Raw genomic sequence first — 144179 nt, 5'->3', positions numbered from 1 at the left:
ATGACACTGAAAAAGTGGTCGACAAATTCCGCTTCTCTGCAAGATTATTTTGACGACAGCGAAAAACGACAAGCGGAAGCAAGCAATCAAGAGCCAGTTTTGCCTCCTGAAAACAGAAGAGTTTTTGGCATCGCTTGGAGAAAAGATGATACACTTCACCTTAGCATAAAATCTGCGCTTCTTGCATCCAGCAAGACACCAGCGACAACAAGGACCGTACTCCGAGCAATAGCTGCAATCTTTGACCCACTAGGATTGATTTGTCCATTTGTCATCAAAGGAAAAATTCTGTTTCAGAAGCTTTGGATACAGAAAATTCGTTGGGACATGCCTCTTCCGGATAACCTGAAGACTGAATGGAATGACTGGATTCATTCTCTTCCGAAGCTGCAAGAGACAAGAGTCAAACGTGCTTTCAGACGCAGAAAACAGATCGGACTGTTGGGAAGTTCGCATATTTTGTGACGCAAGTCCGCAAGCATATGGGGCGGTAGCTTACCTTCGTTTCGTGAACAGTGCAGGAGGAAAGGAAACGTCGTTCTTGTTCGCAAAAACGAGAGTGGCTCCAATCAGAAAACTTACCGTACCTAGGTTGGAATTCATGGTAGCGCGCATCGCCGCAAGAATGGGTGCCTACCTGAAAAACAAGGTTTTTCACAGAAGGACAGTTATCACGTTTTGGACAGACTCCGCGATAGCATTGGGATGGATCCGTGGCGCAAGAAGTGGGAATCGTTCGTCATGAACAGAGTGGCGGAATTACAAGGAACGCACCCTCCAACCCAGTGGCGTCATTGCCGAGGATGTTTCAACCCCGCGGATACACTAACTCGAGGTTGTTTGGCTGACGAATTGATTAGCAGCTCACTTTGGTGGGAGGGACCGACCTGGCTGAACTTGCCCGAAGAGGATTGGCCAGATGACATTCAAGTCTCAAGCCGCGATTTGTCAATAGAGCTGACACATGTGGAGCTGATAGGTTGCAACGAAGATGAACTAGCGCAAGTTATACCTGTCGATAGATTTAGCAGTCTGCATAAGCTTCTCAGAGTGGTTGCATCAACCAGAAGATTTTGTGTAAGAAGTTCCAAGCGATCTACAGGACCACTGTCTACATTCGAAATAAGGACGGTGGAACAATGTTTGATAAAAGCAGAACAAGGGAAACACAACCATCAAGAGATGAAGGATATTAAATTAGGGCAAGATCAAAAAAACTCCGACATCGCGATGCTTCCCCGTTTATCGATGGCAAAGGACTGCTGCGAGCACGAAGTAGATTACCATACTTCACTGTAAACGAAGACACGAAGAACCCTATCATCCCACCGTCAAGATGTCACTTCACGTAGTTGATCATCGACTCGGTTCACAGAAGACTACTGCACAGCAGAATCGGAGACGTGTTAGTAGAATTGCGGGAAACCTTTAGGATAACAAAACCTCGCCAGCGAGTGAAAAGCAACCTGCATTCATGTAGCACATGTAAAAAATACAAAGGAAAGTCTGCCTCAGCTCCAACGGCACCTGTTCCGGAAAAGAGACTTCGTAAGTCGAACCCGTTTGATATAATTGGAATTGACTTTGCCGGGCCCCTACTGGTTTGAGGAGAAATTCGCAAGGTTTATATCCTCCTCATCACATGTGCTGTTCTAAGGGCTATACACTTGGCAATAGATTCACGTCTGACCACAGAAGCATTCATGTATGCTTTCCAGAGGTTTATAGCTCGAAGAGACGTGCCAAGATAGTTTATTCGGACAACAGCCTTACATTCAAGCGCGCAAGCAAACAGTTGCGTTCCCTGTACATAATCTGCTCTTCTCACGAAATGCGCAACTTCGCTGCTGAACGTGGCATCACATGGAAGTTTAGCGTGCAAGCTACACCTTGGTGGGGCGGATTTTGGGAACGACTTGTCGGTTCTGTAAAGCGATCCGTACGAGTCACGTTGGGCAAGGCATCTGTAACCGAAGAGCAGTTGGGAACACTCATGTGCGAAATAGAAGCAGTCGTAAACTCTCGTCCTCTCACTTTCGTGGAAAGCTCCATCAACGATCCATAAATCATCACACCTGCTCACTTCATCATCGGCAGTCGTTTAACATCATCACCAACAGTGTGCGCAGAACTGTGTAAAGAAAATCCTGCAAAAATCACGAAAAAATGGTATTACCGCCAACAACTCTTAAATCGTTTCTGGTTGCGATGGACAAAGGACTACGTTCTTCAACTGTCATCATTCCATCGTTTCAAGTCAAAAAACACCATATCTGTTAAACTCGGAGACGTCGTGCTCATCGAAGGAAAGGGTCCACGTGAATTTGGACGACAGGTATCATAGCGGAAACACATCCCGGTCGTGACGGCATAGTCCGTGCTTGCAAAGTCCGAATCCCGAATGGACAGTTCCTGACCCGTCCTGTTCAAAAGTTGTATCCTCTCGAGCTCGCCAAGAGCCCCGGGGAAGATGTCATATAAGTAGAGGATGATGAAGTGCGCGCGGTGCAGCAGCACTGAAATAAAGAAAGAGGAAGGATGCTTCTTCCGAGTTCTGGCACGCCGTGGGCGTCTTGGCTCTTCCTGGTGCCTTTTTCAACACACACACCACCTACGGAATACTCGTCTGGTGCGATAAACCACTACGCTGGCGTCGGGTCTCTTTTTCTATCCACTTTCTGGGGTATTTATGTCAAGGTATTTCTCTTTCCTGCGCTTGGGGGCAGTAGCCAGCCCCACTCGGACTACTCGGCGTGAAGGGGACCTTCTTTTTAGCCGCCGGACCGCGACTGGAGTGTGTACGACTTGTCGAATCTGCTCGACCGGGTTGAACACTCGAAAGATCCTTATGGCATTAAGACTGCAAAAACAGAGGCCCTCACAATGCATGTGGCGAATCAGAATGTCAAATGAGCGTCTCTTAGAATTAAGAGAGAAATATGCGTTGGCAGTCAAAAACCTCAGAAAGCAAAGGGTAGAGTGTAGTAGGTCATTTAAACTGATAAAAAATATAGAAACACCGAAAGAAAGTGGAGAAAAAAATGCAACCGGTTGGGACCTCAACATTAGTCTTCCAGACTACGCGTCTGGTGCGATGACAAGAATGCTACCGGGGGGGGGGGACTATTTTGCCCTCCACTTTCTGGGGTATTTGTGTTAAGGTATGTGTGTTTCCGACGCTCCGGGGTTGTAGCCACCGCCGATAGGACTATATAGGTGAAGGGCAACTCTTTTTTAACCCCGGGCCTTGACTCGAGTGTCTACGACCTGTCGAGAGTGGTCATCCAGCCTTGAACCCTCTTAAGCTCCCTATGGCACTTAGACTGCCAGAACAGAGGTGCTGGCTATGTATGTAGCAAATCAGAATGGTAAATGAGGGGCTGGTTCAATTAAGATAGAAGTAACGGTTCCCAGTGAAGAAAACCACGGAAAGTAAATTACAGAATATAGTAGGTCATTGAAACAGACAAAGAGCATATAAAAACAGGTAGGAAACAGAGAAAAAATGCCCAGCGGATGGGATCAAAACCCACGACCTTTAAAATTTGTGTACTTTGCGCTACGCTACGAGCGGGGATATTTTCCCTCCACTTTTTGGGTTATTTATGTGAAGCTATTCTTGTTTCCTCTGCATGGGGGTGCTAGCTAGCGCCACTCGGACTACTCGAGGTGAAGGGGACCGTTTTAACCCTCGCACTGTGACTCAAGTGTCTACGACAAGTCTAGAGTGGTCGACCACCGTTGAACAATTTTAAGCTCATTATGGTACTAGGAATACCAGAACACATGCCTTTGCTATGCATGTAGCGAATCAAATTGCGAATGAGGGGCTTGTTGTATTGGGACAGAAATAAGGGTTGGCAGTCAAGAAAACATTGGAAAGAAAAGGGGAGAAAGTAGTAGCTCATTGAACCAGAAAACAAATTTGGAGAGAGGAAAATAAAGTAGAAAATCCCGCCGTCTCCACGAAGTGAATGATGATGAGAGGTGCGAGGCTAAAATGCTTATCGGTAAAACCGTGAAACATTTGCGCACACATTATATAAAGACTCGACACGTCAATCTTGCCACCGCTCCGTAGACAAGGCCGTCGACGACGTCGATATTTGTGGTGATTCTGTAGGGCTTGTTTGGGACGATGAGAATCTCCATGTATTAGTTGGCGAATTCGGTGTGTGACCTTTTAACCAACTTGGCCGTCGCCTTCTGCAGAGCGTTTGTGTCGCGTACCCCCGGTACGTGTCTTCAGCTCGCAGGCGACGAACGACAACCTCTTCTTTTTCCTCTCCTCTTTGTTGGGTAGCAACGAACACGTTGAAGGTTTTGACCTCTTCGCCCAATCATTGGTTGGCCAATCCCTTGGCCCTCGTCACTGCCTCGGCCTCTAAATCGATGCTGGTACTGGTTTGCGATTGCTGGCGATGCTGGTCTCTTTCTACGGCATCGGGAGCTCTTACCACCGGGTCTTGGTGGCGGGCCCACATTGCAGCCGCTTTGCGAGCTCTCCGCGCCGTGGCTCTTACTCTGCGATCCGATTGTCGACGAGCCCGCTGTGCTTCGACTGCGTGAGCCCTCGCCGCTGCCTCCGCCTCCGGATCAATGCTGGTGCTGGTTTGCGATTGCTGGCGACGCTGGGGTTTTTCTTCGGCCTCGCGAGCTGTCACCACTGGGTCTTGGCGGCGGGCCCGCATCAAAGCCGCGTTGCGAGCTCTCCGCGCCGCTGCGTTCGCTTGGAAGGAGTTTATGATGAGTAGTGCCCGAGTACAGGTACGTTGATGAACTTCCGACCGTATTCTAGGACCCCATGTTTATTGTCTGCCTTGAACGGGCTCTGCGCCTGTTATTCCTCTGCTTCGAGTGGGCGGCCGTTCTGCTTGGTTTGGGAGTAGATTTGCCGGTGACTAGGAAGATCCTGCCACAATCATCATCATTCCGCCGTGTATGGCAGCAACGAGGGATGGGACAGGCCCCGAGAATACGCGTCTGGTACGATGACCTTAATGCTACCAGCGGGATATTTTCCCCTCTACTTTCTGCGGTATTTATGTTAAGGTATTTTTTTTCGTGCGCTTGAGGGCGTGAGCCTTCGCCACTCGAACTACTTGGGATTAAGGGGACCTTCTTTTTAACCACTTGACTGTGACTCGAGTGTCTACGACATGTCGAGAGTGGTCAACCAGCGTTGAACCCCATTAAGCCCCCTATGGCACTAACACTACCAGGAAGAATGCCCTCGCAATGCACGTATTGAATCAGAATGGGCACTGAGGGGCTCGTTTAAACACCACAAATAAGGGTTGGGAGTCAAAAAAACATCCGAAAAGGGAGGATGTAGTAGCTCATTAAAGAGATAAAGAATATGGAAAGACAGAAAGAAAGTGGGGAACAATGCCCGCCATGTGTGATCCTGGTCTATGACCGCCATAAAAAGCGACAAATGCGATTACCACAATGCTTCAGGCGGGGCTATTTTCCGCTCCCATTTTCTGGGGTATTTATGCTAAGGTTTTTTTTGTTTCCTGTACTTGAGGGTGGTAGCCGGGGCCACTCGGACTACTAGGGGTGAAGGTGGCCTTCTTAACGCCAGAGCCTTGACTCGAGTATCGACGACTTGTCGAGAGTGGTCGGCCAGAGTTGAACCTTCGTAAGCTCCCTATGACACAATACTGCCAGAAAAGCGGCCTTACTATGCATATAGCCAATCAGAATGGAAAATCAGGGGCTCGTTGAATTAAGAGAGAAATAAGGGTTCGCAGTCACAAAAAACTCGGAAAGCCCAGGGGAGAACGTTGTAGGTCATTCAAACAGAATGAGGGGCTCGTTGAATTAAGAGAGAAATAAGGGTTCGCAGTCACGAAATACTCGGAAAGCACAGGGGAGAACGTTGTAGGTCATTCAAACAGACAAAAAATTTGGAAAGACCGAAAGAGAGTGGAGATAAAATGCCCGCAGTGTAGTATGCTAACCCAAGACCTCCAGAATACGCGTCTCTTGCAATGACCACTACTCTACCGGCAGGGTAAATTCCCCTCTATTTTCTTGGATATTATGTAAGGTATTTTTCTTACCTGCGCTTGGGGGTGGTAGCCAGAGCGACGTGGACAACTGAGTGTGAAGGAAACCTCCTTTATAACACCCGGGCCGTGACTCGAGTGTCTATGACATGTCGAAACTGGTCGACCAGGTAGAACCTTCTTAAGATCCTTAATGCAGTAAGACTGCCAGAACAGAGGCCCTGGCTACGCATGATGCGAATCAGAATTCGAAATGTGGGACTGGTTGCATTAAGGCAAATAGGTGTTGGCAGTCAAGAAAACCCTGGAAAGCAAATTGAAGAATGTAGTAGGTCATTGAAAGATATAGAGAATTTGGAAAGGAAGAAAGAAAGTGGAGATAATATTTCCACTGGGTGGGACCCCAATGCACGACCTCCAGAATACGCTTCCGTTGAGCTGGCCACTACGTTAGCAGCATGGTTATTTTCACCTCCACTTTCTGGGGTATTTATGTTAAGGTATTTTTGTTTCCTGCACTTGGGGGCGGTAGCCAGCGCCACTCGGACTACCCTGGGTGAAGGGGACCCTATTTTTAACCCCGGGCCATGACTCGAGTGTCTACGACATGTCGAGAGTGGTCGACCAGCGTTGAACACTCTTAAGCTACCTTTGGCACCAAGACTGCCACAAAAGAGGCCCTCGCTATACACGTAGCGAACCAAAAAATGTGAATGAGGGGCTACTGGAATTATGACAGAAAGGGAGTTGGCAGTCAAGAAACCTCGGAAAGGGGAAAACATAGTAGGTCAATAAACAGATAATATAGTTGAAAGGCCGAAGGAAAGTGGAGAAAAATGCCCGCCGTATGTGATCCGAACCAACGACCTAAAGAATACGCGTCTGGCGAGATAACCACTATGCTACCGGCGGTGCTGTTATACCCTCTACTTTCTTGGGTATTTAGGTTAAGGTATTTTTGCTTACTGCACTTGGGAGAGGTAGCCAGTGCCACTCGGACTACTTGGCGTGAATGGGAACTTCTTTTTACCCCCTGGTCGTGACTCGAGTGTCTACAACATGTCGAGAGTGGTCGACCAGTGTTGAACCCTCTTAAGCTCTGTATGGCATTGACTGCCAGTACAGAGGCTCTCGCTAGGCATGCAGCGAATCAGAAGGTGAAATGCGGAGCTCGTTGAATTAAGACACAAATAAGGATTGGCATTCAAGAATACCTCGGAAAACAAAGGAGAGAATGTATTACGTCTTTGAAACAGATAAAGAATACAGGATAAACAGAGTACAAGATACAGAATGAAGAATAAACTGACTTTCTTTCTTCTTACGGGGTTTAATTTGGAACACTATACAGTACACAAAAATGTCAGTGTGAGAAAAACTGAAATGAAACGCTTATTTGAACAACAATACAAGTAAAATATCTGCCAAAAAATTATACAGCATGCTATATAGCCTCAGCAAATTCCTGGCAAGAACACTTTGGTTGTGTTTTCATCCCACTCACTAATACGGTTAAGAAAAAATGAGTGTTTGAACGCAATATTGCAGCATTGTTATTAGTTTATGTTTCGTAAATGTACCTGTGGGCAGACACGAAATGTGGTTGTTTGAAATTTATTTTTCTATTCCGGTTCTGTTATTGCAACTTTTGTTAGAAAACTGGTTAAAAATTAAACGTCTCGCCTTTGAACTATGTGGTCGTGTAATATTGCAGTAGAGTTGATCCATACTGTGTGTGCGTATTGTCATGCGAAGAAAATCGCAAAGACAAGAACAAGCGCTCATAAAAAGGAGCCGGTGACGATAACAAAGACGCGGTCAGTGGGGTAAGCTCCTAAACCCCTGTAGCACCACGATCATCAGCTCCGGTCAATCATCCCTGCACACCCCCTCCCACTCACGATCCGGCCAATGAAAAGCGGCTAGCGACAGCGTCCGGCGAAGAAGGGAGCCAGAAATTAGAACAACGAGAGGGAAGAGAGGCTGTGAAGTGTGGAGCGTGCCCTGGACACGCTGTGGTCACACGATTACACCCGTGCCGTGCCCAAAGAGGTCCTCACAGGCGCAACCTCCAAGACATCTCCTCAAACAAGTCGGGTCGTCAGACATCGGTAGAGGAACGCCATGCCCCAAGAGAGCTGCGTCGGCTACTACGCGACGAGAGCTCAAAGCGTGCCCTAACCCTGCGGCCTGGACACGCCACCTGGTCCTTTGAACACCGAACCATCATGACTGCGCCTCTCGGACGTGAGGTAGGGACACTCCGTTCTGGCAGAGAACACATTTATGAGCATTTCATTACAGTACTTAGTCCCCATCCTTCAATCCCGGACTTTGACTGTTCCCCGTTTGCTTAAACTCTTTACCGTGTTCTATACCCTTTTTTCACCGTTCCTTAGTGTTTCTTAGTACCCCGCGGTGGTTTAGTTTTTCTATGTTTGTTTTGTGTATTTGTTTCGGTTTCTGGTTACATAAAGAAAAAGTGTCGTTTTCACAGACTTTTATTTTAAATATTGTCCCCCGGACCTGAGAATAATGGGCGTCCGTGACACGACGAGGCTAATTTGTTTCTGTTTACTCCTAAAAACCCGACATGGAACTTGCAGTGCTAATTAAATTGCAGAGGTGATTTGGATTAAGCGGCAACGAGCTGACAGAGTGGGAACGCGAGGCTAAAAGCTCTGTCGAGCGGATATAGCTCTAGATCTCGAGTCGGCCAAAGAGCTAGGCGAGATAAAAAATGATGTTTGCGGTAAAAAAGGAGGAGCGTGATGAGCACGTGGGAGTGCGCTTCGAAATTGAACAGGAAACTTTGAAGTTGCGGCTATGACTCGCGGAGCTTGAGGCTACGCGAAGAAATGCCCATCAATTTAAGGATGTTCGGACAAGCTTTGAAAAAGTACAAGATTTCTCACCACCGCGCTCTAATGCAGAACAACCATTTCCCACTGTTGAAGTGTCACTAGACGCCAATAAACACAGGAAACTTGATATAGCTTTGAACATGAGGTGGCCCTTCCCTCACCTTATAAAGTCTCTTCACTTATTTTCTAAGTGGCGGCATTGCACATGACCCGTTCGGGGTTTGCTGATGTGAATGTTGACCGCAAACCGTGTTTGCAGGACAGCCCGTCTCAAAAGCGGAGCTCTGTACCAAATGAAGTCCGTATCACAGATGGGGACATTCCACCGCCCCATGTTTCAATCCAGAGTGTCCATGTGTCCAGTGGAATCAAGGGTCGCATATGCTCCGAAGGAGGTGCTCAGGTCGGTCTAAGTTGCGAGACAAGAGAAACAATAGAAATATCAGTCTAGCAGAAACAAGAACTCAGGTAAAACTCAGTTGTTCAGGCGAAGAATCGGGCAGTGGAAACAAAAGCTCACCCGCACCGCATATTACATAATTACCTTGAATGCGTATTGAAGTTGTCAGCATGTAAGAGTGAGAAGGAACTGTTGGGACACACTGCTCGGCAAAGGTGCGCAAATGAAGAACGCAGATTCCAAACAACAACTGACTGCTTATTTATTTTTTTATTCATTTACCATATTTTTTACCAGTTACCCGTTTAATCATTTACACTATTATTTTATTCTTTTACACGTAGGGAAAAACAAAAGACATTGTAACATTCAAAACAGCAACACCCATAAATACGAATACAAACATATTCATGTCGAAATTCATAGTTGCAAAAAAGGGTACACAAAAAGGCGCACAACAGTTATTCAAAATCTAACATTCGAGGATTAAAAAATGACCACGGTTCAAAATGACAAAACATCGAACATTGAACCAATCTAAGAGGTTCAAAAATGACACAAACACATAAAAATTACTTATACATTGAGGAATAACTGCAACTCTTTGAGAAATGAGTCGTGGTTTATGAGGGTGACGATGTTACCTGGGAGCTGATTCTAGTGAGGAATAGCAAGTAAGAGAGGCGAGAAGAAAAATAGGTTGGTTCGCGCGAGTATTGGTTGAACTTAGAATGCATGATCTAAACGGGAAATAGTTCCTGAGAATGAATCTGACAGCTTTATTTTGGAGTGGTCTAAGTTCATATACGAAATACGACTGATCGGGATTCTAGATTAGCGCAGCCCATTCAATTTTTGATAGTATACTCTTTGCTAGGCAAGAAGCTTTGTGGATGTGTAAGCTGAATGCAGATTGCGCCTCATAAATCCGACTGATTTAGAAGCTTTGCTGGTTATTGTATCGATAGGGTGATTCCAGTTAAGATCAGACGTTATGTGGACCCCAAGTCTTTTACCATGATTATGGTTTGTACAGACACACTATTGAGAAAATAGTGAAGGGGCTCAGACGAGCTAGTTTTGGTAAAAGGTATGGCGTTAGTTTTGGGCACATTTACTTCCATCTGCCAATCACTACACCATTTCGTCCGTTGATTCAGGTCTGCTTGCAAGGATTAGAAATATTGTTTCTTTTTTGCTTATAAATGACGCAGTCATCCTCAAAAATCGGATAGCAGAGAAGATATTAGTGTTAATGTCGTTGATATATATAAAAATAAGATAGGACCCAGACTGAGCCATGTGGAACACCGGAAGTTACTTGAGCAAAAGAGGAGGAATGGTCCTTAATGGTTACTGACTGAAACCGATGGGTTAGGAAGTTCTTAATCCACCTGTTAACCTTAGTTGTGATATTAAGAGAAGTGTGTTTTTCAATTAAGCGGATATGAAGGAGCTTGTCCAAGGCCTTGGCGAAATCTATGAATATCGGGTCTACTTGTGAGGAAGATAGTACTGCATTATGGAGACCAGTCATTATTTCGAATAACTGAGTTTCACAAGAACGGCCTTTCAAAAAACGGTGTTGATACGAAAAAAAGAAGCTGTGTTTTGTTAGGTAGCTCATCATGCCAGATGATATTATGGGTTGTGGAAGTTTGCAGACTATGCTGCTTTAAGGAAATCGGTCTGTATTAAGAGATTAAGAGGCACAGATGGGTCGCCTGACTTGAAGATGTGGATAACACGGGCAATTCGTGAAGCAAACGGTACGCATCCCGTGTCTATCGACTGCTAAAATAATGAAACTAAGGACACAGATATGACAACTTTAGTATTTTTTAGTAGTTTGGTGCATATTCCATCGCGGCCTGGTGCAGAGTTGGTAGGGAGTATATCAATGGCTGCAGCAATACCCTCCTGAGTGATAAGCAAGTCGTCCATTGTTGAATTGAACGACTGTATATTAAGAGTGGCTGCTAATGGGCTTTTATTTGTAAACACAGAACAAAAAACAGGATGAAATTCCTCTGCAGCCTCTGATGAGGAAAGGTCTCTACTGTTTTTAGACAATGATATGGACGATGATGATGATTACATTAATTTAGCACTTTCGAAAATTTTCTCGTGTTGGTCTGCAGTAGGTTTGTTATATTGTTGTTCAAAAATTTTTCCTTGGCTGCCTCGATTTCTGCGTGGTACAGTTTAGAGCGTTCTTTGTAATGCTTCCTCTCATCGGCTGAATCAGATCGTCCGGCCTTCGACGAAAGTCGCTTTTTCTTATTGATGTAGTGTTTAACACCGGTCGTAAACGACGCGCGTTGCTTCGAAGACGTGATACTGATTTTAGAACGTATTTTTTTTTCAGTTCCAGAAGTTTATCGCCAACAATTTGCCAGTTTTGTTTACATTTCTGAGAGCAAAGGAAGTGAAGAACTGCGCAGAAAATGATAACAATTCAGTTTCTATCATGCCGCAGTTCGCGCGGCTGTAATAAAAAATTGCTTTCTTTTTATTCTCGGTTTTCCAGCTTTGTAATGTTATCTCACAATGCACGATGTTGTCATCGGTGATGTTATCCAAAAGAAGTACGATCTCTAACATCATCTGACTTCGCCCGGAAGACATCTTTCTCTTTCGCGCGCATGCGCACTTTGCACCATAAATGGGAGCGCCGCTTTGCCTCGCCACGCTAGTGAGTGTGCACACAACGGCCGTACTCAGACGACCAACTGCGGTTCATAATTTCATGCGCACCGGGGGTCTCGTATACCATCCACTCTGCGTGAACCGTTTGATGACTTGTTAGGGCTGCGCTATGTGGTGCTCGAGGTGGTGCAAATACTTTGCAGTCGGAGTTCACGTATGCTGGTTTTACTTAGTCCAAGGAAACAACGTCGTGACGGCCACCTCTGTAGATTGTAATGCGTTGTCCTCCTATTGCCGCACCTTGAAAGGACATTAATATGGTGGCCGGGGTGGATGCTTTACAGCGTCGTGCCTCACAAACACGTGAGAGCAGGAGGAGAGTTCACGGTGCACGTATACCGGCCGGGCTGCTGGTGGACGCGGTGGAACAGCGCGTAGCTTGCTGATGATGTCACGCAGTCGCACGGCGTAGTACGTGTTCGCCGAGAAAAACTCCCCTAGGAGGCGAAGCGTTGTTCCGTACACCGGTTCAGCAAAGCAGCACCCAATATCTGCGTTCAAAGCTGTCCTAACTGCCAACAGAACAAACGGCAGCGCCTCCACCCAATTGTGACTCGCAGTAGCCGTGAGACTCATCTTGAGCTGCCGATGGAACCTTTCTACCGTACCGTTGCTTATCGGATGGTAGGCCGTTGCTCTGATGCGGGAAGTACCCAATAGCTGGTGACGCTTGTGAATATGGCTGACTCGAACTGCGTTCCGCGATCCGTAGTCACGGTTACTGGCACTCCGAAGCGGGCCAACCAATGTTAGAAAAATGTGAGGGCCTCCGCATCAGCAGTCATTTCTGGAATGGGCACAGCCTCCGGCCAACGCGTGAAGTGATCGAAGCAAGTTAGCAAGTAGCTTTGCCCATGACACAATGGCAGCGGACCCACAATGTCCACATGCACATGGGCCAATCGAGAGTCCGGAAGAGGAAAGATCCCAAGGGAATCACGATATGTCGCTGAACGTTGGAGCGCTGCTATGTTAGGCACTCCCGTGTCCAGTGTCGGACATCCCGGTTTATTCCTGGCCGCACGAACCTGGCTGTGCATATGCGTTGCGTGGCTCGAATACCGGGATGCGCCAGGCTGTGGAGCGAGTCAATAATGCTGCGATGGAGGATTGAGGAGCCGAATGGTCAGGCCCTTTCCCTATACATGTCTCAGGATACGAACCCTTTGGGTTCTGCCAACCATTGCAGCTTTCAGGCGTTGGTTGAAGACGTCATTAGATGCTTCAATTCACGGTCACTGTGTTAAGCCGTCGTTAGTGTGGCTTAAGTCCACGCCGCTCGGCAGACAGATGGCATTCACTGGACTGCGCGAAAAAGCGTCGGAGAAGCATCATCCCTTCCGCTTACATTTCGTAACTTTGTCGTGAATTCTGCGATGTACGACATTTGGAGGAGTTCCCGTGTCACGTGCGCACCAGGATCGGTTTCGTGCGCAATGCGTAGGGTGAGCGGCTTCTGATTGATGAGCACAAAAAATCCTTCCCTTCTACATAATGTCAGAAATGTCGGATAGTAGCGTATATGGCCAGAAGTTCCATACCAAAGGTACTGCACCTACTTTCGGACGGACTAAATTTTCAGGATAAGAAGAAAATTTGTCACCACACTCCGTTCACCTTCTGCAGAAACACGGCTTCAAGCGTCTATCATTACGCATTGATTAACATGTGGCTCCGGGAACGCGAGCATGGTAGCATTTGCGTGAGCTTCCATGTTCATCGGGAATGCTTGTATGGATTGGTCGTTCCACTGAATGGCTGTTGCCTTAGATCCTGATACCCCACGTAGGCTGCTCAGAGGGTGAAGGATGTCTGCGCGTTGCGGGAAGTAACCTATATAGAAGTTCACCAGTCGCAGGAACTCTCGAAGCTGGCGGATGTTTTTCTGATGTGGAAACTGCCGTACTGCTTTGAACTTGTCCTTTGGGGCTGTAATCCTGCACTGGAAATGCTGTCGCCCAAAACAGATAACGTCGGTACCCAAAGCATGCACTTCGCCGTATTGATAACAATGCCGTTCTCTGTAGGTCGCTAACAACGCAGCGCACATGCCGCTCGTGCTCTTCAGGAGTGCTGCTAGCAGTAAGAAGATCATCGGGGTATAGCTTGCAAAGTCGACTCCACGGACAACGCCATTTATGAACCGTTGAAAAGTTTGGCCAGGATTGCGTACGCCGAAAAGCATACGTAGGAACTCCAACATTCCAACGGCATTGTTATTGCGACCTTGGGAATATCCTCTGGTGCTACTGGTATCTGATAATATGCTCGTACTAGATTTATTTTAAATAAAATGGTACACCATGCAGGAAGGTGGTCATGTCACGAATGTGCGACGCTGTTTAATGGTCTGGTACAGTTACCCGGTTCAGCACTCGATAGTGCCCGCAAGGGCGCCAATCACGGTATGTTGATTTGGAAACCATGTGAAGAGGTGACGCATACGGGTTGGATAAAGGACGCACTACTCGGAGTTCCATCGTTTGGGCATACACCTGTCGGGCCAGCCGCAGCTTCTCGGGTGACAGGCGCCGTGGTCGCGAATATATCGGTGAGCCTGTGGTTTCCATGTGATGCTGGACGCCATGCTTTACTTAAGTAAGTGCCTGTGGCTGTCGCGTCAGCTCTGGGAACTCTTGTAGTATTTCGGCGAAGTACGCTTCTCCAGACGGACTAAGCAAGGTCGGGCTGATAGGGGGGTGCCAACAGAACGTGCCTTCTATTACTCCACAAGAAAGAGGATCTTCAAGCCGTTTGTGGCGGACGTCGACCAACAGACCGAACAACGAGAGAAAGCCTGCGCCTAATATGACGAATTTGATATTTGCAGGTATGAACACCCAGCTAAACGCTCCGCCGAAACCGAAGTGGAGCAAGAGTGCACGATGACCAAATGTTTTTATCACGGTGTTATTGACAGCTTGCAAGGAAGATGCACTAGGTTTATTTTGTTCAGCATGTGACGCCGGAATAACGCTCACATCGTCACCTGTGTCTACAAAGAAGCGTACTCTGTTGTTGCGGTCGGTAAGAAAGAATACCGAGGGACGACTTGCAGGCAACGTAGTAGAACTGGTAGCGCTCAGTGCTTGCCGCGGCTGTTTCCCGAGTGCATGCATGGTGAAACACATTTAGGGGCCCTATTTCCGAACCTCCGATGATACCAGCATATATGCTTTTCCCGTGTTACCGATTGCGGCGTGTTAGGCTCGGTTATTGTTTGCGCCCTTCTGCTTGCGTGCAAAGCTGATAGTGTTTCGGCGAGTCGAGAAATCTCTTCAGGCATCTCTTGAGGTTCGTCTCAAGACGGTTGTGCTTGCACGGCTGCCACGGGTCTGGGTGGGGTTATCGCTACCAGTTGCTCGGCAAGCTCGGCTGCCGCGGTTAAATGTTTGGGCTCTGAGGCCGCCACGACAATGCGGGCGCCAGAAGGCAACTTCTGGGTAAAGTTCTCAGAGCAATGCTCTGTTTAGCGTGGTTGGTGCCTCACCGAGCAACAGCTACATGAGCCGCAAAAGCTGGCTTGGAGTACGGTCCCCGAGTTCCGTGCCGTGAAGCGATTGCTGCAGTCGTTCTGGTTCGGAGGGCGTAACTCGGCGAACACTTTTTTTTAACATTGCATATGCATTTTCGTCAGGTGGTGCGAGTAAAAGATCCCTTATTTCACTGGCTATGGCAGGCCGCAGACTGCTGACTACGTAGTGTTATTTCGTAAGGTCTGCGATGATTCGTCGGGCTCCAAACTGCAAATCCTTTTGTATTAAAAATGGTGTGGGGTCCGCAGTCCAAAACCGGGGCACCTTACCTTCGACTGAACAGACTGTGAGATGGTCGTCTGTTCTGGACGTTGAAGCAATATTGCGGCTGGTTCGACACTCCAGTGGCTACGTCTGAATTCCGGATCGTCAATGTTTGTACGCACTACCCAGCGGAGCTACGTAAGTGAAAAACCCGCGTCCCAAACAACAACTGTCTGTTTATTATGAGCCTTCCTCGCGAAGATATCTTTCTGTTGCGTGCGAATGCGCTCTTTGCACCACACACTAATGCGCCGCTTTGCGTCGCCATAAAACCCAATACCCCCCATGCCAGTAGCGTGTATGGAAGAGGCAGGGGGTGGCGCTGCAGTCACTGTAGAAAACGGGACAAACTGCACTAGCCTGACTGTTCGATTGTTACCTGTCGGTGTTTTTTTTTAGTCAGCGCATGCTCTTGTAAATGTAGACAATTAGTTGTGTCCAGTCTTTGAGTAACCTTGTGCATTCTTCATGCTGATGTTGAAGTATGTGTCTATGACGGTTAACTTTATGAAGTGTGTGAGTGCTTTGCTAAATGGTCGAATGCTTTTTTTCATGGTTCCTCGATGTTTATTTGTTCTCCGCTGTTGTTTAGTTTATGCCTGTTGGTTGTGTGTATTTGTTTGGGTTTCGGGTTCCATGAACATCAAGGCTCGTTTGCACTGTTTATTATATTTTTATTATTTCACCCCCCAACCTGTTTGTATTCAAGCGCTTGTTTTGTATTTGTGAAAAATGACGTTTTCTTTGTGTTTGAGGGGCATCCTTAAAACTCCTCTAGAAGAAATAAAGAAGATGATAAGGTTATGGGGTATTGCGTAGATCAGGATGATCCAAACTAATTTATCTGAAATCACACCACGATACTTTACTGCGCCTACAGTCGGTATTTTACAATTCTGCAATGACAATGAATGGTGCACATTGTCTGTAGCATTTCTGAATTGGACGCGACAGTCTTTGAAAATGGTGCCAAGGCTGGTAATTAGTTTGAACGTGAATGCCATACCCTGGGCAGGCATTAACCAACCGCTCTCCTGTCTTCACATACCGAAAATTGGCGATACCAGCTGATAACTTGTGGTGACTAAGACTACAAAAAAAGGTAGCCGGAGAAGAAGAGAAGGACGAAGAGCTCGAAAGTTCGGTCAAGTCTAGAAGTTCGAAGCTCGCTTGGGGGTACAAGTTCGCCTGTGTAAATAAACAATTCTGCTAGTAGTTTTGTTTATATCGTGACAGAAGTGGTGGAGGAGAGTAGCGGGACTGACGCAGGGTCTCTGCATACGTAGATCTGGGCAGCTCTGGCCGTGCACGCTCGTCAGGTGGTTCGGGCACCCGCACAGCCCTTCTATGTATGTTACTGAGCTCTAATGAGCTCAGTAACAGACATAGATGTGGCACCTCAGCATGAAGCATTGCCTGCAGCTCCTCCCGGATAATCGTCCTGACCAGTTCACAATAGCCGTCTACGTTGCTTTCCCGTGCTGTCAGAAGTTTCGTACCATTTGTACCAGAGACGGCAGCTTCATGGCTGCTGTACTGCCGTTCCCTATGTTCAAGCGCCATCTCTACCGCGGTGGCCTGTTCAACAAATCCGGGGTCTGTTCCTGCAGGACCCCTCATCAGTCCGGCAAAGATATCTTGCTTCCCGCCGCGCATCAAAGGGCGCAACTTCTTGTCGTCGCGCATGGATGGATGAGCGCGCCGAAATAAGCGCACCAGGTCTTCTACTTACATGGCAACGCTCTCAATCGTAAGTTGGTGCCTCGCCTGCAGCGCAATCTCCGCCTTTTCTTTGCCATCGATGCTCACATAGGTAGCGAGTAGCCGCTGGCGAAAATCCACAAAGGAGGTCATTGCAGCTTCGCTGTTCTCAAACCAGGTACGCGCGGATTCTTCTTGAGCTAGTAGGCATTGTGAAGCTTACGCTAATCATTCCAACCATTGAATCTGGTGACGCGCTCAAAGTGGTCGAGCCAGTCCTCTCCATCTTCGAAAGACTCACCATAAAAGGAATTTGGCACCCGTTGCTGCTGAACAACGTACCTAACTGTGATGGAAGTCTCAGGCTGGACCGGTGCGTTGTTGCGCCGTCCCGTCATCTTCGTTGTGCGAACTGGCAGCGGCACTTACTCCACCGTCAGACCAAGTAGGCGGCGGCTGGTTCTCTCGTGAAGAGGCGTGATCGGGATGTCCTGGAGCTTACTGGAAGCCCTTGATGAACCGGGTATAATCTACCCAGCACCTCTACGACTTCTGTCAAGGTATAAACAAAACTACTAGCAGAGTTGTTTATTTACACAGGCGAACTTCTGCCCACAAGCGAGCGACAAACGTCTAGCCTTGACCGAACTTTCAAAACCTTCTTCCTTGTCGACTTCAACGCCTCCCTTTTTTCGTCGTCTTCGTCTCCACAATTTATCAGCTGCTATGCCCTAAGTTGGGTATGTGGACAAACAAGAGCGGTTAGTTAATGTCTGGACAGCGCATGGTGGTAAAGTTGAAACTCATTACCAGCCGTGGCATTGCCCCTCCCTCTACCCCTACTGTTCTCCACCTAGTGTCGCCACTGTTGAACCGCAACCAGCCGGTGTAAACTTCTTGCCGCGTCCCGCCACGCCACGTCCCGCCGTTCTGTACTCAGAGGAAAGAAACTCCCGGAAAAGTGATATCTGGCGTACTTCTCACCGCACACCCCTTTGCTTCCACTGCGGAGAGGCTGGTCATGTGTATCGCCCGCGCCCATACCTTCAGCCGGTTTGCGTGGATCCGCACTTAGTGCGCCGCGTCCACGAAACGGGCAACGGCCGCCTGAGATTGCGAAATACCTCGCAGAACTTTACAACATGTTCCCTCACCGACGCTGTGAGTCCCGTTAGCCGTCTCTGAACCGACGCCACTCCTTCAGTCCTCGCTACGCGCCAAACTCCACCAACCGCCTATCGGGCAGCCCTGAAACCCGGCGAAACTGAATTCATCGACCATTGGAGATGAGGCAGCTGATAACGAATAGCTCGAAGATCCTCCATTGCGGCGACGACGACGACGGTAACGATCGGATACCAACGATGCGACGCCCAGTGACAACAAAATCTGGACCACCCAACCGGCGTCCTGTAACCTACTTATACGAATCGAGGACTTTAGGACTATTGCATTGGCCGAGAGGGGTGCAGAATAATCCGTTATCAGCAAGGCTTTAGCAATTTCCTTTAAGAAAGGTAGCCCCTAGACAGGACTACAAATTCGCCCATCTGGGGGTCATCTAAAAACACCTGTCTGTAGGTGCAGTGCGCGGGTCGAGATCCGCGGCTTCACATACATCGTACCTTCGTAGTACTTCGGATTGTTCGAGGGATTTGATACTTGGCATGGACTTTCTCAACTTGTATGGGGTCGTGTTTGACTTACCGAAGTCCACAATCACCTTCTCTAAAAAGAAAGCTACAGCCGGAAGCATCACCGACCGATATGACACGGCCCTTCGCTTTGTCGACGACAACGTAACGCTTCCAGCTGGCACAAGGGTACTTGTAGCCGTTAGAAATGACGCATTCGTCAACTACGAAGGTATAGCCGAAGGCAATATCCGGTTGCTGCTGGAGAAGGGTATCTGTATAGCAAGAGAGTTTGTACACCTTGCAGAATGGGTGCACTTGCGTCTTGTATACTCACTTCACCAATGAGTGTCGCCATCTCGCGAAAAATACCACCGTTGCATTCATCGAGGAAGTCGCCGAAGTGACCCATTTAACCACATTAAAAGGACTTCGGATGAGTCGCTGACAGCTGACATACACATACCTGCGGAAATCGACCAGAAACTCTCGTCACAGAGAAGGATGCTTTAATAAACCTTGTGTGCGAATTTTCCGATTGCTTTGCCACGACATCTGAAGTGCGCCGTACGCCGGTCGCGAAGCATCGAATAATTACGGTTGAGTCCGCCAGAACTGTCTGGCAACACCCATGCAGGGTGTCGCCTAAAGGGCGGGATGCAATCAAGAAGCAAGTGGAAGAGATTCTGGCAGATGATGTTATCCAAGTGTCGTGAAGCGCATGGGCCTCACCTGCCGGGCTGGTAAGGGAAAAAGACAACACCCTCCGTTTTTGCGTTGATTACCGCCGATTGAACAGTGTACAAAGCGAGACGTCTATGACTTGGCCAGAATTCATGACACATTAAACCGCCTACGTGATGCTAAATGCTCTTCTTCATTGGACCTGAAATCGGGATATTGGCAAATCAGAGTCGACGAGCGAGATCGCCAAAAGACGGCATTCGTGGCACCGGACTATTTCTAGGAATTTAAGGTCCTTCCCTTCGGGCTATGCTTTGCGCCGGCTACGTTCCCGCGCATAATGAACACTGTTCTGGCTGGACGTAAATAGCAGACGGGCCTGGTATGTTTGGATCACGTGGCTGTTGTCTAGCACGTTCGCAGAACATGTGTACCGCTGAGAAGTGTCCTCGAAGCCATTAGGGTAGAATAGTCAACTATCAAGCCGGAGAAATGTCACCTGGGTTTCCAAGAGCCGAAAGTTCTGTACCATGTTGTGAGTAGTAAAGGCGTTCGACCAGACCCCGAAAAACGACCGCTGAAGCCTCGCTTCCTCGACAAAGGGATAAGAAGGCTGTGAGACGCTTCTTAGTACTTTGCGCATATGACAGACGCTTTGTTGAAGGCTTTTCTCACATAGCGGAGCCCCTCACATAGCGGAACCCGTTCAGCCCTCTAGGGAAGGTTGCATACACACTGAAAAATTTCAAAATATCTTTATTCAAAGCGAAATCTCAAAAAGAATAATTTACTAACCACCTCGCAATGTTTACAGGCGGAGCAAGAATCTGTCGAACTTTCTCACTAAATCCAGCATCAGCCGACTGCACACAACTGGTTTCATGCCCTGTAACAAACCACCGTGAAAGGTATCCCTGCGAATGGCCAGAACACAGCGCGCCGCCAACACGGCTACAAGCTGTTATGGTACCATAAAAGCTAGCTTCAACAGTTACTTCACCAACGTTGTATACCTCCTGAAATGCAACCTCGGCGCAAACAATAAATTGGAAAGAGTAACACACTCTTGTTATTCACGTTTAATATTTACCACTCGCATAAAAACATGCCCTCTTCTACTCTATCAAGGCATGCGAACACTCCTGGTCATGCTTTCGTACAGGTAAAGTTAAAAATTCCCTAATCTAGTTTTAGTTTTAAAACCTATCAAGATCGGGATTCCTGAAACTACTACGTTAAGTATAAGTTTATCAATGAAAATATTGGCAAACTTACATTTCTCCGATTAAACTTCAGCTCTTACTTCCTCCTTCCCATCTCTCCCTTGTGCAGAACCCGGAATTCGGCATTTGTCAGGATAGTGTAATTCCCGCTTATTTATTTTCCCCGATACTCATCTCCCTTCATTTGGCGAAATCCAATAGCCCATTTCAGTTTGTGTGCTACCAACACGCTCCTCAATAGAGCTACTTTACTACCAAAATTTGATCAGTCACTTGAGAGAATATGCATTGTGTCGAAGGTTCCAGTTCTATTGTGTACTTAGATAATCTCCCTTCCTAATCTATTTGAGCACGCTGTATTTGGGTGCTTGCTTTTCTCTCCCCTTGATTCTCCTTTTCTTTCTTGCTAATATTCATTGCTGACCCCCTCGGGTTTCCCTCACACCGCTCCGTGTGACCTTTAATGCGCCGCCCACGTGTACCTCCAGGCGCGCGTACGTCCACCTGTATTTTGTAGTCTAAATTTTCTCGACCTGTTTGTTATTTTCTCGTCGTTATTTTCTCGACCTTGACAGCATCATAAATAAACATCTTTGAGTTGATAATTTTTTTGCTGCCCTTTTTATATGAATGTACCCTCCTTTCATTTGAAGATACTTTCGACTGCCTTTGTAAACGCTTCACCCCAACACTACAACCAACGTATCCGAATCTCGTGGTTCTGAATCTGTTGCAACGGTTGCGCATGGCCAGATGTGCGATAAATACGTGCATTTACGTGTATTTTATATAAAAATTTTGACAAATATTTAGACCAGATGCTGACACTAGCAATTAACCTTTTAGCATTCATTGTTCCCGTGTTGCTAATTATCCCCCGCTCTGATGTTTGAAATACGAGATTTTCAAAATGGTTTCTATTTCAATGTATTTCCAACTGCCAGACGTAAGTGAAACATCTCATAAAAAGCTAGCGCCCCAGCTCATTCTATCAGAACCATGCGTAAAAAAGCGAAACAATAAACGCTGGTTCAACATCACTGCAGTTATACGGGGCAACGTTGTACATGCGAAGATTTTCTTCAGCGTTCCCTTATTCATCTGGCTCTGTGCCGCACCCATGAAGTTATGACGTTTCCCTGCTCCACAAGTAACAATCACAACTGATACCTAAGAGGCTACACCAGAATGGCTCAACCATGCTAGGAAGCCTCTTAGTAACAAAAACAGCACTCCTTCACCAGAGAAGTACCTGACAACCCTGGTGTAGTAGATGGCCGCAAAATTGTATGACCGACCAACTGAACTCTCCGTCCTCAGTCCCCAGAAACTGTTGAGCCCCTGTCCACGGCGGCGATCAGAGCAGCCTAACAGCAGAGGGTGCTAAGCATCTGTGGGTCCGGAGAGGTTGACATTGGAACATGGTGCTGGCAACATTCACTGCACGCGTTCTGTCTAGTGAGGGATGGTTAGCTCTACTACTAAAGGAGCTCTCGCACATTAGGTGGGTTATTATTGGGTTAAGCGAAGTTCGCACAGCCGAAGGCTTCCAGGAGCTCACTAGCGGGTATATTCTGTGTTACAGAGCACCTTAACACACCAAGAATCTCGGAGAAATGTTTAATCCACAGAGAAATAGCAGGAAACATGGAGGAGTGTTTCAGCATTAGTGAAAGAGTCGCCGCCGTGATCAAGCTAAATAATCCATACAGGGTAAAGATACTACATGGATATGTGCCTATAGCCAGCTATGAAGATGTAGCCGGAGAGAACGTTTACGACAACGTGAAATCGGCTACGAAGAAGGCAATTACGCAGTTCAGGCTTCTGAGGGGTATCATACCGGTAAGATCACTAATAAGAACCTAGAACAAGGTCAGTGGAAAATTTTGGAATGGACAATCGCAACCGTAGAGAAGATACACTGGTGGGTTTTGCAGAGCCAAATAACCTGAGGTTGTTGAACACTTTCTTTTACATACGAAAGAATAGGAAATGGACATAGAATAGTCACAATTTCAGAAAATATCGAAACTGACATTATTTTAGGTTGCAACAAAGGGATTGCAAAAGACAAAGAGGTAGTACGTTAGGTTCGGAGCAGCGATTAATATGCGGCCAGAGGCAACCTAAGGCTGAATCTTAAAGGAAAAGAAAGAAACTAGGGAAAAATAACAAACTTCGCAAGGAGTCAATGTCAGGGAGAATGCAAAAGTATAAAATTACCTTTGAAAATAAATTCGTGCTTGTAGACGAACAGAACGAGATCATTGTAGACAGGCTAAATGAGTACCTAACGTGGGCAATCAGTGAATCAGAGGCGGGTGTAGGAGAAGCAACAAGTAGAAAACAAACTGGAAAACTGAGTAAAAAAAATGAAGGAACTAAAAAGTAAGAACCTGAAAGTGTCAAGCACGTAACTAGCCCAGCTGTCAAAACTGATGAACAGGTGTGAAACAAACGACATCCACGCATATTACACGGCAGTCATCGCGCAAAAGCTGCAAATAAAGGGAAGCTTGAAACCAACCGAGGGAAGCTGGTTATCAGCAACGGCAGGATGTATACACGCAGAGACCAGCAGGTTAACACAACGCACAACTTCCGGAAACTAGACAACTAGCCTTTAACTGCAGACTGTCTTGTGTCACAGGTGTTGCCCATGACACTCAAAATGCCACAAACGCATTACTTCGTTTTTTAAAAGTACACAGGCTTGTCCGAACCCTTCTGGAGACTCCTTGTATCATTTTTCGTTCGTCATGTGGTTATTTTAGCTGTTCTGTTTAAGCTTTATTATCGATTATGTTCTTTCTGTTGTAGTTACTTGATTTTTTTTTTCTTTTCTGGCTCCACAAACTCTATACACTGTCTTTTCAATATGCTTTTTTTCTCTTTAAATTCCTCGCTTCCCACTTCTTATGTGTAGGGTAGCCAACGGGACTATGTGCTGTTTACCCTGTCAGTCTTTCATTCACGGTATTATCCTTTCTACCTTCCTTAGACGAGGTTTTAAAGGTAGAAAAACAATTCTACGCCAGGCTGCACGCCAGCGACGTTATACGAGGAGGTACTGCTTAGGGCACAAGGTTAACATGCAATATACCACTTTGCAATATACCACTTCTAACTTAATAGGAGGTTAGAAAGTGTCTTATTATCATCGAAAGAAGGGAAGCTGCAGGCAACGACGGAATAACCCTGGATCCTCTGAAGGACGAAGTAGATATTGTTCTGGAAAATATCGCTGTACTATTTTCGCAATCTTACATGTGCAGAGATTGTCATAGCCTGGAAAAACGCCAACATTATTCTCATTCATGACAAGGGAGATCCCAAAGACCCCATCAATTGCAGACCTATCAGCATACTCTCTGTTGCATAGAAGCTTTTCAACAAATGTATAGTTAGCTGCATAGGTTGCAGTCTGGATTCACAACAACCCTGAGAGCAATCTGGATTTAGGAAAGGGAACTCAAATATGGATCAATGAAGTCAATCAAAGGATAGAAAAATCCACAAAATACACTAAACCCCTTTGCATGGCATTGGCACACAATCAGAATAGTTTGATTTCGTACTCATCGCAACTGTGCTAGAAGACCGAAAACACCCCGGAATAGAGAATTCCTACAAGAATTCCTTTTAGGAGGCAAGTATTAATAGAGCATGCATGGGATAACCCCACATAAGACATCTAGAAGAATTATGTAAAGAATGTACGCGCACGAAATCTCTGCACAATCAAAGCCATTAATTTCTAATCCGGAAGAGACTGAGACAGAGCGATATGATGTTGGTAAAACGTTTAGGATGCCTGGAGGGGGTGTCTAGAAAGCTTGACGGGGAAATTGGGGGTATTTGAACCATTTGAGGTTTGTTTTGGGATGACATATTATTAATGAGTGAGACTGCAGAGCATCTGCAAACAAAGCTTCAGGATCTACGATCATAATTTATGACTGTGGGGCTAGAAATATTTATGAATCAATCTCGTGTAACGAGAAATAGGCACTCAAAAAACTTACTCGTCAGCTTAGGAAACATAAGATGAGAACAAGTGAAAGAACACAACTACCTGAGTCTGGTGGTCAGCACTGACTGCAGCCACGAAAGCGAAATCCGCCGCAGAATCGGCATGATTTGGGGAGCAATCGGCAAACACTCCCAAATATTTGAAACTAACATGTCTATGTCACCCAAAACGGAAAATCTACAAGCAGTGCGTATTGCCGTCTGTGACGTGTGGAGTTGAAACTTAGCGCCCTGCTAAGATACTAGAATGAAAACGTCGGCGGGCTCAATGGGCCATGGAACAGATGGTGTTCGGAATAACAATAAGGGCAAGAAACGATCTACCTGGATGAGAGGACAAACTGGAGTACAAAATATCATAGTTCCCCAATTTGATGAAATACAAGCGGTGATCCACGCTCACAGTGGATCACAACAGCCTAAGCCAGTCGAGAATTCTACATAGCCTCATTACTGAGAATAATTCTTGAGTGAAATGATTTCGAGTTCAATGGCAAACACTATGCTCATGTGACAGCTACATTCATGGGCACAAGGATAGCACCAAATTATACAAATATTTTCATGGCAGTTCTCGAGGAAGATTTCCTTGATAGCGTAGAATAAAAGCCAATTATTTTACACGTGCTTATTCGACTATGTCTTTTTGATTTGGCCACAGGCAGAATCCATTCTCTTAATATGTAAAGCCGAGTTTACACTGTCCGCACTAACCATTTTTCTCGCATTATTTTTCCGCCACGAGTGTCAACTTCCTCGAAGTGACGGTTTCGGTCTCGCAGAAGAGGTAGAAGACCAAGCTTTACCGAAAACCGACTGACTCCCATCAATATTGGCATTTTCAAAGTATTCAAATTAAGCCCCATAGGACGTGCGTAGCCTATAGTCAAGCACATCGCTACCGCCGATATGCTCCAAAGAAACAGATTTTCTTTCCAGCTGTCAGGAACTAAAACACGATTTTCTTAAACAAATGTACCCGCTCCAAATATTTCAATGTTCAGTTCGCTGAGCAGGAGATCTTAGCCTCAATGAACTCCTTAACTCTAGGAAGTGTTCAAAGCAATCTAGTTCTCACTCACTCCAAATCTGTGTCGAACGTTTGTGGCTTAATTCTAAAGCACCAGAACATACTAATTCAAAATCGTCGACTATCATCTGTATTTTCCGAATCGCCACGTGTTGCCTAAAGGCGGAAAAAAAACCAGCGCGACATTCTGACATCTTCGCCGCACAGCCATTCGTCAGTTACCGGTTGTGAGACCGGAAACAAGCTTCGTGTTCAAGTATGCCCCCACAAGATGAGAGCAAAAACAGCGTCTAGCACCGTCTCTCACTTCTCTGTAGAAGTTAAGGAAAATTTTAACTGTGACAGCACCAACATAGTTTACTTGATCGAGAGCAATACCTGCCACCTGCATATCTAGCCCACACAGCCAACGCTTTTAGATGGAGGTTTAACAATCATGGTGCACGCGCGAAGTCTCTTCTTAACCTTCCTTTATCCCGTCAATTGGGAATCTCAAGACGTTCATTTATTAATGATAAGGTAACAATAATTGTATCCAATTTACGCAGCAACCATGCGCGCAAAGATCGCGAATAAATCGCATATTTAAGTTCAAAACCGCATCCTGTGGCTTCAACGAAAGCATTGGCGCCCTGACATGTTTGCCGCTGTAGTTACTCCCGTTTATTCCGTGGACTTCTTGCGTGATCAATTGTTTTTGTAAGCACACCAGCGCCGGGTTAACCATTCCAGGTTCATTCACACAGCCTGTTTTAGGTACATATACTTGAATTACGTGTCGCCAGAAACCACTACCACGTAGTTCTTGAATTGAACTACGCATTTAATTTCGAAATTGAGTCTCTGGGATAGGGAAGGACATTGTTCATCACACCTTACCCGGTGAAGACATCTTCAATTTACTTCTTATTCTATATAACCTTTTATGTGCCTAATCGCAAATCACCCTCCTGCACGCTATTCTTGTTCCGCTACCCTTTTATCTGTCATGGTTTCGGCGAATGTGAGACTGGCGCAGAGTCCCGCTGGTGCGACGCACGACCCATCTTTGCCAATATGTGGCGGCCGGTGAAGGGGCGATCATTTTTGCTAGTCCCAGCGTGGCACATTCCTGCGCGGGCGTGTTAACGTGCGTTCCGCAGTTCTGTATTCCTATGTGTAGTCTTTATGTGTTATCGTTCTTGGCTGCTCTTCCTTTCTTGTGCTAGTTCTCATTAGAGTTGGGGCAATGTACCTGCATCCTAGGTGTCCCGTTTAAATGTTTTTCTATATGTTGTACCACGCGTCAATAAAAACTTCTAAGCAGGGCGCATTGTAGCGCACCTTTTCTCCCCCAGAAAAGAGGCAGGGCAGTGCATGCCATCTTATATGTATATCTTCCATTTCTCCTCTGTTTTGTGGTCTATGACGTATACTGTCTTTTAAACCGCGGGGATTGTAGCGCACCTGCCTCCCTGCACACCCACACACCCACCTTTAAAAGCGTGCTGCAGTGTACTCTACGTGTTACTCTAGTGAAGATTGGAGCTCCAGTCGAAATGATATAAACCCGTTTTGTTTTTGTTGCTGAGATGTGCGTCGGACCCTGTATTTATATATATATATATATATATATATATACATACACACACACACACACATATATATATATATATATATATATATATATATATATATATATATATATATATATATATATATATATAAATATATATAGACTGAAAAGATAAAAACTCACACAGAGCGCGAAAAAAATAAGGTTAGTAGAAACAGAGACAAACGAGAAAGACTAGAAAATAAAAATAAGTTTACTGACGTTTCAGGGAGAGGACTCCCTGAAGAAAGGGAGTCCTCTCCCTGAAACGTCAGTAAACTTATTTTTATTTTCTACGTCTTTCTCGTTTGTCTCTGTCTCTACTAACCTTATATATATATATATATATATATATATATATATATATATATATATATATATATATATATGGAAATTGGTGAAAAAATGCCTGCCGGGTGGGACTCGAACCCAAGACTTTCAGAATACCGGTCTGGTGCGATGACCACTACGCTACCGGCGGGGCTGTTACCCCACCACTTCCTCGGGTATTTATGGTAAGGTATTTTTTTCCTGCACTTGGAGATGGTAACCAGCGCCCCTCGGACTACTCGGGGTGAAGGGTACTTTCTTTTTAACCACCGGGCCTTGACTGAAGTGTCTAGACATGTCGAGAGTTGTCGACCAGCGTTGAACCCTCTTAAGCTACCTTTGGCACCATGACTGCCAGTACAGAGGTCCTCGCTATGCATGTAGCGAATCAGAAATGGGAAATGAGGGGCTCAATGAGGGGCTCGGTGAATTAAGACAGAATAAGGGTTGGCAGTCAAGAAAACCTCGGAAAGCAAAGGGGGGAATGCGATAGGTCATAGAAACGGATGAAGAAGTTTTCAGTCAGAAAGTGGTGAAAAAATGCCCACCGGGTGGGATCTGAACCGCGACCTCTGGAATACAGGTCTGGTGCGATGAATACTACGGTATCGGCGGGGCAGTTTCCTGGAGGTCGTATGTCCTGGAGGTCGTCGGTCGTGTCCCACCCAGCGGGCATTTTTTCACCACTTTCTTTCTGAAATAAAAAAATATTGTTCATCTGTTTGTATGACCTACCGCATTGCCGCACTTGCTTTCACGGTTTTCTTCACTGCCAACCCTTATTCTGTCCTAATTCACCGAGCCCCTCATTTCATATTTCTGATTCTTGATATATATATATATATATATATATATATATATATATATATATATATATATATATATATATATATATATATATATATATTAAAGAGAAATGAGGCCTTTCTTGAAACTCAAAAACGGAAAGAAAAGTTAGTGGGACGTACCGGGCACAAGGCAAAGTGGAGCACAACAGACCGAATAAAAATAAAACTAAAATGGAATTGCAGATAAAAGGTTGGATGGATGCCTGCGCGTACTACACGAGAAGCTAATGAATAAAAACAGAGGGAGTTAGGTGTCAATGAGCTGAATTCTGCGCTGTGTGCCTTCACAGCATGTATTCCTCTGCGTTCACCCTTAGAGAAGTGGCAAATCTTGCCTAGAACGAATCCGATCAAATATGAACAGTTCAATCTATGGACGCTACGCCACAAACTCACCTATTAGGTCAGATAGCCTGCGCGGCATACAACAAAAATACTAAAATGAAAGCTTCGCTATTAACACAGGTAAAACGGCTTGGTGCGCACAGACGATGCTATAAAAAGACACAAGTAAAAAAAAACCAGCAGGTATATTTTGTGGCAATATAGTACTATCATAACATAATTTCGCGCAAAGAGTAGTACTGCTTTCTAAACTCCATGTGAAGCTCTAAAAGAGCAACTTTATGTGCCAACGAACCATGGTCCCCAAAAAACTTTTTTCTTGTATTTTTGACAATAGGAAATATTGATAGGCCGCATTCAAACATCATGTCATACCTTTGCTTTTGTGCTAGTGTGGTAATTTTATTTATGGTTTCTTGCCCTCTGTTATTTTTATTCAAAGCTTAGCTCAATTTTAGTTATGTATGTTCTTTCCAAATTTGCAGCACGCTACTTGAAAAACCTTTATGTTGCGACTTTCGAAGTCCAGAAAGTCAAAGACTCATGAAAAAGCGACCACAAATGTGAGTTCACAGCATAATGTAACAGATATTAGTTAGGCAGCGTACGCGCCATTAATCGTTCAAAAAAAACTACTCTCAGGTAAATGTCATCAATAAACCAAAAACAGACCTTCGCAACACAGCTCAAGCTGTCACAATTTGTTCTGTGTACATTAAACAGCATCCCATTTGAACGCCGTAATGAACCTTTGAGGCTAGGCGGCACACTGCAACAGATCCTGCTTAAAGAAACAAACTCCTTCTTAACAAAACAAATTATTGGCAAATAAAACCAATCGAGTAACTGCTTTGCACAGTTTTTTCGTGAGGGCATGGAAAATAACTTTTAGGCTACGGTTACAACGAGGTATTTTGTTTTTCATTTCTACAATTGGCTAGTCTGCATATTTACGTAAGCAGTGAGGCTGCCAGCCAGTGTTCGTAACATTTGTATTCCTTGTTATTATGTCTTCAACTAGTAACTTTATTTATGCTATTTATTGACTATTACAAAAGCTCAGTTAGAGAGAGGCTTTGTAGGAAGAGGAAAAATTAGGCCTGCACTCTAGCCAATTTGAAAAGAAACGGAAATAAAAAAAGAACTTAATTTATTTTAATAAATATGCTTCAAGCTTCCGAACTCTATTTTTTTCGAGTCTTGAAGTTTTCTTTAAGCAGGATATCAAAATTTGTTATGTTGAAAGCGGCTCACAATTACGAAAGAACACTAGTGGCTAGCTACACTTTTGGCAGATATACAGCAAGACAACCCAATTGGATATATCCTACAAGGCTTACTTGTAGTTACTAGAATTTGTACTTATCTATTATTTAACAAAATTAAACATTCCGTATTTTTTCAGATTTAGATGTTTCACAAAATTGTAAATACTGAAACGATTTATGGATATTTTTTCACTGTGGTTGTGGCCCCAGATGTGGGTGTGGCAACACAAAAAAGATACACGGGCTATTCTAAATTTGAAAAAAGGTTGACATGAACGCAGTGTGTTTTCGTACCAACACAAGGCTTCAGCCATGACAAAATTATTAATAGCACCGATTTGTTTGTGGAGGTCGAAAAAACTGCTGGCAAGTTTTGTTGAACACACAAGCAGCGTACTGACAATGTAGTTGAAAGCTTGACTCATCGGCCGTCTAGTGCGCAGAAGAAATGGAGCGAAGCAATGACATAAAAATCCAACGCAAATAAACTTCAAATAAGTCATCGATTTGAATGTCGACGGCGGGATTTCTACAGAAAAATCATATATATTTTTGCTTAAAATAAGCGACTATGGGTTCTCTCTACAAATATTTCGCGCTAGTGGGAATGCTGTCCATTGCTATTGGTAAGCTCTACTGTTTTTCTCCCTTTTATTCACACAGCTCTGTTATTTACAAAAAGACTACTAACCGAAATGGCGCTAAGTACTGCCGCGAATGTGTGTACTGAAAGCGCAATTTTCACAAAAAACTTCAAAATTCTAGAACCCCAACAAAATTTCCTGTGCGGTGGAACTGTTCTTGTAAAATAGAGCTATATTGCCAGTATCGTGAGGGGAAATCACACAAACCGCGGCCGATATATTCGGCTGTACTTAATTTCAGGATAAAAGCGGCATGGCATTTTGGTTTTTCCTGCAATTAGTGGCTATTCAGCTTACAAAAAAGGAGAAAAAGCGCTTTGCAAGTACGCAGGAGACGGAGACAAACATCTCTGAGGACTATAGGTTTTGATGACATGCACGATACACAGTAAACCGGAGTATAAAAACAAAATATTCACTAAACGCATGCAAAGTTTGGCGAACACAAAAACAAAAGCAACAGCTTGGCCTTCAAAGAAAAACCAATAGGCGAAACTACTGACCTGGCCTGATTGCGGTGGGGTCTGAGGCGTTTAAAAGCTGCAGATATCGGCGGGCTCTTGGTAGCTCAGCACAGGCTACACCACTTAGGACAGTAGACACCGGCGATTTATTGCGTCACCAGCAGCAGGAAGTAGTCAAGCCTTCCACTGCACCTTAGCTGGGTTTCCAGGCAACATCATGAAGGGCTAAGAAACCACGGCCAGCGCATCTTGCTGGCAGACTTCATAGCCCTGCTCTTTTGATTCCACGCATCTGTGCCACAAATTATGTTCCATCTTCGTCATCTTGCCCTATTACTTGAATGCTTCGGGTATTGTCCAACCTCACTTGAGGCGACGTCTAGCGTAGCACATACCCCCACTGCTCCGAACAAACGACAAAACGTTGCCAGGTCAAGGAAAGCGCATGAGGTAACAAGAACAGCAACCCCAGAGCCTTTTTCTCTTGCGCACAGACATCGACGAAATTCAAACCGGCACCAACGCAACCACCCACCTAATGTCGCAACATAAAAGTAGGGTGGATGATCCAGAACGGCAGTACCTATGCACTAACTTTATCTTTTATAACCTCGCAGATCGCAATCTAAAAGAATACAATAATGGAACACAACAACGTATTATAAACCAGTGGTTTCAGAACCCGAAAAAAAAATAGACCCAAAAGAAATAGATCGCCCGCATCGCCTCGGACGCCACAAAAATGATCTCTACCCCCAGTAATCGTCAGCTTCACTGTCTACAGTACCACAGAAAACGCCCTTGCAAATCCACGAAAATCGAAAGCAAGCAACTTCAGCTTTAGCGGAGAAGATTTCTTCCTCTCTGTTCGTTATGCTCACATCACCTGGTTGGTTTCCCCCGGCCGATATCTGTAAAACTTTGCACGTGAACTTGAAGTGCTAGGTTTCTGACTAGACATCACAGTCAGTAAAAGAAATTTATTGCAATCCTCGTGCCCAGAGAATTAACCGCACCACCCCCGAAGCCAATCGCAAGAATATCTTTCTTTTTCTGTTACATTCACAAATATCGGCAGCCTAACGCCGAAGCGTCAACTTGTGCGCAATGTTTTAGCATCTTACAACAGCAATATATCGATGCTTATTAACATTACCTTACCGATGAAGTATGAGACACCGAAGTACTCTAGGTTTTACTAGAGTTTCAGTTCTTTCGCACCGACCACTGACGCCGCCGTGGGGGCAGTTTGCTAATCGTTGTTGTCCCAGAAATACACGATTATGGAGACGTTGTTATTTCTGGTATTGAAATTTTATGGCTGCTCGCCTCAAACAGAGCTACTTGGATTGTGTTATAGCCCACCAAACGCCAATTCAGGTTTCTTAATCGACATGAACAATCTGAGGAGCACACTCGGGGCATCCACCCTAACACCCACAAATTATTTTTTCGTGACTATACTTTTTCTGAAATTCTCGGTACAACCCCACACCATTCTCTACATACCATGTCGAAATGAGGAATTTCATAGACATTTGCCTCAATTTCAAACTAACTCAACTAGTGTCAGAGCGCATGCGCATTGCTGGAGGTTGTGCTTACGTCCTAGATTTATTACTTACCCAGCGTCCTTATTGCTTGTCGTAAATTTCATACCTACCAAAAATCAATGATCACAAATGACCAACGCAGGTTTTTTCGCCCCTTTGACACCAAAAAAAGCTCTTGAAAGTAATTACCTTATATGGCAAGGGTAATTATGGAGCCATAAACACAGCGCTAGAAAACATCTTTCGTTTCTTTAAAACTTGCATACTTGATCTGTGCACGATAACTGGACGCTTTTAACTGTAAAATGAACAAAATCACCTTCACGTGTAACCGTAGGGTAGCATTTTTTACCATGCTTAAGAGATTAGCGAAAAAAAAACGCCTTTTTGAAGCAGCGACAACAAAAGAAACACCGAAGGCATGGTCAAAGTACAATACAGCTGATAAAGAATTAACCGCCATTATTATTGACACGAAATACAAGTTTTTCAACTAAGAACTACCAGGTATGCTGGTCGTTAACATTCGTTTTGGCAAGCCGCCGCCATCAATACGCTTACACATTCAAACTTCCTATTGAATCCGCTCACGTGCTCACACATAAGCAAGGCGCACGTGCCTTTTAACGACGCGTTTTAATGTGTCTTCAATGAAAAAATTTAGTGCACCTTCACCCCCCCGGCATGCTACTTTTGACATGCACTATGTATCCCATTGATTTTTGGACAGACGTTGTTTCACCTGTCATTTAACATATAAAACTGTCATCGGAAAGTGGCGTCGGTGAAATGATTTCAAAAGTACTACAAATATCTATGGAACTACCGCCCCCTTTCTGTTTTTGATGCATGCGCTGTCGCTCTGCGCCGACATTCCACATGTCGTTCCCATCGCTCCCATCAACAAATCAGGTGATAAAAACTATTCAGTGGACTACCGGCCCATTTCTCTAACAAGCGTCCCCTGAAAATCAGGGAACTTGTCCCTACTCTAAAATGGTAAAATGTATGTACTCTAACAACTTCTTTTGCCTTAGCCAACATGAATTTCGGAAAGGTTTCTTTTGCGAAACACAACTAGCAATCTTCCTTCACGCCCTGCATGACAACCTTCATAACAACCTGCACATTGTCGCAATCTTTCTATGCTACGCCAAGGCATTAGACACACCTCCTCACCAACCAATTATCCTAGAATTATGCCAGGTAAACCTCAACCAAAATGTACTAATGTAGATCAAAGCGTTCTAACTAAACGTTCCAATTCGTGCATGTACCCACCGCGATTTCTCACTAGCTAAAACTGCTGACCACGAGTACGCGGGTTCAATTCCCGCCCGCGGTGGTCACTTTTCTAGTGGCGGCGAGAAGCGCAAACGCCCTTGTGAGTGAGACTTCGGCGAAAGTTCAAAATACAGTTGTGGTCAAAATACTTCGGAGCCCTCCACTACGGTGCGCCTCATTGCCTGCGCTGCTTCGGCGGGTTAAACCCTACAATCAATCAATCAATCAATCAATCAATCAATCAATCAATCAATCAATCAATCAATCAATCAATCAATCAATCAATCAATCAATCAATCAATCAATCAATCAATCAATCAATCAATCAATCAATCAATCAATCGATCGATCGATCGATCAATCAATCATTTCGTGCTTTTGAGAACAAATCTTTCGAGTGTCTCAAAGTAACATCAGTTGTGCTTCCAGGTTCGTTTCTTGGGCCTCTCCTATTCATAATATACATTTGCCACTTCCCCTCAGCATATCCTGTAAAATGTGTATCTTTGCAGATCACTCCGCAATATATCAAACAGTAATTAACGCTTAAGACAAAGCGATTCTTCAGCAAGACCTTAACCACATTTATTAACGGTACGATTAAGATGACTGAATGTAAACTTGTTTTTTTCACGCCGTTGAAATTCCCTGCTTTTTTTATTTCGCATCGCGAACGTCCCTGTACAGCGACAATCATCCTAATAATATCTAGGCGTCACCTTCTCTTGCTATCTTACTTAGAATGCCCATATTAATATCGTCATTTCATGCGCAAAAAGCATTGGGCTTCCTAAGGTGTCACCTAGACAATGCGCACTAGCTTTAAAGTTGCTCGATTACCAGTCCCTAATGAGACCATAACATCAATAGGGGTCCACAATTAGGAACCCGCCCAAAACATACCTCATGAACGATTTTGAATATTTCCAAAATCGCGCCACCCGGTGTATTCCTTCGCTGTACTCGTACAATATTACAGTTTCTTCCTTGAAAGCACAATCCTGGCTATCACTATTCTGTGTGCGCAGCCCTATCGCCCTTTCCCTTTATAAAAAGAAATTTTATTCTTCCATCAATGTAGCCCCTTCCATTCTCCTCCCATATACATTTTACAACGCACCAGCCATCCAATTTAAACGCCCCGTTCTCGTACATGGACAGTTAACATTCCGCTTCTTTTTTTCTCCGTGCAGCCAAACATTGAAACGACGTTCCCTGCTCTATTGTTTCAACCACCTGTTCATCAAACTTCGTAGCAAATGTCAGTAGTCACCTTTGTTACTAAAAAGAATGCACTCATATGTTTTTGCTTAAGTAACAGCCCCTACTGGTTTTCTTAAGGGAATAAAAATGGAAACGAAATCAAAATGTGCTACCGCTCACCTTTAACAATCTCACCTCATTACTCTCTAACTAGGAAAGTTGCAGAGGTGAAACCTGCGATGATTTCAGAAACGAAGTTTGTCTATATGGGAAAAACCTGCTCCAGCAGTTCGCAAGCTCTCGGCAAACGGTGGGTACAATAAAAAACACCCACAAAACACCCACGAAAATTTACATAGTGCACAAAAAGAAATCTCACGGCAACCTCCTGAATGAGTGCTCAGAATTCGAGGTCAAAACAGACACAGTTAAACAAACAAGTCGTCTTCTCGAAGAAGCATAAAGTAGTAATTACGCGTCGCCTTTAGTTTCAATCCTGCAATGCTTTTAGTGTAGATAGAATGTTTTTGTTCTTGTGCATTCAATTAAGCAGGAAGCGATGGTCCGTTTTGGAAAGCCCACCCAAAGACATCTCATGATTCTCTTTCATGTGTCCTTCTGCTTTAGCCCAACCACCTGCGCAAGGTGGGGTGCCTTATCTACCTTTTGCGCTTTTGGTTTGCTGGTGAGGGTAGATGTCGCACTTTCATAAGTCCTTCTCGTATTCTCTGTTTACTAGGAGTGCCCTGGCGTCTTTTTAGGGGCGAAGCTCCTCTTGCTCGAGCCCTGACCCGTCCCTCGCTGCTGCTGTATACTGCACGGCACAATAATGATGATTGTGGCATGATCCCCTAGCGATTGGCCAACCAAAGATTGGCCGAAGAGGACAAAACGTTCAACGTGTTCGTTGCTACCCAACAAGGACAAGAGGAAGAAGAAGAGGTTGTCGTTCGTCGCCATCGACCTCAAGACACGTACCGGAGGTGCACGACACAAGATGCTCTGCAGAAGGCGGCGGCAAGGTGGCTAAAATGTCATACACCGAATTCGCCAACCTACCCATGGAGATTATCATCGTCCCAAACAAGCCTTACATAATCACCACAAACATCGACGTCGTTGACGGGCTTGTCAACGGAGCGGTGGAAAGCTTGACGTGTCGAGTCTTTATACGGTGTGCGGGAGAATGTTTCACGGTTTTACCGATAAGCATTTTTGTTTAGCCCCTCTCATCATCATTCACTTTGTGGAGATGGCGGAATTTTTTCAAATGAAACGAACACAGTGATGTTTACAAACTTATTCTCGAACTTAAAATCAAAGTTTCAAGGGAAGCTGAGCACAGCCTCAAAGTTACGGATGTCAGTTTGGAAATCTGCTTCACGCTGGTGGCTGTGTTTTGCCAGAAACGTAGGCAGGCATTTGTGTCTTGTGGACATTATGCCTTCGTTTCGAAAGCCCATTTTCATTCGTTTTGGCTTGTGAGGGTGTCAGGATTCCAATTTTTGTTTATGGTTTTGCTACCTTGCTCCTCCAGCTCTTTCTTTGGATATGCCAAGGATGTATGTCTACTGGCCCGCTGGGAAAGCTGCGACCGTTGTTTTGGCTTACATTCGCGAAGTCACGTTTGGATACTAGACAGGCACTTCAGCATGACTTTTTTGTTCTGAGTAACTTCTCCGAAACGTGTATTGTAAGTGTGAAAATAATAACTTCTTGTCCTCAGAATGGCAAACACAACCTTAATTTTGCAATGACTGCATGTCGTAATCATCAATATACGATTGGTCGCACAGCATCACGGCGAAAAGCAGGTTCCTAGCTGTTCTATCAATAAATTTTCCGAACCGGAAGCTGAGCATCGACGCATTTTGAATAAGAACCTGTATAGGCTGCATATAATGCTACATCAATCTTCGCCGTATGATTAGGCACACGCGTTCCTCCCAATACTCGAACTTTTTAATGCTGACATATGTTCTCCCTTTCCCACGTGACAGCTCATTGCCCTTGAGTACTCGCGGACTTTAATATGGCGGAATGTGAGCGAAGCTATTCACTTCATCTCCCTTATTTTGTACTGAGCCTCGCAGTATTGAACACGGAAAGCCTCCTGTTCGTTTCTCATTTTTGATGCAAGCTGCAGGTCTAAAAATGCTTTCTGAGTTCGGCCTTCTCCTGTCTAAAATCTTGCAGATACGCGCCCTCCTTCCGCAGCTTGCATAGGTGACACTTGTGAAAGTGGACGTTGCCACCATTACTGTAGTTTTGAACAATTAAACCCTAGCTCGATGCCAATCGCTAAAAGTTTTTTTTTTCGTTTGCGTGACGCTGCCCATCATCGCCAATCGTCTTTGCTGATTTTGTTACCTTTTCAGTATGTTTAAACGAGTATTAGCTGACTAAGACTTCCATTAGTCTCTCAATCTTTATGACTTGAACAGGCTCCCCCATTCTTGAAGGCTAGCTTTTGACTCTTCTCGATATTTAAGAACTGGTCCTTTTCTTGACTGCGGTAATGATGGTATTAGTAGCTAGATGTCGGAATTAGTGTTGAAAAAAAGGGATCCAATCGACGCTGTGAAGGGGGTTCGAAGGCAAAGCTGTGAACGACCCCAACACCAATTTCTCATGTGACGTCACTTGAATTCATACGCGTGGCTCTAAAAATAATGAAATCAGAGATTCTGTCAGCCGTTACCTGAGATTCGCGGGGGCGCTGTCATGGAGGAAGCAGTGTCCGCCACGGCTGGGCTCCAGTGGCGAATGCCGCAGCTGTAACCAGGCCTGGGTCGGAAGAAAGAAAACGGAGAGGAGCGTGTTTCCAAGGGTCAGACAGTGGAACCTAGACATCCTGATGCGCTACCTCGGGGCTACACCCCCGCGTGACACAAGCGCAGACACCGAAACAATCCAGCCTGTGAGCTTATGATTACCGTTTATACAGATTGAAACTGAATAGTTTCGTAAGATTGAGAATTGCGAGAAAGCTGACGGAACTTTTATACTCGCTATATATCAGAACCAGTTGCTCAATTCGTATTTTCTAATGACAGTAAAAACAAAACTAAATTGGTATTCAGCAATTAAATTGGGATTTAGTATACAGCAAAAATGCGGTCCCATTCGTGACCAGCCATGCACAAAAAGGTGCCGTTCTTCTACCAGCCAAAAGTTTGTAAGTGGTCTCTGCGTTTTGTTTTCCGGCTCTGCAAAGCAACTGTTATTGTCTTTTGCCGTAAAACAAGTTAATTCGGTCATTCCGGCTTACCCAGGAGGTGATGTCGAACAAGGTAATCAAGCAGAGCGAAGTAAGCGAGCAATGAACGCGAAGATCTGCCAAAACAGTCCCAACGCGATCGCTGAAGCAGACGTCGAAGCCGATGGAAGGGTCCCGCCGACGCGCCCGCCGGGTTGAGCGTGTGGAACGCTGGATAATACCGTCATATCGGCGCGCTGCATGAGTTAAAAGCGCCATCCGCCTCCCCAACTGCATTGGGAGTTTCTTAAACAGCACGCAACGAAAAACTGTTGGCTGGTAGAGGTAGAAAGCTTTGCGTTCAAAACCGGAGAGGGGCTTTAGAAGTGAGTAGTAGGCACAGGCGAACATTTCTTAAGCCGGGACGAGCTCATTATAGAGACATCGCAGGTGAAACAGGAAGACGAGGATACTATACGCCCTAAACGCAAAAAAATGCGGCGATGGCCAAATACTAACAGCTCAGCGTTCAATTCCAAAAGTTACAGAAATACACGACACGTTTAACGTAGCGGTGTTCCACTCGATGCTGAGGCATCGAGTGGAACATCGTGTGGAGGCATCGAGTGAAAAGCAGTTTGGGATGCCGTAGTCTTGATAAATGTGATCGGGATACACCCCGTGAGACAATCGATACCGTCGGGAACAAAATTGGAACTTCCGGGTGGCTCACGTGCGTTCCCGTTGTGTCGTTGGAGACCAGTTTTACCGCATCTTGCAAGTAGCCTTCCGAACATTGCTCCTTTGATTATACGCAGCATTGACACGATGCACGTTCCCACCTCCCTCTTCTTCGCCCCCCCCCCCTTCGATGCCTCGGCTATTCTGCCGGTTCACGTGTGGTGACACCCTGCGTGAAGGATATCCGTGCTAAAGTAGTTCAAATCCCTCAGCCATTTGGTCATATTATGTTCGTGTCATACGAGAGCTTTTGGTTCTACAGAAATCTGTCATTACAAGGCAGGTACAGTTTTTCAGGAAACAATAGGCGCACGGTTATATAGTTTTATTGCCGCATTGCAGTTATTTGCACAGTTTTTATATGCGGAAGAAACCTAGAGCTAAACATCCCTTTTTACCAATGGAAGAGCATATATAGGTGGCACTGCAAGATGCGAGAAAGTGCAGCTAATTATGCGTTTCTGGTTTTAGTTAAAAGGCATATGCGTGCTAAAATTTGCGGATCTACCACGATGCCCTCCTAGTATGTGCCATCTTCACTGAGAAATCTCTGTGAGTAGGCAAGAGAAAAGTCTCGAGAAGAGGACAGAAGACATAACAGCGCTATGTTGTCTGAAGAAGACAAGACAGCACCACCTGCCTTCTTTGTTGGTCGTATATTCGTATTTTGCGCTGAACTACAAGATCTGCAAGGAATACAAACTCCAGCGAAATTCCAGTCGTCGGGGGTGATAACGTTATTACAAGAAGAACAGTCCTTACAAAGGAAGAGTGTAATCATCAAAGTTTATAAAGGCTAGCCCTGACGTCTCTAGGGCCAGATGTATGCAAATAGCAGTGGTATTCCCAGTATGTTATTCTACAACCATTGAGATAAAAATTGGGTCAGCTTGCACTATTCATGCAAGGCTGGAGAAATGGCCAAGCTGGTGACCCCTCTTCCTTCGCGAAAGACACGGTTGTACCACCTCACATTCCACGGACTTCGTTATTTGCCAATGAACGTTCTGCATGACTGGGACGCCCCGATCTTTTTATTCGCACGCTTTTACACCTTTAACAAAGTAGCCCTCGCTAGCCCTCCCTGCAGCAACCAGTTTCCCTAAATCTTCTTTTGATGGACGAGCTTTCGCGTGCTCTCCATTTCAGACGCGGAGGCACGTGAATAGTTTCCTTGGTATTTTTTTTGCGACAAACGCACGTAGCGGAAGCTCACTCCCAAGGCTGGACCATGTCGACTGCTTTTCAGGAGGCGCACATTCACGTAGCCTCCGTATTTGCTGTAATTTTGCGAACCCATTTTCCGAACGACTGCGGACAACAGAATGATTAAAAACCCCTGCTGTTAAAAGGTCAAGATTGTACTTTTATCCATTAGTTCGTTGTTTCGGGGAAGAAAATTTGTCTTCTTACCAGATGCTGGTCACGACACGGGGCCTCCTCAAGGGCAAATTAGAAAAAAATTGGTTTCATTAAACTCCCAATCCTTGGGGCTTCAAAGCGCCAATAAATGTACATGCATTGTATATCACGAACGGGGAACTTTGCATGCCTCTATTTACCGCCGTTGGACAGTGATGTTGAATCTCCAGTTAAGCGCCTTGTGTAGTGGAGATGAAGTGATCGTCTGTTGAATAAACAATTTCCCGAAAGCCTGCTCACCACGAGTCACCACTAAACACAAGGCATAAATGGGACAACTGGCCCAGCCCTCATCAACGAACAAGGTGTGATGTGTCCATGATTATCGTAATTGATGCTGAGTTTATGCGTATCTGACTGCGGGTTTTAAGTTATCTTGTAGAGCGCAAGAAAACTTAGCCCACTTCCACAGTTCAGTGTCGCTGTTGCATAGGATATCGAAAATAATTTATACGGAAATTTACACACTCAATTCATCGAGTACTAGAACGCAAAATCACTCAATCAACTAAATATGAAATGGAGCAACTCTACGAACACAGCACAAAAGTGCAACAGTTCTACGGGCAAAAATCCCATTAAAAGGTTTTAATGGTACCTGCAGGCATAAGAAATTCAGCTGAAGCTTTTTAGCGAGAAGCTGTACTGCTCTCCCTGATGGCGTCTGCAACGCGAAAACGCCGAAGTGAAAAACGTACACGCTTCCCTTTGCCGTAGTCGAACCTCTGTCCCTCGCATTGTTAAGCCGGCGCATATCCAATTGCTCCACTCTGACCTAGTCGAAGATGTTTGGAAAACTTCTACAACAACGAAAAAATACGTCACGAGAAAGCTTCGCGCTCAACTATCATCGTCGTTTGGCAGAGGGGTGCACTATTTACATATGGCGCGGTCGGAATCAGGTCGATAGAAGTTTTCTCGTTTAAAAAATTACTGCAGCTAGACTTGGCCTTCCTAAGGCGCTGCACCTCAATGCTGAAAATAGCGTTCGAGGCCGTGCAACGCGGTGATTGCGCGTTACTACTGCTGCCTAGGGCAGCTAAATACTCGAACTTTTGAAAGTAAATTTCTCAGCTACGCAATTTATTCAGAGCTCTAACAACACTCTACGTTGTTTATATTAATTGGTTTGCGTTGGTGCCAGCCTGCTAGAGAAGTGCCCCCGGTCGCACTATGCCGACGGCGACGCAGACGCGTTATCCGACTGAGCCCGAGTAGGACGTGTGATAAGGTGATTTGAAGCGAAAACAGCCCTCAGACAACATTCACGCCGCAATGAATGCGGCCATAATTTGTAAGTTTCTATCAGGCGCGATAAGCTTACGAAGGTCTATGAAGCCCATAGACCTCCACACTAGTACTCATGTGACCCCTATGTTGGCTTACGATGCTTTGGCTTACGACGCTTTCCGGCACTGCAACCTGCATATACATTTGTGACTAGTAAACGTCCAGAAAATATAACCTCAGGAAATCGCAAAACACAGCGCAGCGCCCCCGCTCGTGAACCGTTATTGTGGGGCTTTAGGAAAACGTACCCAGCAAATGTTATTCAAGAAATGACCAGGTTATTAGCCAGGACTTCTGTACAGTGGTGCACACCGCTGGGACAACACAAAGGGCGGGATTCTATCTTGTGTATATATTATTTGCAATCTGTTTCCCGGTGTGTACTGGCTGAGTGGTGTAAAGTTCAACCAACGTCAGCAAACTCCTTGCAATTCGCCTTTTCTGTGATTTTGAGATCAAAGCATTTTTGCTAAGGAAAATTTCCGTACAACAGCAGACGCCTTTTGCAACAACCGCACTCAATTTTACTGTCATATACGATACGTTGCAGTTCCGCGACACCACAAAGACCAGCTTTCGTAAAGATTTGAACGATGTCGGAGGAGGCAAGTTATATGTCTTCGAGGCATGGCGTGTTACAGCATCTATCACATGCTAGAAATCGGCCCAAAACACCTTTAAGTTTGTGCGACATCTCGTAGATGTAAAACGGGACGTTTTGGAGGCAGGAAGACGAATCGTAGCAGTGAAACGTGCTGGACGCCCCGTTGATGCCGCTCACAAGTGTACATGGAACTCACATCATGCCACGTTTGCAGCTCGTAATAATTTTTCTGGAATACATCATGCCACAAAATAAAGCGCAATGTGGAACACTCTATGCTCACGCTGGATTTTTTGCATTTAGAAATTAGAGTCTGATTTTTTTTATATGCAACAAGTTTAAAATGCCTCGTTCATAACGAATTCACAAAATCTATAAAATCACACAACATGCAGGATAGAAAACACTTTATTTTGGTGATCTTGGAATCAATATTGTCGACTTAGTCATAAGTCCTGCTAGGCAGAGTCAATAAATTATGCGATTCTCATATTTCAGGAATAAAACATTAAAATGAACGTTCCGGGCATCTGCTGCTCGCTCAATTGTAGCTCACACTACAGCTTTGGGAATGCATTTATTGAATTCATCTATATTTTCTTCGCTGCACAGGAACCCTGTAGTGCAAACATAGCTGCTGCTCGTTTAAATATGGGACAAATTCTTGCTTTATCTATATATAGGTTCATAAACATTGGTGACGCTTACTGTAGGCAAACTAAGCCTATCGTAATATTAAACTCGCAAAAATATATTGCAGTACAAATTCTGATCATTTGTGCTGTGGGTTTATTCAAAGAAACATCTCATTTCAGTTTATCCAGCTAACCTTTCACTGCATTTAAAATTTGTGCAGATAGGAAAACGCCATGTGTGAAATCAAAGACTTCTCACCAGAATTCACACAGACTGATATGGAATTCACGGCTATCAACTTTGACGCATCGATTACTTCACTTTGCCTATATTTCCACCCCGACCAAAATTTTCTTCCTCTTATTGGCCAGAAACCATCAAAGCCCTACCTCCTTCTTACCATTTCCCTTTTTGGAACCTCCATTACGGTCTCATGCGCACCTATTAGGATATTAGGGAACTCCGTTATTCACAAAATTGGCCTGCAATATGGGTAGACCAACTAACAGTCAATACAAAACCATTGCACCCAATGCCCCGCCTCTTTAATAAATATGGCAGCATTAGCCACACTGAATCTCAAACTCGGGCACGGGCGGTTGCAGACAACACCTTCTCGTGCGGCACCCACTTTTTGAGCATAAGTACACAACACTGGTGTAGGCTTCGTACTTTATACCAAGCCACCTTTGGCATCATTACAGGCCTTCCGTAACTTTCCCGTCCGTTCACTGGCACGCTGCTATATCTCTCCCTATATTGGAAATATTTTTGAAAACTTAAAGACATTATCCATCTTCAAACAACCCCTTACACACCAAGGAAGTCCGATCATTGCTTGCAACCTTCCACAGCCTCCACAGCCGCCAACAATACCAACTTCTCTCACCTTGGCATTGCCAACCATCGTGCAATTCAGTCCTGTGTCAACACATGCGTCAAAGCTCTCCCCGAACCCGCATCAATAGAATGGCTGCACTTAAAAGACCCAAAGCAGCCGAAGAAGCTCATATATTTACTTATGCCTGCATCACTCCATTCGTTGTAAGCACAGCGTTGACGTCCCTCGATCTACTATGCATGAATCGATCCCATGTGCATTAATTAAATCCCACAAGCTACTATGGCAAAAGTTGAACGTTATAAGATTACCCACGCTTTCGATTTGGTCATGCACGATAATGCGGAATCATCATGGACCCAAACCCGCATCCTAAATATTTCTTTTCAGGCATCAAACACCATCAAGAATGCCACCAGAACAAACCCACTTGCCCGCAATAATATTCACCACTAACCAAACTGCATCGGAATGGCTCACACGCTCGTTTCTATTAGACACTGGGTACTGAGGTCACCTGTTCACTGGGGAATCATGCAGTTGATGCTACTGCGCCCGAGAGTTTGAGTGCACATAGCTCCGCCATTTTCGCCACACCAACACCTTCCTTCGATGCCCCCCTTTCACCAGCTGTGCAAATATACCGCTAAAAAAGCAAAGACACTATGCCTAAAAGCCATTACCCCACCTGGGTTTACCGCTGCTCTCTTTACACTTCCAAGAACTGCTTAGGTATTCAAGTACCGATCACGTGCCAGCCATTCTCCCTAAACCATTTGTAAATGGTACCCGCTTACCACCACACGACACTGCCTCCAGTGCGGTTCCCTGCAATAGCTGACTGCACTGCCTGATTTGGTTTTTCCCAAAATAGATTGTTGCAAATTCTCTCCCCCCCCCCAAGAATCCCTAGATATCCATCAAGTATAATTTCGTGGATACTCCGTTTTTAACCTAATTGAGCTTTTCAGACTCCGACCAATATTCCTCGAGCAGTATACAATGACTGGTCGGCTCCCTGCCTCCTACAGCGACACCAGGAAGGCTGCTATCTTACCTCACCCCTAAACCCCCTTGCTTCAACAGGACTTCATCCTTTTAGTTTTCACTCAGTCATACAGCTAATTTATCCGTTTTACTTGTTCCCAAAAGAAAATATCTACAGCTAAAATTCGGCCCATTTATGGCTAATTAAGTGATAAAAAAGTGTAAGCATTTTAAGGCTTCAAAAAAGAAACATTTTTCTCGTAATAAATATTTGAAGTGAACCAAATGTTTACTGTACACCGTTTTTAAATTTGAATCATTTTAAAAAGACTCGTTTAGAAAGTGACAATGTAGTTTCAAAATGGCCAATGCTGTTATACAGGATGCTTTCTGTTTTAGAAATATTGATTACCAGTAAATGGCCAGTAGTTGTAGATGTTTCACGTATGTCCCCTTTAGGTTTAGTGTAGTTTTGGAACAAAATTACTTAAAAGTGTGATTAAAATTGAAGCCAGCATAACATATGCTGCCTTCGTGCAAGAGCGATATATGTGATACCTTGTCATCATTCAAAAGAGCTTTTCAGGTGTCATAGAGTTTGTAATAAAGAGGGGAGACTATATTTGCAAAGCAGATTCAAGAAGTAAAGCTTTTTTACCCGTGAACAAAATAAAGATGTCTAGCAACCGCACTTGTTGTTCTTCAGCGTTTGCCTTGTTGGCTATTAACAACAAGGACGTCGTACTAAGCTGCATTGCGTAAATTTTCTGAACTCTTTTCTCTGTTTTTTTTTTTTTTTCAAACTTATTTCTTGTCGACTTTTTTTGGTTCGGTTGCTGTACTCTTCATGTCGGCGACTGGGAACAGTTGTGTCGCATATCTCTGTAGAATGTGCTTCTTGGGTATATCTATTCCTTTCTGCTGATCCTGCGGTGATCGGAAACCGCTAACGGATTTATTGAACCTGGCCATCAGAGGATGTGCCCCCTTATTTCTGTCGAGTATCTAATGGTTTTCTTTTCTTTTTACGTGTTCCTTTGTAAGTGGCGCTGTGCTTGCTACACTCCGCACGAGAGTGTTCTAAATTTCAGTACATCAGATATCCCCTTTTTAACTCATTAACGTGTGCATAATAGGAAGCAATCGATACCGCCTCTCTCTCCGCTTTTCCAAAGTGTCACCCCCTCCGCTCACACCACTCTGTCCCCTTCCCCCACACACTTACAATCGTTCGAATAGCCCAGCCCCTCCTCATCCCCCCCCCCCCCCCCGCCGAGCACCCGAGTTCACGTCAAATTACGCTCGCTCTTGCTTGAAAATTTTTGAACCATTCACGAACTATAGATTAGACAATGTACATCTAGCGCTTCCGATCAGTTGCAAAGTGAACCGACAGAATTATTTTAGATCACGTAAATACAGCGCATAAAAATCTACTCTCATAGCAGTTTAGGAGGGGAGGTTGATAACAGGATTACCTTCACTACAAACAACGTGTTGAACAGGAATTTTGGGCGGGTCGGTATAAGTTCGCTTTCAAGCCTTTCCGCTTTGGTTCGGGATTTAGTTCCGGAGCACCACTCAGTTAGGTTCGAACCGTTTGAAATGGGTTCGGAGAGAAAACGCTGGAGCGCTTTTTTGGTTATTTTTATGTGCTGTGTTTTTGCATTTCTGTTGCGTCAGTATAAAAACGAACCGATAAGGTGGGCTTCTTTGTGCTAATGTTTTTATTTGATCTTTTTAACTGTGAAATCCACTGCAAAACGTTTTTCATTGGTGGGTCAACGATTACAACCATAACTTCAGATATTGTCGTTTTGCCGTGCGTACTTCAGGGACGGTGACATCACCGTTTCGAAATCAGAATGTGATGCTGGGGAACCGACACCCCTTTCTTGAAAGAGAAACTCTGAGAATTGAAATCTGAGCTCGGCTCGCATTCAAATCAAAATCGGAATGATCATGGCTCCTACTCGCCGTCGAAGGCCACGCGCGGTCAGCCATCCGAAAGTATCCGCTGGGTGGAAGGAGTAGTTTCAGCAGGCCGCGCAACGCACAGAAATGAAGCGTTGCGAAATAATGATGGCCAATAGAGATACAAAAGGGATCGAACATTGATACAACAACCTGGTTTGCTGCTGACAGCAGCAAGTGAGGCAGCGGCGGGCCTGCGCAAGCCGCGATTGAGTCATGCTTTGATACAATGGAGAGGCAACGGTGCGCTGGGCTAACTTTGGGAGCCGTAGCAAACGCACGAACAGAATAAAAAAAGTCTAGAAACGCGGTGCGAATAGAACAGCAACCGTTGCACCCACATTCGCACGCGTGCCGCATGATCACTCATCCCTTAGGAGTACAGACGAAGAGGAAGAAGTCGGTTGGGGCTGCCGGTTATCCTGGCTTCCCCGCAATTTCTTCGCTTTTTGTGCCATTTCCAGCCTTCAACCCCTTCCCGCCTTTGCGCTGCCTCCTGTTAATCACCCGGAGACGCCCAGGCGGTGGAAACACCGCATCAAACGAATCGCTGAGGCCGGCGAGCGTACCCTGCTGCTCGGCAGAGTGCCACCAGTTCCTGCGCTCTATGACGCCGTAATGGACGCTATTGACCAGAGCATGCCAACTCCACCGGGAAAGAACGAGCCTGCTTCAGCTGCGTCGTGCGGCACAGCGAGCCATACAGAATCCGACAGTCTACCAGCCTCCAAAAACCGTGCTGTCGCCCATGCTCCAGACGATCCTGTAGCTCCTGAGGACAACGTGCGGGAAATCGACCAGTCCTTCACACCTGTCTCGTACAAGAAAAAGCGAACAACGGGGATCCCCTTCGTGTTCAAACCGGAACAAAGGGGGTGCTGTTTCTGGGGAGCCAAACCTAACGTTGTCGCAGCGGAGGTGTGACAGCGGCGCAATAAAACGTTTTGACTGCTCGCCTCAATAATGATGGCAGCCTGATTGCCACGTGTCATCGCTTACTGCGGTCGATTATGTTCTCCCGCTATCAACCCTCGCTGGAGAGGTGGTTGAAGCTGAGTTCCGCAGACATACTTGGTGACCCACGGGAGGATTCAAGGCATTCTTCTAGAATACACGGATGAGGAGCTTGGTGGCTACCTACAATGACCAAAGAGTGCTATCTGCTCGCAGGCAATTTTCTTTCTCACGTACCTAGAAAAATGTCATTGTTGAAACTCGCCGGCGATCCGTCAATCGAGAGTTCAGGTCTGGCACGCCACTACGTGCACGAGTGGGCCTTGGCTTCTGCAGCGTCCCCGTAACAGAATACATGAGTAGAGCCACCCAGTGTTTCAAATGTGAGAGGCATGAACACACCGCCAAAAATTGCAGATGGCCAGTACGCTGTAAGATATGTGCAGGGGGGTGGGCCATCGCATCTTAAACATAACTGTAAAGGTAAGTGTCTATGCAACACTGTTGCTTTTTATAGGTAACATCCCTGCGAATAGCTGTCTCGTGGGTTCACAATCATAAGTAATCAAAACTTACTGCATCGATAACGGGAAGCGGATCATCTGGTATATGTCGCCAAATCACTCCTGCCCTCAGCTCCCGGCCGCACATATCCCGCCCGCATCGCCACTCACTGTTTGGAGCAGTCTGTTTTTTTTTTCTACGTTACCGAGAAGACTGTTGCCGCTCAGTCACTATACACAGTCACTGCTACTAACAGTAATATTGATTGCGAACTTGGAGACGCAACTAAATAACCTTGGCATCTGGTGAAGCCCCAATCACAGAATAAAATAGGAAACAATACCTAACAGTCACTTTGGTTAACCGTGAGCGGATGCGGTTTTGCCGGTTCGGTAAAAATCAAGGCGGACTGCTCCTACCGTGGTTTCAATACGGGCGTAGCATAAAGTAGCCGAAAAAAATGGAGGAGAATAATTTGGTAATGTTTACTATTCCATTCAATATACCATACGTAACTATACTGCGCTATTATGCTTAGTAGCGCAGCAATGGCGGAGAGGTAGAACATGCGCCTCGCGTGCAGAAGGACCGTGGTTTGAACACTGGTGCCGTATAATTCCCACCTAATTAAAAAAAAAAATCCGCGTGTTGATGGAATTGCATATAGAGGCTTGGTGTTCGGCCTGATCTCGGTGACTATTGCCCATGACGCACTCCCACACGAGAGCAGGATTGGAATCTCGGGCGTAGTAATCACCCCAATCTCCCTTCAATACGCCAGTTAATCTGCGGCGCTCAGTCTCCAGTTGCTGCTAAGGAACTGTTCATGGCGACGTTCAGAACTGCTACTCAGCAGAAGGTGCTAAGAATCACTGGATAAGGCAGGCTACCATTGGAACCTGAAAGTGCCAACAGTTAACAAGAGAACTTTATCTAGCGAGGTGAGTCTCGACGTGTTGTAAGGGGAATTGGAGAGCATTAAATGGAATGTAATTGGGGATCAAGAGGTTAGAAGGAGAGGTGAAGCATTCACAGTGGCAAAAAAAAGGCACTTTCTATGTTACCAAAGTCTAGTGGAAAGAAGAGAACCGGGAGGACGATTTCTAGTGAACAAAAGCATAGCTTTCAAGAGAGACGACTAACGAAAGTTTAGGAGATAGTTGGGCTTAATAAGATGCATATAATCAAGGTGGTACGGGGCTACGTACCTACATCAAGCCACGACGGCTAGCTACTTCAGAGCCTGATGCATATGTGGAATCAGCAATGGCTCAACCTAAAGAAACAGAATTCTGTAGTTATGGTAAATTTCAATGTTAAACCAGGCAAGAATCAGGCTGCATATCCAGCGGTTGAGAACTATAGTTCGGGTTATAGAAATAGCACAGGGGACTTACTTTTACAGTTCGTGGAACAGTATAATCTGCGCACTAGGCATACCTTCTTCGGCAAACAGGAGAGCCGGACGTGGACGTGGATGACTCCGAATGTGGAGCATAAAAATGATTAGACTTTATACTATGTGATAACCCTGACGTCATGCAAGATGTGCAAGTGGTCGGAGGGTTGACGTGTAGTGGCCACAGTATGGGGGAGATGACGAATTAGGCTAGATTCGAGAAGCGACCATAACAAACTAGTACGAAAGAACTGGATCAATGAGCTAACAGTAAGAAGCAAGGCTGAAGAATTTAGGATCGCGCTGCAGAAGCGATATTCAGCTCTAATATAGGCAACAGAGTTTACGACATAAGATGCTAGCGATAATCGTACACGCATTATAACGGAGTTTGCAGTAGAAGTCGCGGGTACGATCGCTAGAAAGGGTAATGGTAAACGTTTCGAGGACACTGAAGGTGTAATTACGAAACGGCCAAGCATCACACTATCTGCCCAAGCAGAAAAAATAGAACAGGTGGAGCTTTGGAAGGTAATCAATTCGCTTAAGGCAGCTGACATACAGAAGTATATGTTGAGCATTGAGCACGCTGTAAAGAATGCACGCTGAGCACGCTGTAAATGGAGGTAGCCTGAAATCATTGAAGATGCGTCTGGACATGGGGAAAATTCAGATGCAAGAACGTAAAGACAAGCAACGCAATGTCATCACAAAGAGGGATAGAATAGTTATAGTAGTCGGGGAGTTCTATAGAGATCCGTACAGTAACCGCGGCATGTAAAAAAATATCCCACATAAAAGCAGTTCAGAAGAGATCGTGATCCCACTAGTAGCGACAGAATAAGTAAAGAAGGCTTTGCAAGAAATGCAATGGGATAAAACATCTGGTCACGATCATATAACAGCAGTCCTCTAGAAGCACGGCAGCCAAATCCCACTACAAAAACTAGCAAACCTGTTTACGCAATGAATAATGACGGCGAGCGTACGATAATCTTCGAAGAACGCGAACATCATCCTAATCCCTAAAAAAGGTGAAATGAAGGACTTGAAAAAATTACAGGCCGATCAGCTTAATGTCAGTCGTCTCCGAGGTACTTACCCAGGCAGTAGCTAACAGAATTTCTTCTACCTTATATTTCAGTTACCGTTTTGAACAAGCAGTGTTTTGCAAAGGCTACGAAAGAAGGAACCCTATCCACAGGATCAATCAGGTTATAGAAAAATGTGCAGAGTATACCAAACCCCTATATATAGCCTTCATGAATTATGAGAAAGCACTTGACTCTCTCAACACTTCAGCAGTCATTGAGGCATCGCAGAATGAGGGTGCTGACGAGCATTACGAAATAATATTATAGGCTATTTACAATATGTCCGCAGCTATCATTTTCCTGCATATGGAGAACAGTAAACATCTATAAGGAAGGTCGTAAGACAAGGAAATACAATCCCTGCCGTGTTCTTCATAGCATGTTCAAAAGAGGAATTCAAAACTTTGCATAGGGAGCCTGTGGGCGTAAGGGTTGACGAACAATGCCTTCGTAACCGAAGATTTTCTGATGATGTTCCCTGGCTAATCAACTCAGGGTGCGAAATAAAAAGCATGATTACAGCACAGGAGAAGCAGAGTGGAATCATAGGCCTGAAAATAAAATGTAGAAAACTAAAGCATAGCTTAATAACCCCGGGAGAGCACAGCGGTTTGAGATAGGTGGCGAGGCAGTGGAAGTGGTAAACGAATATATGTACTTAGTCAATTCAGTCACCCCGGATCCCAACCATAACACAGAGCTGATTAAAAGAGAAAGTATAGCGTGGAGTGCATTCGGCAGCCATACGAAGATAATAATCGGCAGCCTACTATTGTCGCCGAAAAAGAAAGTCGATGACAGCTTAATCATACGGGTACTGACCTACGGGCAGAAACTTGGAAACTGAGAGGTTTCAAACGAATTCATGATTGAAATAAACTAAACATGATTGAAAGAAATTGAGGGCCACTCATGGAACAATAGAACGGAACACGATGGGTGTATTTAAGGGACAAGAAGAGAGTGGACTGGGTCCGGGAACAAACGCCTGTTAAGGATATATTAGTAGACATTGAGCGGAGGAAATGGCCTTGGGCAGAAAAATCCGAATGCAATATAACCGTAAGTCATTAACGGTAACAGAGTGGATTAATTGGGTAGGCAAGCGCGACACAGCGCGGCAGAAAGATATATGGTCAGATGAGATCAAAAAGTTTGCTGGGATAAATTGGTCGCTGTTAGCGCACAACCGGGGTAATCAGACATCCTTGGAACGGGAGTTTGTCCCTCAGTGGGCGTAGATTGGCTGATCGGGATGATGAGGACAATACCCTTGCCTCATTCTTTTCCCGCCTGCGTCTATGAGAACCGTCAGTAATATATTCACTGAAGATGATCCGTTCATCAGAGTGTCGCACAAAGCATTCTTCTATTCCTGTACGCACGCGTGGACACACCAGCAGAGCAGCAGAAATTCAGGCACTGTGGTGAAATCCCCGAACCTCTACCCAGCACGCCACAGCTTCAGTCAACTAGAATATCGGTGTGCACGCTCCAAGAAAACCACCGCTTATAAAGCTGAAAAAGCGGAGCCAGTACTTTTTTACATCCGCATAAATTTGCAAGAGAAAATAAGAAATATTCTTCACTTATAAAACCTTTTATACCTAAGTTCTTTTCCTCTATAAAATAGGAATGGCAGCGATACCTGAGCAAGAGTGTCTGTTGTGATTTTAGCTTTCGAAGCCCGCCTTGGCCGTAATGTGATGTTAATGTGCGACCGGATGGTGACTTTTTTGGTTTCTTGGTGGTGAGGGCCTGTGCCCGCTTGGGGTCCGCTAAGTGAATGTTTAATTTTGTGGCCACACGTTCATAGCGCATTTTGCACGGCTTCCGCCATCTCTGCACAATATCATTTTGGGTCTATATTTCTTGAAGCAGTACGGGGCCACCCTTGACTACCGCAACGGAGAAAGTTACGTTGACTGGACAGCGCTACCTGCCTTGTGGAAGGCTCTTCTTCCGATAAACGTATCTTCTCCGTATTGCGTTACACAATCATACCAGCGAGGTGATGAGAATTTTTTTTTGTTCTTTGCCCAGGAGTTGGCGTTGCTGGCTTTGAATCCTTGCTACTGGCTTTGAATCCTTGAATCCTGAATCCTTGCTGGCCTTGAATCCTCGGTCGAGCCACTTCTGAATTGTGCTAAAAAAGACATTCTGGTTCCATGGTCAGTTGTTTCGCTACTCCAAGGACTCACCCTACTGTGGACAGTTAACTTAAGTGCTGAACCCTTCGTTCTTCACCGTGGCCTGAAGCTTACCGAATTCTCCGAATACTCGTCTTCGTCAGCGGTGGTTTTGACAGAGACCTTGGATTCTTTTTCTAATAGTTTCCCCGTTGTCCTTTTAATAGGTTGGAGAATATCGTGAAGGAATCCCTTGTCCGATAAAAATGTAAAAGTTCTCACGCAGAACTCAAGGGTGTTGAATTCCACCCGCCAACTTCAACACCCCTCTGTAGCGAACACACCGACCTACCATTCAATTATAAGTGGAACAGCGCCGCCCGTACGGCAATATTCTTATCGCGTCTCTCCTTCTGAGCGGCGAGTCACTAACGAACTGGTGCACGAGATGATGGTCAAGGGCGTTAATAGAGAATCATGAAATCCTTGGGCGGCGCCGGTGATTTTGGTCAAAAACAAAGATGGGTCATGGCGCATATGCGTCGACTAGCGGCGCCTTAACGAACTTACTAAGAAGAACGCATATCCACTAAACCGTATAGACGATGCAATGGACTGTGTTCAGTCGGCTTCGTTCTTCTCCGCAGTAGTCTTACGATCAGGCAACTCGAGAATTCCTGTGCACCCCAACGATAAAAAAAGACAGCATTTGTCACGTTCAATGCACTTAAAATTTATAAATGGCTTTTGGACTCCGTAACGCCCTGCTCAGTTTAGGCACTTTATGTACACATTACGTCATGGACTTAAATGGTAAGTGTGCTTGTGCTACCTCGATTATATCGTGACATTCGGTGGCACTTTTCAAAAGCACAAAACTCGCTTGGCCACTGTTTTGGACTGTTTGGATGAGGCTGATGTCGGACCAGACCCGCAAAAGATTTTAGCTGTCGATAGCACAACTACACTTCACTAGTCAAGACGGCAAATTCGCGCATCTAGGAAGATAGGTTGCGGAGGTTGCATCTAGGAAGATAGGTTGCAACGGGGGGGGGGGGGGGGGGGACTTTTTTGTACGCTAGATCGACGATGTCGACAACTTCCGTCGGTTTGACACTGCCCACACATTCACTATTGAAGAGCAACTGTGGCAGAAGCTAGGATTAGTTACGAGAATGGCGGTTCTGTCGTGCTAAACTATGACCTTGGCGAAGGGCCACAGAAGACATCATCTGCGGTCGACACGAATTGAGGGCGCGAGCAGTACGTTTATCTCGGTGTGAAAATAACAGGATAGAGCCACAAGGACGGCAGCGGATGATCGAACATTTATATTCTGGAGACGAAGTTTTTGAACGACCACGGCCTCCGTTTAACGATGAGAACTGCGTTGGACAACGGAGCACATCGCTGTGTCGAGAGAAGAAATTACTTGAAGAATAACTTGATGTGCCGGTGGTTAGAGTATCCTCAACTGGAATATATACAGTAGTACGTTAATGCGTATCGGAGATAGAGGAGCTATGAAGTAGCCGTGCGCGCTGAAACTCCAAAGTTGTGGTGTCGACTTCCCTAAGCGACATCCTCAGATAGCGTCTTTGATAGGAATGCCTGCCACAGACCCCGTTGGTGCGAGAGCAGCGACGGCTTCATCGTAAGAAGCGTTTAAAACTGGACACAGAAGAGAAGACACACACACTCTTCTGTGTGCCCTTTTAATCGCTTCTTACGACAAATCAAAACGAACTAGCGCAACTGTCAATTTCAGCGACGGCTTATTCAGGGACATCAACAAAACTTCATTTCGATGCCAACGTAGTACTTGCAGCTTGAACAGGGACGCACAGTTTCCCGCGCTTCTGAAAGTAGGACAGTGCTACATAGTTGACGGACAGCATCACCCTAGGGATGGCGAAGGACGGATGATAATGTGCGCTGTGCCAGAAGTGGCGGACTCGAGCAGGTAACTATTGGGCGCCTGAAATAAATGCTGCACAGAACCGTAACTTTTCTCTACATTTGAGCGCGATACCACCCTGCTTGTACGCCACCAGCTAGGAAGTGTTCACAACGCCTTAAAAAGCTGTTCAGGCTCTAGCGTGGTGTGCGCCACAAAATTGTATCCAAGTATGCCGCGCCAATTGACGCACTATAATGAATTACTGTGATCAGAGTCTAGGCTAAGCCTATCCTGGTCCCTTCAACACGTCAGTATAAGGCGTGGAAACCGCATAGTGAAAAATCTTTGTAGTGGCGACATCGGGATCCTAAGTCGCTCCAGTGTTGGCGTACGTAAGAAAAGCGGGGACGATAGCTTATTGAGCTTCACAAGAGGATATTTCCCTAGCCTGGTCCCCGAGGACACTCCGAAGGGCTGGGGAAGGCGATGAGCGTGCGTGTTCAGCACACAGTACCGGAGAAACTGCGAGTCAACTTCTCTGGTATCTTTTGCGGATTTGCTGGAGACAGCATTTCCTGATGAATCAGTAGTCAAGCTCGGCTTATGCGCCCGTGTGCACCGAGTTAAGGCTCGATCCTTCTACATCTGGCGGAAGCTTTGGAAAATACTAAAAAGTTCTCACATACTTTGCATTTTTCCTCCAACCGAACCAGAAAAACGTCTTTATCTGGGCTCTAAATGGTAATATTCATTTACTAGCTTTCGTTCATACTGGTGTTTACGCTTTCGCCGAAGTAAACAGTACTTTCAATGCACTTTGTGAAATGTTCTCCTGTAGGCTGTGCATGCTGGTGCAAACAATGTTTTCTGGAACATTGCGCTCACCGCATCTCCAAAGCACGTCTAGCAAGGTACGTTTAGGCCGAGCATTATTTAAAATCAGATTTATGGTTCCCCAATCACCAAGGAACTGCTCCCGTCAGAAAAAAAGGAACACTGTTGAGTGTTCTCTGGTCGCCGCAAGTGTGGGTCTGCAACCGCCCGTAAAGTGCAATACAAACTTACACGTCATGTTGAGGTGTTCGGCTACGTCGCGTCTGGTCCGGAAGGTGGACAGGGGCGGAGCATATCACGCTTGGAATGGACGATGAAGATTGGTGTTTTTGCTTGTGACATATTCTCGAGAGTACAGTTGCGGAGCGCCTTGCTGGTATCATAGAATCACCGCACCCGAAAGCCACAACTGTTAAAGGAGGTTGTCGGGTCTTTGGAAGACACTTCAGGAAGTATTCCTTAAGAGTGAGTTCTGGAGCCCCGAGGGGCTAAGCGCAGAATCGAGCAAGCTCTATGTCAGGTAAAAAGTTGTTTTTGGGGTGGTTGACATTCCTTTATTTATGGCGCATACCCAGTGAGTGAATTAGCCAATCAACTGAACACAGTGAATTTAAGAAACACATTCTCAGGTACGAGACACTTAGTAGAAATAATACAGAAAGGCAGATAACCGTTTTGAATGGAGAAACGACAGAAAAAATATTCAAGGTGAGAGTAACCAATCCAAATCGTAATGCGAATCTTTTAGAATATTTAATGAAGCGCACGAAGGCCGAGCCAACATCCGGACGGCAGAACCGCGTTTCGCAATCTCTGAACGATAGAGGAGTATGTTCACTGTCACTGAAGGTGTTCCCCGGATGTCCAGGACACAAATAGGGGAATTTCAGTGAGATGAGGCCGCAGTACTGTTCGAAAGGTGCACAGAAAGGGAGTGTTTTTAGGGGAAGAAAAGGCTTAGAATGCAGAAAAAGAATCTGGGTTCACGATTCCAGGTAATATTGATAACACCAACTTTCGTAGTGCCAAGACAAGTTCCCAAGACTTCAGAATAAAATTTGGGAATAAACGTAAACCTACGAAGCGAAAGGACCCGTTTTAAAAACGGAAAATTACGCACGCACGGGAGTTTTCTTCTGGTATGGAGTAATCTGTATATATTATGCCAACTGGCTGCATTAAGGCCGAGAGATCTCAGAAGAGGCAGGCTGGAAGTTGATGGAGAGACGCGTTTTCTCAAGTCAGCAAATAAACTTATTGATCGTGGCACCTAATCGAGAAATAAAGCTGGGTAATATAGTGTTGGGCGGACAAAACGATCTGTGCAACAAGTGCGCGCAAAAAGCAGCCGCTTCAGCAGCAAACATAAAGTGCGGCCTTTTAACCCCAAAGCTTTAGGCGGTAAGACAGGTTTTCACAGTAAGTAGCGGAACCTATTTAGCAGAGGAGGAATGTGCGAAGAACCTGGCGTTCCAAAAGTACCAGATTACGTAGCTTGTTAGCCGTAGACCAATCAAATAACATTCCGGCCAAACTCTAAAATGTGGCCAAGCTAACCTATATTCTGTATATCATAAGGAGAAACTTTCTGCGCGTACCCTTCGTTCTATAACTGAGACTCGTCCACACGCGAACAGCGTGTTTGCGTTTAGGCTGTACGACGGCGTCATGTTGGTTTGAGTCAAGCTCACTGGCGTATACCGAAATACTTCAAAGAGAGAACAGGAGGACTGACGCAGGGTCAGTAACTGAGAGTGAAATAACACTGGCACAGATCGGGAAAACTCCTGAGAATTTATGGACAATAAAAAAAACAAATACTGTACAGCCAGGAATCAATAATATCCACCTAGGACTGCAGCAATCCTATAATCGATTGAATATCAAATGCTGATGCAATAAAAGGATTATTGTCGGGATGGGCGTGTGCATAGACACAAGAAATCACTTGAATAGTACCTAAGAGGGTCCAGGGTTGGCTGAGCTAAGCCTCAGCCCATTTTTCTACCTGGTAATGGGATAGATAGCATCTAGGAATGACAGCCATAAGAACCTAGGTGTGCAAGCCTAAATGCCTTAATAAAAAATAACATTTTTCTTCATTGTACCTCCAAATCACGAACCCACTGTGTGTTTATTGATTGTAGGGTTTAACGTGCCGACGCAGCGCAGGCGACGATGCGTGCCGTAGTGGAAGGCTCCGGAGTAATTTCTACCACCTGGGGATCTTTGACATGCTCCGAAATCTCGTACACGCGGGCGTTTTTGCTTTTCGCTTCCATCAGAAAAGCGGCCACCGCCGCAGGGAATCCAACACGCGACCTCTTGCTCAGCAGCCCAAAGTCTTAGCCCCTGAGTCACAGCGGCTGCTGAACACATTGTGTATATATATATCCTTTGTTGTGCAGTGGCTTTTTAATTTTAAAAAGAGACCAGGTTAGCGCTAGAGCTTTCATCAAGGAATTTGCGTAGCTAATTCCGATTTCAGCCCTAATGAGGATGGCTTGTACGTAGTTAGCCTCGTTTAACTCCAAATATGTTCGACATCCATGGCAAATATTCTTGCAGAACAAGCATTTAAATGTTCATGACAGGATAACTGTTGAAACGCTCGCCGCACTGTGATGATGTCATCTGCAATCATAATGATAAAACCTGCTTGCATACTTCGTGAAGTGGCAAAACAGCGCAGAGTATAGCGAGTACAGTTTCAGCGTAACTAGGGAACATTTCGCTGACAAGTCTCATGCGTGCAACAGTTGGGTGATCCACGGCGTTGTTTTTTGGGGATCCTAAGGAAGTAAAGAATATAACCACTCATAGAGGCACGTCTACTCCATAAAACCTATTTAAACTCGTTGCTATTGTTTTTTCGTGTCTGCCTTTCCACACATAGTTAAAATTGGGTGTTTGTGTTGTCGGTATTTGTATGTCTGTGTGAGCGTTTGCTCTTGTTTCTGTGTGTTTATAAGTGGCTGTGGAGTGTGCACTCGTAATTGTATTGGTGGTTTTGTTCTAATGTGAACAACGAGCACCTCGAACTTCATTTACACATGTACTCATGTTATGAAATATTTACATATTATACAGCTCTACTATGAAAGACTGTATTCTTTGCATTTTCTCACATTTATCCTTTCTTTGACAGTTGAATCCTTCTCCTTACTCAACACTCCTAACTTTCGATTTGCTCTAGGTCAACGTTATCCACCAAGATGCCTGCGGCCGGTCCAATACTCATTTAAAAACAACGCTGTTATGTGGTCGTTTGACCCTAGTACAGACACGTGCACGAAAAATCCCCAAGGACAGCCGGAAGATAACGGAAACAATTTTCCAACCTGCACGAAATGTATTTCTTTTTGTGCGCGTAAGTAACTAAGTCGGCACTTAGGCGCGATATTGATAGTGTTTTTTATCCCCCTATTTTGAGCACAAAAATAGCACTATGCCACACTGTTGGCTGCTAACCAGGGATGAGTTCTTTGTCATGATCTTCTCCCGCGGTAATACAACTTTCCACGCTACAGCAGACAAGTGTTGCTTGTGTGTTGGGGGGGATATCGGATATAATAATGCAAAAGGTCTTGTTCCATTGCTATTCGGGCTTCCCCGACTGCTTATGGTTAACGGCAATTCCCGGTAGCCACCCGAAAGGTGGCTCCAGTAATCATAGAAAATTTGGTTCGCAGTCTTGCAGTATGCATTTTCTGGCTAAGGAGACCGGTCTTTTCATTTCTTTTTCTTCGGCTGTACAACATCCAATAGGTGCAGGTTTGTTTTCAGGTAAATCAGTTTCTTCTATTGCATAAAACTGTATATAGGTTAAATTCAGCCCAGCGGGCTTTGCTGCTATGTCTTGGCTCTTATCTTAACAGCGTGGTGGCAATATATAAAGACTACACCCGAACAACTTTTGTTTAAGCGTTTATTCACAGCTTCAAAGAGCGTACGCTATGTAAACGTTAAATCTTCTACACAAACTTGCAAATAGAGTAAATACTGGCAAATATTTGCCCGTAACTTTCCAACAGGTCAAGCAAGAAAGGTAGAAGGCATAGCACGTGATTTCTTTCCTAATTTTTCTTTTGTGACAATCGGCGTCCAGTAATTTTTTTAATAAAATTGCAAAGGTAGTGTAATTTTAAATGCTGAAAAGGAACTCTAGCGTTGAAAAAAACTCTAAAGTGTAGGACACGAAAAAGAATTGATTATGAGAAATCTCTATGTTTCGTTTTTTGGTACAGATTTCGGGTTGGTGCAGTGTAACTTTGTCAAAACAGAAAAGGTTCTGATTTACAGACGTTCGTTTAAACAAGTTAAGGTATGTCTAGTGTACTCAAGTTACAAGGAAAGCGATTGTTCAGCAAATAAGGAACAATAATTTTCGAACATTCGTACAGAATAATGAGGTACCACCGACTTCAGTTCAGTAAAGTATATCACAGCGTTTCAATTATTCCTTAATGGTTAGCAGAAATAGGCTCGGCCCAATTGAAGCAGCATTCCAGAAAGAATTGTATTTTTTTTTGCCTAATTGAATGTTGTGTTCTTAATGGGAATTCGGACATGCTGAATGACACAACATAGATTGTAATAACCTTCATTTCACATTGCATCTTCCCCTGGTTTTTTTGCATAGGTTGTTTGTCTGTGCTGGCGGAATATAAAAGCCTCATGGTCATTCTAATACTGCTTTGTCATAAAAAGAGTAACCAGGACAGACAAAACTTTTGAGCACTTCTGAGGGAGCAGTAGCTTTAAATGGTATGCAGAAACATTGACTTTCTCAACCAACTGACAGAAAACCCCTCCCACACCGAAATGTATTACTGTGAGGGAATATTCGCACCTCCTTGCTCTTTGTGAGGAGAGCAATCATTGTTCCTCTAGAAATCAAAAGCAAATGAAACGATCATTTTAGGATGTTAATTTATAATTTTGTGCAATGAAGACCCCGAATGAGCCCAGGATAAAAACTACCGAAAGGACAGTTCTTGCTCATTTCCACACATGGGCATATTCAACTGTACTTGTTTAACACACAAAACTCCAGCACTATTTCTTGATTTTATCTTGCACAGATACCCCGTGGTGGATTTTAATGAAAGTGTATAAGGCAAAATGCTTGACGCTTGTTTGTGAACTTCAACGCAAGTACCTTCAAATCACGGGTTATAGCGTTCGTAATTACGCTACCCCCCCCCCCAAAAAAAAAAAAAAAAACACCGAGGAGCATAACGCTCTACAGTTCGACATAATCATAGTACGTTGCAATAAGCACGTTTTCTGCACACATCTACTAGTTAAGCTTTTGAAAAGCAAAGTGAACATGTGAAACATTTCGCATTCCTGCAACCCACCACAGCAGATCACTCCTCACAAAAGTTCTCAAATTCCTGAACTATGCGCTCTCCTTTTAACCAATATAAAATTACACTTGCATCACTTGGGCGCAATACTATAAAACCTCTTGCTCTTTGTATACATTCTCCATATTTTGTTGATTCTCTGCATGCAGTTTCTTGATCTTTTCTAATATTTTTAACCTCTGCCTCTAATTTTTAATAACCGTGGCTTGAGTTCAATGCATACAAACGAAATCATTCGTGTTTGTTATTATTGCTGTTATGATGCCCACGGTTGTACTGTTTCTTAAGTAATGCGCCAAGTTTCACCTCCGTATGTCAGCACTGGCAGGAGGCACTGTTGTTTTATCATTTATTGACCGGAGTAGCATAGTATTAGTATTTAGAAATCCTTGCTCCCCGACCCATACCTATTCTGCGAGGGATTGCACTCTCGTGGATTGGGTAAGCGTTATCATTCTAACTGAGGTGGCTATATTTTTTATTTTTTTTGTCATTTTTTCCTAAGCTGAATGAGGCATTTTAGGAATACTTATTTGTCATTCTTTGTATTCATTCCTATTTATGTTTAACCCCACTTTGCTATCTTCCTGTCTCACTCCCATTAGAATGGAACATTTACCGCTTTGCTTGTGTAGGATTATGCTGCCCGTGAATTCCTTAAAATTTTTATAGATTTCTTCGATTCCGTGGTCTCTTAGTGGTTGTGAAACGGGTGCGGTCCGTACGTGATCAAACGCTTTATCGCAATCTATATATCAGGAAAAAGCGTAAGTTTACTCTTAGGATTTTTCTTTCCTTTGACTGACGACATGAAAGTGATTCATGGTTGAATACCCTTTCCAAAACTTTGCCTGCTTGCTCTCTGAGCTGACAGGAATGTAGGATGTCCCCGATGCAACAAACTATAGCTTTGGTAAACAGGGTGTAAACGTCTGATTGTAGCTAGGTGCGGCTGTAATCCGTTAGGTCCTTGTGATTTCCCTTTATTTGAACATTAATTTCATTTTTTTCAGGCTGTTGCCACTTGCTGAGTCTTTACGCATTCCGAAAACAGTGCAGAAAGCTTTTACAGTAGAATATGTTTTCTCTGCTTCCAAAGATATACGGTTATGCTGTCGGCAACTGCAGCTTTTCCTATCTTTATACCTGAGAGCATTTCCAACTTCCGCTTCAGTTATTAGTGCGACATCGCAATTTCAGTTTTGTACTCTAAACAGCTTCTCCTGCTCTAAGGTCGCTGGCATAGAGCCTGGTGTAGAATTGTCGTGCTACTTTTATTACCTTGTTCAAATTGTGCGTAGTGTTACCCTTCTCATCTGTAAGTGTGTACATCCGGTTGCTTTCAATTTCCCCCTATTTGCAAAGTTCCTTCAATAGGTGCCATTGTTGCAGAGTTCACGTGGAGCGCCTTCCCCAGAGTTCGTGGATTCACGTACGTCCGATCTTCTCATTCAGGAGGCCTCACTCTTGAACTCTGCCTGCCATGGTTGCGTGCTCCTCCATCCTCCCAAGTAATCAAACACCCCCGTCCCTAGCTTTGCTGTGCTCCCTGGTTCTGATGGCACGCAGGTCATGGAAAAACTTCGCACTTTGCGGGTATTCTCCGGGCGGACATAACCGAACCTGGCAGCATAACTGCTGGTGTCTAGCAATCCTCCCAAAAGAATATAATGTGTTGTTTTCTTTCACGCTGATCACCATGAATGCTATCCAACTCGCCAATTTCGCCACTTTATTATAAGTGTGCTTATTGATTCGTGGCGTATGGCAGAACAAAGACAGGACGAGTTTCGGAAGCTGAATTTCCAGATTCTCAACTTTCACAGCTTCTTAAGGGACCTGGAAAAACACAAAGAGTACTCGTACACGATAAGTCGCGCGAAGGTTTCACTGATGGTGCAAATTTCTGAGGCACATTTGAGGCATGGTTCGGCACCAGGAAGATTTTGCTTGTACCTCAACACAAGCAGGGGCCTCCCAGAGGTGTAACTTCTCAGTCAGTGTTGTACGGAACAGCGTTCCTGCGACTCGTTTGTTTTTAAAGGAACGGAGCAATGCCACCGTTCCATTAAGAGACTGTGAATGTGAAAATCTTCGGCAGAAATCTGTCTGGTTGGGTTAAACTTGAAGAGGCTAATACACCAACCAAGGGCGTTTATTCAAACCGGTCCCAACGTTTCAGAACCAACTCAGCTTCTTCATTTGTGGTGACTGTGTACGACAAGAAGCAGCGGTTACATAAGGTGTCTTCATTTCCTTTTTTCTTACTGGAATCTTGCCCTTCTGCGTCGGAGGCCGTGGGCGTAGATAGTGAGAAGGGCTCCGAGGGATCTATTCAGGCCTTGCCGGTTCCCTTGTATGTACCAGGACTCAAGGAGTAATCTTTGTGAATAATGGGTTTCGGTGGCAATCATCTGCGCGCCGTCAAAGTTAATCCTGTGGTCAGCGTTCGATTCCTGTCACCCTAATTCCCACAAATCATCTGCAGTCTCAGCTCTCTTACTTATAGCCAGAACTATATGCTCACCAGAGGAGGACCGGGAGAAAGACGAAGAAGCCGTAATTTTTTACTTGAAAAAAATGGATACACGAGCAACTTCACACGACGCGTCAAACGCCATCTCCCTCAATCAGGCTGCAAAGAAGAAAATTTCTCTGCATCGAACCCGCCGGTCAACTACCTTCTTCTGTCTCCGCCGTCTACCCCCACCCTCTCCGCACGCCGACTCACGCGTATTTCCGTACCCTAAGTTAACGGAATGCGTGAAACATTTTTCCACATTCTTCGCAAGGAAGGCATTGTAATCTCCTACAAGCCAGTGTTAACTTTTGGATGGGTCATACCTCGGCCTAAAGAGTGGCCGCCAAAAGAAAAAGCTCAAGGGGTCGTCTACAACATTGCTTGCTCACAATGCCCCGCTAGTTCTTTTGGGGAGACCAGGAACTTCACGGAATGCCTCCACCAACACAAAAACGACATTGGCAAGTCCGACAGTTAGCGGAGTTCATTGGCCGAGCCCTGCGAAAAAGCTACCCACAGGATTAACTTTGATGGCGCGCATGTGATTGGCAGAGAAACCCATTACTCACGAAGATTACTCCTTGAGTCCTGGCACATACAAGGGAACCGGCAAGGCCTGTATAGATCCCTCGGATCCCTTCCCACCATCTACGCCCAAGGCTTCCGACGCTCAAGGGCAAGATTCCAGCAAAAAAAGAAAATGAAGACACCCTAAATAACCGCTGCTTCTTGTCGTACACAGTCACCCCTGATGAAGGAGCCGAGTTGGCTCCGAAATGTTGGGACCGCGTTGAATACAGTCCCCTGATTGGTGTATTTGCCTCTTCAAATAATGGACTGTGGAACTGCAACGGTACATGGCTAGGTTTTGGAAGAAAGGGAAGAAACGGCGTTCCTTCTACAAACGTTACATCGCTAGGCATTGGCTGTTTTTTGATGCAAAGGCTCCAGTAGAAAAATAAGCAAGTCACCACTGTGTTTTTTTTTCTATAAGCTGGCCAAGTTCCCGCCATTCAGCGGAGCGTGCTTCCTCGAAAGTCAAAGGCTGAAGAAAGCAGAAGCGGGCCGAAGCTTGGGCTTGCTTTCATACCGGTTGAGCTTACGCGGCCTTCGACGGGTGAATAGCGCAGTCGCGAGAAATATTTTCACCTTTCACCATTTGTATGGGGAGGCCAAGGTGCGCGTCTGGCCGATAGAATTATTCTCTGCCGGGGAAAGGTTTCTAAGTCCGAGCGGAGCTGCAGGTACCTCTCGAAAACACCGTTTATTGACAGGGGTAATTACCGAATTAGTCGCGCGAGGTGCAGTTCCGTTGTTATCGAGGGAGTTGCTCTCGCTGTGAGGGCATTCGAAAGGTCACCTGGATTGCACAGTCACCGAGTCACCGCGAACTGTTCGAGATCTCTGGTTTGAAGCCCTCAAAGGAAAGTGCAAGCTCGTTGTGGCCAGTTCCTTAATCCCATGGTTTAAGCTATCGTGAAACCCAGGCAGTTCTATGCGAGAGAAGGCGACCGACGCCATAAAGACCGAGCTGGCTGCGGTGACCGAGCCATACAGCGCAGATTTTGCACCTCGTCCTCGCCCGAGGATGTCTTTTTGTTTGGGCAGCACGCCCTTCCAACAGAGCCGCAGGATGAGGTGTCGCGGTACCTGCTGGTACCAGTTGACTACCCGCTGTGGCAGATAAAATTGTTAGAGGGGCTGAACAAACTTTTCTTCAAGTACAACTCGTCAGTACCCTCATGAGCTTCCGTGGAACGGCTCTTCAACGTGCCCACGAAATTTTAACGAAAAAAACGAAAAAACGGGTTCGTCTGTCTGATTCCAACATCGAGATGACACTCTTGCTGAGTTCAAACAAGAGAGTCTGCTTAGCTGCGACCATGTATTCGGGATTTTTTTTCCACTAATAGCTTTCACGTTTCTTCATTCATTTTACATTTTCTTCTCTTCTGCCATATCATGTAACTTTGTTGTGGATAACTTTTTTCTGCTTGAACAGCCAAAGAATCTGTCCTGTGTCCTGTGGCCTGTACCAGGGCACGTGTTTTCTTGTTTTTTCATGTCTTTTTATTTACAATTGTTTCTTTTACTTTATATCTTGTACTTTGTGTCCGACTATAGCATTTAAAGCGAAAACGTTCTTTTGTGCACGTGATTAGGTTCCGTGTTATTTGGTGCTTTTTGCTTATGCATATTTATAACTACTGCAACAGATTTGTTCGTCGCGTCCCCACACTTGGCTATCGGTGGTTGTTTGCTTTATCTACTACTCTGAGTGTATTCGGCATACTTTGTAATTCTTGTGGGTAATTTCAAGTGTGACTACGCTGTTGGCTTTTTTTCTTATTATTGCCGTGCGACCTAAACTTGGCTTGCGAACTTCGTAGTCATTACTTGCATGGCTGTATTTTGTACCTCGCAAATTTGACTTGTATGATCCGCAAAGATTCACTTTTGTGACCGAAATAAATTCTCTGCAAAGGGGCAGGTAATTTATTTTAAACAAACTGTAATATTGAATCAACATTCATTAAATGGCATGGGTGTTTTTTTACATGCAAGACTTTTAATTACGTTGCGGCATGCGAGTAACTTTCTAGAATATCTGAAGCGCTGTAGCCTTACCGCGCATTAGTAAGACGGAAGTGGAAAGTGATATATGTGTAGCACCCATAATAAAGCGTACAAAAATCGCTTTTAGACACGTCAGGAGTTGCCTCGGCTACCTGAAAAAAAATTATGTAGAAGCGTTTCTTTATCATATTTGTATCTCCAGGTAAATTGGGGATAAGGTTTACGAAACCATTATTTAATAAAAACGACATGTAATATTAATGTAATGACACGTTCGAATGTTGGAAGTTGAACTGGAACGTGTTCATTTCGCAACAACAGAACTTGTAATGAGAACTTTGTTCCAAACTTTGAAGGAACAAGGAACGATCTTTCGTTCCTGTTTTAGAGGAACGTGTATAACACTGCTCTCAGACAAAGGATGTGGCGAAAGCAGTACTCACCTTAATAAATGGTGCTTCCTTCGAAGCAGTTGGTTCGTCCTTGTCGTTGGAAGAGAGGATGAGCACTACAGCGACCGTACATTTGGAAATTCGTCGGTAAACCAGGCCGCGTGATGTAGCAGAAAAACCACGTTCGACCAAGCAAACTGCCCCGTGGCACTGCCGAAGCGATGACGATACCATCTCAGACTCGAATGCGACAGCACCGAAGCCCATGAAGCCGTGGGGCACGGACAACGCTCTGATCACGACAATGGTTAAATAACCTAGCAGTGGTTTCGCGTGCAAGAACAGAGAGGCATTAACTTGAACACCACCGTTACCAAACGAGTGGCTCGGCAGCAAACCTCAAAACGTGCAAATAAGGACACGTGAAAATGAAACGTCCATTCCACCACAAGAAGTAAGCAAAACGAGCTCGGCGGCATTGATTCGAACGCAACTGCAAAACATTCAGGCAACAGGCAGAACGCCACATTGGAAGCGAACAGCAAAAGAAAAGGGGACCACTGACCATAAGATTGACGCTGCAGACGGAGTACGATTTATCCATAAACACTCGAGGACTACTTTTGCTACCTTATTCACAAGACAGCCCGGTTCGAGGGAAACAGCATGCACCGTCATTTCCAAGAAGATAGTAAGAAGAAGGTATCGTGCCACGAAGAAGCGTAGATGGAGGATAAAGCAGGGTGTATCTGCCACGTGTCATTTTTCAAAGGAATTGACATTGGACTACCCATGTACGTTGAAACCTGGACTAACCTGTTCTGGATTTCCCAAGAACTAGCGTCATTCTCGGGGATGGGCATATGATGCGGAATTAGGGAAAAGGAAGAGGACAAAGGCGGCGAACCGCCTGCGGTCAGCATCAGGAGAGAGGAGAAAGAAGCGAAATAAACTCGGTTCTGCTCAGCCATGGAGTCGTGTCCGTGTCCCGTTCTCTAGCAGCCAGTTGATATGAAGGAATGTCGTTTGTTTTACTTCTCTTAATTCATTGCGACCGCTCCGCTAATTCAGTCAGATCCGTCGTATGTGACACTTTCATGTTTTTTGTTTGAAAATAATTGATTGGTTTTATTAGTTTTCCAGTATTGTCCCTACAAGTTGCCCGTCCCCTAACTGCTGCTGATTCAGTGAGTGCCGATGTTATATTGTCATTTTTCCTGCCTAAAAGGACACGCTCTCCTGGTTCAAAAGTGAGAATTGGTTTTGAAGTGCTCTTTTAAACTCCTGCGATGTGGTTGTCCCTGGCAATGTGCTGTTTTGTTTTCAGTTTTCACAAGTTTTTTGTCTTCTCTTACTAAATTTAGCCTTAGTTTGCAACTAACGAACCAATTATCGCTGCTCCGAATCAGAATTAGCTTCTTTATATCTTGCACAATAACGGGGTTCTTACTTCAGCTGAACTCAATTTTGTATGTGGTTTTGCCTTCTGGGCTTTACCATGTCTATTTCCTGGTCTGTCGTTTGTAGAAGAATGTGTTCATCAACCGGGGCTGATTTCTATCGGCAAATCCCGCAAGTGTATGTCCTCGACGGTTGCGATTGTCGGTTCCGAACTTTCTCACTGACATGTCATTCATTTCGCTCTACCCGACTTCTGCGTTAAAGCCTCCTATCACAATCTTGGACTGCGTTGTTGTATTCTTTATTAATTATTCTACGTTCACGTAGAACATATCTACGGCTTCATTATCATAGCTGGTGGTTGCACATAGGGCTATACTATTTGTTACTTATATCCCTTGTTTAGCTTTATCACATAGGCCGCGACTTTCTCGCTAATGCAGGAAAACGCATTCACGTTTCCGCTGGTTTTCTTATAAATATCTTACCAGCTGTTCTTTCATCTCTTGGGGCCCACTGTACCATACAATATGCCCTATAATGAACGCCATGAAGAATTGCTAAGATTTATAACTTCAGCAAGCCCTATATAATCCCGCTTAATATCCCATATCTCCTTTGGTAGTACAGCCCTCACTAGACAAAGTGTGCGTTAAACGTTGCCAGGGTGAATTTCCAAAGGTGGCTTGTCCACACCCAGACATTCTTGGAACGCTCTGCTCCGTCGCTGTATTGACGGCGGCCGTCGGCAGGTCATCTACAGAGGATTGAGATTGGTGGAGCTGGTGGAGTCGTGTTTTAGCCCAGTCGCATGGCAGGCACATGCGAAAGCTGCGAAGGTCTCGCCAGACGAGAGGCCAACCACCCGGGATTTCTGAGGGGAGCATTCATTGGCCAAGAAGAATTGGGTTTGTTGGCTGTCACGGGGCTGCTATGGCTAAGCGTGAGCTTGCTAACGTCTTCTAGGTGGGGCAGCCTGCGCACAATGTCATTTTGAATCAAAAGTGCCATACGTTACGTTTTGTGATTTTGCGAAATGGTGAATTATATTTCCGAATTCATCAATAGGTTCTACCAGTGTTCCAAATGCGTACAACAAAGAACTGTGCTCGGGCTTTTTCCTTGCGTGAGAGGCGTTACAACCGTAATAGAAACAGCAATGTGCACGTCTTTTACCATTCTATCATATGCACTATATTCCCGGGACGTGCGGTCAATTTCGGGTAGCTTATCTCACGTACTTGTATTGGGAGGGGCTATGAAAATACGCAACTCAGCACGAACATGCCACGCTTACTGGCAGGATGCATGCCCGAGCTTCATTTCGTTTTTTTTTGTTTAAATGCGTGCTTGCAGTTATTTACGTGCAACATATTTTTTTCCTTAGCGCCTTCGAGACATTTGGAGTCTGTTATTAAAACAAACTCTAATGTGTTTGGGCTCTTCGCTCGTCTTTTCTTGGGTGCATTCATTGTCCGCTTGCGTTTTGACGGTGGACACACATGGTAGCATAGAGAACCTTCCCGGTCAATGCGAACGTGTTTAGATGGAGCTTCGCGAATATTTACATTTTCGTCAAGCCGTGCACCAAGTGAGTGCTAATTCTATCGCACTCCTTTTCACAAAGTTCTACACCACCCTGGTGCCAAATCGGAGCCTCCTAGCAGCAAGTTGCGCAGTTATAAACGTTTTCGCTATTTCGTGATGGTGTGGCCCGGTGCGCTGAGTCGCACACAAGTAAAAGAAACTCATATAACTTACCGGACAAGATGACTGCCTAAAGGCTATAATTGCGTTTTGCTTTGCTGTTCCCATGGCTTGAAAAGGTAAATTAGCTCGTAAGTTGCATTTTTAGTGAAACGACACCCACAAGCCGAAATATAATTAAAAACTCGCCGTAACAGCGGGAACCTTCTCCTAATGGCAGACATGTGCAGTTGGACATGTGCAGAAGAATTCCGCCCCCTGAAGATAGTCGAGCGCGTCATCTAGGCATTGGATAAACATCCTTCGTGGTGATCTTATTCAAGGCTCGATAGTCCACGCAAAACCGCGCGGAACCACCCTTCTTGCGGATTAAAACCACGGAGGAAGACCGTGAGCATGCCCGCTACATTTTCTTCGATGACTTTTCGTTCGGACGATGACACACGGTATGTGCGACGGCGGACGATGTGGTCCAATTCGTTTCGATCCGATGCGCTGTCACAGATGTCTGCCCCAAGTTGCTAGAAAGGCAGTCAAATGTGTCCCTGTGTTTATCCAGGAGTTTAAGTAGCTGGTTTGTTTCGCTTTCTTAGAAATCTTTGCTGATGGTAGCCTTAAGTGTGAAAATATTTGGCTCAGATTTTGCAGGCGTCGCAACGGAAGAGACGGAGCACAGGGGAACTACTGAGAGCGTATCGTCAGGCAGAACAGGAGCGATAGTAGCACCCGCGGGAAGCAATATGGATTCGGAAGTGGCGTTTGTAGCCAGAAGCTCTGCTGATCCATGTGCGAAGCGGAATAGGCATGTCGGGATGACGACACCTTTGGGCAGGAAACGTTAAGAGAGAACTATAAGCACGTTTCCGTCACTGATTCGGTTTAAGCTTAGAGAAAGCAGCGTCACGCGGCGGGGGTTTAAAACACAATCTGCACTCGCTGTGAGGTGTAGCTGTGGTACTTCAGAAATGCCGCTGAGCTGCTCTGTATCCGTGAGTTGAATTTCAGGGTGATCACATGAAATGACGGCGGATGCGGATGAGAGAAAATCCCAACCCAAAATAAGATGATGAGCACAGGGAGACAACACCGCACACTGAACATGATGCCGAAGAGAACCAACGATAATTCGCACTGTGCATTGGCCGGATGGCTTAATCACACTGCTATTCGCTCCATGTAGAAAAGGTCCCGTGTAGGGTGTTCGCACCTTGCGTAGACGAGCACACAATTCCGCACTTATCACTGAAACGCTCGCACCAGTTTTAATAAGGGCATCGACGCAAACACCTTCAACCAAAACAGACACCAAGTTCGACGGACGCTCTGGAGGACTTGTAAGCTTAGCAGGAGATGCAGTTTTCCCTCCCAAAACTGCATTAACTAGTTTTCCTGGCGGTGGTTAGCGATGTAAGACGCAGGACGAAGAGGGGAAACTGAACGGCGACCTGGTGAAGGCGAGCGGGGACGTGGTGCACGGGAGCTGCGAGGAACGTCGTCAATCTGAGGCGGAGACGGGGAGCGGCGTGGAGGCGACGGGTACGCACACCGCCGGTAGCCGTAGTAGTTCGGGGGTACGCTCTCGCGCTCTTAGGCAGCATAGCCACGTCGTTCATCCCGTTGGCGGCGTCGACAAAAGCGGGAGATGTGACCTCGAATCAGATTCTTTCTCCTTACAAATTTCCTTCCACCTCTTATATTGATTCAGTGACCACACCAGTTAGGATATTTTTTTTAATTTGTACGTTTATTCTTTGTTTTAGTTATGTGCATAACTAGCGTAAGTTCTAGATGCGTCACATTGCGGGGATTAGCTTGTAACTCAAGAAAACACCCCTTGACACCTGTTTCGAGAAATAGGCAAAATGAGCCATAAACCGAAATACAAAATGAAGCAAAAAACACTGTGACATGGGATAAACGCATATAAACAGCAGAATACACGTGCATAAATCCTAATACATCGATACGAATCACAAAAGTACCTTTCCTAGGAAAGCTATAAGGGCAGTTTTAAATGAGGATGTCCCGGTTAAGTTGGGTACGTTTGATGGCAACTAAACCCTTTCAGTGAAATTGAGCAAGAGCATACTATTTTGATAAATGTTTGTTCTGGATTTGGCACATTGTGCGGAATAATATTAAATAAGAAATTACTTTTATTACTCCTCGGTACCAATACCATTGTACCTTGAGGTCTTGGGAGGAAAAGAGTGGGCTACTAATTTTAAATATCGCTTCTCGCGATCATATATTCCTATGCTTTATAGTAAAGCAAAACTTCCGTATGGACAGGTCAAGTAAAAACGCTGGTCAGGGAATTATTTACGTCAATTGAAATTACATATTAACCACTTTTATTACAGGGTAAATACTGACACGCTTATATTTTATTAACGATGATTTTGTAATAAAATAAGAGGCATGCCGATTCCACTGGCTCCAAATGCCAAAGAGCAAACAGTATGAATCATTCCGCCTCATGCTTATGAACAATAAAAATTGCCTACTTGTTTGCTCTCAAAAGATTTGCTATTTCCTACGTTAGAATTGCCAATACTCCTTTTCAGATTTTTAGTTTGATAGGGTTCTCAGGGAATAAACAATTCTTTTATGGTAATATCTTTGGTTCCAAACTCTTTTTCATTTGATCTTAAGGAGTATTATCAATGCTGGTGAAAATGTATTGAAAAAGCTGTCTTATAGGCTGTTGTATTACCGCATTTTGATAGTACCCTGAATCTGCGTTATTTTTCTATATCATGATAATATTTTGTGTGCACTTTCGACTGCGTCGCGATCGTATAGTCGGCCGCGCACGCTCCCTGGGCTCAATAGGCGATTCAAGAGGTGCCACTGCGTGTTTTTGTTTTGTCGCCAAAGCAAGCACTTGAGCCCACTTTTTTGTCAATGTATATCACCAGTAAAATTAATTGTAACACCCTCACAGTAGACTAATCTGTGTAACTGACTCCTACAAACTTCAAGCAGGACTAGTTAATACCCAGACGCAAACTTCCAGTTTGGGAGGCGTGTGCTTCTGAATAAGCATGTTGCCTTGATAGATTTAAAGATATATTTCATAAAACCAGTTCTTAAAACTGCTACTTATTGTATAGTTGGCGCATCCAAAGACAATGTATGTGCAAAATAAGTAGCATAACATGCAAGACAACAGTTCAATTCTAAGGCTCTACGTAATCCATTTTTTGTGTACGCAAGCATTGTGTAATGTCCACTGCGATTTTAACTGTTGAAGATTTGGTCACAAAGTTTTGGGTGGTCGTTTTATTTGATGCCGGGTGATACTGCAGCTACCGGGTGAATCTATTTGTGCCAAATGATGGTGTCTTAAATATAGGACGATGGCTACCCAGGTCAATTAACCCTTGGCAAACAACCAATGTGTCATCATCGTCATCAACAGACTATTCAGGTGCACTGAGTTTCCTAATTCCGGACTCAGTGTTTTTTGGAAGAAACAATTGAAGAACTCTTCATTATTGGTTTTCTCTGTCTCAATACAAAATGTTCGCTAGAAAAACTATTGCCGGTTCTTCAACAAAGTCCGGGTTGTCAGACTATATAAACGGTATTATACAACCTTGCATACTCTGCAGACGCCATTAAAAATGATTATTCCCTCAATGCGACTCAGGGCGACCGGCTCAATGCGACTCAGGGCGACTCAGGGCGACCCCTCAGGGCGACCGGCTCAACAAAAACAAGGAAACTGTCAAAGCATTGTAGTAAAATAGCCGTGAAAGAAGCATAACCCACGAGGTTATCACAGGAATTGCTGCCATGTTTAGGCTACTCTACAGTGAGTGGTCTTTTCATCGGACTTTCTCCCTTGTTGTTTTGCCATTCCACTAGTGGTGAACGGAACTTCGTAGCTCTGTCTTCAACTCACTGCTTTGCTGGTTTCAGTGTTTATTTTTGCTTCTTTTGTATGAACAGTCATTATCCTGCAAAAGTATGTTTAGAGAGTCCAAGAAGACACCCTGCGGGCTATAGCCTCTAGCATACCAGTACGAGAACTTTTTGCAGATATTATTCGTTCATTAAACCAACACTCCGACTAGTTTACTTTACCATCGTTGCATATTCTTTGGAATTTTTTTATGCCTTGCCATACGTGAATTTGGCATGCTCCTCAATGCGTAAACCGCAGTTTACAGCTGACCGTTCTTTTTCAGAAGAACGGTAGATGTAGTGCACCTCTCCTCAAAGCTACCACTTTTTTCAACGTTTATGGCGCGCGAGAATAACCGAAAACTTTATTTCTCACAGGTTATCTTCGGCAAACAATACATTATGAGGAAGACATTTTGACAAAAAAGCTGCTTCATTAGTGACAAAACTAAATTGAGTTTTCCCGTTGTCGCAAACGTTTTGATACTTCTTCGATCAGCCACACGGAATTCCTGCCGCCAATATTTATACAACTCTTGTTGTTTATTTTACTTTTCAGATGTCAAACATATCACTCATAAATGCCCTGACAGCAAGAAAATGTGATTGCTACACAGGCCAAATATTAAAAACAGCACACAGTGCTGGTATCCAATAATGATAATTCAGTGGCTTCTCTGTTACACCTACCCCTGAAATAAAGACACTATTTTCCCCTTTGGATGTTTCAAAATTCCGTGTTTTTATTCTAACTGGATGTGCACCAGTAGTGTTGTTTTGTGCCTTTTAAATAAAATAAACCGCTTTTTAATAAATTAAAAAAAGAACAACTTTCAGAAGTGACTTTTGGCTAACGTTTTTTTGGTGCTTTAATAAAAAGTATTTGCTGCAAATCATATGATCCAAAACAGTCTATTACATATGGTTACTCGTCCAAAGTGGTCACCCTTCAAAAATTGATGCATGCAACCATTTTCTGGAGTGACGGGTCATGTATCCATGACGCGTGACAGGAGTGGGACCTTTACATAACAAGACTTTGCTCTCTGTGCTTACACTTCCCTTCACCAATATTCCGACAAGGACGACTCTGTGTACAACGCCTCTATGCACAATGCGCCTGGTGTTGGCGAGGCCGTCAATGAGCTAATGAAATTGTGCAAACTATGGCCCAGCACATCTCAAAGCGGAAAATCGCTCCACTGAGTTCCTATTTTTGTTGAGTAATCATCTGCGAGACACGCCGGAAAAACGTCAATGCCAAAACGTCACAATTGCCGATCTTCTATCGCAAGCTTAAACAAATTGCGATTTTTAGTGAAAACGCTTCTTCTCTTGCGCAAAAACACATTTACAGCCTACACTGAATAATGTCTTCCCCACTCGTTTCGAGAATTTGAAAGGTATACTAAGTTCCGCCCACGTAACCCACACAATGGCATAACCATTCAGGTGGTGAAAAGTTTGTGTCTGAAACGGAAGGCTTATGTGAACTTTTTGCACGTCGTTTTCCTTTAACCTACTCTACGTCAGTCGACAGCGGCCCATAACTGGGTTTCCAGTCTCATGGGTCAATATTGCAAAACCCAAATCTTACCGAAAATGACCGCTACCCGAAAACTACCTTTTAAAAAGTAAGCAGCTTGCGACGGCATTCCTGCTTTCATTGAAAAAGGCTGTAGTGTTATTTTTGCTCCTCTGCAATGTAACATAACAAACATTACACTGCATGCGCAACATTTTCAGACCACCCGGAAATCGGGCGCCATCTTTCCTTTCCAGAAGTCCGGAAAAAGCGGTAAATCCCTAAATTATCGCCCAAGCTGCCTATGCTCTTACTTCTGAAAAGTCTTCAAAAATGTCTTGCATTGTTACCTTGTAGCGTAAATTCGTCCACTATTCCGATCAAACTAACCCGATTTCATGCTCGAAGGTGAGTAGAATAAAATCTCCTCTGTTTTCTAAACGTCATCGCAACTTCAATGCTCTCTGTAACACACAATTAAAGTGTATTCGATTGTAGCAAGGCCTTCTGCTCAGTAATTACGATTTACTGCATCGCAAATTGTCCGCATACGGTCTATCCACTCGCCCAAACCCAAGCAATTCTACAGTGTACTTTGCATTCTATCTCTGGCTGGAAAGGAGTTTAAAGACAAGTGCAATTGTTTTTGTTTTGAAGGCATCACCTCCCGGCCTTTCGCGACAATATCAGGGGTACCTCAAAGCTCTACAAATGGCCGTCTTCTCTTTATTATTTTTGCCAAAAACATCCACCCTGTTATTAGGCACTGTTCGCTGTTTCGTATGGCGATGATATAAAACTTTATCTCGAGATTTTTTCACCGGATGATCGCGTCCTGCAGCAAACTGACAATTATACAATTTGGCAGCTGTGCTACAGCAACTATTTAGGACTTACCCTCTCCAAAACTATCGGGATATGATACAATCCTAAGACTGTCACGCTCATTTTTTTTCTCCTCTCTGCTTGGCATACCGGTAAAACGCGCGACTGCAGTACGTGATTTGAGTGTATTGATTGACGCAAGTCTACGTTTCAAGTCACACTTAAATACTTGACCAACTCCTATCTCCGAACGCTTGGCGTTATGTCCGGGCCGCCAGTGAATGTACAGAGCGGTTATCTTTGTCTCAATCTACTGCGCACTACTTTTACCAAAGCTCGCCTTTGCCACTGCTATCTCGAATTGTTTATGCCCTTCATCATCCCCTCGATTAGAAGCAATTCAGAAATGATCTACTTGAACCGCATTGTATCGTCCCTCACCAGTGAGCCCTTATTGGCAAGGTGAGCTTCTGAAGCCCCCAGATCTTTATGAGCTGTGTTCGATGTTCTGGGCGTGACCAGGCTTGCTGAATTGTATTCCATCTAAGTGTTACGGTCCTTGCCTTGCCATAGGTAACGAATTAGTTATGCCGATTGGGTACCGTTGCCAATGCCGTTGGCCTAAAAATATACCCAAGAGTGGTAAAAATATCGCAGTTAACATGCACTAACTCACGTATATGAGCATACTTCACCGAATTCTTAATACACTGCAAGTATGAATAAACATATTAATGATGAAAAAGGAAGAAAACTTCTCCGCGATGTAAGATCATCAGGACTTTTTGAGGGGCGCAATCAGAAATTATGAAGATATATATTACATAGTTCCCTACTTTGTTTCTAACCGTCTTTCCTCTTTAGGCCAGTCCGAGAGAACCATGGGTAGTTACAATGAAATAGCATTTCAATGAAGCAGCGTAGCACTTTTCACTTTCAAAAGTAGTTTTCATGACCAGTGTTGGACTGATTCATACATGCTCAGATACCCAAAAAGAAAAAAAAAACCATATGCACAAATTTGTCATTCGCCCTCAATCGGTTTTTTCTCGGTGCTTTTTCCGGCAGTAATTTAAGAATTTAATATAAAAATTTATTACCTTTGTTTTAAAGTTAAATATTATTCATATTTCGGTTATTCTTCGATTCGTAAGGTTATTTTTTTGGGGCCAGAACGTGAAAAGAAAGAACTATGCATGCTTCATGTGTGGCAGACGACGTCGCTGAATCGAAATACCAAGCGACCTCTCCAGTATACCGTCTGCGCTGGGACTGAAGTGTTCTCTTTAAATCAGTAACAAGAAATGGTTAAAGCATTACAATTAGAACTCTTTTCATGGAAACCAAGGATGCGTTTCTCAGCCGAACCAGGTGATATATGAAACTCTGGTTGTGTAATGTTTTACTTTGGGTTCGTTAGTGCTGGGCTTGTTAGATCTTTGGCTGGCGCCTTTGGTTTGCTGCAAGAATCGATCGCATAGCCTTCTTCTTCGAGGCGACGCCACAGTTGTCTAAAATTAGATTACTAAAGTAAAGAAAGGACCGGATGTTCAAACCATGTACTGAACAAAATTGAATGTGCGTAATTTTACTGTATAAACAGAAGAAATGATACGGTTATTATTTCAATTTGAGGGATTGTTTACACGTGATAGTCGTTTGTGTAATTACGTGGAAAATAAAAAAAATTCCGCATTTCAGTCTTATCATTGTTGCTGGCTGTTTCTGTTCGTGGTCGTAAAGCGTTTTATTTTATAGGTGCGAATACTATGAACTTGTAGAGATCCGCCAGAGGCCTTTACTAGAAAAGGGAATGTTTTTGCCTATTTATACTGCAAGTAAGGCATTATGTTGTTAACACGCGAAGTAATCCGTGCATTACACCTAATGATTTAATTCAAAGGTTTGCTCAGATGGACGAGCGGTAGCCAATAGCTAGCGTTTCAGCACGCGCGTCAGCACGCTATCGCTTTTCGTCTTAGGAATGTGTCACGCTTAGGAATTGGTCAACAGAAGAAGCGGGGGGGGGGGGGGGGAGGGAAAGGCGGCAGAACGAGACAAGGAACTGGGGAGCACGCGTCAGCACGTCTTCGCTTTTCGTCTTAGGAATGTGTCACGTGAAGCCGGCGCTATGTGGCTAAGCCGGCGCTAAGGGGCTAAGTGAGTGAACCTGGAGGGATGAAGCCGGCGATGTTATGCCTAAAACAGAGGATTGGTCACGCAAGAAGCGAACGGAAGAAAGGCGAATAATTACTGTGGCAAACATGTCAGCGCGCCCACGCCTTCGTTCAACCAAGAGGATGCGGTTTTGAACTTAAATATGAGATGCGATTCGCGAACTTCGCGTGCGTGGTTGCTGTTGAAATTGGATTCAATTATTGTTACCTTCAAATTATTAAATGAATGACCCGAGATTCCGACGTGACGGGAGAAAGGAAGGTTAGGAAGAGACTTGGCGTAAGCCCTATGATTGTTGAACCTTAATCTACAAGCGTTCGCCGTGTTGCCAATATATTGCAGCTGGCAGGTATTGCACTCGAGCAGGTAAACTACGTTGGCGCTGTCACAGTTAAAATTTCCCTTCAGTTTTACAGAGAAGTGCGGGGTGGTGCTAGAGGCTGTTTTTGTTTTCGTCATGTGGGGGCATACCTGCCTGACAACGAGGCTTGTTGCAGGGCCCACAACCGGTCACTGGTGAATGGCTGAGCCTCGAAGTTGTCAGAATGTCTCGCAGGTATTTGTTTCGCCTGTAGACAACATGTGGTGGTTCGGAAAATATAGATGCTAGTCGAGGACTTTGACTTAATATGTTGTGATGCTTTCGAAGTATGCCAGAAACATTCGGCACAGATGCGGAGTGAGTGAGAACTAGGTTACTTGAAGGGCGTCGGCCGGCTGGCTTCCTGGAGTAAGTAGTTCATTGCGGCTCAGCGCTCCTGCTCGGCGAATGGAATCGTCAATTAATTTGAGCGGGTACTTTTGTTTAAGCAGATCGTTTTTCAGTACCTCACAGTTGGAAAGAAAATCTGTTTCCTTGGAGCATATCCGGCGGAAGCGGTGCGCTTGACTGTAGGGTATGCCCGTTTTCCAGTGCCTAATGTGACTACTTTGAAAATGCAAATATTGATGGGAGTCCGTCGGTTTTCAGTAAAGGGTGGTCTCTAATTTGTTCTGCGAGACAGATACCGTCATGTCGAGGAAGTTGATGCTGGTAGCGGAAAATTGGTGTGAGAAAGAAATGTTAGGGTGGACCGCGTTAAACTGGGCTATATATCTTAGGAGAATGGATTCTCCGTGTGGGCAAATCAGAAAGACATCATCGATGAAGCGCTTGTAAAAAAATGGCTTCAATTCGACGTTTGCAAGAAACTCCTCCTCAAGAACTGCCATGAAAATATTTGCATAATTATGCCCTATTCTTGTGCCCATGGATATACCACTGACTTGAACATAGTGTTTGCCATTGAACTCGAAATTGTTTAGCTCAAGAATAAATCTCAGTAATAAGGCCAATGTGAAATTCTCAACGGGCTTAGGCTCCCGCGATTCACTCTAAGCGTGGATCACCGCTTGTATTCCATTACTCTGATTTAGACAAGAGAGGGGTTCTTCTAAAGTAAGCTGTATTGTCAGAAAGCACCACATTATTTTACTTCAAAGCGAAAGGTTGCGAAGTGTTTTTCCTGACCTTCCCCGCGTCGTGTATTGATGTGCGAGGAAGATCAGAGATAGAAAATAGCCAGCGCAAGGAAGACGAGGACGAGGAAGGTAACAACAGACACAGCGCGGCTATTTTCTTGCGCTGGCTATTTTCTATCACCAAGAACCAATACCAACTCGCCCAGCTTGCCATCTTGGTGCAAGATCAGAGATATTGTAACGTCATCTAAGGTCAACACCCCCCGTTTCACAGGCAAGAGACCCTGCAATAAGCCTAGGTGAAAAACTGTGTGCCATGATGACTGAAGCTTCTGTCGCCACCAGCACCACGTCTTCATTCTCTTACCAGATAAGAGGAAACGTTGACTGCAAAAGCGCCAACATTGTTTACCTTCTTGAATGCACCATGTGCCACGCTCCGTACGTTGTTCAAACTGAGAATCCGTTTAGAATGAGAATCAACAACCACCGAGTTCACATAAAGTCCCTACCACACCTTCCCCTAACTAAACATGAAAATAATCTAGACCACTCCTTCCACGCGTTCACAGCCACGGTGCTTCTGTCCAATTTCAAAATGCATTATGGCCGTGTAGCCCGTGAATCGTACGTTATTTACAAGTTTAACACTGTCTTCAGCGGCATAAATGAAAAGACAGGCCTGCCCAATCAGTTACCAGAGAACCCTGATGCAACGAGCAACTGAGAATCTTCGTTCTTAAAGAGAAGCGTTTTTACTTCTTTTCTCTCTTTTTTTCAAATCTTTGTATAGTGTACTCTGTTCATAATGTACTTTGTACGGTGTCATTGTACTGCTTGAGTATTGTTGCCCCCTGTGTAGGCACGAATGTACATAGATTTCACCATTGTACCCCTTGCTTTATGTTATTTTGGGTTCTTACTATTATTATCATTTTGTGTCCTTTTGCACTGAACAATTGCTATCGGTAATATGATCTTGCGTGAACGCTCTTCGAGAACTTCATGTGGCACTGCATATCTCCCTCTTTGTATGTGTTATTTAACCTTATGTCCACTGATAGTTTGGTATTTATGTGATCTAGCTTGAATCAGCGTTACTTTGCATTGTATTCTCCTTGCATTGCATAACCTTGGATTTCTGGGTCCGCCTATTGTACTACCGTCACGTTTTACGCAGGAAATCGCTTCCGCGTTTTTACCCCATGTGAAACCACGTGCAGTTTTGGGGCTTTCTTCGAACCTCTTTTATCCCGGCATTCCCCAGCTGTGGTTATCGCACCATTCCCGCCAAAATGTCACGCTCTTCCTTCCTTCCTCTTTCTTTCTCTTTTTTTGTGTGTTCACGCTTGCACTAGGCGTCCGTAATTAACTCTGGTTTCACCCACCCTTTTCTCCCAACCAGTCACTTTCCAGTTAAGAAACGAGCAGGAAACGAGACTCTCGTTAGTCCCTCACTACCTTGCTTTCCCGTGGTGAGTTCAGTGCGATGCGAATGCCTTCCTCTTATCTAATAGCCTAGCCTGCTTTGATTACGCCCCCTTTCCCCTCTGTTTCCCGGCACCACTTCAACGCCCCCCCCCCCCCCCTTGCGTTCTGGGTCTTCGCATACTTCTGTGTCGCGTAGAGCCTACGTTTTGCTTGATACATCTTCTTGCCCCGCCCACAACTTAAATGTATTTAAACCCAACTGCTATGCACTATTTGTATCGTTGAAAAATATCGGCCCCTGGTCCAAACGTTAGAATAAATGTTGATAAGTGTTTCGGTTACTACTTTTCTATCGTAATTCTTGGTGGGTTTCTGTCGTATTCCTGTTGACATTTTCGACTGGGCTCGATAATATGAAAGGCGACATGATGGTATTCAATTAGGGTGTTTTTTTATGCAGGCAGTGCTGGTTGTTCTTGGTAGCCGACAATGTCACAGGCCCATAAAAATACTTCCAGCAAGAAGGCATTATAAACCCACCACTGAGGGCAGAAAAAATGAAGAATGACGTTGCACACGGGGAAATTGCTTCTCTTTGCAGACAGCACCTGCCCATGTCCCACAATGGTATTTTTTATAAGCATAACGATGGCACGTGAACTTTCCCCAACCAAAATGTTGTTTCTTTACGACATAGAGTAGGTTGATCTGTCTGCGACTGAGTTATTCCGCGGAAATCTGTTTTCGACTTCAATTAAGCCCACGTTTAAGACCTGCTTGTCATTCAGGTGCAAGCGAGATCGACGGAGAATTTCGCTTAGTTTTAAAAATAGGTCTGCTCCGTCTTTTATTGTTCGAGCTTCATTTGTGTGTAAACAATAGAGCATATCACTTTGCTCCCTAAAACTGAAACATTAGGTCGCGAGTGACAAGTATTGTTTCCATATATTCTTAGCGTCATAATGATGCAACAAAATAATTACCTACACGGGTAGACGCTTTGTATGGTAGGTATTTTGTGCTGAGTTTCAAGTTTAGAATTTTTGTGCCGCAGTTCAAGCGTGTTCATACGCAGCTTCATTGAGATGGTCCGTAATTGTATTGTATTAGTTTTCTTTTTATCGTATTTCACTGATTCTACATATCTCCTAGGTGTACATGTGCAGGCATGTACCAACTGGGGCACTGTTAAGAGAGTTTTGAAAAATCCTTTTCATGCGGACCATCTTATTGCTTGATTAAAACAGTGGCGTTTTAATTAGGTAGATCATCCACGCTTCCATCCTTGTCCCCAAAGGACGCGAGCAGTATCAATAGGGTACAAATTCTCCTTGCCACTGATCTCTAAGGCTTAATTCGTTCGTTTGCGCCACTCACACACGATGAGCGCCACAGATCTAATCAAGCCACATATATTTATGCCATGTGGAAGGTTTTATTGCTTCTCAGAAAGAAGCAAACGTAGTCCTTTTTTGCATCTGTAAGCGTTTGGTTGGTGTTTACTTTTTCGTGAGTGATATATTTTTATATTGCTACACTTGGAAACATATGGTATACGGAGGGGAGTGGCTTACAAACAGAACAGAACAGAATTGCGCGTTATACGATAAAAGATTTTTTCTTGCTGATATAACATTAGTTAAGGCGTTCCAAAATATTTGGTGATCGTGACCGGTGGCCAGAAGTGCGGGAAGCTGGTTCCATTCAATGGATATATTAGGTGTATATGACTCAACAAGAATTGTTGGTTAGGCAAGAAAGCACTGATACTTTGTGAACATGATTTAAAAGAGTATATGTATACTCTGGATGCAAAATTAGCTCGTCATATAGGAGTGGAAGATGAAATAATTTATGAAACAGGCTGAGGAGAAAGATTTTACGTCGTGATGCTAAAGATGACCAGGTGAGCCTAGACTTTGTTGCTGTTGTGCTGGCTGTTCAATTATAGTAGTAAGTGCAAAACGGACGGAGTTGTTCTGGATGATTTCAAGAGAATATATACGGATATGTTCCGCTCGATCCCAAATGAAGGCGGACGATTTAGTGATTTATTTATAAGGAGTTTCAATGAAGAATGGGCTTTAGAAAAATTACAACAAAAAAATCCCAGTATTCTGTTGGCATTATTATTGACATAATCCCTGTGAAAAAGACAAGTTTTCACACTGTGGATTGGGTATGTTATCTCTACGCCAGATCTGATAGTTTCTGGGTAAAAAGCGCACCATACCAGCTATCTCAATTCTTTATAAAATATTTCGCATTTTTGGTATCCTTTCCACTTCATCGTTATTGTAGCAGTACATTAGCAGCGAATGACGCTTTATATCTGTAAATGAGGTAATATTTGCCACGTTACGTTGTTGTGGACGGTCTGAAACGCGCAGGTTTGGCAGAAAGATGCTTATACAAGGGCGCGTATTATACGCTTACCTTTGTGTGCGCATTTCTTAACGTTAAAACGTGAGAAGCTCTGCTGCAATCTTGTTATTTCGGGTGAGATTTTTTCAATTTCTATTTGAATGAAGAGTTCTCCTTAAGACTATGTCTTAAATTCCAATCCCTATACACACAGTTCCGTTCGTACTAAATTCAATGCGGAAGAATAGCGCGATCACCAATTCCATTAAATAAGTTCCTACTTACACTTCCGGCGTGTCATTTACACCCGAAGTATCCTTGCGTCACACAGCTAAACAATTATTGCTCGATTCATCCCTCTTCTCGGTTTTCACATACTCGGCCAATACGTCAGTAAACTGTGTATCCGGAACCTTTTCTAGGTTGATCTTCTTGCCTTGGCCATGCACTCCCGTGCCACCTGCAACGTGAGCTTATCAGTAGTAGTTTATTCATGGCAATGTAGCGGTCGTGAATCACACCTGAGGACCATTTGATTCATTAGCTATGTCGTAAAACAGTCAATGAACAACCACTCCTTACGTTTCTCATATTGAGATGTTAGGATTGTTATGTTGATAATGGAATGGAACATCTCCAAAATGTGCAACCGTTTTGGCAGAAACGATTGAATTGTTTATTACTTGAGTATGTTTGTAAGAGGGTTTTTTATAACCGTGAATTCTGGGCTGATATAACGGGGCTTTTTTTTAAACAATCGTGTTGTGCCCAGACGTCCTTACTCGTGTGATCATCGGCGCAGTACGTTCTTCTGCTAATATTCGCGTTTGTATTGCACATGGTATCAAGCAAATCTTAAAAAATCATATTAATTAACACCGTGAAATTTTCGTACCTAACATTTGATGTTCTGCCTTATCGTTATGCTTACGGTCAGCTGCGTCACAGAACATGCAGTTGTAATTATTTATTTGTGCCATGATTACAATCCTGAATTATATTTCCTGCGGACATACTTATTTGATGACTTTCTGCCTATTTCATACCGGTCAGACACTGACTGTTGGTGCCCTTAATATAAGGGGCAACAAGGAATAAATCAAGAAGATATTTATGCAGTTGGCGCTTATATATCATTGAAATCTATCCAGAATGTTCATGTTCACAACGGTATCAGCGTGCGCATCTGAAGTGTTTGGTGCTAAATGCCAATAACGCTGTGTGGAATAGGAAGACTACACCAGGCTTATTTATAATAACTTCAGACTAACACCAACGAACTTTTTCGCAGAAGTCTCAGTGCGACCTTAAGGAAAATATAAAGACTTTTAAATTTTTGGACACCTCTGCTCGCCCTTAGAGATTATAATAACATTTTTCCGATAATACGGGAGAGATCATGATTATGCCTTAGAGTAATTTACGTGGCAGAGACACAGCCCGTGAAAGAATACGGATACTTCAGAGAACAGGTAATGCCAACAAAACCAAGTTTGTTATTGCTCAACGTTTCCTGAAATATCTTTAAAAATGCGGGACAGAGAACTTTCTAACGAAAGAGAATGCAAAATGAGTCTGTCCTTAGTGTAATTGAACGACGCAACGGTGAAATTAAACAAAGAAGGATGCGCATAATTGTGTAGTGCATATTTTCCAAAGTGCGATATAGCATTAGTGAAACTTTCGGTATATACGAAGTTCTGGTAATACGGAATTTATGGCCAGTAATACGCAGCCAGGAGTAGGAGCAAACTAATCCAGATAATTGTTCCATAAACAATATAATCATAGAATTTGTTGGAGGAGTAACGTTTGAAAACGTTTTCACGTGCATGTGTTTGATAAACCAAACAAGAAGAGACGTGCCAAGTTTATTTTATGTCTTCTCCAGATATACGGATTTCCAACCCACAATCATTTACGTTTCTCCGTGCCGAAGAGATAAAAATGGTGCAAAAGTTTAAACATATTATATCTTTCTCTTATCATATAGAGCGGAAATGAATGTGTAATTTATGCCTGCGGTTTATCAAAAGAGATAAAAAGTTTCTATACTATAATTTTTATATACGTGACTCTCAGTACGATGAGCTTTTGATTATTCTGATATCCTTTTTTCTGAGTGAAGAAGCAGGGCTTTAATTTAGAATAGGGCCAACGACCTACCTGTGGAGCAACGGCTGTTTAGCGTTCGTTCGTCTACCTTGTCTTATTCTGCGCTAACCGTATCCTGCTGCTGGAAGTTTATGAGCTTCACAAAAGAAACAGCTGCATATTTACGCCTTCACTTTTATCGCTTATCTTGGGCCATCACAAAGGCTGCTGCTAACATTAGAGTGTTTTTACAACTGCCATTACACCAGACGTAACCTCTTAATTTCACTATTGGGGGACAGATGGACGCCGCTTTCCTGCCCCACAAGCAACCGACAAGAGACACATGAAAAGTAGCCCAGTTTATAAAACAAAAATTGGGCCACTTATAGTAAATCACTTTGCTACGTCACGGGTAAGCATGGGTGTATCTTTGCCTCAAGTTCAAGTTCAAGTTTATTTCACTTTTTTGCATAACATAAGCGAGTACAATGACAAAGGAGGTCCCGAAGTTGAGAACTGTCGGGGGGACCTCGTTACATAACGTAATTTTAATAGAACAAAACGCAGCAAGCATTGAGCAGGTTTTAGAACATCCTAAAATATAATTAAGACAAGCAAAAAACAATATATCGAACAGGAACCGTGCAATAATGCTTCATTGAGAATTAGCACACAAATATTCTGGAAAATCAATTATACAAAGCAAAAACACTTATAGTTTACTAGATATATAGTCCTCTAAGAAGATATAATTTAAATAATTTACGAAAAGAATGTAATGCATAACTTGACTTAATTTCTTCAGGTATATTGTTCCCAGTCGACACACCAGCAAATTTTGCGGTCTGTTTGCCGTAGATGGTACGCACTTTTGGCGTCAAGAAATTGTTTCGGGCAGAGAATCGGGTGTTATTTGTGTTAATGAGATGCTCCCGGGGCAATCCATCAATGGATATGTGATTATGTACAAGGCGATACAGAAATGAAGCCAGATTTAAAATAAATAAGTCGTTTACCGGAAGCACGCCTAGGTTAATGTAGAGAGGCATGGAATGAGGCTGATAAGGAGCAAATGTAATGATTCGGAGAGCCTGATTTTGAAGGATTTGAAGAGGTTCAATATGGGTAGCATATGTATTGCCCCATGATGAAATGCAGTACGAAAGATGACTATGAATATATGCATAGTATAACGAAAGAACAATGCGTGGGTGAAAATAAGGGCGTGCTTTGATAAGATGGCTCAGACGAAGTCAGCTGGACGAGTCGGTGTCAAAGCGGTGTCAGAGAGTGTCAAAAGCAAGTCTCTCTTTCACAGCGAAAGCCGCCGCTGTCAGGTAGCTGGGACAAGGAATAGTTATAGTCAGGTAACTGTTCACGCAAAACAAACGTGCATCGCACATTCCCAGCAGGCTCTTGACTGAGCCGCGCTTGTGTAAAGGCGTGCAAACGAGGCACCAAAGCTCCCGTCCCGTTAAAACAGTCGCGTTGGTGGCTGTCGGGACACCGCTCTGAAGAATCTCCGCAGGTCACTATTCGAAGACGGGCAAGCCGGCAGGCGCGTTATGCACGGCAAATTATGTCAGCTACGTCTGGGCTGGTATAGCACGGAAAGGAAGTTTACTATCGGAAGTTCTTCGAGGCAAGTGAGCGTATACGAGAAAAAAAAATGCTGTAACCATACGTCTGCTGCTTTTCAGCATAAATGTTCAACGGCCAAAGAGCATGCAGCTTTTGCTGATAAAATCTAAGTTTATGGTGAGCAAATAAATTATTGTTCGGTTTTTGAATCGGTGAGACCTTTATCTGGTGGTGACAGGCCGTGGGATGTCCAGTGTTGGTAGGACAAATACAAAGAAGCTCCTAGATTAAATAGTAGTAAACTGAAGTCCTGCATCAATCATAAAGAGTGTAAGGGGTCCACGACGAGGTATAATATGATAGAAGAATATATTTTCTATTTTGGAAGGCGTTGCAGACGGTAAGAATTGGTCCTATTATAACGTTAGTTGTAGTCGACGGCTACCACGATCCAGCGGCTGCCATACAAACACCCTAAGCGTGGTCCAAGTATGTTGATTCCAATGTTGTAAGCTGGAGAAGGCCCGTCAACGGATAAAGTTGATCAGTGTTACCACAGGTTGGATGGCTGTGAGCTTCGCAAAAGAAGCAGCTGACACACATCTCCATACGTTTCTTCGCTAATCTTAACCCCATAACAATGCTGCTGCATTCGTTCAAGTTTTCGTAAAACACGAATTATACCAGAAGCAAAAACTTCATGCGACCATTGAAGAACAGATGGGCGCCGCCTTGCTGCCCCACAAGCACAAGCCAACAGCCATCTGCGAAGTTGTCCTGTTCATAAAGAAACCCTCACAGAGGCAGCATTGTTTCTGGGGCGCCGGCTCGTTTGCAGGAGCGAAAAAGGCCTCTAGAGTGTTATTGTTTTCTTCTTTTTGAAATCTATGCACGTTTAAAAAAGTCGGCCTCACGGAAGTAGCAAAATTATCAAAGTTAAGTCGGTTTATGGGCAACGGAGCGAGATAGTCAGTATCGGTGGGCTTTACGCAGTTCGTGCAGAATACAGAGGAGTTAAATTCTTTAGGACGCAGAGCCCAACTCACAAGCGGGCTCAGTGGAGCACCCTTCCCAAGGTGTTGATGCAGGGGCAGGATGGCGTCGATACGTTAGGAATAAACTTGTGGTAGTAAGCTACAATGCCAAATTACGATCTTAATTTTGTGAGGTTTTCCTGCGCCTGCACCCGAAGGATATCATCTCAGTTTTCCTTGTTTCGTTCAAACCCCTGGCCACGAATTTTATGTCCCAAAAAATTCACCTTTGGTTGGCGGAATTTGCACTTGTCCGCGCTTAAGCGCACGCATATTTCCGAAAACGCTTCAATATTTCCCGCACTGTGGTGCAGACATCGCGGATGGATTGGTTGGCTATTTTGTGTAGCATCTTAAATGGGTAACAGCGCACAATGACGACGACACACAAGGAATAGATGACAGTACAAGCGCTGAGGAGTTGAAAAGCCCAAAGAAATGGAAATGAAGTTTACCAGGATGGCCTGGTAGGCTATTTGAGGTAGCATCGTAAGGGGGTTAACAGCGCACAAAGACGACGACACACAAGGAAGAGATGACAGAACAAGCGCTGAGTAGTTGAAAGAGCCCAAAGAACTGGAAATGAAGTTAAACAGGAAGGCTTGGTGGGCTAGTTGGTGTAGCATCATAAAGGTGTTAACAGCCCACAAAGACAACGACACACAAGGAAGAGATGACAAAACAAGCGCTGAGCAGTTGAAAGAGCCCAAAGAAGTGGAAATGAAGTTCACCAGGATGGCTTGGCGGGCTAATTGGTGTAGCATCGTGAACGGGTTAACAGCGCAAAAAGACGACTACACAAAAGAAAGACATGACAGGACCTATCAGTGGACGAATAGTGGCTTCCCTGATGTGTTCCTGGCTTGGCCAGACAAACAACAGAACTACCCATGACGACGCAACCGCATCGCTGGCAAGAGGAAATACATATTCCCACAAGCTTTACCAGGCTTTAATTTGCAATATCATACGATAATAACTACTTACACTAGTTACATTTTAGCCTAGCAGAACTGTAGCAAAAGCGCAAGAACTTTAAAGATGAGATTTCGTGAAATTCGTAATGTCGCAATCAAAACGAAACGTAGTCGTAACGGGCGAGACCTGCTTCAGCAACAAGAATGCTAAAGAGAAAAAACAGGTGTCTATAGGTCATTTCTCGCGCTGAGAGCTCGAAATTAAGCTCTCCTCAATGCTTGGATCCTTCTCCTTTCTGAAGCGCACCTTGGGTGCGCCAGTTCTCTTTAGGCGACTGCGATTGCGTGAGAGTACAATGTTGAGCGTTGACAGGAGCGGGCGAGATTTTCTAGCACTCAAACGAGAGGCTCGCACTCCTTCATAGAGGCGGCGTTCCCTTGGCGTGAAGCGAGCTCACGGCTTCCACCCTCTGCGCGCCCTCGTAGAAACACGCGCCGCAGGTTCGCTCGGAAGTTTTTAGATGCAGAGCATCTGATTCACTCGCCTTGTCCCTCCGGCGTCGTCGTCGTTGTTGTCGGCGTTGTCCACCCCTCTGCCATTCTCCTCCCCGCGCGAGCTGCGCTCTCCGCCGCTCTCCGCCGCTCACCCCTCTCCTCTCCGATAACGAACACTCTCGCGAGGGGCTTTGGATTGGATTTGATTTGATTGGATTGGATTGGATTGGATTGGCTTGGCTTGGCTTGGCTTGGCTTGGATTCGGTTGGATTGGATTTGGATTGGATTGGATTAAAGTGGATTGTGTTGGATTGTGTTGCGTCATAGCCGCGGCACGTTGCGTCATAGCCGCGGCAGACGCGCTGGGGCCGGCGCATGTGCAGTACTCTCTCTTCCGCCGTTTCCTCTCCTTCGGGCGCGCTGCGCATATAACCGGTGTGCCGTTCTCCGGCGAAGCAACATCCACGCTTGGCTCAAACACCTAGAGTCCACGCCGCTTTACAAGTACGCCAACGTCGTCATCGACTGGGACCAGCTTCGCCGCTCCGCCTATGCGTCGCATCTACACAGAAGTTCCCGCGAGGGGAGGTGGGAGTTTTTATTCTTCTCTCCGTGCTGCTCGCCCTCCTCCGAACGCCTTCGGCAGGCGAACATCGAAACGCGTTCACGTGCCCTTTTCTGGGCTTCCACGGGTCCGTTCTCTACTTCTGCTCCGGCACAGGCGACGCCGGAATCTCAACTACTAGCTCAGCCGATATTGGCCTAATTGCTTCAAACCTTCTATAGCCACATAGGCGCCCGACAGCGCCCAGACGGCGACATGGAGCCCGTGACAGATGTGCGCCACACTGGGTCGGTCCCCGCATGCCGGTACGTTCCTGGTGGGGACGCTCCTCATTTTGCAGCGCGAATAAAGCGTATTAGTCACCTCTTCTCGGCCTAAAACGAAGTAAGAGATACTACAGTAATCCTTCGACGTAGTACAGGTGAATAAAGAAGGGTTTATTTGGTTGAACTCGCTCATGGGAAGGCATATAAAGGCCGCATTGGCGTGTGGCCCAGAAGAGAAACGCTTGTGCAGCTTATCTGCGGCCAAAACGTTCTCAAGATCAGCATGTTTCACTTCAAAAGAAAATATCGCCTATATTGTTCAATTCACAAAAGAGGAGGCTTTGTCTGCAAATAAGACGTTGGGAGCTGTTTCCGCGCGGGGTATTCCATCCATGGGAGTGCACTTGCCACTGCCGAACTACTGACTGGAGGACATGGGTGTTACATATGGTTCTTTCATTCGAATATCATCCTCTATTTATGTAACAGTATGAAATTCGCATTTGTTTGTGTATAGTAAAAGTTCGCAATTTAATAAGTGCCCGCTCCGCCAAGAAGCTTTTGGGGTTCCACGTGTAGCCCGGCCAGTACGGCAGCTCTATACAAACAGACTCCGAAAAAAAAAATTCTTCACCATAAAGCACGCGTCTAGCACCATCTTCACCATCTATCACGCGCCTGCGCTCTAGAATATACGGGCTCGCGCGCTCACGCGCCCCGAGGCGCGTGTGAAGGAGGAGGGCGAGCAACTACAACAAGGGCGCGCGAACGCCCACCGCCCCGCGCTCGCCTAGCGCAGCCCAATGTCTCCAGTCCACACTGCCCGGAATCGCCTTACTGCTGACACAAATGTGCACTGCTTACACCTCGCAAAATTGATATTAAAATGAATGAAAGCTTTCCTTTTTATTCCGAGACGTAGAAAAAGCTACTGTTTCTTCGACCCAGCTGATATACGCAGCCGGCGCAGCTGGGTCGACGCGACACCAAGTACACACAGCAGCCGAGCCTAGTCACGAGCCGAGCACACTAGCCGAACTGGTGGGTGCTGCCTTCGCGGTCGGATTCGCTCGCTAGTTTAGTGTCGCGCTCTTCCATCGTCAGCTACTGTTTATCCTGATTTGTCGTGGAGAAATGGTCGCTACGCTAACTCGCAGCCATCTCTTGCTGCTGCCTACGCGAGTAGCTAAGACAGCCATCCGAAGACGGCAGCGAAGAAGAGAGCGGCGTTGCTGGGTACAGCCTGTCTTCTTGGCGCGCAAACAGGAAGGCCTGTACCACACAGCCGTGAGTAACTTGTTGCTCTTCCGCAGTGAATTAATGCTGAGCCCTGTTATTGTAGGCATGGTTAGCTATGTGGGCTAGTCACAACTGAGATTGTTGTTTGTTTTCTAAGCACAGAGTGTGCACGGGAGCACACGTTATAATAAGAGCTCGCTTGTCCTTCGTTGTCCACGCATTGGTTGCGTAAACGAACCATCCCACTGTTGAAAACTCTGTTGACAACTGTGTGCTTTTCAAGTTTCCTCTTGTGTGTCGCAAGTTTCCTTGAGTGGAAGGGAGTCATTCTGGCACTACTCACGTTTTCAATTATCCACTCTTTTCACTGCCCTTTCGAGATTACGTAGTGCACAGGTAAATAGAGTGGTTATGTTTACCTTCAACAGTATACTTTCTTTCTCTCTACAGATGCGTCGAATGCATGTGGGCGACCACCAATTTTTTTATAAGTTTTACCGCATGACGCCCCAGCTGTTGGACATGCTTCTGGGCTTTGTTGCCGCGGATTTAACTCGGCAACACTTCATCAGGGAGCCCCTGTAGCCAGGCGAAAGGCTTGCCATAACCTTGAGGTTGGTACAAGCTGAGGTCTGATGCTGATGCGAGGGCTTAAACATTTCTTTGGACAGGTCATAGATGCATAACTCAGCTTAAACAAGGCAATTGCAATATTGTTTAATGTTATAAAACGCTTTTGTTATAGTTGTGCTAGCCATGCGTGGTGAATTGTATGAGAAATTACTTTTTCTCTGTGTTGCAGCTACCTGGCTTCAGGGCAGGACATTTGCAGTGTGGCATTGGCCTACCGTGGCGGTGTCGAAACTGCCCGTATCAGTATCCACCTGACCTGCAGAGCCATTAGGGCTCATCTCAAGGACCACTTTATGAAGGTAAGGAACATGACATCCCTGCAGCAAATTTGTTTTCAGTGAATGCTACACTTCATATACATCTGCGATGCAAACAATTCCTTAAAAGGCTTGATCATCGGAGTTACTGTCATCCTGTGCCGGTTTGAGTACCTGGCGTACGGTTTCATCATGATCCAACTCAGCACACCACAGGGCGCACTATCGATATGGGTGAAATCTTCAAACGTAGCCACTCCAACATCTCACACTGCTAGCATGGAGATCATCGAAAACGTCGGATGCTGCGGCAGGTGGCATCCTAGCTGTGGGGTTCTGGACTGTGTCACTATCCTCGTCCTAGCTGCCAACCAAAAATCCCGCAAGCCGAAAGCAGTTGCGGATTGTGTCCTGTGTCATTGGCCTTCAAGCATCAGACAGGACACTGATAGCCGGCAGCACATCCACAACGTAGCTATTGTCACTGTCCACACACAACAGCGCGCAATTCGGGAGGCACGATCGGTAGTGCAGCTTGGAGTTCTTGATGGCACCTTGGTCCACTGGTGGCATTCGGCGGCAAAAATTCAAAGAGCACCGATAGAGCGGCAGCGATACGGCAAGAATGGTGACGTCACGGGATACCTCCTGCCACGGCGGCCGCTCGGCGTTCGTTTTATCGAAACCGAAACCGACACGAATAAACGAAGCCGTAAATGAACGTTTACGCTGCACTCGACCGTTTAATCTGTCATTCTATAATTTGTGGGCTGGTAGGCACGCATAACAGCGAACAAAACGTAACACCAAAATTTCTTTTCAGTACTCCTTTATTAGAATTTGTTGCAGAATTTAATGGATATATGCGCAAAGAAAAGTGAATGAGTCGTTTTCTTTGCATTGCACCGTGCAAACATATTGAGGTAAAAATGGGTACTGTTCAGCCAACAAGTTTGTCGCTCGTTGCTTTGCAATTTATTCCAGGCACCAACCGAGGCTGAGTGGGCCAAGATCGCTCAGGACTTCACCACGCGTTGGCAGTTCCCAGACTGTTTGGGGGCAGTTGATGGAAAACACGTCGCCATAACTTGCCCCCCAAAATCTGGTAGTGCCTACTTCAATCACAAGGTAAGTCAGTCTGGCCATTTATGCACCTTTTGACCTATCTTTCACCTTAAAAATGGCCGTACACTGAAACAGGAAGGAGTGGTGCGGGAGAAGTAGTGTGCCCATGCCTCCGAGAGGATGTGTGGTATATGCGTAGACAGCCAATGTGCGGCACCTATTTGTAGGAACGTGGTGCAAATAGCAATACTATGACAATTATGGAAAGAAGTGACGCTAAAAATTGCAGTGGTAAAAGAGTTCATCCATGTTATTTTTTTTTCAGTAGGCTTGCATACTCAGCAATGCGGGAAGTTGCCTAAAATTCTTCGTCCCTTTCTTTTAGTACCTCTTTATTTAAAGTATTCGGACACCTCTGGAGCTGGACCCCGCGGTGCCAAATGTTTTTAGCATGCACCAGTTTTCAGTAGTGCACAGGGGGTCCAGAAAGCAGAGGGAGGGGGTGAGCTCTCCATTTGTCAAAATGAATGGGTACAGCCCCCTGGTCTGTATGATGCGCAAAGCCATGGCGTGATGCGCAAAGCCATGGCTCCACAAAAACAATGAGGCTGGAGTTGAATAAACTGTGAGTTTCATTACACTGTCATTTTGCCAGAGCACCTTAACTGTGCAATATTTTGCTAATGCCCTGGCAGGGGTGTATTATGACAGTTGAAGTGAATTCTTGATTTGAAATTTCATTTCAACAGTGGTGTCCCTCAGAGCATTTACAGATGAATTATGTGTTATCACTGTACATCCCAGAAATCTTTTAAAATGAGCAGGTAAAAATGAATGCATCGACAGCGTAGGTGATTTCAGTCAGTTTTGTCATACTTCATTGTACAGTGAAAGCTCGTTAATTCAAACTTCAATAATTCAAATTTTTGGATAACTTGAACTGTACGATTTAGCCCGTCCGAGCTCAGATAGAAGCCTATGTATAAAAAGTGCCCTTAATTCAGACATGAGTCGGCTCCCTCACGGATAATTTCCATTTGTGCCTCCGAGCTGGTGGCTTGGTGCATTTGGTACGGCCACATTAACGCACTAGCTGCCTACACACAATGATGGGTAGCCTCTGGAATGTAGGGAAAAACGAAGAGAGAAGGTAAAGTTGGGTAAACCCATTCAACCCCCCCCCCCCCCATGGTGCCCGCTTTCGATGATGACTTCTTTGTGGATTACAACGGCTTGGACCCGAGAGAAGTGCTTTGTGGCACGCTGACAGATGACACCATTTCTTAGTTCAGAAACAAAACCCGTCGACACCAATGACGACAAAAAGGAGGAGGACACAGCAACATCGCGGCTTGAATGTAATGGTCGGATGGAATACCGCCCCTCTCTTCTTTATTTTAAAAAGGCGAGAAGGAGGCCTACTGCCCTATCTGCTACTTAGAGCAAAAAGTGATCGCCGTCGGCTTATAGGGCAACAGGCCGGCAGCAATTGCCGAGTTTGTTTCAAAGAAATAAATTATTGACATGTCTTACTGCTTCCCTATCATTCTGTACTGTTGTTATTCACATTTGTTAATTCGAACTTTCATTGATTTGAACTGAGACGGCGTCCCCTTGTGGTTCAAAGTAATGAGCCTTTACTGTAATCACTCATTACTTGTAGATCCCACCTATACGTACTGTTTGCATGTGCTAATGTTGTGTCTTATGCCTTTTGTGGCAGGGCACTTTCTCGATAGTCCTGAAGGCTGTGGTGGACAGCACCAGCAAGTCCGTGTTGGCGGACGTGGGTGCCGAGGGCCGCCAGAGCGACGGCGGTGTTTTCAAGAATGCAGAGTTCGGGAAGGCCCTCAGCAAGGGGCAGGTGGACATGCCCTCACTTCGGCAGCTCCCAGATCCAGAGTTGCCCCTTACGCCTTCGTTGGGGATGAGGCGTTTCAGCTGCGGAGAGACTTTATGCGCAACTTCCCAGCTAAGCACCTTGAAGACGAACGAAGAGTCTTCAATTACAGGATTAGCCGAGCACAGTATGATATCAGGCCATTTCTTTGGGCATGCTGAGCTTGCCATACTTAATTTCACACAAAGACAAAAAACATTTGAAATAACATTTAATACACACTTGACGTTGTGACAATAATGAAGGGAAATAAAAATGAAGCAAAAAAAATCAATGAACGCGATAAGGAGACAGTTCTTAAAAGGTACCAGAAACAAAATTCCAAAGCATATAGTCAGCCACAGCTCTAAAACAGCAGCTCTTAATTTCAGTACACGGCTGCCGAGGAAAAACAATTCAGAGGGAAAACAGCTAAAAACAGAAGAGGCAGAAAAAGTGCACAACGTACAGCTCACAATACTTAGTGCAAACTCTCGGTAGAGCCCACCATATTGAGTACAAACTCGGCATGAAAAATATTTTTCAGGAGCAGCACTGTCTGTCTGAACAGCACAGAAAAATCAGCCTTTCATAGCAGCTTATGCGGCTTGTAGTAAGCTATGCATTACAAGCATAAGTGCATATTTCAATTGGCGTATTTATAGAAGGTGGTACAGAAATACAACCTGCTAATGCCATACCGCAACACACTGTAAGCAAGCACAAAATATTTATGTATGTCCATTGGACATAACACTAATGGAACACATGAGACAAGCAACCTTTTGGAGTTCGTTATATACGTCGGCTGATCGGATATAAGAATTATCAAAAATGAAATAATAAACATAGGTATTTCACAGTAGATAGAAGGGAAACTGGTGCACATGTGCACCAGACAATAGTATTGATTGGAATCTAAGGGGTCTGGCCACATAGCCACAGATAGAGAAAAAACATGACAGCCAGTAAAAAAAAAACGATCTGCCATTTTTGCTTTGAAAATAAATGCTGTGTAGTCATTTTGATGCAGGTGTACATTAACGTGCTCAAGACAGGAAACAAGTTTGTCGCGCAGGGGATCAGTGCGAGTGGATAGATTAATCGCCCACATTTTGTAAGCTCCAAAAAAAAACAAGAGGCACCACACTTCAGCTACTCTTAAATTGTTTGATCACTCCCATAATCTTCATGCGCATGTCCAAGTGGTGTTTCTCTTTTACTTCTCTCATTGCCCTCACGAGCGACTACGCAAAATGGTGATGGCCGTCCTGTTCCTCTAGACAGTTTGTTAGTTTTCCAAGATGCTCTATCAGCAAACTGTCATCGTCGTGTTTCCTTTTTTCTTTTTTAGGTGGTTGCGTCGCAGACATGCTGGCAAGGCTTTGCAGTGATGTCGCCGCCAACCCGAGGGATGACGCAGTTCCCAGCGCTGATGGGGCCTACTCACTTGACGACTGTGTTGACTCAAGCGATGGCGGTGCTGGTTCCGGTAGCAACGGGGCACACTCAACCGACACCACCGGGGCTGGGTACAGATCAGCGTGGTCATCCGTTTAATAAAATTTGATGCTGTTAAATTGGCTATAAGACATTTCTCTAAAGAGGCTCTCTGCCATCTCCTGACGCCCCACTTGCCGGGCATCCTGCTCTTTCTGCTTCTTCTGTGGCTCGAAATTGCCAGAAGTCCTGCACAGCAAAAATGAAGGTGTATGTATTGGTGTATAGGTGTGTAAAAAAGTGTCAATGTTTGCCCTGAAACACGGCAAAATATTCCAGCAGACAGAAGTAAAAACATTCCCACTGTTAATAAATGTATGCTTCTTACGCTACCATAGTGTATGTGTACTAGCACACTCGTTGCTGCACTGTGTTATACAGAAAGCCTCATGAATCTCGCATGCCATTCTGAGTTCCTTTTTCAGCATCCGGCTGCAGGCAGACCCTTTGAGCAAGTTAGTGTGTTTACCTAGGCGATCGTTAACGCAACGTCAAACATGCCAACATTACCATCGTTAATAAATGCATGCTTGTTACACTACAGCATAGTTTGTGCGAACACAATTATAATTGTTTTGTTTTTCGTTATAAGGGGGGAGAGGGAAAGCACATTTCTTTGTCCAGTTTAGTAGGGCTAGCCTTCCATCCTAGACGTCAGCCAGGTGCCTTTGGGTCCTAGCAGCGTCTTCGGCTAACTGAATGTCCCAGAGCTGATCTGCCGGATCTGAGCTGAGGAGCAGTCTCCCACTGCTCATCACTAATAATTATGCGGTTCTAAGAGATAGCTCGAAGGCATTCCCATAATATATGTGCAACATCAGCCCCCTGTCTGCATCTTCTACATCTGTCTGAAAGGTGTCCAGGATAATGACTGTATGCAACAGGGTTTGGGCATCTTTGGCACCACTTGGACATCTGAGTAGTGTAGACTTCCTAGATGGTTCCAAGAACTGCAAGGGAATCACTTCTGTATCTCTAAAAAACTGCTCCTCCAATGAGCGGCCGTACCAATCACTGTGAGCAATAAAATGCTCAAGTTTGTTGGCTTCAGCTTGACATATTTAAGCAAGTTTTAATTACTATAGGTCTTCACTTTTAAAGAACCCCTAGCTTAAACCTTACATTACACCGCACGTTACAGATGCGGTTTTGCTACTGTTGCAAGCAATTTTTAGCTTTCAATCAAGACTCTATTCTGGTGTGGGAACGCGGGGCACGGCGCAAAAGTATGCACATTGGGTGTGTACAGGACAGAAATGCACATGCGCAATAAGCACACTTTGTGCGTTCTTACCTTGACTCGTCGCGTTTCGTGTAAAATTATGTGGCGTAATAGCAACTTTCGCCAACATTCCCGCAAGGCTCACAATCACAAGCTACTTTATTGGACGCGAAAAATACGCGAGGTTTTTTCTTTCGCGAGTTCGTAATGCCAATAAAAGCGTCCATAAAATTACTTTCGGGTGGTCATGGTGTCGCGCAAGACACCAGCTGTTCGAAAACGGCCACGATGCCGGCTGCACTGGTTGGTTGGTTGGAACCAAAAATCAGTGGCGCGATGCACTGTCGGCTGGCGGGTTCCCTTCATCGTCGTCGTCATCTTGGGTGTCGGAGTCGTCGGCGTCTTCGGTGCCCATGCCGCTTTTTTTATTTTTCTGGGCTAGGACGAAGAGCCTTCGAAACTTCTCTCTGAAAATTTTCCATCGCTTTTGCAGCGCAGTGATGCACTCTGCGTAGAAGAAATTAAATATCAGCCGCTGCTTTCAACACAACCTGTCAAGCCGGCGGAGACGCGCCGTACGTACCTTTGCTGGCCTTTCCCGGAAACATTATTTCAACTACTTCTTTCCACAAGGCATCTTTCACTTGCCGGTTCTTGTGGTCCTTGTGCGTGGCGAGCCACAAGGACGTCCGGCTGGCCACACAGGAGATCAATTTTTCGTTGTTTACCGCCATCGCCGACAACTTGCTGAAGGCGCCCATTGCGGCTGAGAGACAGGAGGAGCAGAAGCCCGCGGCAGCGGCGTTTGATTGGCTGCTGCCCAGGAAGCAACTTCCCGCGCGTGTAAAAATATGTGGCATAGCCAGATCTTGCCGAACGTGACGCGCTTCGCCTGGCGCGCCGTCTCCGGCCGTCACGTTGTAGCGCATAGGCGCGTGAGCGCGTGGAATCTAGCGCGCGAACGCGTGCGTGGAGTTGCCGCTTAAGCCTATCACAAGAAATTCCATTGTGCAGGGATGGTGTGGGGGAGGGGAAAGGTAAGCAGAGCATCTCATAGGCGAATGGGAACAAATTACGAAATATTCATACTTGGGTATTTTTTGCTCTCCACGACAACGGGTCCGGCGTGAGACCTCTGTTCGAAAGAAATAGTAGCGCTTTTTATTGCCGTCAACACCTTTGCAGCAGAAGTCATGGGAGAAAAATGTTCCCTGAAGACACCCCTCATTGTTCCGGACTGACCGCAATCACAGTGGATGGGATAAAGTTTATCCTCTTCCTCCTCTGCGTCCTCCTCCTCGAACGCGAAAATTTCGTCCTGCGTACATATCTTTCAAACTTTATTGCGGCACGTCCTAGCTGCAATTTTTCTTGACTTTTCAGTGGTTTGGACAACAATTTTATTGTTTCTTTTGTAAGAAGAGGCGGTGATTTCATGCCATCCAATAGCTCGAGAAGCATTTAGGACCTCTAATGCCTAAAAGTGTCCGCCCCATGTGTGGTTATATATATTTATTACGTCTATGTAACCTCGTGAAATATTTGACGAAGCAGAGTAGAGCCGCTGGGCGATAAACTATGATGCTATAGCTTCGTATGGGGGCCCTTTTTCTTACCAAATTTAATGCGAACTTATGTGTATTTACCGCCTGCTGCCCAGCATGCTAATCAGCACGCAACAAGCTGCTCATAAAACACAGCAGCATGTAATGCGCTCGCTTTGTGTGGGCTTTTCGAGATTGAGTAACCATGCTTCGTATCTGCGAAAAAAAAGAGAAGAAACAGCGATAGAATGCAAAGTCTTTACCACACCTACGCTTCCCAGTTGTGTTAACCTACTGCTCGGCAGCAAGGCGACAGCATATTATCGGCGACCGATTGCATTTGGAGGCTTCCTCCTACTGTATAACATTTATGGATGACTTTGTTGCAGTATGTATTAGATGCGCACCAAAATAACATTGTCACTCACGTTTTTGAAAAGTTGGTTTAATGCGAGCCGAAGGCGGTCGGCTCCGCGGGGCAGACCCAGAGTTACGCGGGTCTGCCGCGGCTGGAGCTGCCCTCACCCGGAAAACTTCGCTGTCCGGAGCCTATAAGGGGAACTCTTTACGTTCAAGGTGTTTTAGTTGATTCTATCCACTTTGGTTTTATTATTGCGTGTTCCACCATAATATGTTGTCTGCACCTTTCTTGGAATACACTTCGGGGTGTAACGCACAGTAGCTACATCTGCGCCACGAGGAGCGCCGCCGTAAAAGGTTCAAGATTTTTTGCAGCGAATGCTGGGCCTCCATCTAAAAAGAACCCATTGCGACTGTGATTGAAAACGTGTCGTTGAGATCAGTAGCACAGCTATTACCATTCGGCCACTGAAGCGGCAGCCTATGATTTTCAAATACGAAAAATGTGGCAGCGTTGCAAGATGAAGGCATCAGCGGAGGACGTGGTGGTCCTTTGCGTGCTTTTTCAAATGTGCTTGTTCTAGTGCCATTACATGGTGTGCCTTTTGGTGCGATAGTATTATTTGCTGATAATATTTTTCTTGAGCAGTATGCTCCATTTTATTTGCAGTATGTCAGTCCCGAGCATGTCATGTGTGGCAGGCACCCGCCAGAATATTTTGAAATGAATGATCCTAAGCAAATATCAGGGATAGAATCCATGAGGGCGGGTGGTGATAAATTTTGTCCCACTGCGTCGGTCGTTGCTAAACTCAGGTTTAGGAATAAAAAAAAAAACATTTCTGCAGTTATTGTTGTTGTGTTAACGCTGGTTTAAATAACTGCCCGTCGTCTGGGTCTACCTGCAGATCAGATTCTAATGGCCTTTGAGAGCCTGCAAGAATGTTTACGCTTCTATTCGGTGCTCCTCCTAGTCGGATTGCCAAGGGCATGTCTCCAACTTCCGTTTCTTTGTTCATGTATGCAGAACGGCCATGGATTCACAAAGAATTCTTAAGTAGTCAACTGCTACAACAGTCCTCGAACTTTCATTTGTTTGGGAGTCGGTGTATACTGTGTCCTCATGAGTTTTAAACTTTCCTCAAATGAACTTCATCCTGTCAGTTGCCTGTTCTTGTCTAGGTGTGAATCGACGTTTTTAGTAGAGGAGAGTTTTTTCGCGGAGTCCCTGAATTTCTGACCTGTATATGAAGGCACCCAGTAATTTGTTTTCCGAGGGGTAACCTGTGTTTTATACGGTAGCCCGTCCCCATTTCGTTTTCGGAGGCACTCAATTGGTGCTAAGAAAGTGGTTTCTCTGATGTCAAGAGCGTTATGCGACACAATTTAAAGGTCTCTTCATCGTAAATCACCATCAATATCCTAATTATATCAACTGCAGGACAAAGGCCTCTCCCGTTGCCGTTCACCGCTCTTGTCCTGCGCTCCGCGAGTGCATTCTTTGGCTCCGAATGATTCTAATTCTTCCCTCAATCGAGTTATTGGCGTTCCCTTTTTTCAAGGCCCACCTCTTGCTTTACATTGTGTTACCCTAGTGGACCAGTAGTTGTTATATTTTCTCACTGTGAAAACTTCGAGGTTGCGCGAAAATTTGTACTACGGTAATTTTTGCGATGTACAGCTCTTCATCAGTGCTTAATAAGTATTACCGCTTCTTCTCCTTTCTTTCTTGCTTCTCTTGGTTAGGCGTTTTATAAGGGGAATAACTGGTCACATATTTTGTATTTTTGGGCAAATGTGAAGTCGGTTCGGACACTCTACTCTAGAGTCATGCAGAGCACCCTTCCCTAACTATTCTGTGTGAGGGCATCAGTAACGATTTGGGGGTAATTTTAACTTGGCCGCGTAGCGCCCGCCGTCATTTGCCAAACGGAGCTTGTAGCGGAGACCGAAGCACGGGAATGTTGTCACGTAGTTTGAAAATTCGTGTGATTAGACCTTTTGATTATATTTTAGTCGGCTTCTATAATAGTCAACGTTTTCTGTGAGTTCTCAGAGGCTGGCATTCATCCTTCGCCCACCTGTTTTAGATAGGTGACTCAATGCTTGTGCTGGCATCAGTGCCGATAAAACCACGCCGGGGTGGCTCAGTAGGTAAAGCATCGCGTTGCTGGGTCCAAGTACATGGGTTTGATTCCTGGCCCCTGCTGCCGTCTTCCTTATGGAAGCTTATAACTGAAACGCCCATGTGTCGATTCTTCGCCACACCAAATCACCCGCTGGTCAAAATTATTCGGGAAGCTTCTACAACAACATGCCTCGCGGCCCAGGTGTAGCTTCGGATCAAGAATTATCAGAATGTAATTTTGACCTCCCTGTGGAAAGGCGCTTTGATGTGCTGGCGTCATTTGCGGGCATGGCTGGTGACCGTGTCTGTTGGGTATGCTACCACCGAGTTGGCGTTGAACAAACTTTACTGCGCAGTCGCGGAACCTTCTGAAATTGCGTGTCCTTTCTTTCGTGTCCGCCGTAATATCATTTCCCCCCTTTCTACACTGCATTTGCCCCGACTCAGGCCAGCCCTCGAACCTTGCTTCTTCAGTTGTAGCTTCTGGCTGGCAGGAATGACGTACTTCCATTGACATTGCATGGACACGGCTGATAGCAGACGGCTAGCAGGAATGGTGAAATAAAAAATTAGCCTAATAATGCTACCGCTTTAAAAACGATTCAAGTCATTCTGTGTTCATGCGCGAGTGCTGAAACCCGCGCAGCGGAAAACAATTCAAAGGGGGCGGCAGCAACACTGCCGAGGTAGGGCATTCCACTATTTAGGGTAGTACTGACACGAAAGTATAGAACTAAGATATCTATTTAAAAAGGTTTCTTTGTCTAAGGCGATATCTTTCAGCAAGATTCAACAGTAATTGTTCTGCATAACATCTTTCAAAGCCATTTTAATACTTGTGCACACAAGAAACCTCAGAGCGGGACAGCATAACGCTATCTGGTCCTAGCCCCAAACTGCCGAAGGGAGGAATCCGCGATGTGGCTGACACCCTGGCTGCAATTTGCGCGTGCAGCCACGTCGTGTGTATTGTCTCACGGTTTTGGGACTGACGTCATGCTGCCCGAGTACATGGGTAAATTGGAAATCGCTGGCAGTCCGGGTCAATCCGCACGCCTCAAGACCGATAGCGGTGCCAAAAGAACGGCGACGTAACGAGCGAACTCCCCTGATGGCGGCCGCCTCTGTTTTCCTTGTAGAAACCGAAACTTAAACAAATAAGCCAGGCTGTATAATAATATTTTTTCCTGAGAACGACTGTCTAATCTGTCATTCTATGATTAGTGGGCTGGTAGGCGCCCATTGCAACAAAAAAAATCTTCACATGAAAATTTTGTGTCAGTACTCCGTTATTAGTAGGCCACTACTCAGGAACGACTGTAGAAGTTGCCCCTGCGTATCCTTGCAACTGGCTCTTACTTCGCGTGGCAAAAACAGTACCTTACTGCAATCATTTTGAACGTTACACGAGTATGATTCGTGATTTCTCGCTCCTAATCAGAATGTAAACCACTATAGCGGCAACAAAAGAAACTTCGAAAGAAAAAGCACCCGCTCGAAAATTGCGTATGTTGAAATATAGATTAATCGGTTTGGGTTAGTGGTACATTACATGAGCTATTGCCTTTATGACCTTGCACCTTAGTATAGAACCTCTCACTACTGCTGTGAGATAGAGCCATCAGCACAGTTCAATATATCTTTAATATTAAGCCCGTTCCAACATATTACATTCCCATAAAGGAAACCGTAAAGTAAAAGCGCCTGCTACAGAAGCACGTAACAATTCAATGGTGTCAAAAAATGGGGGGGTTTAACATTGCAAACCTACCGCCCAGCTTTGAGGTACGGTCTAGCGGAGGGCTACGCATCAATTTGGATCACCTAGGGATCTGAAGGTGTGCCAAACCTCGACATACGGGTGTTAACACTTTTTCACTCCGTCTGAAAAGCAACCGCAGTGCCGGAACCAAAATTGGAACGTTAGTGTCTCTGGCGCAGCACCCTAGCTAGTGAGCCACCCCGGCTGGTAAAGATATAAAATATGAAGGTTTGGGGTACGGACGCAAAAGGTTCGCGTAAGGGTCTTATTTGCCCAATTTGTCTACCCTTATTAAAACAGCCATGCAGTCGTTTCTCCCCCCCCCCCTCATGAAAAAACACTTTCATGGGTCCTTGTTTTAAATCCTATCTGCTAGTGATCCGCCATGCGTCAGTATTTTAGCAAGAGGCACAATGGCCGGTATAGGTGATTTGCAGTGGCAGCCACGGGCCGATATCAGTGCAGGAACTGCCATCATTAGCAACTTGATGACAAAAAAAGTCATCATTATGATTTTCAGCAGATAAATCATTCGATATCACCTTTGTAACTTATAGCACTGGAAACAGCACAAGCTCTAATGTTTATAGGGACATATTTATGCAGACATGTTGAACCTTGGACTAGGTCCGGTGGCGTATTAAAACAATAACAGAAAAAGACGCACGGGGTGCCTCCTGGCGAGGGAGAGTGCGAAAGCAGCGCACGTCAGCAAAGAGCGGTGGCCACGAGCTATCCTCTCAGGCGGGCGGGCTCAACTTTAGTTAATTCCAATTACAGCAGCGGCGAGAGCTAACCTCACCACCGTATTAAATCTACTCAGGAAACGCAGGGCATAAAAAATGGTTTATTGGGGCTAATTCTGAAATATCGGGGCGTAGGCGGAGCCGCGCCTCGCATTCGTGACACCTCGTCGGCGAGACAAAGCGCCTCGTGACCTCGCGTTCAGCACAACGTTTAGACTCACGCAAAACGTGGGTTGGTCGAACAAGTACTGTACCCCCGAGGACAAACAAGCACAGCGTAAACGCGTCGTGTCGCTGCTCGGAGAACAAATGAGACGGCAGCGATCCAACCCGCAGTATTGCAGGAAGCTGCCATGCCTAAATAGTTGCGAAGAGCGGGAGATCCCAAGTACCGCGATCGTCGGTTTTCCAAACCACACTGACACTGCATCCAAGAGGAGAAGAAGCTACGTCCACCCACAGCTCTGCTGTTTCTCCAGCCTTGAACCACTAGTAAAAGCTGCGCCATTTTTTTAGTAGACCCAAGGTAAAGAATTTGAAACACAGCCTCTCATTCAAGTCAAGCATTATGAGACAGAGAAAATGGTTTAGGTTAGAGATCTGTTTCCTCTTTCCCCTGGCCTTTGTGGGATTCTACGTGAAGAAGCTGGTTTGTCATAGACCTGCACATTGCACATATTACCTACACTGCTACTTTTATTGGGGTTTTAATTCCAATTACACCCATTTAACACACGTTTGAAACCCACGGATCTATCATAGCGACATCACAAAATGCACTCGTAGTTATAGCATGCACGCCATTGTGCCCCATTGTACTCGCCGGGTTAAGAGCGACACAGGGTGACTTTTGATGAGGTGCATTACAGTAGTCCAAGTGATCCCAGCTTTATTAGTGTAACAGAACAAAAGCACATGCTCGGGATTGCGAAAGTACACAAATGTGAACTGCATTAGCTTTACAACAAACGTGCACCATCTCTGTTGAGTAAGCGCCTAGCATCAAGTAGTCTCCATTTGATCTACAGTTTTCGGCCGATGGCACCTTGCAAACTGCTTAACTTTCTACTTGAGTTAACAATAATCTAGATGCCTCTGATCGCATGCATTCCTAATGCGCTTCCTGTCCATGTGTATTCCTGGTATAGCGTACGCGGATATCCACCAAGGTGTAGTGGTGACAACGTTGTTCCGCACACCCGATGTTACGACTTTTCTCTGCAGCGGCAGACAGGTTTTGGCAGACACGAAACACTCAAACTCCGGTGTGATAAAGAACCTCGCGTGGTGTAAAATAATGAAGAGCCCTATACCGTTGCGTGAGCATCGTAGCTGAGGTCGAGCTTCACCCTCTTTTAACAGTGACAACCGCGGTAACCGTTAACTGTTAGAACCCAGGACGCCCAGTAGGTATGCTAATAAATAGAGTCCACAGAATTACTGTCACATAGGCGGCGGATATATCTTCGAACAAGTACGTATTTATAAAAAACGCGTAATTACGCAAGGAGAAACGACCTTTAAAGCGTAAACTCCTTCTTCGCTACCGTCTTCAGCTTTTGAACACAATAAATATTGTTATGACGTAATGCAAATCCCGTTTTCTGACATGGTCTTGTACGACACGGACGACGTTGTTTGTTGTTCGAATGTGGTGTATACAACACACGCGCAGGTCGGAAAGGAAGAGATAACTTTATAAAACCTCTATAACTATGAATTAGGCTCGAAACTATTATGCACAGCGTATGAATCTGAAGAAATCACGCCAGCAACGACCAGACAACCGCACAGAGCAACCGCCATGGTGGCTGAGTCACTAAGGCGTGCTGCTGAGCACGAGGAGGCGGGTTCGACTAAGGCCGTGGCGGCTGCGTTTCTGGTGTAGGTGAAAAGCAAAAGAGCCCGTGTGCACGAGATTTCAGCATACATGAAAACCCTCAGGTGGGCCAAAGTAATCCGGAGCCCTCCAATACGGCGCGCCTCATCGGCTACATTGCGTCGGCGCATCAAACCCTACAATCAATCAGTCAATCAATCCATAAATCAATCAATCAATCAATGAATCGTAAAAAGCGCAGAGTAAGGAATAGTTGCCAGACAGTAACCGGAGCAGCTCTACGCTTCACTAAACTCATAACATCGACAATAATATTTAGGTTTTCAAAAGTTCTAACATTTTCAATCGTCAAATTGAAGTTTCTATAATAACAAAATATTTAATTATGACTGAAAAATTTGTGCTATGTTAAAAAAATTTAACTGTGCTGTTTTCTTTTCTTAGCGGCGGTTTCCTTCAAGCGTTCGAAACAATTTTCTAGGTGACTGCAGCTGCAGTGCAATGGTTTTCACAATTGCTACTAGTGTCGGCGGTTTTCACCATCGTGATTGAAATTCTGCTGCCCTGCGTGTGTGCGTTGGAGTAGGCGTGCTGAGAGAAAAAATTTGCTTGGTGCGTTACTGGGATTAAAGCATGATCATCAGTGAATACGCTGAAGATGGTGCTTATTCGCGTAGACGGGAGAAACATAAGGCAAGAGTCCAGCACACGCCGCCAAATCATTCTCCATCCCACTTCCCGGCAACAAGATGTCACGCCCCCATCAGAATTCACAGTGGGAGCAGTCCGTCTTGATTTTTACCAGACTGGCGAAACCGCTTCCGCTAATAGCTAGAATTAGGGATTAATCACGATTTCGATCTTTGATTGGTGTTTCGCCATGATTCTGGAGCGTCGTTAGTTACGTCTCTTAGTCTGTAAACAATTACTACAATAAATTTATAGCAGTGACTGTGGCTAGTCAATGAGCGGAACCAGTTTGACCGGTAACGTAGAAAGAAAGGCCGACTGCCGCAAATGTGAGTTGCGATGCGGTAAAGTCATGCGTTGGTGGGATATGGGGGGGGGGGGGGGGTGACGAGTGATTTGGTGACGCATACTAAATGTTAATCTTCCAATTATCGCTGCACGAGTACTTACTACAGATGACTGCGAACCCAAGACACCATCAGTCAAGCATGGGCATGCACGCTACTAACAAAAACCAAGAGTGTTACAGAGACAGTTACCTAACCCACACCAGTACTTGCCCACTCCCCCCTGGCGTCTCCCGCTTACTGCCGCGATTAATGGGTTTGCCCCGCTTAAGACAATATTCAGGTGACGCTCATGTTTGCAGAGTGTCACCGTTTCCTTAAATTGGGTGCGATCTTAGAAGATATGGGGAGTCGACTCAAGCGAGCAGGCAACCCCACCGAATCTACAGGGCACAGGTGACGAAGGGTGGTGGCCGTCTGATGTGCGCCTTTCGCCGACCAGAGCAGTACGAATGCGTCAAAGCCTTGAACGAGCAACAACAGAGACTTATGTTTGCACAGGCAAAACACGGTACAAGCTCGAAGACAAGTAGCGTTAACGAGAGGTAACTCAAAAACGAATACTATTGCTTGAAACAGTTAAAATACAAAAGGTACAACAGGGAGCTTTGACCAGAAATATTACGAGGTAAAAGAAGTAACTAAAGGAAAGGCAGTTCCATGCATTTCAGAGGCAGAGTCCCACAATATTCACCGAACGGGCAGGACGATGCAGCGCTGTCGTAGGCATTTCGGCTACCTGTGAAGCGTGGCTTCGTCGTAGGCCAGGCCGTCCGAGACGATCACGGTAATTCGAGGCCCAGGGGTACGCTGGAGTCCTCCAGGGCGCGGGTCGCCGATGGTGTGGTGCACAAACTGGCAGGTGCCGTTGTCACACCACGCCGTCCAAACGTAGATAACTTGCTTCGGCGCAGATTCCCCTTTTATAACTGCGCCGGCGCGGAAAGAGAGGGCACAACACACAACGCGCAAGCCGCTGTCGAGCGCACAACTTCCCTCTCTATCCCTTCTGGAGTCATCAGAGCGCCTTAGCACTGGCAAAGCTACTCTCGCCCCTTCAAAAGAACTCGAAGCTTCGGTGAAAGGTGAGCGGCGGAGCTTTAATATTGGTATTAGGGCGATAGAACCGAACAGAATGAATCGCACGACTGTAACAGGAATTAGGCGCTGTACAATAATATGAAAATGCTATACGGTACTTGTGGACGTCGTACGCTCGTAATTGTGACAAAGAGTTTCCAAGAGGAAAGTGTGACAAAGTAACGTTGCTTCTTTTCGCTTACTGTATACAGCTAAGTACGTAATAGATCAAAAACCATACAACAGAGTGTATTTAATAGATACACCAGAAGGCATACAGGTAGTGTAAATGGCACATGGTAAAACCTTAGAAAAAAGCGTAGAAGGGTACTCACTGACACATAACACGACTAGTTGTCGTGTACGCTACATCATGTGGCATCAACTCGCTTTTAACGGAGTAGTTCGGCTTGCTCTGGCAGACTGACTCTCGCACGTGGACAACCACGGCAAGATGATGAAACCGCTCGCAAAAAAAAGCTTGGCAGACACCGCTAATAGTACCACTACCTTAGCACTCCAAGGACCACTCGCGGGCATGCCAAGCCGTATCTAACCAAGATGTTTCTCACCCACGCGAAAGAAATTAGCACGCATAGATGAAGATGAAGAATGTTTGTGTCCCGAAGTGCTGTGGCCAGCGGGTTTGTTTGTACGCCCTTGTCAATGTGGGTTCCCCCCCTTTAGTGGCGATGGTGTTAATTCCGAAAATCACAACGTGGGACCCATATCTTGCATTGACATTCATTTTATTTTTTATTATGGGTTTTTAGAAACATTCCTCGCAAAGGCTTAGTCGGGGCCCTCCGACCCCCCCTGATATACGCCCCTGCTCAGTGGATCACAATAGTTGTGGTAATTCTTTACAAGGGTGGGCCAGCTGACTCTTCAGCAGAGGGCTGAAACACATTTTTTCTTGCTTCTTCTGTATTTTAATCAAAGCAGCAATTTTTACAAATCACCTTAAATAGCTGCCCCGACCTGCTACAGGGAACGTTCTCCTCTTAACAACCTCCTCTCGTAAACTGCGAAGGGAGTGGGTTTTTGTACGCCGTGTTTAAATGTGATTTAATATGCTATCGGTTTAATGAGCAACTGAGTGTAAGTACTTTTCGCGCTCAGTCGAATCTATGGTTACTGAATGATTGACTTATAGATTGAAAAAAGAGTAAGGCATGAGCAGGCGTAATTTGTCGTGCCAGAGGATGGAGACCCGAAACCTTGTGTGTATGGGTGAAGGCAGGGTCAACGAATTTGAGAAGTGGACAGAGAGAAGGCATTAATTACAATCTAACACACACGCAGTAATGAATAAAAAACAAGAGGATGTCTAAAACACTCAAAATTAGAAGAAAGTTTCTTGTGGTGGGCAGTAAGCACAGCACCACTTACAAAAAACACGTAAACAAAACACATCCAAGCGACAAAACAAAAACAAATGTGCGTAGTACGTTTGTGTGTGTGAGGGTAAGGTGTTTTACACATTGCTATGTTCAAGCAAACCGTACACAGTGGCGAAAGAGCGCAGCAACAACACTAGCGAACATATACCAAAGAAACACATTCAAGAGAGATTCGGCACTACTGTACGCAGTTGCTGCCAGTACAAGTACGGCCACTCCACAGACAAGCATGTAGCCAGTAACTATAATTAAAAACGAGAAAAAGGGGCAGGGAGCTTACACACTGCAAATTAGTACCACGACGTCGTTGCGAATAGCCAAGAAGGCTAGCGTTCAAGTTCAACAAGTGCCGTTGCTCAATGTCTTCAATTTTTTACATAAAAAATTCTGCACTTGTTGAATCTGTCTTGCAAATACAGTCTTCTCTCCATTTTGTAAATTTGAAGGTTCCTTAAAAATTTGTTTGCATCGTCACAATTTATCACATATATCATGCTGACACGGCAGCAGCTTATGTTATTATTGGGTATGGATTCGAAACACATTTTTAATTATTTCTATAGCTGAACTACACGAAACAAATAGAAAGCAAGGGTTAAAAGTTAAAAACTATTGGCCATCTACTGGTGACCAGAATTCCTAAAAATAGAAAGCATCCTATATATATAACGACATCGGTCATTTTCAAACAATCTAGTCAAGTCAGAAACGAGTATTTGGAAAATGCCTTAACTTTAAATACCATATAATCTCAACACTGAGTAGTGTTGAGAAAGTTAGTCTACAGTAGCCTTCAGAAATTATCTACAGTAGCTTGACTTCAGAAATTGTTTGAATAGAAATTTGCGTCTTTTTGGAATCCTTGACATGCTTATTGCTATTTTGTATTGTCATAGCGGTGTATGGACAGAACATCTAGCTGGTGGTTAAGCAGCAGGTATTTTGTGGTTCGGACAAGCAAAAATAACCAATAACTGCATTACGAGGTAAACTCCGGGGCTCTACTCCTGTTAGGGGAAGGAGGTTATAAGAATGGGTAAGATAATGTGAGCTTTAAAGGGAAGTGAGCTGTATTTTTTTGGACGTCGTTGTAGAAAGCAGGAAGTAGACGCGTCATTATATGCTGGTCGACCAATACTGCTTTATAGTCCGAACAGCCCATTTCGGTGTAGAGTGGATGTGTACACGGAATGGGATTGATGGGTATCGTGGGATCCTTGGGAAAGGGACGTAATTTTATATATCAATCTAATTTTTGGCAAATCGAAATGATATTTTGCAGGGGAAGTTGCATATTGTGGTAAGCGAGTACTATTGACAATTGGTTTCGGCAGCATGGCTTGCAGTAGTGAGATACTTGGTTAGGATTGCCTCTGCAGTTCTTGAGTCTAGGGAATGCAGCGATGAAACCGGGGTGGTGATTTTCTTGTGAAAGAGAGCTTTTCGTTTCTTGAAGCTGTATACTTGCACAGAAGGTGAAGCTGAGACATTGACGGAAGGTGTGTGGGGGGGGGGGGGGGGGTGGCGGACAGCGGAGATATGTGCGCACTAACTGTCTTGCGAAGCTGCAAGAAGTACCTCATTGCCCGGGCATGGGGCGCCCTCATTACCGTGTCTAATCGTAGCGTGCGTGCGAGCCATTCCAATTGAGTTTGGTTATGCTGTGCATAATTCTGTCGGCAAGTGAATTTGCAGTAGCGGCGTTATTGATGGTTTTTAATCCTTCGACATAATTGATTAGGATGCCGATTTGGGTTGATGGTCGCGCCGGATTATCGCACAAGAGGAAATCCAAAAAGTGGGTAATCGCATGGAGACCTGCTTCAGTTGGAGTAGCATATGGTATGTAACGCACATGAAATCCTTTAATGGATAGTAGCATGAGGGAAGTTCATGCTGGGCTGACAACGAATGGAGTGACGCTGGCATCAGTATATATGTTCGGACATTTTAATTGCAGCAATTCGATTGATGGGGGTTCAGCAAGAACTGCGACCTCTGGGTTGAGATAGGACAGATTCGATGGGTGGTTGGCAATGCCAAGCGGGTAGACTAGCTGGAAAGATGGGTTGCTGTGGAGGTTTCCAAGCAATGACCTCACTGTTTTGTAGGTAAGGGGACATTTGACGATGTATTGTTTTTTTTTTCTCCACTGGTATTTTCCAGTGGGGGGACTGATACAGCAGCTTGCAAGTGACCGAGCCACAAAAGATTAGGAAAGTCGCTAAGGACACCCAATGTGGCTAAACGTAAGATATGTAGCATACACCAGTGGGGGCAGTTAATATCATAAGATTTGCCCCATACGTGATGGTTTGGTAGCAACTGCCCATGCCAGAGTTTGAGTTTCAGGTTGACGAACGTTGCAATATATATATTTATTGAAGAGGTGGTGAACGGTGTACAGTAGGCTTCCACTGACTTTTAATTGATCTCTCCTGATTGCAGGGCTCTTTTTGTGACTAATGGGCAAAACTAACAGCCAAATGGGTGCGGATGAGGCAGTAATGGAGACTCGAGCTAGTGAAATAATGAGAAGTTGGTAGTTCCTAGGCAGTTTCTGGCCATACACAAGGCGAAATTGATTTGTCATGGGATAGTTTGAGGTCAAAGGATGTAATCAATATATCCAGGCTCATAGCAGCGGCTTCTCAATCAGCGCCTTCCAGACCATGACTTCTGATGAGGAGACGCGGTTTTATTTTATCCTTCGCGTTACGCCAGTGGAAGAACTTTTAAAAGCAGTGAATAAATAGAACAATAAATATTAAAAAGGATGTTCGTTTCATTAAGCCCACAGAGGAAATGATTAAAGTTTTAAATGCACTTTATCTTGAAAGAAACTTGCGGTTATTGTAACATCTTGTACATTGTGCAGTCACAATGTAGGTGCAGATACAGCTTTCCCCCTCTTTAAAGGAACAGAAGCTGTGCTTGCTTTACAGTGCAGTGAAGCAAATAGTCATTAGTGTTTAATTTGATGCGCATAACTGTATGCTTAGCTAAAATTAAATGCAAGAAGAGCGTGCTCGGTACCGTAACTTACATGTTTTGTTCAATAAACAAAACAATTGCTCAGTTTCTTCATGCTACCAAGTACTAACTTTGATTATGTCGACAATATTAATTTCAAGATCGCCATAGCCAAGTGTTATTTACCCTTGAAATTCGCGTGCTTTCATGAGGTCCTCAAGTCATTTTGAACAAGGCATTTTTATATTGAAAAAAAAGTTCAACGTTTGCGTGTTGCATATGAATAAATGAATAAGACTGTTTTTTCAAAATATATTAACGCCGCCGTGTGTTTGCAGTGATCTGTGTTGAGCTTCATTTTGGGACTGCATGTTCTATAGAATATTCACTACTTGTCAGCCAGTTTGTAAACTTGTCAGCCGCATCAACGGCGGCTGATGGTAGACACTTCTCTCAGCAGATCTTTTAAGCTGGGTAGGTTACAACATGTTAAACTGCTGCGTCTTGTCCTCCTGGAAATCCCCCTTTTACTTCTAGGGGATGTCGCATAAATCACAGGACATTTTGTGCCGATTTTTACGATATCACGTATAATGAATCACGTATCACATAACTCCTTGAGCAACATTCACGTCTTCACGATGGCGGAGAAGTGCGACCTAACCTTGAATAAAAGTAAAGTTGCTTGCTTTGGTTGCAAAAAGTGGCTCCTGTTTCGAAGGACATCTCCCTTAACAAAGGTGGCTTCCTCTTAAAATCATACACAAAACGAATGCGTGTATAGGGTATGTCAACCACGCCACATCAAAAATGCCCGGATTGTCAAAAAAGGCCTGAGGTGCGGTATTCGAACACGGGATGGCGGGCAGTATGACAAATTCGGAGGGTCTTTAAACCACTGAGCCAGGGCATATCCGGGAACTGATTTTAACTAACCTGCAGACTGTACTGAGGCCCGCCATTCCTGCCGCCATTCCGTTTCGGCGAATCTAATGTCACGGCGTCCTCTCGGCGGGCATTTACCTTTTGACGCGGGTGTTTCTCGAACCGTCGCATTACATTGAAAACACAGTAGCTCAAATAACATTATTCTAGGCTAGTTACGTTAAGGTGAAACATTTTCCCTAATAAATAAGATAACCAGTGCGGCATGAGAAGGATAGGAACAGGCGCTTCACTTGGAACGCAGATAAAACAACCCGGTGCAACCCGGCGTTAAAAAACAAAACTTAAAATAATTGAATGCATGGTTCACGGCATTCTTGTTTGTATACAACGCGTCGCAGAAACAAAATTCAAATATGGTCTGCAATAACGGTGTTGCAGTTTACCGTGCCTCATCGCTCGCTGCTCTATCGGACTAAGTGCGAACACTTCTCCGCATTCGTCTATCCCGCATGGTTTGTGTTGTTTTTACTCTGGCATCGGGTGTGAACGGGAGAAGTCTTTGTTCGAGCAGCATTTGCGGCATTTTTTTATATCTTTCGCACGTTCGCAGCTATCACTCGACAGAAAACGTAAAAGCAGTTAAGCGTAGCTTTATAGCTCCATTTGAAGTACTGCGTCACGGGGCGCAGTGAACGAACACCTCGGTTGATCCTTACTTTGCTCTCCACCATTTCTGAGCTGTTCGTGGAGATTTCGTGACGCGGTGACTGAGACATCGCCACGAGACACACGTCGTTCTTTTCAAAAAGATAAGCTCGCATTTACCTTTTTTCTTGAAGGGCTAAGACTTTCCTCTCGAGGCTGATCGTGGAGAAACCTTAGTGCTAGCGCGACATTTACGAGTTTCGCACGTTCCCACGAGTTATAGGCGGTGTGGCTCTGTGCGGCGAATGAAATCTGAAATGACTTGCCAAGCAGTACAGTTACACATGCTTATGACACTTGTGCATCTAGCACGGGAGGGCATCGCATGTTGGTTGGCGGGTCTAAACAGACGTTTTTTTTTATTTACAGATACTCCAGGCCCTTCTCGGGCCCATGCAGGAGTGAAGACAAAGAAATACATCGGCAGAAATTCAACATACAACTCGACAATACATCAGAGCTGCTTGACGTAATTTTAAAACATGCAACACACATAGGTGAAGGCGTAAATATGCTTACACAATCGCTTGTGGAAAAGAAAAGAAAATAATAATGTCTTCCAATTGTGAAACAACACTTCAACCAAAGCTTATATTATCAATACGCTGAGAAAACACTTCTAATGACCCAGAGTTCACCGTCTCTTCAGGTAACATATTCCAGTAAGAAATTGCTCGAGGAAACAAAGAAAATTTATGCAAATTAATGTAACTGATCGGTTGCCTAATAGTCTTACTGTGATGAGTTCTCGCTGAATGTTTGAAAAGCTCTTGGATGTAGTTTTCCCGCGACAATGTGAAATGACCGTAATAAAGCTGATAAAGAAAATTTAAGCTAGATATGACCCTACGCTGCTCGAGTTTTTGGAGGTTTGCCCTATCACGTAAAGTGGTTACGCTCGAGTGACGCGAATAAACAGAATAAATGAAGCGCAGAGCTAAATTCTGTACTCTTTCAATTTTACTTATCAAGTATTGTTGGTAAGGGCTCCAAATGACATGTGCATACTCAAACTTAGGTCGTACTAGTGCTTTGTAAGCGTTTAATTTCACAGCAGGAGGGGTATTGCGCAACTTTCATCTCAAAAATGCAAATTTCTTAAGTGCACCCTGACAAACGTTATCAATGTGCGTTTCCCAACTGAGGTTACTTGTAAGTGTGACGCCCAGATATTTAACCTGATCAGATTTGTTGATGGTAGCATTACCAAAAGATTAAGTAAAGCCGAGGGGCCTCTTTTTGTTGCTGAATGTAATAGAAGTTGTCTTAGTAGGATTTATTCTTAAACCCCACTTTGTACACCATGTCTCAATTGAGTGGAAAGCATTATTTCATTTAATTTGGTCATCTCGGGTCTTAATGGCTGTGTATACCACGCAGTCGTCCGCAAATAATTTATTATGCATAGGGGGTTCAACAGTAAGATAAATATCATTTATATACACTAAAAAAAGGAGCGGGCCCAGTACAGAGCCCTGTGGAACTCCAGAGTACACGTCCAACTCTTCGGAGATACACTCATTAATGGCGACACACTGTCTTCTAATTCTGAAGTAACATTCTATCCATGCGACTACTTTTCGTTCGATGCCAATTGCGAGTAGTTTTGTAATCAGATCGGGATGGCGGACGACATCGAACGCCTTTGACAAATCTAGAAATATAGCGTCGGTTTGCCCATTTGTATTCATTGTACTAATTAAATCATCTGTAATTTCAGATAGTTGGGTAATGGTTGATAAGCCAGATCTAAAACCATGCTGTTTGGAATAAAGCAAATGGTTGTATTCTAGGTAAGTAATGATGGCCTTATAGATAATATGCTCGAATAGTTTACAACAAGTACTCGTTAAGGAAACTGGCCTGTAGTTGTTAATTTCTAGAGGAGAGCCAGATTTATGCACGGGAATAATTTTTGCCGAGCGCCAGTCATCAGAAATAGTCAAAGTGCGTAAGGACATACCGTAAATGTGATGTAGATATTTAGCTACCCATGCAGCATATCTACTTAAAAAAGTATTGGATAGTTGACCGGGGCCAGCTGATTTCTTCACGTCTAGTTTATGCAAAAGGCTGAGGACACCATCCTCTGTTATTTCTACTTCAGGCATAGGACAATAAAAAACATATGACGGCAGCGCAGCGTGCGAAGCTGTCCGCGTGAACACAGATTGGAAAAAGGCAATAAATTGGTTAGAAATGGTAGTCACGTCAACAATACTTTCGCCTGAAACATTTATCTCCGAAATGCGTTGTTTATCTTTTGAAAAATAGCGCCAAAACTTTTGAGGTTGGTTGTTCATGAATGACTTCAGAGTAACGGAAATGAAATGCTCCTTTGCCAATCGCGTTTTTTTCTTCAGGTTAGAAATAAGGCTTTGTAGGTCGCTTGTGTTACCACGTTGGCGACGTCGCTTAATTTTTCGTTTTAAATGAATCATTTCTCGCGAGAACCAAGGGTGTTCTCTATTAATGCGTTTTATTTTTATGGTACATACTCTCGCTCGCAAAAGAAAACAATTTCTTTAAAGTCTGACCACATTTCTTTAACATCCGTGATTAGTCTAAAACTAACAAAGCGCGATTCCAAATATTTTAAGAAAGCATTGTCGTCCGCATGAGTGTAGTCTGTGACAAGAATTTTTGACGGCTTAGTAAAAGAACGTGTACCCGAGACAGGACATGACAAAGCAAGCAACTTGTGATCGGAAATCCCGTTTTCAACACTAACGGATGAGCCTTGAAGAGAGCTACTAACAAAGGCCAAATCAAGGAGTGATGAGGACGCGTCAACAACCCCAGTAGCGTCGGAAACTAATTGGTGTAAAGAAAAGTCGAACGCGGTCCTGAGCAGTAAGTCAGCACTTTTGGACTCTTTGCCATCATGGGCTAAGTCAGATCAGTTTATACCCGGCAAGTTGAAGTCTCCTGTACTATAATATTCGATCTGGAATTTGTATTTTCTGCAAGATAGTCGTACATGGCTTCGAAATATTCGTGGGAAGCATTAGGTGGTCTGTATACGCCACCCAGAAGTATAGTTTTGCCAAGAAATTTAAGTTTGCACCATACACTTTCGTGGTCACAAATGCCACCCAAAATAGTGAAGCCAATGTTGTTTTTAATGGCGATGGCTACTCCCCCACCCCTTGATTCCCTGTCTTTACGAATGAGTTTACAAGTAGAGGGTACAACTTCCGAATCCTGCACACCTGCATGCAACCATGTTTCTGTAATTACTAAGACATGAGGATGATAACAAGATATTAAGTCTTCGATTAAACCAGATTTATTCCCGATGCTGCGCGCATTGAGCGAAACAACTCTGTGCACTTTGGTTACAGACTGTCATTTTTTATCGCGCCTTCGCTTGGTCACACATGCAGGCGCAGCTGAATCAGGTTCAATGCGCTCCTGCGCAGCAGGCCGCGTGACTTCTACGCGGCAGTTTAGAAGCTGGTCCCAAGTGTAAACTTTGTCGTCTACCTTCAATTTATCAAAAGAGAGTAAAACCTTCGCCCCATTAGCCTTTTCCTCAGCTGCAGAACGCCACAGCTTACCGCGCAAGTCACGTAGCCTTTTTGAGAAGTCCTCTGATACTGAAATCTCCGTTCCTTTAAGCTTAGGGCACGATGCCATTATTTTCATTTTCTCAGAAAAATCAAAGAGCCGCAGTATAACCGGCCGGTGTTTCTCAGCATGTTTGAAACCCAACCTGTGAATTCGCTCAATTGAATTGACTTCCACGCCAAGTAACACCTTAAACACTTCTTGCTCAACTCTGTTTCGCAGGGATTTGTTGTCTTCGTTTGGTTCTTCACTTAAGCCATAAATTACAACATTATTTCTTCGACTACGATTTTCCAGGTCCTCGACCTTAGCTGACAGCTCTTCTACCAGTTCCTTTGTCCCCTAGCAGAGTACCTCGTGCTCGGCCAGCTTATCATCACATTTTTTTAAACGAGCAAGCTCCTTTTCCATCGAAGTTATCCTTTCCTGTACATTACCTATAGTTAATTCAACCTGTTTTAGATTGGCAGAAAGCGCGGTGAGCGTCTTATTGGTTTTTCTTTGCTCTTTTAGTATTTTCTTCAGAATTTGGCTATTTACGGTAGTTTCAGATTCCGAATCCGAGGTCGGTCCGGGGTTTAGCTCTACGTCTCCAGATGTTAACAACAGCAATTTTATAACATGCAAGCAGTCACACAACGAAGCAAGCAGACTCTGTGGGCTTGGCAGCACGGTGAAGGTAAGTGAATCGTCCCTAACTGAATACACAGAATATTTGTCACCAACCTGGGTGAAGAAATAGAAGTTCATGAGCATCCGTCCGTACGCGGTGCTGCCAAGCCCACTGAAAGGCTGCAGAAGCTGGCTCCGAGTTTTATGCCAAATCCGGGAAGTGTCCACTGACGTCACACTGGTGGCGAGATGGTGGCGAAACAGCACTCGAGGCGCAGCCTGCCGCTCCATCGACGACGCTCCATCGAAGGAACACTCCGGCGCAGGCGCGACGAAACTTGCTTGCGATAAAGGAATGTCAGCCGGTCGTCCCACGATGGAACCCGCCCCCAGCAGGGCAATCTGGGTGAAGAAATAGAAGTTCATGAGCATCCGTCCGTACGCGGTGCTGCCAAGCCCACTAGTGTTCTCAGGTTGCAATTGGCGGCCATTTCAAACCTACGCTGGCCGTAATTGTCGGGTAGTTTTCTGTGGTATTGTGTGGCCAAGGAAAGCCCATCTGCACTAAACTGCCCCTGCAGCAAAATTTATTTCGGATGTACCGAGCGTATCACAAAACCAAGTGGGACATTAGTGCTAGCCCTGTGAAATGCCCTGATAATCAGTTTGAAATATTCAAAAAAGCTCGGTTACAGACAAAGTGAGACCTGCCAGCGGATTGTGCAAGCAGGGATGAAGTAGAATTGATATTGCAGCCGACCGAGTGATTAGTTCTCAAGCCTGCCAGAAGAACCGGTCAAGCTCTACTTGGTGCGCTTCCCCTACACCTGCTGCAAATGTGAAGGGGTTGTGCGAAGTTCTACTCCGGCTTGCCTGCTGCGTTGTCGCTTTCATTTGGCTGTAATGTACGCATTGTTTTCAATTTCGGTTTCAGAGTCGCCGATTTCTCATGGTCGTTTTTGCCATGCATACCCGTATGTCAGCTGTCGTATTTCGTATCTTGCTGTCTTTTTAGGCAGTATATATAGAAATAAGGTTCTTAAGAGGTCCCATTTTTAGCGCAGTTGGGCCTAAATCCGGAGTGGTGCACTATAGCCCACCTGGTAGCGACTTGTCGAGCGTTAAGCCCGGGATATATTTTTGAATAAATGCCGCTTCCCGAGCACCGGAAGGCAAGGTTAATCACAAGTATTTTCGATTGCTTGCACACAGCAACTATCAGTGACCCAGCTGTTTTTCGCTGGCAAGAGGCGGTATTTACGCAGCTGAACAACCTGAGGGAGGCAGCTTGCCAGCTGCTACTCGTGTGCTGCGGACTCAACCCGGAGTATGCTGAGCCGGCAGCTATCAGACCTATATTTCTCCAGAGGTCACTTACGTTTTCAGCAGGCCTAGCATTCTCTTCTTGAGGGATGCATACTTAGGGGCTGAGTTGATTCGTTATCATGCCCTTATTTATCTTATTAACGCTTAGACATGTAGGGCAGATATGAGTTTTTAATTTTTAACAAATTTTCTTTTTCTCTGCAGCGCTAATATTTCTAGTAGTAGAGCAGGAATTTCAGTAGTTCCGATAGGGTTTCAATAAAAACTATGAACTGGACAAAAGAAGCACCTAAAATAACATTTGTTGTTTAATCAGAAACCTATTGTCCTTCTGAGCAAAACATAATGAGGTATGCAGATGCAATAGGTGCATTTGAATGAGTTTTTCATGTGTTCACAATGCCGCGAACCACGCATTGTGTTTCTTTATTTATGTTTTGTTTTTGAGTCATCTTTGCGTCATCTTTGGCTTCTTGATAATGTTATCCAAACTGAAGTGGTACCTAAAATATCTTTAATAAGAAACCTGTAGTCAACCTGAGAAAAACAGCATGGTTTCCTCAGATGTATTGGTGAATTTCATTAAATTTTTTTGATTAAGTTTCCTTGAATAAGTCCTCCTGATTTGATGAAGTCCCCTGCCATGCTTGCCTGCCCTAGCTATCCACTCTGGCTTATCTAATGACCGACGGTTATCTCGCCCTCGGGCGTGCAGTGTTCATATTATCTTACCTAAAATAGGACCTACAATAATTTGGAGACCACTGTGTGGGAAATATCCCAGGCTTGGCTCAAGGCATTAGAACTGAGACTTTATTAAAAAAGACGACCCTGTAGCCTATAAGGTGTATGCACTGGTCCCTTAACGTCACGGTGACGCAACCCTCAAAAGCGCGCTGACTCCGTTTGTACGGTTAAACCCTGTCACGTGGATAGCGCGTTCTCCGCCGCCAAACATGCTATGCAGCGTGGAGTTGGCAAAAACAATTGTGTGGGTGGCGCTTTTTTTTCTGTGTGATTCGTGGGTCTACTGATGCCTTGTCGTAATGCGTTGCCGGCTTTATGTTTTCGCTTCGGTATGCCGGACTGCGCTGTTTATGCTCCCTACAATCGCGGGCCTGCAAGAGGCCGCATAATGAAAACAAACATACCACGTTTGGACAGTTGCAAAGCAAAGGCTAGGGTACCCCTCGAAGACGGTATGGCAGCATGCAACAAATTCTCAAAGAAGGCATTGATGGTGGAGCGAATCTGAACCAAACCTCCTGTGCACATTTACTTTCAGGTGAGGACGCTGCAATGTTGACACTGTCACCTCACGCGGTGTCACAATCTGGATACCTTAGTAGTGCTTGAAACTTTCACTATTATTTCAGGCTGTGTACTTTCCGGATTATGCACACCCATTCGGGCACTCAGCCTCACCCTGGGGTGTTTTGATTGTTTTTAAATGCACGTGCTGTACAAGAGCACTGGTAATTGTGGGGTTCCAATTGTTTTTTAACCTTCAGCCATGACTTAATGTTTAAATCTGTTCTGTGAGCTTGTTCTGTTTCTAATTTCCACACCAAAAATCAGAGCACAAGCCAATGTTGGAGATACAGTGATTTTGCCTCTATTTTGGTAAGCATTTGGCCAAACAATTTATACGCAAGATATATCAACTTAGAATAACCTTAAATAAAATTTTTCATCTGGAAAAAGGGCTTGACATAGGGGTAAGAAAAAGGCATATCAGCCATTTTCTTTACCTAGCCGGTCGTCTTGGATATTTTTGGTTGTGTTTCGTATTATAGCATTCTGCAACAATGAACTAATAGACTCAAGCAGTGAATATATCTAAACGGTGAAGTACAGTACATAAACAAATGATCTTGCCGATATGACTGAAACACTTTAGCAGTTCTCCTTTAGGCGTCAAGCTACATTCTGCACCCTAGTCATGCTCATGATGCCTAAAGGTTATACCACGCAAGAGATGCTGTGTTAGGTGCTACCTCCAATTATGCAGATTCCACTTTACGCACATTTGGAGCATTCATCCACCTCAGCAGCTGTTCACCAGGGCTGGCTGCCTTATCTGCTTATTTCAATGCGTTTAGCTGTCATTGCATTGAGCTGTCTAGCCCTAATAGTGTAGGCTTCCTAAGATTACAGGCTTTCTTGTGCCCACGGTAGGCTGAAAGGACAAGTGTAACACACGTTTGTCGCCCTTCTGACTTTGCGAGTTAAGGAGCCTGTGATTTTAGAACGAAGTACAAGTAACACACAATTTACAAACTATGAGGGTAAAGCGTATCCGCTGAGGATGTCGGGCCAAACAGAATCACAGGACCTCACTTTCAGCACCATGAGTGCCACGACAATGGGTGCTCTACCAAAGGGTTCTTCTCGCTAGACCGTACATTTGTTAAACAGACCTTAAGACGCACCGACAACGCTTTCACTCCGGTTCTGCAGACTGGCTAGCGGCCAGCAACTGGTTACAGCAAGTCGACAAATCAAATAGCATGAGTTTCTTTAAAAACAAGCTCATTGTTTAAGTATTGGGCATGATGATATATGCTGCATTATTGTTGGCTTAGTACGCTTATAAGACAGGATCACCCGAGTAGTTGGAAGATAGGATGCTCTTAACTGCCTATCTCAACTATTCCTGCATTCGAAAAAAACCTTGCCTGAAAAACTTTTAATTTGGCGGTAACAAATTTTCTTTCAAACCTGCCTTTTAACGGGTATTTATTAAGCTGCAGTTGAATATGCAACGTTTGGCTCCAAATATTGCTTTTCTAATTGAACAAACTATAAAGCAATTCGAAACTTGCTGCTTTTTTCCCTTTTGTTCAGCAAGAAAAGGTGTCGGTTACAGTTGTTGTTAGAATATGCATTGCCTCAAGCGTGTGAAAACGCTGCTGGATAGTTGTGTTTTGTATTCGAATGTAAATTATTGTCAACTTGCTTGCGGTACTTCAAAGTATTCCTCTCTACATTAGGTTATTTACTTTAAAATTTTTCTTTCACAGGGCCCACGAAGAGAAAAGTCAAGTTTGTTTTATTCTAATGATTGGTGTTTTATTGTGCCCAAGCGCTTGTCTTACGGCGAGCAATGCATAATCCACTGAAAAATTAAACAATGTAACGGGGTGAGAGAAGATTAAAAAAAAGTCTTGACGGTACTTTACCTGTGGAACCATGATGAACAAACAAACCATACCCGTTTCGTTTCGCGATATCGGCAATTAGCAAAAAACGTGCAATTACGGTTTTACCGACGCTTTCCTTCTGAACTCGTGAAGAGACGTCTTTGTAAGATCCAATCACAGTTCCCCCGCCGCCTGCACAACAAGTCGGCATAGAGCGGGCTCGCAAAGGGTCAGACAAAGCTACGACATCGGCGCCATGATGAAACACCCTGCAACTGAATTGGAGATGTTTAATCTTCGATACGATTGATCAACAGGGTGGAACTTTCACAACGCGGGCAAGTGTGACAGGTTGAAATCACCATATTTAAAGTAATTTTATGTGTTCCTAGCAAACTAATATCGCGCAAAAGGCGTGCCGACAAGCCGTGGGTGTCCCGTGACGTACGTCTACTTATCAACAAAAAGCGCCGTCTTTTGCAAACGTATAGACAAAAAAAGGCCAGAGCGTAATGGATGCCGTAAGGCTCCTCGGCAAATACATAAAAATCCGGAACAAAATTGCTGAAGAGAAATATCTCTGCTCCTTGGGAACTAAGTTAAAAGAAAATCCCAAAGAAATGTGGAAATTTTTGAAATCCTAGGGCAAGGAACATACAGGAATACGCTGTCTTCACGTTAACGGCACAACTGTTTCTGAGGACCATGAAAAGGCTAATTGTTTCAATCATTACTTTCAGTCTGTTTTCTCCCCAACGTATTGCGGAAAAGCTCCGAGTGTCTCAGAACAAATAAATGAACAAATGGATCCCGGCATTGTGACCTATAACGGTGTACTGAAACTACTCCAGAATGTTAAAGTTAATTCTTCAGGCGGACCTGACGGCATACCCCATTACGTCCTTCATGCCTGCCGTGAGACTATTGCCCACTTTCTCGTTACTCTGTTTTCCAAGTCGATCGCTACTGATGACCTGCCTGAGGATTGGAAAATCGCTAACGTTGCGCCCATATACAAAAGTGGCCCGAAAAGCAACCCTGAGAACTATAGGCCCATATCCCTCACAAGTGTCTGCAGTAAAATCCTAGAGCATATAATATATAGCGCCATAATAAAACACACGGAATCTACTAGATATTTCACGAACTGCCAGCACGGCTTTCGGGCAGGTTTTTCCTGCACAACGCAATTAACAGAATTTAATCATGATCTCTTCTCATTATTTGACGTGAAAGAACAGACAGACTGTGTATTTTTGGAGTTTAAAAAAAGCATTTGAATCTGTCCCGCACTCGTTGCTTCTCCATAACTTGTCTTTTCTTGGCCTACATCACGATGTTGCCCAGTGGATAAGAGGTTATTTGCATAATCGTACCCAATGTGTCCTGATAAACGGCTGTAAATCAGGTGCTGTGAGTGTTAGTTCTGGTGTTCTGCAGGGGTCTGTTTTTAAGGGCCCCTGCTTTTCCTTGTATATATAATGATATTGTAAGTAATTTGTCCTGCGAAGTACGCCTTTACGCAGACGATTGCGTTGTTTATGGCAGTATCAAAAGCCCAATTGGCACGGACTATCTTCAAAGCGATCTCGACCATATCCAAACGTGGTGTGCAAAATGGAAAATGACTTTGTATATTTGCGAAATGTAAGCACGTTTCCTTCACACGCAGTCGCAGCCCTGTTTTATCAAAATACACTCTGGGAAGTACTCATCTTGATACAGTGCTAGACTATAAATATCTTGGCGTCTATGTTTCATCTACCCTAACCTGGAAACGTCAGATTGAACACGTGTCCTTTTCTGCCTCCCGCATGCTCAACTTTCTAAAACGCAACTTCAGTGATGCTCCTCCAAAAGTTAAAGAACTTTTATATTTCACCAACGTAAGATCCATTGCAAAGTACGCCTGCGCTTTGTGGGACCCACAATTTGAAAATTTATGTGCACTACTAGAACGCGTCCAGAACCACGCCGCCCGATTTGTAACTAAAAATTATAGTTTTCGCACTAGCCTTGCATCACTTAAAGCAGAGTTGGGCTGCGAAACATCAAGTAAACGTCGGTTGCATCACAAACTTGAACTACTATATCGTACTTATTCCAATAAGACTGGTATTGATCCTAAAATTTTCTTACTACCCCCGCACTTTGTATCTAAGCGACGCGACCATGAGTGGAAAATTCGTGAAATTGATTGCCGTACTGATGTGTACAAGGGTTCTTTCTTTCCCCATTGTATTGGGGGAATGGAATAAACTACCAAGTAATATTGTTAATTGTACATATGATGCTCTGTTCCACACGTTTTTGTCGCACATGTAAATTTTTCACTGTGACACTGCTTGTACATTTCACGCGCTATTGTGCAGATTTGTACCACTTATTCTCATGTCAGTTTTCTTTTTTTTCCCATGTGATGAATCGTATTCATGTATTTGCATATACCCCCCTGCTGTAATGCCCTATTGGCGCTGCAGGTAATATGAATAAATAAATAAATAAAACTAGGCATTTGAAAACGGTTTGCACTGTTTCGCAAGGGTCTAACTTGCCGATGTCTGTCTCACATAGCCTGTAATGTGAGTTGCGCGAACATGACACCTCTAAACTTGCGACATAATAGACCGAAATCTTAAAATGAGCATTTGCTTTTTGAACATGGCTATCCAAGGAACTTCGAGTAGTGTGAAGTTAAAACTAACCCATCATTTACTCTTCAAGCGCAAAAATAAATAGCGAGAAGCCGAGTAACCGAGTTCTACCATCACGAAGTTGGGTTGCTTCCTCGTTTCTTTCAATAAAAAAATGCCGTTGGCGTTGTTTCGTTGATTGGATATGATCCCCTTTTGTTTACTTTTGAAACGTTCGACAGTAGGTTGGTGGTTTAAATTCTGGGTTGATTACAATTTATGAAAACACACCAGAGTGCTTGGTTAAAAATGCGAAGCGGCTGTTATGCAGCAGTTTTCTGCTGCGTGCGCTTCTCGCGTCGATAGTGTGGTTAAATAAAGCATCTGACTTCAATTCAGGCTCGCCGTAACGTTGGGCTGGCCCGCCGGCCGGAAGTTCAAATCTCACACGGGGCGCTTTTTTTTCTGCCTAAACAATCTTCTGCCATGTGATACAAAAAAGGCATGATTCGATAGAGAATTCGGTAATGCAATGTTAACTGTAACAGGGATACTGGCTCTAAATTGTTCAATTAGCCTTAGTTCTGCTACATCGAATCTGAGATGTGAGTTCGGCTACCATGGTTGCCAGACAACCGAAGCGGTTGCGACTACGGTCACGTCGATAAAAACCTGTGTATGGCCTCGAATAAAGAATGCAGTATTTTTAAAATATCGGCTTTGCACGCGCACAGAACAATATATACAATAATTTCTTAAACGTTTCAATGTTCTAAGTGTAACGTCGCGGCCAGCTGCTCTGCCGACTGACGGTGTGCGCGCGGTCGCTTTCGATACGCTATCAAAACGAGAATTTCAAAGCCGTCTCCTGAATTCCAGAAGCAGTGAATTGGGAAAATATAATGAAGTAAAGTTTTAATAGGTTGCTCAAGCTGACAAAATTAAGCAAAGACAAATGCACTTACTCTTCATTCCCCTAATACCAAATTTTCATTCTCCGGCCTAATCGCATTTTTCCTGACGTCTCAGATCATGTATCCACAGCAAGTCTTTATACGAACATTTGTAGGCCGACTAGGGTTGCCGTGTATTGCGGAAAGCCTTGTTTACTGCCAGTTCTCGTAGGTTGCACCACAATACCACTCAGGACCACTGTGCGCACTCACTCGGTTTTTGACAAGATTTGCACCTGGTTTCTTTTTAATACAGCTGAGAGTAATCGTTTTGTGAAACATTGGGTTAGTTCGGCTAAGAGGGTCACATAAGACAATATCCCTTCACTGTGCAGCTATCACAAGCATAGTACATGTAGTACAGACTGGTGCTTTTATGTTTACGTTTACTAGAAGCAGAGGTGAATACTGCACGCATTAGACCAGTTACAGCTGCACAGCGCAGTCTGCTTCTTTTGGGTTGTCTCACATTACGCCAACCAATTGGCATAAGCGACGTTGTCTTATGTGACCCTGTTTGTCGAGCAGCCAACATTTCACACAACGATTACTGTCAACCGCAACTAAAAAAATACAGGTGCAAATCCTGTCACAAACAGCGCGAGTGCGGTCGGCGTAGTTTCGTAACTTGAGTTGTTTCGCCACACAATCTTACTGCTATAAAAATATGCATTATTGAAGGGTAAGCTTAAGGTTATGAAGTGTAAGGTTATAAGCCTGGGCTAACGTGTGTTTGCTTTTCGTGGCCTCAGCCAATCGCGCAGCTGCCCATCATACGTCATAGGTCCCAGTTCGTGAAATGAGCTCGTGGGACGCATAACCATTCTCTTTTTTTCCTACTTACAGAAATTATGTGAGTGAAGTTTGTGCTAAAAGTCAGCGTTATTCTAACGAGGTATACAAATGAACCAAAACTTGCATTTTGCCTCCATGGCCCATTTTAAGTATAAACACTAATAAAACCATATGCCTCATTTGGTTCAGTTTCAACAAAAAACTTTTGTTTAAAAAATAAAGAACTCTGGCGGGTCTCTATGACCCGTTTGAATACTGGGAAATGGTCGTTACTAAATACCCTGGCTTCTCATTTAAATGAGTTGGAGTGTGCTCACTTTGATGTGCACACATTTTCGAAGTATCAACTACGTAGTATATGTAGCAAAATGTGTGCTCAGCCTTTTTTCCTCTATTTATTGCGTTTTCTTGTTTGCTGAGTTTTGGGCATCTGTTAAAGAAAACGGGAATGAGGTGTGACGGAAAAAAACGCATTAGTGAAAGGTTTTCATTGTTTATTTGTCTCGTTCTCTTTGTTATAACTGTGTTCGCTTCCTCAGGACGACGCTGTTGACTAGAAAGGGGGTGCGGCCTTGTCAGGCTCTCTACAACAGACTTTTTCCGTAACTCTTTTTTCTGTCTTTGTTTAGGGAGCAGGGGAAGTTGTAGCACAGCTGAATTTACATTTAACGTTACAATTGTGTGGAGTGGCTAATTGCTATTTTGTTTTTGCTTGTTTATGTTTTTTAGGTGATTCAATGGAATTAGGCAAGTTTGTAGCTTGTAAAAATAAATTGTATGTATTTGTGTTCAAAGCAACACGTTGTTGAAACGTTTGCAGACAGAGCTACATGCTTCGCCTGCGTGCATGGTAAAATTGCATGATTAAATATAACGGGCTCGCATAGAACGCGTTTGTTTCCGGCGCCTGGTCACTCGAACCGCTGCGCAACTACGATTTATACATACATGTTACGGAATTGTTACCGGAGAACGCACACCTTACATTGCAGTGATGGAATCGTTTGGACAGAACGGGTGCTTTCAGTAAAATTTCATGTTACACTATTGCCATTAGCAGAAAACGGACACCTTACGTTTTAGCTTGCACGAAGATCCGTATTTGAGGTCAACGAAGCCGTATTTCTTGAAACTGTCCGCTTCAAAATTGCGGAAAGTGGTACGGAATACATTACCTCCGGGTTGTTCCGTAAACCGGATAATTTTTTTACAGTGCAGGGAGGACGGACGCAAACGAATGACTATCGCTAGACCGTTGATTACACTACGGACATGAGAAATTTACTTTTGAAAGTTTGAGAACATAGCTCCCCGAACCAACTTTTTTACGCACACTCATCGTCGGACGGCCTCAAACTGTGTTTTAGAATTCAGTTGAAGAGCCGGGTGAATACTACGTGTATTTATACTAGCTGCAGTATTCTTTATAGCGAGAAAAGTTCTATCGGCTCGTTCACAACTACACGATAGTCAATCATGCACCCCTCATTGATACGACGACGATGTTTGAACGCGAAACGTCTCGTGACGGATGCTTTCGTTGTCGTCCAAATGTTCCAGTGCACTTCAACCATGTCGAAATGGAGCAATCGGATAGACGCCGGCTTCACAAGGCGAGGGACGCATGTTGTATTACTGCAACAGGTAAGCGTTTTGTTCTTTCACCTCGTCGTTTCCGCGTTTCCGACGCAATCCCTCGGAACACAGAAGCTTCACTGAAAAAACCTTCACCTTGATTGTTTGCGTCTGCAGTTATACCAGGATGCGGGGGTGTGCTAAGCTTTTTTAGACGCATACACAGGCTATCCTGGCTATTGTTGTTGGTGTTGGGTTGACGCTTTACCGGCACTGGAGTGGTGCCCGTAAACTGATGCAATTCTGCCGGACCATTCTCCTGTATTTTTGGTGGTGTGGGCTCGAAAGTCCCTTGGACTGCAGGTGTGCCGGCTAACGTTTCTACAGGTCTGGTAGTCCATCTTCGTTTTCCGTATTGGTGTTTGGCTTTCGTTGTAGCAGGACTGCTGTAGTTCCTGCAGATTGTCTTGCATGTCCAGCAGGAGTTTTGCGGGTTCATTAGAAACCTTTTTATGAGCGTTTTGCCCGCGTTGCCATTTTGCCTTAAGCAACTAAAAATCGTACCAACGAGTGAGGCCAGCAACGTGCGTTCCACCTTTTAACGCATATTAGTGTTATGAATAATGAGCATGTTTATTATCCAAGACCTGGCGTTCAGAAGCATCAACGCAACTGGTCGGACCCGCCAAGTAGGTCTCACAACCAACCAGAGCTAGTATCCCAGCATATTCCACATGCAGAACGTGCCCAGGGGCTATGTTGAATCGGTCCTGCCGCCTGAAGCGTTTGCCGCAGCGCCACGTTCATGCTTATGTTGTGTTGTGTAGGAGTACATGTACGTATAATAATAAACATTGCTGCACATGACGTCGCCGCTACCTTGCGTAGCTGCCTGATTGCCTTTGCCCAGGCACATTTATTATAGTGTGCGTGTCCAGCACACAGTTCAAGTCCATTGAAAAATTGCATAGCAGACGTCATGAAATAACCGTAAATGTCTCTAAAAATACTATCTATCACGCTGTTCAGGGTGCATAACTACACAATATACACACCTGAACCATCGAATACCAAAACACCTCCAAGCCCCTCACGTGACACATGGCGATCAGAACAAGTAAGGGACTAAAGACAACAATGCCTACACACGTACAACGCACGCTAACATATGAAATGAAACAATCTACACAGAATGCCCATTTGATAAAACGACGTCTCCTGTGAGCTTGATTCTTTTCAGACGTATTTCATCGCAACCAACTGAACACGCAAGCGCCCCCTGTGCTCTTTCACCTTGAATGAAACCGTCAAAGGTTAAGCGTTACCACGCTTTGGGTAGTTTTTATTACGAAATAAAAAGAAAACAATCAAGCTGCCACCTTTGAATTTCTGAAAGGTATTGTGAGGACGTTGGGGTTAAGCAGACGGGTGTGTGACTCGCGGAGGAAGATCACAAGAAAATTGACGCCATGGTCTTGAACAGATAACTCAACACTGAATATATTGGAGACGGAACGCGCACACAAGCGAAATAAAAAAATACAAACAGGTCCGACCCACTAGAGTTCGGGAGAGAAGCGGGGAAAAAAAACAATGCCACGCTCACGGCTCTGTCCCACAGGGATGGCGGTGAGTCACCACGGCGTTGACGCGTTCGCCGCAGGGTTTCGGGAGACGGCGGACCAGTCGCGGTTCCGCTGAGTCACGCGCCGCTGGCTCTACTCGCTAGGCCTTTCTTCGGAACTGCGACTCCCAGGGTCGTCGCGGCGATCTGACAGCTTCGCGAACGGCGACGTCGGTCTTCCGCGTCACAGGCCCGTGGACATCACCCCGCTGGAGCGACCACGAACCTCGAACCTTGAAAGCCACGAAAGCCTCGACCCGCCTGCCAGTCGTTTTGGTCCAGCTGCCCTGCGGAACCTCCGCCGCTCGCTCCGCTTCCTAGGCCAGCCCCCCATGATGATGCTACTCCCCTCCTAGCACACACCCTCTAATGAAAATTGGCCCGGTCACCATCTTCTTCTTGTCGTGGAACCTGCTCTGGGCCGTCGTCCGGGTTTTTCCCCACTCGTGGGACGCCAGTCCTCACAGGTATAAATACTTGGTGATTGAGATTTTATTTACAGCAAACTGCATTGCACGGCCTGTTCTTTTCCACAAATAATTGAGTATTTCAAGACCTAAAGAATTACAGTAAGTGATACTGACTTTTGAACCCCCGTGTGGATATAAACCAACACGTTTAGAGAAGCATCATCCTCATTATCATAATCACGCTCGCAATTGTGCTCTGAAGACCGTTACAACAGCGCAGCTGATCGTGTTCACTAGTTGAAACTTGTTTTTTGGGTTAGGAGAAGACAGCGAGGTTTACAAACTGACACAAGGAAGGGTACTTGACACACACGAGCGGTGAACGAAAAGTTTTAAAGAAAAAAAGACACAACTATATTGTAGCGTGGCACAAACTCAAGAAGATGACGTTGGTGGTAAAACGACAAACGGATTGATTAAAAGGAGAACTTGTGCCTCACTAAAAGGAACGCCCTAGTCCCGCTGCCACCGAGCTTTCTCTCGCGCCGCCACGCGTGTCCCTTCTTCTTCTTCAGCACGTGGCTTAGTTGGTTGGCCGCTTTTGATTGGTTGGTTGCTCCGCGAGGCTTCCTTTTTTTGTTTGTTCTTTGTGGCCGGGCGCGTGCAACAGGCCATGCCGTGACATTAGCCCCCCTCGCTAATAGCGCATCGTCCCGATGCGCAAAAAGGGAATATTTGTGTCAGGTGCCTTTGGGCGTAATTGCAGAATGCTACCTTGTATAGTAGGGCTTCATGCGCACTACATGAACCGTTTCTGGTCGGGGCTGGCGACGGGCCGGGTAAACATGGCGGGATGGTACGACCTCGTACGTTACGTGGCTTCTCGTCTCAACACTTTGTAAGGTCCGAAGTATCTTCTCAACAACTTTTAGGAGAGCCCGCGGCGTCTGACAGGTGTCCATAGAAGCATCACAGCAAGCCGGCCTAGGTGGAAACGATTCATGATTGGACTTGCGCAAAACAGACGGGGACAAGAAAGGAACGACAAGGACGAGCGAACTCGTCCTTGTCGTTCCTTCCTCGTCCCCGTTTGTTTTGGGTGAGTCCAATCATGAGGTGCCCATACCCAAACTTCATCACCTTGCTGTAATTCCGTGTGCCTGCGGCGCAGATTGTAGTGGCTTGCGTTGCGGTGCTGTTGGTCCCTGATGCGGACATGGGCTAGCTGTCTTGCCTCTTCAGAGTGCTGGGTGATCTGTTGGGCACAACAGTCATCATCATTTTCAACGTGGGGCACCATCGCGTCTAGCATTGTGGCTACGTCACGACCGTAGAGGACACGAAATGGAGTCATTCGCGTCGTTTCCTGCGGTGCCGTGTTGTATGCGAACGTTATATACGGCAAAATGGCATCCCACGCCTTGTGCTCGAAGTCTACATACATGCACAGCATGTCGGCGATGGTTTTGTTCATCCGCTCGGTCAGTCCATTAGTTTGCGGATGGTAAGCAGTAGTTCTCCTGTGAGAAGTACCGCTGAGCGTCATTAATGTTCGGACAAGTTGGGCCATGAATGCCATTCCCCTATCCGTGATGACGATGGCTGGGGCACCATGACGAAGGACTATGTTCTCCAGAAAGAAGTGGGCCACCTCTAAAGCTGTCCCTCGAGGTAGAGCTTTCGTCTAGCCATAGCGGGTGAGGTAGTCGGATCCTACTATTATCCATCGGTTCCCCGACGACGAAGTGGGAAACGGGCCCAAAAGGTCCATGCCAACCTCCTCGAATGGTGCGGCTGGAATCTGAAGGGGTTGTAGCAAGCCGGGAGGGTGGCCATGAGGCGATTTTCGGCGCTGGCAGTCCCGACACGTCCGTACGTACTGCTTAACAGCCGCTGAAAGCTTTGGCCAGTAATACTTTTGTTTGACTCTCGCCAGTGTTCAGGCGTAGCCAAGGTGGCCAGCAGTTGGCTCATCGTGGCAGGCCAGCAGTACTTCGTCGAGGAGGCTTGTGGGCATTACCAGCAGGTATTTGCCGCTAGAGGCGAAGTTTCTCTTGTAGAGAACGTTACTGCCTAACGAAAAGGACCGCAAGCTTCTTGCAAAATCTTTTGGTACGACCGATGTGTGCCCTTCCAGATACTCAATCAATAGGCGCAGTTCTGGATCTTGCCGCTGCTGCTCGGACATTGCGATGATGTCTACGGCCCCGACAAACACGTCATCGTCCTCGTAGTTAGTGTCCGCCGCTTCCACTGGTGCCCGAGAAAGACAGTCAGCATCCGAATGTAGCCGGCCGGATTTGTATACAATAGTCATGTCCAACTCTTGAAGCCGTAAGCTCCAGCGTGCAAGACGTCCCGATGGGTTCCTGAGGTTTGTCAACCAGCACAGCGAGTGGTGGTCGCTAATGACCTGAAATGGCCGGCCATAAAGGTAAGGGCGGAACTTCATTACAGCCCACACAACAGCAAGACATTCTTTTTCGGTGGCGGAGTAGTTGGACTCTGCGCGGGAAAGGGCCCTGCTTGCGAAAGCGATAATCCTTTCCACACCGTCTTGCCGTTGTACGAGAATTGCTCCGAGTCCGACGTTGCTTGCGTCTGTGTGGACCATCGTGTCGGCATTTTCATCAAAATGCGCGAGCACAGGTGGAGCTTGTAGGCGTTGCTTGAGCTCGTCAAAAGCCGCTTGCTGTTCTTCAACCCAAACAAAACTCGAGTCATTTCGTGTTAGTTGTGTCAGTGGGGCAGCAGTGTGCGAAAAGGCCTGTATAAAACGTCGGTAGTAGAAGCACAGGCTCAGGAAGCGGCGCACGGACTTCTTATCTGTAGGCACAGGGAAGTCAGCGACGGCTGCAGTTTTGTCAGGGTCAGGTCGGACCCCTTGGCGGCTAACAACATGGCCCAGAAACCGGAGCTCCTCGTAGCCAAAATGGCATTTCTCAGGCTTCAAAGAGAGTCCAGCGGAACGGATGACCAGAATGACAGAAGTCAGCCGTTTCAAGTGCTCGTCAAAGGTTTCGGAAAACACGACGTCATTGAGGTAGACTAAACACGTTTGCCATTTCAACCCGCTCAAAACAGTGTCCATCATCCTCTGAAATGTTGCCGGAGCGGAACACAATCCAAAGGGGAGAACTTTAAACTCATAAAGTCCGTCTGGTGTCACGAAGGCAGTTTTTTCACGATCCCGCTCATCGACTTCTATCTGCCAATAACCACTTCTTAGGTCCATCGACGAAAAGTACCTCGCATTGCGCAGTCTGTCCAGAGAGTCGTGAATGCGTGGGAGCGGATACACATCCTTTTTGGTGACTTCATTCAGCTTTCGGTAGTCAACGCAAAAGCGTAGAGTGCCATCTTTTTTCCGCACTAGGACCACAGGTGACGACCACGGGCTTTGAGATGGCTGAATAACATCGTCCTCGAGCATTTGTTGCACCTGCTGATGTATAGCATCGCGTTCTTTCGGGGAGACACGGTAAGCATTCTGATTAATGGGCCTTTGGTTGTCGTCGGTAACGATGCGGTGCTTTGTTAGCGCTGTCTGGCGAACCCTCGTTGTCGAAGAAAAGCAATCTTGAAATTCCAGCAATAACTGGAGAAGCCCTTGCTGTTTCTCGGGTGGCAGGTCTGCACAAATGTCGAGAGTGGGGGGCGAGCGCTCAGTGTCTGATGTTTCTGTGTGCAACACGAGACATTCTGCGCCATCAGCGATGTTCTGAAAGCTTGCCACGGCGGTACCTTTGGGGATTTGCTGACGCTCATGTCCAAAGTTTGTAAGTAAGATCGCGGTGCAACCATCATTTCGGTGCACTATACCCCGAGCAATGCCGACTCCAAGGTTTAGAAAAAGCGCGCTATTCGGCTCTGCTATGCCATCCCCGTAGCATGACGAGTCGCACTTCACAGATACAAGGGCACATGATCGGGGTGGCAAAGTAACCCCGTCATCGATAACCCGCAACGCCGAGCATAGGTTCTCTTTGAGTTCTGAAGGTACACAGGAAGTCGAAAATGTGACAGAACGCTCGCGGAGGTCTATTACTGCTTTGTGTTCCCCCAGGAAGTCCATGCCTAATATGAGGTCTTTGCAACACTGCGGCAGAGTGATGAATGAGGTAACAAAATCTGAAGCGTCGATGCGAACTCTGGCAGTGCATTTTCCAACGGGCTCCATTAGATGTCCACCAGCCGAACAGAGGGGAGGTCCGGTCCACGGGGTTTTAACTTTTCGTAAGCGTGCCGCGAGACGTTGAGTAATTATAGAAAAGTCCGCACCAGTGTCCACCAAAGCAGTCACTTCGTGCCCGTCGACAAAAAGAGGCAGTTCAGCACTGACGGCATCATCGGCGCTTTCTTCGGTTGTGAGCGCCGTTGGACCGAAGGTCCCCACGTCGTCGTCACTTTCTTTACACGTCAACCTTGTCTGATCGTTCGTCTTGGTCGTTGGAGGGGCTTGGTAGCGGTCGGCCTTAGCAACCTTGCCTCCTGAGGTTGCTCTTTTAGTTTCCCCGTCTCCCAGGAGTTGGGGACCTTCCCCTGGGCACGTCCTGACGGCTTCGATGAACGTTGGGTGGGCTGTTTGCACGACCTGGTGACGGCGAACGCGGCCGAAGCCTGGCAGTTGATCTAGTCGCAAGATAATCTTCAATTTGTGGGGGTCGTTCACCAAAGCGGGGGTGGGGAGCAGATGGCGAAAAACCGGGAAGTCCAATTTCCCGGTACGGGCAGCGACGGTAGACGTTATCGGCTTCACCGCAGTGGTAACACAGCGGCCGGTTGTCAGCAGTACGCCACACGTCCGTCTTGCGTACCTGAGGATGGGGTCTGGGATCGGGCCGAGGACCTGGTCCAGCAACTGGCTGTCGACGTGGTGCCGTTGACCTGCGAAACTGTGGGTTAGCCAAGACATTCGCGTAGCTCCCTTGTGGCTCGGACTGTGGGCGAGCTAAGACATTCGCGTAGTTCATTTGTGGTTTTTCCGGGTACTGTTCTGGTAGTGCAAGTGCCTGGCGGATTTCCTCTCGTATGACGTCCGCAACAGAAACTGGAACTGGCTGGTTGGGACGGACATTATGTTTCTGGAGTTCTTGGCGTACGATCGAGCGGATGAGGTATTGCAGGGAGCTCTCGTTTACGGCAGACAGAACAGCAGTATTTACCAACGATGCGTTGCTTGAGCGATCGTACTGGTAGCATAGGTCCTGGAGTGCTCGTTCGATGGCCGTAGCCTCATTTAAAAATTCGCGTACAGTCCTCGGAGAGTTCCGTACAAGCCCGGTGAATAGCTGCTCCTTAACGCCATGCATTACGTAGCGCAACTTCTTGGGTTCAGACATGTCGGGGTCCGCCTTCCGAAAAAGGCGCGCCATGTGCTCGGAGAACATGATCGCACTCTCATTCGGATTCTGAATGCGCGGTTCAAAAAGCCGTTGTGCGTGCTCTCGCCGGTCCGTGCTGGAGAATGCTTCCCGTAGCTCCTGGCAAAATTCTTCCCGTGTTCGCAAGGACCCTTCTCGATTTTCATGCCATGTTCTCGCATCGTGATCCAAAGAAAAGTACACCTGTTGCAGTTTTTGAACCTCGTTCCACTAACTGAACGAAGCGACGCGCTCGAACTGATTGAGCCAGTCCTCCACGTCTTCGAACAAGTCACCAAGAAATATTTCAGGCTCACGAGGATGTTGGAAAGTCACTTGTGGGTGAAAAGTCACCTGTGAAGCTTGCGCTTGTTCCATCGGTGGTTCTTGACGAACGGGACGAGCCGACGCTTTCTTCTCGGGAAGAGTGGCGAACTCAGGAGCGAGGCCTAGCAGTCGACGGCTGCTGCGATGAACCGGGGTGTAGACAGGTGCCGGCTTGTTTGGGCTTGATGCTCGCGAAGCAGGAAGAGTCGAAAGCATGGGGTTGAAGATACCCCGCACCTCCACCAGTGTAGCGTGGGACAAACTCAAGAAGATGACGTTGGTGGTAAAAGGACAAACAGATTTATTAAAAGGCGAACTTGTGCCTCACTAAAAGGAACGCCCTAGTCCTGCTGCCACCGAGCTCGCTCTCGCGCCGCCACGCGTGTCCCTTCTTCTTCTTCAGCACGTGGCTTAGTTGGTTAACCGCTTTTGATTGGTTGGTTGCTCTGCGAGGCATCCTTTCTTTGTTTTTTTCTTTGTGGCCGGGCGCGTGCAACAGGCCATGCCGTGACAATATATACGCACAGTAGTCACGCTTATCTGCGTTCTTATACACGGCGCATGCGCAGGAAGTCCAATCCTTTTGTAGTAAGCGCTAGTGACGGTAAACTAACGCATGCTTGCCCACGCCTGTGGATTAATTCAGCTTCAATAATCCCCCGTGTGATACGGTCTGAGCATTTCTTTACGACAGCAGTTCTATCAAACAACGCACACATCCGCACGTGTGGCAGTGCTGCGCTAAATATCCATCGATCACTTTCTATTTCTTATCGAGTGCGTTGTTTACCTTATTTGCATGTTTCCTTAACCTGTCGTTCAGACATCTTCCGGTTTGCCCTACGTAAAATCTGTTGCAGCGGAGTGGCATTTTGTAAACGACCCCTTCCACGCATTCAACGTATGCCTTTCGGTGCTTCGTGTTGCAGTGCCTTCCCAGCACGGCCTCTGGGTCGCTCAATCTGCACAGCTTCAAACGCTTGTTTGGTGCGGAAACAACGACCTTCATATTTGAGCGCTGGGCCATTTTCCTCAAGTTATGGGAAAGTTGGTGCATGTAGGGGATCACCGCAACCTTCTGCCTGCCCTCCATAAGATCAGCACGAGGCTGAGTTTTCCCACGCAGTCCTCCGAGTAACCACGCAGTCCTCCGAGTAAAACAGCAAAAAAATGCTTGACCCAGTGCTCCACTTGGGCCTGCGCTTTGCGTGTGATGCGTTCCGCACTAGCCCTTCCCACAGTCTGTACGCTGAAGGTAACAAATGGTGCCTGGAACATCAACGAATGTACATTGATTTATTACAGGCTTTTAAGGTCTCATCATTGAATAACCATCCTTTTAAACCGGTTTTGAATGATATATCTAGAACCCAGCTATTCTCAAATCGTCCATCTGTGTCTTTGCCCTACTCTCTCAGGGTGAGAGAGGAAGCTTCAGGTATTTCCGTTGGGTTTTTAGATATATGCACATCATCATCATTTTCTGACGTTATACCACCATGGCAACTGCAGCCTGTTGTGGTGTTTGATTTATGAATATAGATAAAAACAGGGTTCCGAGAGCTGCGATTCTGAAGAATTTCTTGTCGCTTTAGGACAAATATAAATGTGCCGAATTTTATAGCGATGCCTCGAAAACTTCAAATACGGTGTCATGCGCCGCTCATGGTCCCAACTTTAATTCTTGCAGAACCATGAATGTACACACCACTATCTTCTCAGCAGAAACATATGGCATTTTACCCATCGTTCAGCACATTCTTAAACAACAAATTCCCAAGTCTGTCATATTTACACACTCTTTGAGCATTGTGCGTGCATTGTCTTCACACAGACCCAGGAAAAACCACATTGTCAATCTTGTCTTTAATGCCATAATGTCTATATATGCTAAGAATTTTCAACTAATCCTGTGCTGGGTTCCAGGCCATGCTGGAATCGCCGGAAATGAGACCGTGGATCAAATGGCCGCCGCTGCTGCACTTGCAATCACAGTGGAAATAACAAAAATACACTATACTGACCTCAAGCCACACATAAGACAACACCTTCGCAAAACATGGCAAGCCGACTGGACCACACAGACAGACAACAAGTTACACATATTAAAACCACACTTAGGACAATACACAAGTGACTCACGCAACAGATTCATCGAAGTTGCTCTAGCTAGATTACGGATAGTCCACGCACACGCGACACACTCCCATCTGCTCAATGGATCTCCAAAACCCCTGTTTAGCAGGTGTGGGGAGGGCCTATCCGTACTTCAAGTCCTCATTACATGCAAAGCACTCCACAGAACAAGACGTAAGCACTTCCCTCAAATATACAGACAACACATTCCACTACACCCAGCACTCTTTCTGGCGGACGATCCCGTGATTCCTGTACAACGCACTTTTAGTTTCTTAGTGACATCAAGTTTTTACACCTCATTTCCTATCACGCGTAGTCTTTTTTAAAACCTTATTTCAGTTCATGCCATTCACCATCACAACCTGGTTTTTTACACCAGCCATCATCATTGTCGTTTATTGATTTTACTTTTGTATTGGTAAACGATTTTAGAGTTTACCTTTACATCCTTCATAGCTAACCACTGTTTTGGCGCTCTTTGTGCTCATTGGCCTTGCGCCATTAAACACCAACATCCTCGTCATCAGACGCACCACTACCGTTTTTCTCGATATCATAAACCACGCGCTAACGTGCAGCGTGCCAGGTGACTCAATTTTGCCGTCCCTGGAATTGACGCGTGATTTGGTCAGTTACGCGACAAAGATTGGTGCTTCTCGGTGCTTCATCTCTCTCGATCAAGGGAAAGCTTTCGACAGAGTGGAACCCCAATACTTGCTGGGCGTTTTGCGCCACTATGGCTTTCTTCCAGACTTAGTAGCTAAGCTCGAGCTGTTGTACTCGTACGTGAGCGTTCGAATCCTTGTCAACGGGCTTTTAAGCAGTCCATTCTCTGTCCCCCGTGGGATTAGGCAGGGCTGCCCCTTGTCACCTTTGCTTTTCGTCATTTGTCTTGACCCAGTGCTCCGTCGTGTTGATGCAGCACTGCCATCCGCGGCTTTCCGTTTCCAGGCATGGACAGAGTTAAAAGGTCCGCGTATGCGGACGACGTGTCCCTGTTCATTCGGGACGAGGACAGCTACCAAGCGCTTATGGGGCTATTTCAGGAGTACGGTGAGCTGTCTGGAGCTCGACTGAACAGGGGAAAAAGTATGGGGGCGCCTTTCGGCACATTTGCGACTGGCTTGGCGGGCGACGTAGAATGGGTGACGGGTGTTCTTGTACTTGGTGTGATTTTCCATTCCTCGGGTGAAGTGGTGCGTAGCACGTGGAGGCGCCTACTTGAGACTGCTGAGCAGCGCCTTGCAGTTGCAGGAAAATTCAGGGTTTCTCTTGCAGAGCGAAGCTACATAAATAACTCTTCCGTCTCCGCGGCGCTTTTTTGTGTAGCACACGTAGCCAAACCGCCGCGCCATTCTACCCGACAGTTGGCCACGAAGTATGGATCGTTATTCTGGGCGAGCAAAACAGAAACAGGGGCACCAGCACAGCTGAGGCTGCCCAAGTCAATGGGTGTGTTTAGTCTGCCTTGCTTAAAAACCATGTGCAGCATGCTGGCGGTACGTGCAGTGATCGACCTTGTCGACTCAGACGAGTACCCAGGGAAGGCGCTGCTACATTACTTTCTGGGAACTTCCCTCTTATTATCTTATGACGCACAAATCGCCGGTCCTTCTGCTGAACAGCCATCGACAAATTATGCGTACGTTATAAAAACATTGCGTAATCTTCTTTCTTCCTTGCCAAGCCTAAGTTTAACGGAAAATACGGCAAGTGAAGTGTGCGAAATATTGGCAATAACTGTATTAGTCAACAAACAGACAGGAAGGTCACATGGTGTCCGTTGGCATCAGCTGACTTCGGCGGCGCTTCCGGCTGATGTTCGGGTTTTCGGGTGGTTACGTGGCGGCGAAGTTGCCCCGACGTGTCACCGTCTGGCGAGATTCGGCGTTGTGCGTTCCGCACGGTGTCCGCACTGCGGCCACACTGAAACATTAGTACATGTCCTGCTTCATTGTCGTGTAGCGGCAACGTTTTGGACTGTATTAAGCATGATGTTCGGACTCACACTTCGTTAAAATGATGTGTTGGCGAATATTCTGATGTGCGCTGGGGCTTTCGTTTTGTGGAGAAATCGTGGTGCTGCATGTCTTCGAGCCCGGCCGCCACGGGCAATGTACCCACTGCTGTGGCGTGTCCAGTCGATTCTCATGAGTTGGCAACTCTAGGGGAAGAAGTATTTCTTTTGCGTTGGTCTACGCGCTTAATAGTGAATAAGGGTAGCGTCCTGGGCATGTTGGTACTCCATTGTTAAATAAAATGATTGCGCTAAAAAGTACACGGACGGAGTGAGGACGAAGTTCATGGGCATGCAAAGAAAGACTTCATAAACTATGATGTCTGTCCTCAAATCTGTCTAAAGTCTTTTCTGTCTGCCCTGAAACTGTGTGTCTGTCCTCACTCCATCCGTGTCATTTTTACCGCAATCATTTTATTTAGCTTTATAGTGGTCAGGAGCAAAATCCTGATAATTTCTCTAGTGCCGTATTGACTTCAGTATAGTTTATGAACTATTTCTTTGAACGCTGGTGAACTTCGTGTGACTTGATTTGCAGTAGCTTGTTGCCCGCCCGAAACATTTCTGGGGAGTGTGTCGCATGGCCAAGTCACATGAAAACTGATTGGATAATTTACTGTTCTCAGGGCAGCGCGGTTATCAATAGTCGGTGCGCACTAATATTTGGGTATAAGAAATTCTCTTTACCCCCCTCCACATTTCCTGTCCTTCTGTTGTGTAGCCTTTGCCATTTTATGCCTAAGTTATAAACACATTGCGAAACTCCAGTATTCCTTGCCAAGACTCAGTTTCGGGAGAAGTACTGCGAGCGAATAGTTAGAAATTTCTGGCAATAACACGAATAGACAATATACAGATGGGAAGATCACCTGGTGTCCGTTGCCATCAGCATACATTGGCTGCTTCGGCGGCACCTCCGGCTGATGTTCAGGATTTAGGAGGGTTACGTGTCTGGGAAGTTCCCCAGGCGCGTAACCGTCTTGCGAGATTCGGCGTTGTGCGTTTAACATGGTGTCCGCACTGCGGCCACACGGATGCCTTCTTCCACTGTCGTGTAGCGGGAACATTTTGGACCATATTAAGCAGGGTGTTCTGACTCACTCTTCGAATGAAAACACGTTTAATTGATGTGTTGGTAAACTTTCTGATGTATGATGGCGCTTTTGTTTTGTGGAGAAATCAAAATACAGCATGACTTCGAGCCTGGCTTCAACGGGCGATGTTAATACTGCTGTGGCCTGTATGGCCGATTCTGATGAGTCATTTGGAGCACGAGTTGGCAGCTCTAGAAGAAGAAGCCTTCCAGTTGCATTGGTCTACGACGTTGTAGCGCTCCTGAACAACATCCTGAGCGTTTGTCTCGGGCCGTTCTGGTTCAGCATAGTTTATTAAGTCTTTCTTTGCATGCCAATGAACTTTGTGTAAGTTGATTTGTAGTAGCTTCTTGCCATCCCAAACGTGTTTTTGCAGTGTCTAGAATGATCATGTTACATGATAACTGATTCGATAATTTTCTGGTCTTAGGGCAGTGCTGTTACCACTAGCCTCTGCGCCTGGATATGTGGGTTATAATAAATTCTCTTTACCACCCCCCTCCCCCCATCGAAAGCGCACCCAAAGCGAAGTGTGGTCATCGCACTGCGCTCGCGTTGACTACTGCCACTACCCCAATTTAGGTGAGATGGGGCATGCGAACTGCTTAAATCCGTTTAAACGCAAAAAGAGGTGCTACAACTCAGGATGCACGCGATTCCTTCGGCCAGCGGCGCTATTCCAGTAACAAATCGGCGCGCAACGCGTGGCAAGAGAGCGACTTACTATTTCTGAATCTCTTGTACACCACATGCTTCGCTCCTCCCCCGGTTTCGAGTTAGCAGAGCTGGCCGGGATTTCTTGCATAGCTTTAGCGTAGCATTTCCGATATGTTTAAATAGGTTTTCTGAAATCAGTTCTTATGTCGGCCCATTTTGTCGGTACCTAAAACACAGAAATACTGCTGAGCGAACCTCGTCATTCTCAACTAAGAGAACACCCGCCCTTAAGACCTTACGTCATCACCAGGCTTAGCCAATACCCGACGGGCGCATGCCCACCCGACTAATGTGTGCTCCCGACTCCCGCCCTCTCCCCCCTGCCACTGGCTCGTGGGCTCCTCAACACATCCCGTCATACGCCCGCTCCTCTACCCCTTGACTGCTTTTTGAGCGACGCCTGGTGGCTATAACTCAAGCTCAAATTTCCGCTTTAAAATGATAAGCTTAAACACTCCACGCATCAGAAACTCGCGGGTGGACTAATCATAGCTAGGAACAGTGCACACCATAACGGGGTTGATATGGGTAGGCTTACGGACAAAATGTTATTTTAAGTACCCCTATCATTCTGAACGAAACGGGGTACTACGCTCACAACTTTAAGGCTGCGAAAACAACTTTGGAGAGTAATTCTGGGCTGAAGAGTGTCCTTAAGTTATATCAAGAGTCATCGCAAGTGGTTTTTGGGGTAGATTGAACAGTTGCCTGCAAAAATGGCAATATCAGTTTTCTAGAACACGCGAAAAACCAGTGTTTGGTTGCTTTCCATATTAAAAAGAAGCAGTCGCAAAAACATGCGCAATTTCTTTTCTACCTAATAATCGAAATAACAAGTTACATTAATTTTTCTCACTGCAAAA

The 144179-nt window shown here is 45.2% G+C and overlaps 1 long non-coding RNA gene and 2 pseudogenes across 1 annotated transcript; 1 reads left to right on the top strand and 2 right to left on the bottom strand.

Annotated features, from left to right (window-relative positions):
- The first annotated feature begins 30967 nt into the window (after nucleotides 1–30967).
- Nucleotides 30968–74732, top strand: LOC144149412 (uncharacterized). Its single transcript, XR_013318299.1, has 3 exons — nucleotides 30968–31105; nucleotides 59332–59505; nucleotides 74577–74732. It is a non-coding gene; the product is annotated as an uncharacterized LOC144149412 (long non-coding RNA).
- A 22249-nt stretch (nucleotides 74733–96981) lies between these two features.
- On the bottom strand, nucleotides 96982–98967 carry LOC144148750 (uncharacterized; annotated as a pseudogene).
- Nucleotides 98968–118366: 19399 nt separating this feature from the next.
- Nucleotides 118367–119526, bottom strand: LOC144148306 (uncharacterized; annotated as a pseudogene).
- Nucleotides 119527–144179: the final 24653 nt, after the last annotated feature.

The sequence above is a fragment of the Haemaphysalis longicornis genome, unplaced genomic scaffold, assembly GCF_048455015.1.
Source record: "Haemaphysalis longicornis isolate Haplotype H1 unplaced genomic scaffold, Haemaphysalis longicornis Haplotype H1 scaffold_8, whole genome shotgun sequence".
Lineage (NCBI taxonomy): Eukaryota > Metazoa > Arthropoda > Arachnida > Ixodida > Ixodidae > Haemaphysalis > Haemaphysalis longicornis.
Note: the sequence above shows the minus strand (reverse complement) of the source record. Positions and strands in the feature narration are given on the sequence as shown.